This window comes from Puccinia triticina, chromosome 2A, assembly GCF_026914185.1.
Source record: "Puccinia triticina chromosome 2A, complete sequence".
NCBI classification, from domain to species: Eukaryota; Fungi; Basidiomycota; class Pucciniomycetes; order Pucciniales; family Pucciniaceae; genus Puccinia; species Puccinia triticina.
The window spans coordinates 8,216,840-8,361,018 of record NC_070559.1 but is presented as its reverse complement, the minus strand read 5'-3'; the positions used below and the strand labels follow the sequence as shown (position 1 = coordinate 8,361,018).

Genomic DNA, 144,179 nt, shown 5'->3' with positions numbered 1-144,179 from the left:
GCGGGCTGGGTCAAGGGGAGGGCCTGGAGGGCTTCGCGGAACTGCTTGTGCTCATCGTCGTCCTCCTGCTGTTCGTCGTGCTCGGAGTACTGCTGCTGGTGGTGGGCTTGCTTGGGCAGGGCGCGATGGGAGTCGACTGCTGGTGAGAGCAGGTTGGCGAGCTCGATGGCCGAGGGTCCCTGGCTGTGGCTGGGGTGGAACTGGGAGTGCGGGGGTGAGACTGGGGTGCTGTTGAGGAGGGTGTTGAGGTTGACGGGCATGGCGGGCGATGGCCGGCAGCGAGAAAGCGGGGCCTAGCACGACACCAGGTTGTAGCCGTGCTGCAATTGGCTACGCGACAGGCGCCCATACTAGGGGCGCACTGTACGCGTGTTAGGTTCTTCCGGCTCCGGCTCCGGCTCCGCACGAGCTAGGAGTTAGAGGTGCCGAAGCCCCTGCGTACTGCACGCAAGGGGTTGTTGTTTTCCGTTCTTCCTTCTTTCAGCTTCATACCAGGCGTGACCTGTACACGCACGTACTGCCTGTACCGTTGAATTTCTATTCAACGGATCCTTCTTGTTGTTTGGTTTCCTTTTCCATTGTCGGCCCTCATAAAAGGGCCTCTCTTTGTATGTCTGTTTCCCCATCCATCCTCTGTCGTTGGAAATCCAGACACATTCTCGTTTGCCTTTTTGCCGCGTGTAGCTTTGCTCCGCCGCAGGCCCATTTTTATAGCCTTGTAGCTTGCCCGCCTACAAGTGGTAGCGAGTTCTTTTTCACGTTTCCGACGTTTTTCGACTCCACATTCGGCACAGTTTCTCCTATAATACCAATCACATCACCCTATGACAATCATAGTCTTTTCTTTGCGCTTCGGCAAAATAAAACGTAAGATTAGAATTTTCTTGATTTGGTCTGGGTAACGGTTGCCTCAGTTGGAGTTCCCCAGTCTCTTGTTGACTGGTCCTCTGGGGCAGGGTCCTGTTTGGCATGCTGCGCGCGCATCCGTCTGGTGTTTTTTTCTTCACGGTCACTGACGTGTCGAAATTTTTTCTTTTGTTTTTGTTTCTGTCCGTGATTAGATGCCCGTTGGTCACAGTCCCCCAGGTGGGAAGCAACCTCTTCCTACCGTTGGCGGCGAGGTTGTCCCTAAACCACCGCAGGATGGCGTCCGGTACTCGAAAGGCGAGGTCGAGGCAATGAACCCAGCCAAGCGTCTGTGGTATGATAACCACCGAGACCTCCCTCAATGTCAAGAGGATCTCATCGGGTACGATAACGATGCTGTAAGTCACACTACCACGAATAGTAGTGACATTGTTAAGATGTTGACCCAATTTGTTGGGCAGATGAATCTTGACGGACCTGTGAAGAAGGAACCGGCGGATTCCAATTGTTTTGGTCCAGCCCCGCCCGTCAACGCGGAGCCGTTGAAGACCGTGTATGAGGAGGACCCGCTGAAAGTCCTCAAGTACTGGCCCGAGGAGCACCCGAAGTTCAAGGGGCAACCGGGCGATGATGCCGTAACCTGGCTTAGCAGGTTGGCGGTACACCTCAACAATCGCAGCGCCCACCCCGCCATCTGGCACAAGGTCGGCGGCCTCCGTTTGGGCGGCAAGGCCTCAGATGATTACTGTGACGCCGCCCTTGCCGGAACTCGCCCCAGGAATTGGGACGAATTCAAGCATTGGTTGGTTCGTTTAAGCCCGCTAGGTACCAGTCCGGCGGCACTAGCTAGGGAGCTCGGCGCGTTGAAGCAAGGCCCCAATGAGACCCTCCAAGCGTTCTACGCTAGGTATTGTGCTTGGATGTCCCGCGCGAAATCGCACGGGTATCCTTTCGATGCGATCACTTCTTTTGTCAATTGTCTGACGAAGGGGCTTGCAAAACGGGTTTTCAAAGAGATCACCCGCTGCCAGGTTCAACGTACCCCGTTGGATTTGGACCAGGTTGTTGTTACGGCCATGGAGTACAACAGTGCGTACCGCGGCGACGCCGCCTTAGCTTTGACTTCGACGGCAAGTTCTGGTTCCGGTTCCGGCAAGCGTCAAACCAAAGGTGGAGGCAACAAGGCTGGCAAGAAAAAGCTGTATTGCTACAACTGTTGGTTGAAGGATCACCTTCTTGCGGACTGCAAAGAGCCCAAGATGGAGCGCCAAGCGGCGTACGAAGCCGCCCACCCCCCTACCAATAAAGGGAAGAAAAAAGCTTAGTCAATGTGGAACCGTCTCTCCCGTTGACACCTGTTGTAGTTACTGTGACCTCTCCTCCCTCATCCTTTTCCCGCAATCTATCTCCTGTCACAGTTCCTGCCGAGCCTGAGGGTGAAATACCCCTCCCTGAGTTTGGTTGATACCCCAGGCGTGGGGACAACCACTTTGGTAGAGCTGTCTGAGGACGCCACCGACGTTGTTTACAATAGTTTGAGCTCCGTGCCTCTAGCCGCCGCAAATGCGGTGGCTGAATCGAGCACGATTTGTGTAGACTTCCTACATGAGATTGAAGGGCACTTGGCCAGAGTCCTTCTCAACACAGGCGCCGGATTGTCCTACGTGTCTTCTTCTTTTATTTCATCTCACTCACTCCCTGTTTTCTCCTCCCCCTCATTGTTATGCGTCGCCGGCGCCTTTGGAGACAGGAATAAAGATAACCGGTTAGCTAACATCCATTTCTCTTTTTCTGAGGTGGATTTTCTTTGTGTCTGTAGGATCGCGCCGTTATCTAGCTACGATTTGATTCTAGGGCGTGATTGGATCGCAACACATGTGTCGTCGACGGATTGGGAACACAATTTGTGGTGTTTGAAGGGCCCAAACGGTAAAGTAGCTCTTTTTGAACCGAGTTTGCCCGCTATCTCCCTGGTCCAGGAGACTGTTCTCGCGCCGCTGACGGACGAGGATGAGATTGTTTTGCCAAAGCACCTTAGGCGCCGAGGTATCTGGGAAGGCGCAGCTGAGAAACTGCTGGCGCTTACCAAGTCGGAGGGAGTTTCGGGACCGCGCGACGAGAGGCCGGCGGAGCTGCCCACTGCGTTTGGAGATGAAAGGTTGGGTGATGAACTACGTGCACTGACTGCCGAGTTCGCCGATCTTTTCTCCCCTATTGTTAAAGCCTCAACACGCAAGCGCGTCATTGAGCACTTAGTGGCCGATACAGGTGCGGCTGCGCCTATCTACCAGCCGGTTCGTCAGCTTTTGCCCGCTCTCTTGGGGACGCTGAAGGAGAGACTCTCAGGCCTTCAAGACACCGGATTTATCCGGCCTTCAACGTCGGCATGGTCCTCCCCGATTGATTTTGTTAAAAATCCTTCCTCTGGGAAGGTGCGCTTATGCGTTGATTACCGGCAGGTGAATGCTGTCACTAAGAAGGACAGACATCCACTGCCGGTGATTCAGGAATGTTTTGATGCGCTCCGTGGGGCTAAATTCTATTCCAAGATTGACTTGCAGCAGGGGTTCCACCAGATGCGGATTGCCCCCGCGGATGTGCCCAAAACTGCTTTTGGGACGAAGTACGGCCACTTCGAGTGGCTTGTTATGCCTTTTGGCTTATTTAACGCGCCCAGTACGTTCCAGCGCATGATGACCCACATACTACAGGAATTCATCGATGATTTTGTCCAGGTCTACCTGGATGATATCCTGGTGTACTCGGCGTCTGAAGCCGAGCATGTTACATATGTACGGCGGGTGCTCCAAGTCCTTCAGGACGAGGAGCTGAAGTGTTCCAGAGCCAAATGCTCCTTTGGTTTACGTGAGATCCAATATGTTGGCCACGTTGTTGGTTTTAATACCATCCGGCCAATGAAAGAAAAGATTGAATGTATTCAATCTTGGCCGCGCCCTGCGACAGTCTACAACGTCCGAGCTTTCTTAGGTTTATGCGGTTTTTACCGCCGTTACGTTAAAAGCTTCGCGAAGATTGCGGCTCCCCTGCATGGCTTGACAGCTGGGGGAGTCAAGAAACGCGAGAAGATTCTTTGGTTGCCTGTCCACCAGGCGGCTTTCGGGTTGCTCAAAGAGGCACTGGTGTCTACACCAATCCTCCTCACCCCAGATACTTTGAAGGCTTTCGTCATGGAGACCGACGCGTCCGACTTTGCCGTCGGCGCGGTTTTGTTGCAGTACGGCGACGACGACCGTCTACATCCAGTTGCGTTTGAGAGTTGCAAACTCAACAAAGCGCAGATCAATTATCCTGCTCAAGAGCGGGAGCTGCTGGCCATTATCCACGCTTGGCGGAAATGGCACGTTTATTTGAACGGTGCAGTCGCCACTACTATTGTGTACACTGATCACGCGTCCTTGGTTTACCTTAAATGCCAAAAACTTCCTTCCAAACGGCTTTGCCGCTGGTTGGAGGAGTTCGCAGAGATGGATATAGAGATCCGTTATAAAAAAGGCGCTGATAATATAGTTCCTGACGCGCTTTCGCGGCGGAGTGATCTATCACTCGTCGACGAGATAGGCGACGTCCTTGATGAGACCAATTGGCCTCTACTGATCCCTTACCTGCATGATAAAAGGGAGATCCCCGCTTGGGTCCCTGAGGGGCTCGTAATCAGAGCTGAGCAAAACAAAAAGTTGTTTGAGTTATATGACCCGGACAATGAAACCCTGATTTATCTGGGGCGTCCCGGGCTATTGGAGCGCTCGCCGTTTATTCCTCTGGCACATCGGTTCGACTTGCTTAGAACAGTTCACGATGATCTGGGCCATAGAGGCCGCGATTGCACTCTACAAGTGCTGCGAGGCCGAGGCTGGTGACCTCTGCGCTACGAGGACGTTAAAAGTTACGTGGCCACTTGTGCGCCTTGTCAAGTGCATGAGCGTGCGCACGCGTCGCAGGAGACGGGTCTTCAGACCCCTCTGCCTGCCGTGATGCCGTTTGAAAGGTGGTCCTCTGACTTCATTAAGATGCCGGAGAGTTATAAGGCTGGATACAATTGGATACTGACCATAGTGGATCATTGTACCTCTTGGCCAATAGCCATTCCCTTGAAAAACGCGACGGCTGACGCCATTGCGGAAGCTGTTTTTGATCATGTAATCACACCGTTTGGTTTGCCTCGCGAGTTCCTCACGGACCGCGGGTCTAATTTTTTGTCCGCTGGGTTTGCCAGTTTCTTGGCCAAGGCGGGTGTTAAGAAGTTAAATACTTCCGGTTATCATCCCCGCACCAACGGGAAATGTGAGAGGTTCAATGGTATACTTGAGAAGGCGCTGTTTTGCCTTAATACTACCGGCGACCCCAAGCGCTGGGAAGATTTCCTCCCTGCGGCGCTGTTTTCTACCAGGATTCACGCAAGTGATAGTAGTAAGTTTTCCCCATTTGAGCTGGTTTACGGCGTCAAGCCGCGGCTTCTGGGTGATAAGCGGCGCATGGTTGCCGCAGATGAGGCCTGTCCTGGAGAGCACGAGTTAGCCACCAGGATTGAGCAGCTAAATAAGCTCAGGTTGGCGGCCGCAGGCAACACTGCCATTCGCGCCGAAGCCAACAAGGCCGCTTTCGATAATAAAACTAGATTTGCTCGCGATATTGACGCCCTTGTTGTGGGCCAATCCGTTAAACTTCGCAATGAGGAGCACACAAAGGGTAGTCCACGATGGTTTGGCCCCTTCGAGATCAAGGCAATTTTGCCAAATAACGCTTACATTCTTAACGACCAAAATGGCGACGAATACTCGAGGCCCGTGAACGGCAATAGCTTGAAGCCGGTGTCCCTACGGTCTTTGGTGGTCAACGGGATGTGGGCGACGCCCCCCGCAATTGCTCAGCGGGAGCGGCAAGCTGAGCCCCGCGTGGCCAAAGCCCTGCTTAAGAAGACCACTTCGGTGGCAAAGTTATCCAAGCCTGTGAAAGAAAAAAAATTTAAAGGTGCCGGAAAGACTCCGGCCCCGTCGGCTACTGATTCTGCTGTTACCCCGGCTCAGCCGGCGCGAAAGATACGCGTCCGTTTTGACGGCCAGCTGCTCCCGGAAGGTGCTGGGGCAGCCCCTGTCTAGGGGGGGGTGGTTGTAGCCGTGCTACAATTGGCTACGCGACAGGCGCCCATACTAGGGGCGCACTGTACGCGTGTTAGGTTCTTCCCGCTCCGGCTCCGGCTCCGCATGAGCTAGGAGTTAGAGGTGCCAAAGCCCCTGCGTATAACTGCACGCAAGGGGTTGTTGTTTTCTGTTCTTCCTTCTTTCTTCATACCAGGCGTGACCTGTACACGCACGTACTGCCTGTACCGTTGAATTTCTATCACTGCCAGCATTTAAGCCTCGGATGCGCGCATCCCCGTCAATCTGGGATGCACGCAACCGATTTAACATTGGTTGCGCGTATCCGATGCAATCCGCATCCGAGTTGACATTGGGGGACAGTAACCCGAGGGTTTTGCCACCCGATTCAAACTCGGCTGGTCCGCGGCCGAGCCAAAATCGGCAGGCTGTCTGACCGACGAAGTAAATTCCTCGATCAGTGGCCAGCCGAGTTAACCTCGGCCGCCACCAACCGAGCAATGGAAGCTTGGTTGACAGCTCAAGCGAGCTTTCATCTGATATGAAAGCTCGGTTACGGACCCACCGAGTAAAATGAACATTGGTGGGTCAATCACCGAGGATTTCAAATGATCGGTGGGTAAATCACCGATGATTTCGAATCATCGGTGGGTAAATCACCGATGATTTCGAATCATCGGTGGGTAAATCACCGATGATTTCGAATCATCGGTGGGTAAATCACCAATGATTTCGAATCATCGGTGAGTCAACAGCTGATGATTTTGAATCATCGGCTGTTCCACCCTCCTCGGAGAACTTTCCCGGGGAGGAGCCCTCCGGCAGTTAGCACGTCGAGCCACAGTGGCCGGAGCAGTCTGCTTGCTGGTCCAAGAACTCGACTCGCCGGTCCAAGCAGACTGCTCAGACTAGCGAGCAGTGCTGCCCGATCACGTACAGGTACTATACCCGCTTCGCCAGCAGGTTAACCTGTCGAGCTGCTGGCCGAGCAGGTCAACCTGCAGGCCAAGCAGGTTCAGGTACCTGGCCAGCGAGCAGGTCAACCTGCTGGCCAAGCAGGTAACAGTACCTGGTCGGCGAGCAGGCTGACCTACTCGCCGAGCAGGTAAAAGCTTGTCGAGCAGGTACTTTTACCTGCTCGGCCATTAGCATAACCTGCTTGTCGAGCATGTACGGTTACAGGTACTTGCTCCGACTCGGCCAGCAGGTCAACCTGCTGGCCAGGAAACAGTACCTGCTCGGCGAGCAGGTTTGTCAGAATATCTGTCTCTCTGTCCGCTCACATTCCCCTACCATCCCCAGTCCCCAGTAAATTTTCCAGTGCCCAGTCCCCAGTAAAGTATTCTGTCTTCAGTCCCCAGTCCCCAGTCCCCAGTAAATTATTCAGTCCCCAGTACCCAGTCCCCAGTAAATTATCCAGTCCCCAGTCCCCAGTCCCCAGTAAAGTATTCTTTCCCAGTCTCCAGTAAAGTTCCCTGTTCCTGTCCTGTCCTCTGTCCAGTTCCAGTTCCTGTCCCTGTCCCCTATCCCAGTTCCTGTCCTGTCCCTGTCACTGACTTGTTATTACAGATGTTAGTTTATTTTGTCTTGTATGTTACATGCTGTTAGGCCCCCTCTGGATCTTGTGCAGGGGGCTCTCTAGTTGTGTATACATGTCCGCTCCTCAAGTATGAAATAAAATCATCGAGTCAGAGCCCAACAACAAGAGACCCACTTTTGCCCAACCTGAGTCAAGCTCCTCTTTCAAAAACCCCCACTACTCGCCTCCCATATTCTCAGTCAACAAGCGTAACCTCAACAGATTTACAGTCTCGTCAAGACTCCTCCTTGTTCGACCCCTTCGTATTCTCGTTCCGCTAAACATGGCCAGCACCGACAAGTTTCATATTCCCGAGCTCACCAAGGACAACTATGTCGACTGGGTCTCTAAGATGTCATCTGTACTTAAAGCTAAAGAACTTTATCAGCTCGTTATTGGTAAAGAACCCGCCAAGATCCGTGGCGACGATGGAAAGATCTTCGAAGTCGATCAATCAAAACGTTTGGATCTAGCCCATGCGACGATCATCACTAGGGTCCACTTCTCAGTCTCGGGTCGCGTAAAGAAGAACGGTGGAGCTAATTGTCCTAAGAAGCTATGGTCAAACATCCTTGAGTTCGGTGCCTCGAAGAAGCAAGCGAACAAGTTTAAGGCCTGGTATCGACTGGTGCACCTTCCCTTACGAGTCAATAACGTTCAGCAGTTCATCTCAGCATTCTGGGACGGCATCGCAGTCTTGGAATCTCTCGATGCGTCGATTGACGAGGAGTCTCTTGGTCACATAATCTTGATGAAGATCCCCAACGAGCTCGCTCATGTCCGTAATGCCATCATTGCTTCAGGTACCTCGTCGTCCATGGAAGTGACATACGAGACCGTCCTCGAAATGCTCGACAGCCAAATCAGTGCCGACTCCGCTCCTGTGCAATCCAAACCTCGAGTTAACGTTCCCTCCGACTCAGACGAGGCCTCAGCGCTCCTCACTCAAAAGTGTCCCCAAGGTCGTCACCTTCCTTCAGCCCCTCATCAAGCAGAAGATTGTTTTTCTCTCCATCCAGGCAAGCTTGCAGATTATCGGAAATATTTGAAAGCAAAGCTAGAAGCCGAAGCCCACCTTGCAATGCTAGCACCGCCGGCGCCAACCATGTTCTCTGTCGAAGTCGTGGAACCCAACGCCTCAACGATTGAATCTACGGACAATCTCGCTGCTTCTTTTGACAAGCTCCCCTCCCATGTTGCCTTCGATGACAACGATGATCATCAATCTGAAGTCAGCGAACTCTAACCTCTCCAATCTCTCAACTTCTAGCTCATTCCCCTGTTCCCCGACTGTTCGCGCGGGGGTGTGTCAGAATATCTGTCTCTCTGTCCGCTCACATTCCCCTACCATCCCCAGTCCCCAGTAAATTTTCCAGTGCCCAGTCCCCAGTAAAGTATTCTGTCTTCAGTCCCCAGTCCCCAGTCCCCAGTAAATTATTCAGTCCCCAGTACCCAGTCCCCAGTAAATTATCCAGTCCCCAGTCCCCAGTCCCCAGTAAAGTATTCTTTCCCAGTCTCCAGTAAAGTTCCCTGTTCCTGTCCTGTCCTCTGTCCAGTTCCAGTTCCTGTCCCTGTCCCCTATCCCAGTTCCTGTCCTGTCCCTGTCACTGACTTGTTATTACAGATGTTAGTTTATTTTGTCTTGTATGTTACATGCTGTTAGGCCCCCTCTGGATCTTGTGCAGGGGGCTCTCTAGTTGTGTATACATGTCCGCTCCTCAAGTATGAAATAAAATCATCGAGTCAGAGCCCAACAACAAGAGACCCACTTTTGCCCAACCTGAGTCAAGCTCCTCTTTCAAAAACCCCCACTACTCGCCTCCCATATTCTCAGTCAACAAGCGTAACCTCAACAAGGTTGACCTACTCGCCGAGCAGGTAAAAGCTCGCCGAGCAGGTATTTCTACCTGCTCGGCCATCAACCTGGTCGCCCGGCAGGTACAGTTACAGGTACCTGCTCCGGCTCGGCCAGCGGGTCATCCTGCTGGCCAAGTAGGTAACAGTACCTGCTTGGCGAGCAGGTTGACCTACTTGCCGAGCAGGTAAAAGCTTGCCGAGCAGGTACTTTTACCTGCTCGGCCATCGGGATGACCTGCTCGCTGAGCAGGTACAGTTACAGGTACCTGCTCCGGCTCGGCCAGCGGGTCATCCTACTGGCCAAGCAGGTAACAGCTCGCCGAGCAGGTATTTTCACCTGCTCGGCTATCAACCTGGTCGCCGGGCAGGTACAGTTACACGTACCTTCTCCGGCTCGGCCAGCGGGTCATCCTGCTGGCCAAGCAGGTAACAGTACCTGCTTGGTGAGCTTTTCCCTGCTCGCCGAGTAGGTCAACCTGCTCGCCGAGCAGGTATTTTTACCTGCTCGGCCATCAGGATGACCTGCCCGCCGAGCAGGTGCTTTTACCTGCTTGGTAAGCAGGTTGACCTGATCTTCAAGCAGAGACCTGTAGCCGCTTCGAAGCGGGAACAAGTACCTGCTCGCCCAGCAGGTACTGTTACCTGCTTGGCCAGTTGACCTGCTGGCCGCGCCGGAGCAGGTATCTGTAACTGTACCTGCTCAGCGAGCAGGTCATCCCGATGGCCGAGCAGGTAAAAGTACCTGCTTGGCGAGCTTTTACCTGCTCGGCAACCATGTAGGTCATAACCTGCCAGTGCTAGCCAATTCCTGAGGGCAAATCTCCGCAGGCAAACTGCTAAAACTGCTAAAGCAATTTTTCCTGGGAGCAAAACTCCACAGGCAAACTGCTAAAGCAGTTGTCCTGGGAGCAAAACTCCACAGGCAAACTGCTAAAGCAGTTGTCCTGGGAGCAAAACTCCACAGGCAAACTGCTAAAGCAGTTGTCCTGGGAGCAAAACTCCACAGGCAAACTGCTAAAGCAGTTTTCCTGGGAGCAAAACTCCACAGGCAAACTGCTAAAGCAGTTTTCCTGGGAGCAAAACTCCACAGGCAAACTGCTAAAGCAGTTTTCCTGGGAGCAAAACTCCACAGGCAAACTGCTAAAGCAGTTTTCCTGGGAGCAAAACTCCACAGGCAAACTGCTAAAGCAGTTTTCCTGGGAGCAAAACTCCACAGGCAAACTGCTAAAGCAGTTTTCCTGGGAGCAAAACTCCACAGGCAAACTGCTAAAGCAGTTTTCCTGGGAGCAAAACTCCACAGGCAAACTGCTAAAGCAGTTTTCCTGGGAGCAAAACTCCACAGGCAAACTGCTAAAGCAGTTTTCCTGGGAGCAAAACTCCACAGGCAAACTGCTAAAGCAGTTTTCCTGGAAGCAAAACTCCACAGGCAAACTGCTAAAGCAGTTTTCCTGGGAGCAAAACTCCACAGGCAAACTGCTAAAGCAGTTTTCCTGGGAGCAAAACTCCACAGGCAAACTGCTAAAGCAGTTTTCCTGGGAGCAAAACTCCACAGGCAAACTGCTAAAGCAGTTTTCCTGGGAGCAAAACTCCACAGGCAAACTGCTAAAGCAGTTTTCCTGGGAGCAAAACTCCACAGGCAAACTGCTAAAGCAGTTTTCCTGGGAGAAAAACTCCACAGGCAAACTGCTAAAGCAGTTTTCCTGGGAGAAAAACTCCACAGGCAAACTGCTAAAGCAGTTTTCCTGGGAGAAAAACTCCACAGGCAAACTGCTAAAGCAGTTTTCCTGGGAGCAAAACTCCACAGGCAAACTGCTAAAGCAGTTTTCCTGGGAGCAAAACTCCACAGGCAAACTGCTAAAGCAGTTTTCCTGGGAGCAAAACTCCACAGGCAAACTGCTAAAGCAGTTTTCCTGGGAGCAAAACTCCACAGGCAAACTGCTAAAGCAGTTTTCCTGGGAGCAAAACTCCACAGGCAAACTGCTAAAGCAGTTTTCCTGGGAGCAAAACTCCACAGGCAAACTGCTAAAGCAGTTTTCCTGGGAGCAAAACTCCACAGGCAAACTGCTAAAGCAGTTTTCCTGGGAGCAAAACTCCACAGGCAAACTGCTAAAGCAGTTTTCCTGGGAGCAAAACTCCACAGGCAAACTGCTAAAGCAGTTTTCCTGGGAGCAAAACTCCACTTTCCTGGGAGCAAAACTCCACAGGCAAACTGCTAAAGCAGTTTTCCTGGGAGCAAAACTCCACAGGCAAACTGCTAAAGCAGTTTTCCTGGGAGCAAAACTCCACAGGCAAACTGCTAAAGCAGTTTTCCTGGGAGCAAAACTCCACAGGCAAACTGCTAAAGCAGTCTTCCTGGGAGCAAAACTCCACAGGCAAACTGAAAAAATAGGAGCAACTGAAAATAATATTTCTAATTAAAAACTCCACTAGCTAATGACAATCTTTGAGGATTAAGAGAAATGTCTGAATAGTGAATAGAAATCACCTGAAAGCAGGAACGCACTAGCTTTGTCTTTTGCCTAACGGCTGGATAGAGAGAAGAAAGAAAGCTTTGATCTGAGAATTGAGAGAAGAGAAGGCTACAAACGCAGGATCACGCTACTTCCTCACTTTGATCAATCAACACACGGGGTTTATCAGAATCATTCTTCCCAAGAAGAAATCCAATGCCACCACTGCAATTCTGGACTTTCAAAAATTCTTTGAGCGCCAGACTGGCCAAGTCATCATCAAGAAGATGATCACCAACGGGGGCGGGAAATTTTGTAATCACTCTCTTTTGGGTATCCTTCACCAAAGCGGAATTCAACACAACACCTTGCCTCCCTACACCCCGCAGCACAATGGCGTACATAGCTGAGCAAGCCAACAAAACCATCATCAACATGGACAGATGTATGATGGTGAAGTCTGAGCTTGCCAAGGAATGGTGGGGCAAAGCCGTTCTCACTGCGATGGCAACCACTAACTGCCTCCCTTCTCTCAGAAAAAGCAAGATCAGCCCAATCCAACAACTCTTTGGCAAGGTTCCCAACATGAAGTTCTTCTGACCCTTTGGCTGCAAAATGTGGGTGATCAAGCCCAACCAACTCCGCACATCCAAATTTGACGCCATCTTGTGGGATGGCATTCTCATTGGGTACACCAATGACTATTCTTCTTATAGGGTCATCAGGACCTCAGACAAGAAAATCATTGAGATGAGAAATGCATACTTTGATGAGTCACAATTCCCTTCATTCTCCGCGCTTAATCCTAGTCTTGATCCATCCCCTCTTGATCCACTACCTGTCTTCTCCGGACAACCACCTCTCCCACTCATCAATTTTGACAGTAATGAAGAGGAGGATCCTTGACAGGACCTCGATCCTGAAGATCACTTGGACTCTGATGTTTCCTCCTCGTCGGACATGTCAGTGGGTAGCGACCTTGACCAACAGGGGCCTCCCCGGCCTGCTCAACGCCTCATCCTCCGCCTTGGTCCTCACCTGACTCGATTCAATGGTGATGTTGACCCATCCAATATTATCAACCATCCTTGGCGGTCCGCTGTCATGGTTAATAAACCATCAGCACCACGTGAAGGTCCCGGGCTGAACTGATTGAAATCTTGAAGTATCCAAGACCAAAAATCATCTATATTTTGGTTATTAGACCGGATAGCATCTTCCGAAATCCTAACCCAGCTTTTTGACAGCTGCTTGTCTTCCTCCATGGTGAAATTGGGTCCTCGGCGTTTGGTTTTATTTGTTGCCGCAGCGGGGGAGTTTGTGGCAGGGGCCATTGATGGGGCTGAAGCATTCTGGGCTGTTGCGGCAGGCATGGGATGGCAGTCTGGGGCGGCTGTTGATGTGGAGATGGGGCAATAGGTGGGTGTACCATGGTTGAGATGGCTCCATAGAGATACTCTGGCTTAATCCAGGTGTTTTGCATATTCAAGTTGCTCTTAATCCCAGAAGCAACGGTGGGTAGTTACAATAACAGTTACTATCAGTTTTTTTTCTCCTTTGGTATTTAATTTAAAATTCAGATCCACATAATGATTTCTTTCAGCTAGATCAAGAAGTCATAGCTCTACTCTAATAACTGGTGAGATAATTTGCCATTTTTGTAAATAGACTGACTGTATATACTTGATTACACTTCCAGTTTTTATTTACTGGTTTTAGTTACTAGTAAATGCAAAATTTGACACGGAATAAGGGATATCAATTCATTCTTTCAACAAAAATGGAAAAATCTTTCACCAATTTTTAGAGGAGAGCTCTGACTTCTTGATCTAGCTGACAGAATATATTATTTGGTTCCTAATTTTGAGTTGAAGACCAAAGAAGAGGATTTATGGTTATCGTAACTACCCACCGTTGCCAGGAGTAGCAAGGAGTAAAGTTACTCCTGCTTACTTCAAATCGTACTCCGAGGAGGAGTTTAGTCTGACTAAATCGGACCCGATGTGGATGCAATGCCTGGCATTTGCCAGGAATTGCCTGGCATTTGCCAGGAATTGCCAGGCATTTGCCAGGCATTGCCAGGCATTGCCAGGCATTTGCCAGGCATTTGCCAGGCATTTGCCAGGCATTTGCCAGGCATTGCCAGGCATTTGCCAGGCATTTGCCAGGCATTTGCCAGGCATTTGCCAGGCATTGCCAGGCATTTGCCAGGCATTGAGGCATTTGCCAGGCATTGCCAGGCATTGCCAGGCATTGCCAGGCATTGCCAGGCATTGCCAGGCATTTCCAGGCATTGCCAGGCATTGCCAGGCATTGTCAGGCATTGCCAGGCATTGCCAGACATTGCCAGGCATTGCCAGGCATTGCCAGGCATTGCCAGGCATTGCCAGGCATTGCCAGGCATTGCCAGGCATTGCCAGGCATTGCCAGGCATTGCCAGGCATTGCCATGCATTGCCAGGCATTGCCAGGCATTGCCAGGCATTTGCCAGGCATTTGCCAGGCATTTGCCAGGCATTTGCCAGGCATTTGCCATGCATTTGCCAGGCATTTGCCAGGCATTTGCCAGGCATTTGCCATGCATTTGCCAGGCATTTGCCAGGCATTTGCCAGGCATTGCCAGGCATTTCATTTGCCAGGCATTTGCCAGGCATTAGCCAGGCATTTGCCAGGCATTGCCAGGCATTGCCAGTCATTTGCCAGGCATTGCCAGGCATTACCAGGCATTTGCCAGGCATTAGCCAGGCATTGCCAGGCATTAGCCAGGCATTGCCAGGCATTAGCCAGGCATTGCCAGGCATTAGCCAGGCATTGCCAGGCATTTGCCAGGCATTTGCCAGGCATTTGCCAGGCATTTGCCAGGCATTGCCAGGCATTTGCCAGGCATTTGCCAGGCATTGCCAGGCATTTGCCAGGCATTTGCCAGGCATTTGCCAGGCATTGCCAGGCATTTGCCAGGCATTGCCAGGCATTTGCCAGGCATTGCCAGGCATTTGCCAGGCATTGCCAGGCATTTGCCAGGCATTGCCAGGCATTTGCCAGGCATTGCCAGGCATTTGCCAGGCATTGCCAGGCATTTGCCAGGCATTTGCCAGGCATTGCCAGGCATTGCCAGGCATTGCCAGGCATCTGGCAAATGCCTGGCAATGCCTGGCAAATGCTGGCAAATGCCTGGCAATGCCGGGTGTTGACAAACACACGCCCGCCAACACGCCCCGTTTTTTTGGCGTGTGGGAGCCGCACGCCAGGGTTTATTGGTGTGTTTGGCCGCACGCCAAACGGCAAGCAAGCCCTTGCTTTCCTTTGGCGTGTGCCTCCCACACGCCAAAATAATTTGCGTGCGGCTCGCACACGCCAAAATAATTGGCGTGTGTAAGCCGCACGCCAAAAGGCAAGCAAGGGATGTACATAGGCTATGTGTATACAGGCCAAGTCCCAGCGGACATGGCCTGTATACACCCATCCAGCTCGCCGCGAAGGGAGACGACGAGCTGGATGGAGGGCATGTCCCACCCGACAAGGACTAGGGCGAGCACCAGCCGATACAGCCCGCCAAGTGGGCTGGATTGGCTGGCCTGTCCCGTCCGACAAGGTCGGACGGGACCCAGGTACATATGTTTTTTTTTTTTTTTTTTTTTAAGTGTAGTTTGGCTTTTAGCATTGCGCACTGTGGTGTATACCTACAAGTTGAAGTATATCAAAAAGAGGACTACAAGGCTAAAAAATTGACAACTCTACATTTGACAAGTGCCTATAACGTTTTCATCTTTAGATTAAACTAGTTTTGAGAGAGGAACATGGAGAAAGAGGGGACTAGTAAGGAAATCAAGGGTTCCATCGGCGCCTCCGGCAATTCAGAATTTCTTGTTCCATTGATGGGCAATCTGTTGACCAAGGTGAATGAGCAAACTTCATATCAAGTTTATTGATTGTCTTGTTGGATGAAGACTGTTCATGTAGAAGGCAAACACAGCAGGATTGTGCGGATGGTGAAGCAGTATTGCATGTCTTAGAGTTGTGGCTACCGTGGCATTTACTACAGAGTGGATTGTTTTTACACCATTTAGCGGTATGGCCGATCCTCCAACATCGAAAGCATTGCGGGATTGATTGGGTGTAGTGAGCCCCTCGATAAAGTTTGTGCTGAAGAAAAAGTCCGTATTTTTCGATTTTGAGTGCAATTTTCTTGTCAATGATTTGTAGAACAATTGATCCATTCTTTTTCCCGTTTTCTGCCGGGTTGTTCAACCAACATGCTGATTGGATTAGAGCTGGATCGATTTGATTTTGGGTACCAAGGGCTTCCAAATGGCTTCTGTTGTTGGGGTCAAAATGTGCCGGTATGGCGTGTAAGAGTACCGGATAGCTGTTTGGAAATGTGGCAAGGCTAGGGCAAAAAAGGCCTGTCCAGTGATGTTTGTTATCAAGGATCCAACAGGCCTTGATTCTAGATGAGGTGTATATCTTGAGATCCTTGGATGGGAGAACCACAATACCAGTCGCTTCAATTGGGACAGAGTCAATGTTGGCATTGATGGATGCCAGAGTCTTATTTATGCTGGTTGTAATGTTGGTAGCTGAGGCTGTGTCAAGTGCGTTGAAGCCAGGCGGTGTGTGAATAACACAACTGGAGGGTTTGAATTTGTTAAGCTCCGCATTGGATGGTATCGGTGCCGTTGTAAGACTCAAAAGGTGTCGTGAGACCCTTTTGCTGAATGGCGAAAGGTATGGATGAGGTGCAAACTCTGCCTTTCTGGATATCAGAAAACAAGACCACCAAGCTAAGCTTGGCAGTTTTATTCAGTGATGAGGATATGTTCAGAGATGAAGAGTATAGTTGGATTGTATTGTGGAAAGTTCTGAGTGTCTAAGAAACAGATGAGGTGTCTGAAATGGGCAGAAAATACTGATGACTTGGATGGGGCTTGAACCCAGGTCTGTGAGCAGAGGGTATATAAAGTGAAAAAGAGAAGGTCAAGGTTTGAAAGCTATGCTTCCACCAGGATTGGAACCCAGTACCTTGAGAGGCTTGTGAAAGGTTTGTGAAATCAACTATGAGTGTGAATTGCAAGTAACTGTGATATGTATGTGTAATAAATAACTGTGACAGGTAAGTAGATGGATGATGGGAGCCAGATGGCATGAGGGAGGAAACAACTGGCAGGCAGAGGCCTCCTTATATAGTAAACTGAGAAGGGGTCTAACTTCTAGGGGGTTACATGAGTTTCATATGTATGCAATATCAAAACAGTGGCCAACTTGTGGTTGAGTGGAATCAAAGGAAGGAAATAAAAGAAACAAAGGAATTCAATATGAGGTATTCAATATCCTATGCAAAGTATCCTAGAGCTGAGTTGTGTGTGAAATCATATGTGAAATACTCTGTGAACTGTCCTGGACTAGCATGTGAAAGGTGTGATCCGTGTATCTTCTGATCCAGTAGAGATATGGAAGTGGTTCCAGTTGGTGACTAGGGGTTATTTTGGCCGTAGATTCCATTTCTGCAGTCAATTTTTTGCTATCTTGAGGCGTTTAGAGAGTAAAAATAAAAGTTTTAATTTATTCTCCTACAAACACAGGAATAACGACTACACCGTGATGCGTTCCGTTGGCCAAGTTCCCTTGTTAGTGTTTGGACCTTTCTGTTTGTCAGCAGCAACCAAAGCCCAAGTCGGACGAAACGGGATAGGAGCTGGGATGGGTTGTCTTTTGATACAATCTAAACGGTCCAGGATTTTCTGCAGGGTGTTTGTGTCTGTTGTTGCTGAGTTGCTGTTGACAATGATAGCTGATCTCAGTTTGGCAAGGGAGATGATTAGATTGATGATTTGGCCTTGATCGAGGGATTGAGTTGGGTTTTTGTCCGAAATTGCATCCGTCAGGAATCTTGTGATGCTATCTAGAATTGGAAGGGGTGTCTCCGGTTTTTGTCTTGTTGATAGAGGAGGGGGATCAGGGAGAGGTGGAGGAGACATGAGAAGTGCTGAGTTTGTCGAGTTGAGTGTATTTTGAAAAATTTGTAGTGGTTGTGATTCGGCAATGCCTGGCAAATTCCTGGCAATTCCTGGCAAATGCCTGGCAATGTCTGGCAAGTGCCTGGCAATGCCTGGCAAATGCCTGGCAATGCCTGGCAAATGCCTGGCAATGCCTGGCAAATGCCTGGCAATGCCTGGCAAATGCCTGGCAATGCCTGGCAAATGCCTGGCAATGCCTGGCAAATGCCTGGCAATGCCTGGCAAATGCCTGGCAATGCCTGGCAAATGCCTGGCAATGCCTGGCAAATGCCTGGCAATGCCTGGCAAATGCCTGGCAAATGCCTGGCAATGCCTGGCAATTCCTGGCAAATGCCTAACAAATGTCATAATGACATGTTGCAAGATTTATCCAAGAACGCAAAGTGGTTATTCCTACCAAAGGTAGCAGATCAAAGGAAGACTGGCAGTTGCCAGTGTGAGATAAATAAGAAATCCTTTCCCAAGGATGTGAGCAAAGTAAACAACTTCAAACAGCAATTAAGCAACTTAACTCTGTGGTTGAGAGTAAAGATCATAAGCTGGTCCATGTAGTACAAACCCTGGACGCCAAAATTGAGAGTTTGGCGGCGGAGATATCCATTTTTGTAAGACAGACCGGAGGATAAACTGCAACCAGATCAGAAGGATCAGAATGTATTAGCAAGCAAAAGGGAACCTAAAGATAGCAATGTCATGCTCAAGAGATTAAGAACCTCACTGCGGCAATCCAGTCTAAAAACAAAGACACAACCGCAGCAAAGGAAGTTAAAGGAATTTTAAGAGAATTAGATGAAGCCCATCTCCGGGACATAAGTGCAATAAGCCCTAAACTGGACAGACTCCTCAGCCAATTCAGAGAGGATGGAGCGGAAGTGCAAGCAAAATTGCAGGAGATTAACCAACACCTTGATGAGGCATTGGTTGGATCAGGGACCTTGTCAAGACAACACTCCCCTAGGAGAGGAAGGCCTCAACCGCCAAGTCCGGAGGTAATAGACTTGCCGCAAGAAAGAAGACAGCCGGAACATCATATCACACACCATACAGGCGGGATGTCTGAGATGCAGAAACAGCTGTGGGGAGCAATTAACAAGATGGACTGGCCCAAACTCTCTGGGCAAGGAGAATACGACCACTCTGAATTTGTCAAGTGGATTGATACTTGCCGTGCAGAAACATCAGTACCTGACGAATACATACAGTTTAAACTCCTATCATGCCTTACAGGAGTAGCTGGATTGTGGTACAAATCCATTAGAAAAAATCACCAAGATAAGAAGTGGGACTTCTGGAAAGAAGCCATTACAGCTCAGTACGGAACATCTAATTGGATGTGTAAAAAGCAAGAGGCCTTTGATAAAGACTGCTTCTCAGCGGGAGAAACTCAGGTTTCAGCATGGGTTACGGGGCAATATAAGAGACTTTGTGCGTTTGAACAGCAACTGTCCCAACAGTCCATTAACTTTGGACTATTGGGTTTAATGAACAGGGAAGTTGAGTACACAGCCAAGAAGGCAATGAATTTGACAAGACATGATATGAGCTCTTTAATCAATGTACTTGAGGAAATTGCAGACAAGACCTGTCTAGGCCGTAGAAAATTCACGCCTAAACCACTGCTATCCAAAAAGTTGGCCACTAAAGCAACAGATGGGAAGGATAAGGGCCAGTCGGGAGTAGGGGAAATTAAATGTTATACTTGTCAAAAAACAGGCACACCTCAAGGAGCTTTCCTAAGAAAATTAATAATGTAGGGGAAATAGATGAGCCTTTAGAAGAAGAGTCACAAGAAAGCAAAGTAGATGATGATAATAATTTGGTTATTGGTTCTAAACCTTCCTGTGCAGTCATAGCACCCAAAGGGAAGAATAATCTAGTTATTATGTCTTGCGCGGGGAGTACCTGTACTGTTTTGCTCAACAGTGCAGCAGTCAAATCAGTGGTTAGCAAAAAGTACCTAGAGTAGAGCGGTTTTGCAGACTGGAGGAAATATATTCTCCCGGCAAAACCGGGCAAATTTCATAGCTGCACCGGGGCGCTGAAACTGCTAGGAATAGTTAAGGTAAATCTATGCTTTGATTCATTTGAGTTTACCATCAGATTCGTGGTGATGGATAATATGCCTGTTAGGTATTTTATTCTAGGCAATGACTACTTATCACATTATAATACATCACTTCTCGAAAACGTAGGCAGAAAATTCTACATGAAGGGGAAGACCTTTGAGTTTGATAACTCTATCAACTCCATTTTAGCAGTCAGAAAAGAAGCACAAACATTTAGGAGAATATTAGATCTCCTCTGGGTTTTTTAGCAAACCAAACCTGGAAACAGTCCCCCGCTGCTTCAGGCACCCTAAAGTAAACACCCCTGCTCCGCAGGCCCTGGAAACTTACCGGAGGGCAATTAAACACCCTTGGCTCCTAGAGTTAAGCCCCTCCGTGAATAAAATAAATATACCTTTTATCTTTGCCAGTGTTCTAATCCAGAAACCGCGCCACTGTTCCTTCCCCATCAGCCAGTGTAGCTAGAAGAGCGCGGCTCTTAGTATCACCACGGCTGACAGAATTCCTGCTTGGAATGAATATCCGGCGCTTCTCCAATGTAAGACTCAAAAGTGGTTGTGGAACCCTTTTGCTGAATGGAGGAAGGTATGGATGAGGTGCAAACTCTGCCTTTCTATGTATCAGAAAACAAGACCACCAAGGTAAGCTTGGCAATTTTATTTAGTGATAAGGATGTGTTCGAAGATGAAAGGTATAGTTGGATGATATATGATATGTTGACTGGTCAGAAAAGACTTGATGACTTAGGTGGGGCTTGAATTCAGGTCCTTGGGCTAAGGGTATATAAGGCTGAAAAGATGAAGCCAAGGTTTGAGAGCTGTGCTTTGGCTAGGATTGGAACAGAGGGCTTTAGAACTTGTGAAAGGTTCGTGAAACTAAGTATGACTGTGAATTGCAAGTAAATACCTGTGATATGTATGTGTAATAAATAACTGTGACAGGTGGATAAAAAATATGTGGGTGCCAGATGGCATGAGGGAGGAAACAACTGGCAGGCAGAGGCCTCCTTATATAGTAAACTGAGAAGGGGTCTAACTTCTAGGGGGTTACATGAGTTTCATATGTATGCAATGTCAAAACAATGGCCAACTTGTGGTTGAGTGAAATAAAAGGAAGGAAATAAAAGAAACAAAGGAATCCAATATGAGGTATTCAATATCCTATGCAATGTATCCTAGAGCTGAGTTGTGTGTGAAACCATGTGTGAAATACTATGTGAACTGTCCCAGATTGGTGCGTGAAAGGTGTGATCCGTGTATCTTCTGATCCAGTAGAGATATGGTGGTGGGTTGAGTTGGTGACTAAGGGTTGTTTTGGCCGTAGATTCCATTTCTGCAGTCCATGTGGTGATATCTTGAGGCATTTAGAGAGTACAAATAAAAGTTTGAATTTTTCACCTGCAAACACAGGAATAACAACTACACCAATGGCCCTCAAATCAATCAGACGCAATACATTGAATGTAAGACTTAACCCCAGAGAGCCACTCAGGAAAGCCACTGCTCCCGAAATCAACCTGTTCAGCAAACTTGACATTAATTATTGAGCGCTAGTGGGATCCCGAAACTACCTCAGTATCCTGACACGTCCGGACATATTCTTTGCAGTCAGCTCCCTATCACAGTATCTTGAAAGCCCCAGAATCAAACATTATCAAGCAGCAGTTCAAGTCTTTCAATACTTGTTGGGTACTAGGCACGTCGGATTGACCTTCAACAGGTCAGAGAAGGCTCAACTTCATGCATTTGCCAATGCCGACTGGGGCAATTGTCTGGACACTAGATGTTCCACCTCTGGCTTCCTGGTGGCGACCTAATAAACTGGAAGTCATGCAGACAGCCAACTGTCTCGCTATCGACGGCGGAGGCCAAATACAAGGCAATGTTGGACTTGGGGCGGGATCTTGCCTGGTTCGCAAGCCTCATCACCAAAGTTCAGCTGCAGAAATCTGTCAGCAACATAGCGGTATTGGTCGACAATCAGGGCGCAATCAATCTAGCAAACAGAGAAATGACACAGAATAGCTTCAGAACAAAGCATATGAACATTTGTCTTCACTTTGTGCGCGAGCCAATCACACTCCGCCTCATCAAGCTTCATTATGTCAAGACCAAATCAAACACGGCCGACTTCCTCACCAAGGCGCTTGGAAGATCAATTATTCGGCGCTCCCTCAGCCAACTAGGAGTCATCCAAGTCTCAGAAGCTGCTTCTAATCTTACGGCTAGAAGCATGCCAGGCTGTAAGAATACAGCTCCAGACCCCCCAGACCACCCGCAGCATTCAACTAGAAAGCGTGCGAGGTTAAGCCAAGCTGCGCAAATAGGTATGTCCATTTGCCGCAGTCCAGACCAGAAACCTAACCCAAGTCGTTGCTGATGTATCGCATGCTGTTTACAGAAGCAAATGCAGAAGATCAAACCTTAGTGGTCAACGCGCGGGAATCGGAATCAACAGACTCAGATGGAACCTTGTGCGTACCAAGTGATGATAAAGTCTGCCTTCAACAAAGCTGACTGATTTGCAATTCTTAACAGAATCCTCACAGAGCGCCTCGGCCCCAAGACAACTAGCAAACTGCTGAGCAGGATCACTGAAGACTTTGACATTTGTGGGTCTTCAGGTCCTAGAAACCACAGACCAAAACAACAAGCTAACAGATATTTGATTCTCATTTGTCATTCAGAACCAGACCTTGCTGATTTATTCAGGCAAGATAAAACAAAGCTATTCAAATAGCATTTGTATATTTTTGCAAGTCCCAGACAGTCAAAGCAACAGAGCCAGATCAGACAGAACTAACAAACACCTTGTGTCATAGTTCTCAAAGTAGTCACATTGACTATAGCTCCAAACGCTTAATCAATTCTCAGCGCAAAAGCAAAGTAAGGGAGAGCTAGTCCTGTGAGACAGATAGAAGCACGACTGACACCGATTGTGCAGATTCTTCTCTTCTCTCAATTCTCAGATCAAAGCTTTCTTTCTTCTCTCTATCCAGCCGTTAGGCGAAAGACAAAGCTAGCGCGTTCCTGCTTTCAGATGATTTTGATTCACTATTCAAAAGTTTCTCTTCATCATCAAAGGTTGTCATTAGCTAGCGGAGTCTTTAATTAGAAATATTATTTTCAGTTGCTCCTATTTTTTCAGTTTGCCTGTGGAGTTTTGCTCCCAGGAAACTGCTTTAGCAGTTTGCCTGTGGAGTTTTGCTCCCAGGAAAACTGCTTTAGCAGTTTGCCTGTGGAGTTTTGCTCCCAGGAAAACTGCTTTAGCAGTTTGCCTGTGGAGTTTTGCTCCCAGGAAAACTGCTTTAGCAGTTTGCCTGTGGAGTTTTGCTCCCAGGAAAAATTGCTTTAGCAGTTTTAGCAGTTTGCCTGCGGAGATTTGCCCTCAGGAATTGGCTAGCACTGGCAGGTTATGACCTACATAGTTGCCGAGCAGGTAAAAGCTCACCAAGCAGGTACTTTTACCTGCTCGGCCATTGGGATGACCTGCTCGCTGAGCAGGTACAGTTACAGGTACCTGCTCCGGCGCGGCCAACAGGTCAACTGGCCAAGCAGGTAACAGTACCTGCTGGGCAAGCAGGTACTTGTTCCCGCTTCGAAGCGGCTACAGGTATCTGCTTGAAGATCAGGTCAACCTGCTTACCAAGCAGGTAAAAGCACCTGCTCGGCGGGTAGGTCATCCTGATGGCCGAGCAGGTAAAAGTAAAAATACCTGCTCGGCGAGCAGGTTGACCTACTCGGCGAGCAGGGAAAAGCTCACCAAGCAGGTACTGTTACCTGCTTGGCCAGCAGGATGATCCGCTGGCCGAGCCGGAGAAGGTACGTGTAACTGTACCTGCCCGGCGACCAGGTTGATGGCCGAGTAGGTAAAAATACCTGCTCGGCGAGCTTTTAACTGCTTGGCCAGTAGGATGACCCGCTGGCCGAGCCGGAGCAGGTACCTGTAACTGTACCTGCTGAGTGAGCAGGTCATCCCGATGGCCGAGCAGGTAAAAGTACCTGCTCCGAGAGCTTTTACCTGCTCGGCAAGTAGCTCAACCTGCTCGGCAAGTAGGTCAACCTGCTCGCCGAGCAGGTACTGTTACCTGCTTGGCCAGCAGGATGACCCGCTGGCCGAGCCGGAGCAGGTACCTGTAACTGTACCTTCCCGGCGACCAGGTTGATGGCCGAGCAGGTAGAAATACCTGCTCGGCGAGCTTTTACCTGCTCGGCGAGTAGGTCAACCTGCTCGCCGAGCAGGTACTATTTCCTGGCCAGCAGGTTGAACTGCTGGCCGAGTCGGAGCAAGTACCTGTAACCGTACATGCTCGACAAGCAGGTTATGCTAATGGCCGAGCAGGTAAAAGTACCTGCTCGACAAGCTTTTACCTGCTCGGCGAGTAGGTCAGCCTGCTCGCCGACCAGGTACTGTTACCTGCTTGGCCAGCAGGTTGACCTGCTCGCTGGCCAGGTACCTGAACCTGCTTGGCCTGCAGGTTGACCTGCTCGGCCAGCAGCTTGACAGGTTAACCTGCTGGCGAAGCGGGTATAGTACCTGTACGTGATCGGGCAGCACTGCTCGCTAGTCTGAGCAGTCTGCTTGGACCAGCGAGTCGAGTTCTTGGACCAGCAAGCAGACTGCTCCGGCCACTGTGGCTCGACGTGCTAACTGCCGGAGGGCTCCTCCCCGGGAAAGTTCTCCGAGGAGGGTGGAACAGCCGATGATTCAAAATCATCGGCTGTTGACTCACCGATGATTCAAAATCATCGGTGATTTACCCACCGATCATTTGAAATCCTCGGTGATTGACCCACCAATGTTCATTTTACTCGGTGGGTCCGTAACCGAGCTTTCATATCAGATGAAAGCTCGCTTGAGCTGTCAACCGAGCTTCCATTGCTCGGTTGGTGGCGGCCGAGGTTAACTCGGCTGGCCACTGATCGAGGAATTTACTTCGTCGGTCAGACAGCCTGCCGATTTTGGCTCGGCCGCGGACCAGCCGAGTTTGAATCGGGTGGCAAAACCCTCGGGTTACTGTCCCCCGATGTCAACTCGGATGCGGATTGCATCGGATACACGCAACCAATGTTAAATCGGTTGCGTGCATCCCAGATTAACGGGGATGCGCGCATCCGAGGCTTAAATGCTGGCAGTGTATTCAACGGATCCTTCTTGTTGTTTGGTTTCCTTTTCCATTGTCGGCCCTCATAAAAGGGCCTCTCTTTGTATGTCTGTTTCCCCATCCATCCTCTGTCGTTGGAAATCCAGACACATTCTCGTTTGCCTTTTTGCCGCGTGTAGCTTTGCTCCGCCGCAGGCCCATTTTTATAGCCTTGTAGCTTGCCCGCCTACAAGGTGCAACAAAATATTTTGAAAACCAGTTTGATTGGTTTTCAGAATATTTTTTTTAATTGAGTCTGGACGTCCTGAAGAACGAGTCGGACTAACCATTTTCAGATATTTTTAAGGCCCCGTTTGGAGCCAATATAAATATCCAAGTTCATAAAATCACAGAAACCTGGACTACAAGATCTAAGTTTTTGCCTATGCTTATTTGCAAAGTGGTCCTAAAAATTTTAATAATCCCCAAATACCCCGGAGGGCACCTCGGATTGACCCTCCAGCTTGTGCCACAGCAACAAGCAAGAGTGGGCCGGTCAAATTGAATCTCAAGGGGGCCTAATCAAATGATTAGCGCGCTCCAGGGAGGGGGTAGGACAAAACCGGTGTGGTAGACGGAAAAGTGAAAAATCAAAAGTTTTTTCTCATACATATATTTATTCACAATACGCCTCAAGATACCATCAAACAGACCTCAGAAATGGATTCTGCGGCTAATTTTACCCCTAGTCACCACTGGAAGCATCACCTGAACCCCGCTGGATTGGAACCTACACTTCTTTGGACACTGGACACCCATTACACGTTCAACATACCCAGTCACCAGCCTGTCACAAGCCTCAAGTCAAGGATCACAGAATTATGCTTATACACATCACAGGATACAAACATACATCTCCCCATCAGACTACAGTCATTACATATTATCAAGTACTCTTCTATTTCCATATTATGATGTCATCACACACTGACTCTGCAGCCTCAGAATTCATTTATGCACCCCCTGCATCCACCTGTCAACTCATGCAGTCTACTGTCACTTTACGCAGACTTCATGCGGCCCTACTGCATTCTTATGACATCATTTATGTACTCTAGACACAGTATGACATCATTTGTATCTACTCCCACCAGCTAAAATTGCTCACACTGTTGTCTAGATTAGCTGAAACCCTAACCCACAAGCCCTCTGGGGCTCCACTTTTGTCTATATAAGGAGCTCTCTCCTCCCCAGTTGTCAGCTCCTCAGTTCATTACTCACCAATCACAGTCACCCCAACATTTACAGTTACAGCCTTATATATACTTAACAACCTACATACATAACAACCCTTACATTAACAATAAACAACAATTTATTCAGTGTCATCAACAAGCTCATCTTGAACCAACCCACCCTATCACTTCATTAAAACTTGCCAAGCTTACCTTGGTGGGTCTTGTTATCTGATAGTATAGAAGGGCAGAGTTTGCACCTCCATCATCCCCTTCTCCATTCAGAAAAAGGTTCTCAGGAACACTTTTGAGTCTTACACCGGATCCCCTGCCGTTCAACTCTATCCATCGTCCGTCCTTTAAATCACCACTTTCACACTCAAATTGACTCACCGACGACTTGCGCCTCATGCACCCGTGTCCACCAAACCAAACCCCATCACAAGTATTTCAACCGCCCCCTTGGACCCGTTTTCATGAAACTTGAGGCGCATCACCAGCCCCTTATTTTTTTTCTTGGCTATCGAGCACAACCACTGTTGAGTAATGCCCAACCCGCCCACCACTATTGTTGACATAACAACAACTCGCCGTCAGTGCAGCCCGCAAGGCTCAATACCTCTTGCTCGCTTCTCAAATCAGCCTCACCCCCCCAAGGCGCCTGCGGCATTGACAACCATTTGCTCAATTAACAGTTAAGTTTTCCAAACCCTTTGTCCACACTCCCTGCAACACTCACTAGGCATCAGCAACAGCCCCTCCCTAACCTGGTCTTGACACAACTTCAGCTCATCGCCAGTAGAGCCCGCCAAGCTTCATCCCTGCTGGTCTTTTCTAGACTCCGGCCCTCCCCCAAGCCACTGGTTGCTTTGACTCTGCTCGCTGAATGTGCAGTTGAGTTGCCCGAACCCTTTGTCGCAGCATCCACGTACCCCTCACTCGGCATGAACTCCAGCCAGCAACTCCCAAAATTTCTTGGGACAAAAACTGAGCCTGGCCAAAATGTAGGCTGGAGCCCAAATGTGAAGAATTTCAACATTTGAACCCTCCGCTAGTTTTCAATTTTTGTGTACAGGGCAAAAAAAGTTGAAATTTTGAAAAATTGAGGCCCATGGTACAGGCCCTTGGTTTGGGAGCAGGGTTTTCCCTTTTTCTTGGGAGCAGGGGAAAAGTATGTATGTAGAATTTTTTTATATATTTTCCTTTGTTTACAGCTGTGTGGAGTGGGTAACCCTACTCTGCGCTACAAAGGTAAGCCAGTGAATCAGAACTAATAGATATAGGGAACTAAAAGCAAAGGAGAGGATAACTTTGAACCAGAAACAAGTAACCTTGAGAGGATTGACATTGGCCAGACTAACTAGGGTCCACAGACCAAAAGAATTCTGGTCTGACATGAACATGAAAAAATACCAATCAACTTCAGTGAAAATGATCAAGCAATAGCATAGCAATGTAAAGGAAAAAGATACTGTAATTCTCAGAAACAAAACCAACAAAAACATCTTATGGGCTGAATGATCTGGGAAAATAATTGCAGAAGAGCAATTTATTCTAGTAACATCTCAAACTTAGGTCTAGGGTCAATATATTTGGGATGTTGAATGATTTTTGCGGGAGAAGATTGAGGAGAGTTATCTGGGGTTGCAATATGTCCCTTGGGCTTCAGGATGCTTTCAAAATATTCACCAATTTCTGACAACTCTGGGTAAAGCAAATTTTCAATATGCTGAATATGTTCTTCCAAATACTCCTGTATTTTGATCTGACTCTCCGAGGCAACAGGTGCCTTTTTGAAAGGCTTTCTAGCAAGTACAGAGTCTATGTAAGCTCTTGCTAAGCTACCTGAGTCGGCTGGATTCTTCATGAATTTATTTAATTCAGGATCATATATCTCCAGAGCCTTGTCAAATTGGAATGAATTTGGTTTTGTAAATGAATCTGTTGTGAGATATTTAGACTTGGCATCATGATCAAGTTGGTTTAGCTGTGACTGAGTTACCCGAGATGCAGCCTGGTTTGTTATTTCCTGTGTCATTTTTGATGATAGCTCTTTGAGATGTTTGTTCAGATTGGTTTCAAATTGATCCATAACACCTTTTGTGAACTCTTCAGGGGTTCCCAATGCGTTTGAAAAGTCTTGTTTATTTCCTCCAGATGCTTTGATCAATTTGCCATTAATAATCCCTAGGTCTGTCAGCTCCTGGACAAGTGGTAGATGGAACTGATAGGGTATTTCAGCTTCTCTTCTCAGATTCTTCAAACTTTTTACTTTTTCAGATGCCATGAGATCTTCACTTTTCTCAAATATTCTTTCATATGATTTTACTCGGTCTGTAAATATTTTAAGAGTGGGTGCCTGCATAAGCATATCCGCTTGAGCTTGTTGAAGAAAATTAAGTGAAGCACTATTTTTCATGATGACATAACCAATTATTGCCTCATAATCTGGTTTGCTTTTCAAACCTCTGTACAATTCCAACGGGCTCACGGGTGTTCCGTAGAATTTCATAAAGGCATTTTCCTTCCATGCTAAATCATCTTCTGAAGCAATTGCCAACAGAGAGCCTTCTCCAGAATTTGGATTCAAATGCTTTGTGATCACCTTGGTAATTCCAGCTTGAGCTTGATCATGAAGAATTGGGTTTAATTTGAGACGTATTTTGCCCAGAACGTTTTCAAACCCTTCTACCATGGAATAACGGAATACCACTTCATTCAAGTCCAGATCTGGGGGAAGATTTTGAAATACAGTCTCAAGATCCAAGAATCTTTTGTCGGTAGGGTATTTCTTCTTTAACTGAACTTCCCGAGCACTAGCAAGCCTCTCCAGGTTAATTTTATTTCCAGATTTTCCCTTTGGAATCATACTCATGAATGCTGATTTAACCTCTTCTTTGTCAAGTTTTCCTTTGGCTCCATCAAAAGTGGTGTCAATTGCTTGCTCCAATTCCGTTTGAAACGGTTTTTTGATTTCTGGTTCATTCAGGTCTTTCAACGAGTTTGTTAGGTCATCCATAATCTTTGCATGATCAGGAAGGTGTTCAGCAGGAAGCTCGGACATCCAGCTTTTCCTAGGAACATTTTTTCCATCAACAATAAGCTGGTATTTTTTGAGGCATTGGAGGTACTCTTCGTAAAATGACTCCCTCTGAGCCTTGTCCAGGTAGTAGGGATAGACCGAGAATTTCTCCTCAAGAGTCTTGGCTAAAGACTTCAAATTGAAAGGTTCTCCATTGGCTAATTCAAGGTTGTGTTCATTCAAAGCAAGGTACTTTCCAATTGTATCCCTTGCATTCTCTGCAAAACACATAGAATTTGATCACAAAATAGAATTAATTTGACGTTGGCTGGATGGTAGTATTCCAATGAAAACATTGGGCTATTTGAACAACTTACCAAATCTAACAATCTCCGAGTCTCCATGCCGAGGCTTCCTGAAGACAACCTTGTGGGCATACTTCAAATCACTCCAGTATTTTGCACTTGCCAGGTGTTGGAATGAATCAGAAGTATTTGAGTTTGAGATTTCAAATGAAATTCAGTTATCAAAGATGGAAACAAAAACTCACAAGCCCTGAAATGGTGCTATCAGAATCTGATAAAATGCAGCAAATATTGACTTGATTTTTGAACCCTTTTCAAACAATGGGTTAAATTTCAGGACAATTGTAATCCGAATCTGCAAAATTTAACTCAATTCAGACTCACCAGGATTTTACCTTTTCCAGAGGAGTCTGCTGCGACAGGATCAGGGTTTCCAGCTTTTGAAGGCTCACCAGAGCCCTGGAATTCCTGCTCCTTTCGAGGTTGTGTGGCTGTAAAATGTGGATCCCCCAAGGCTTCTTCCCGGTTTGGGACACGGGGGACCTCTTCACCATGAGGTCTAAAGCCCTCTAAGATGGGCGAGTTGGCGCCTGGACTGCCAAGACGCACCAAGTCTTCTGCGTCGTCAAGGGTTTCTGCTGATTTGGTGGCGGCCGATATCGTTCGGGGAGTGTTTGGATTGGCTAATGATCGAGCTCGAAGCCGACTAATCTCGAGAGAATAATAAGATGAAATGAAGCAAATGAAGCAGAAGAGGAAGAGGTATGATTTGAAGACGTTCATGGTGCTTTGCTTGGATAAATCTCAAATCGCAATCAAAAGACAGAAAGAGCTGTGAGGGAGGTAATGATCACCAACTGCAATAAACAAGACCGCGTATCAAGAAGCTACGGCCGAATCTATTCACGCACAAATAAATAAATAAATAATTATACGGTGGAAAGGAAGGCCTTTCTACAATATGTTGAAAAGCTCAGCAACCATGCAGTTCTCGAAATAACCAGGGGGTATTTGTATGTATGTTAGATGGCAGAGCAGAATCATCCTTGGCGAAGTACATATCTATTTGCAGTTTCGTGAATGACCTGTATTGCATCAAAGCCTTGGCAGCGGTGTTTCCTGATCAGCAGTAAGCACTCTAGCTTGCCTCATCGTCCCGGGCAGCCACCGCCTGTCTCATCGTCATCGCGGTGAGCTGTAGTGGGATGTTTACCGCAAGTTTTCATCTCTGCCTTTGGCAATCTCAAGTGAGGACGAAGAAGCATTTATATACAAGTTCGGTCAAAGACTTGGCTTACTCCCTGTAACATGCTAAGAGAGGAACCAACTCTTGGCCAAAATTTATTTCTCTGTTGGTGTGCAAGAGCTGCAGTACTCCAATATGCATATGTTAAATACTTCGGTGGCGGGCTGGCAGCAAAGTTTGTACCATCGTCGCCGAATGGCCACGACTGCGAAGCGTCACTGAAAGCCTGCTTCATCGGCGGCAGGTGATGACGAGGAAGAAGCATGCCTGGCGAGCTCGGCTCTCCCCTCTGGAATCCAGCCTTTGCAAATACGTCTTGCTGGTTCTCCGCTCGAGGCTCAATCAAATGCCAGTTTCAAACAGAGACCCTGCCAAGATATACATTTCTGGCTGCGCGCAAGAGAATCTTGCTCCGGCGGCGACTCGCAGTACAGGTTGCTCCAGTAAAGTGTACTCGACAAGCTCTTGGCGAGCCGGCGCACACCGGCGAGTGAAAAGAGGCCTCGCGCGTCATAAACTCCACGTGCACAGTTACAGCCATTCCAAAAAAGCTTGGCTTTGTTGGAAGGAATTTCCACCCAAACTTTGTCTTGGATTTGCCAATAATCACTGGCAAGGTTGGACATATGTATATTCATGCCCACCTCATTCTTATATGCAGGGTGTATATACAGCAGCCAGATGCCCTCAATCATCTCCTTCCTTTCATTTTTTTTAATTATGAGTCCAGAATCAAGCAATTTGGCTGATTTTACCAACGGTGGGCCGATGCGTTACGTTATGATATTTAGGCCTAAACGTGTAACGCATTGACCATTATTTTTAAGAAAAAGGTGTTAATTTTATCAAAAAAACATCAAATTTTCGATACTTTACAATAAATTACAATACGTTTTTGGCTGTATCTATGAAAAATGGCCCATATTTGCTGTTATTTTGGGTACTTTCGCATATTTTTGCACCTGTGGGTGTTATAGTTAACTTATTCTATACACTCAATAATCTTAATTTTCTGTATTGTAACTTATTTTTCAATACTTTACAATACTTTACAGTTACAGTTAACTGTAACGGCCCACCGTTGATTTTACCCTGGATGGCACACTGATCCTGTTCGCGAGGTTAGACGGTGCTGGTCCCAGCAGCCGGCGTGTTTTTTTTCCGCTACAAAATGGCTTGATTGGTGGGATCCTGCAAGCAACTGTGCTTGCAGGTCTGGATATCATGTGTCCAACCTTGATGTTGGATGCACATACATTGGCAAATCCAGAAGGAATTTCCAGCAGAAATTCCTTCCAAAGAAGCCAAGCTTTTTTGGAATGGCTGTAATGCATGCCGTTGTGGAACTTCTACGCAAGGCGTGATCTGAGCTTGGAAGGGAATATAGCAAAAACAAGGTAAGTTTAGGCTAAAGGTGCTTTAAGGGCTGCCTTCCTAAAATAAACTCTGGGAGAAATTTACACTAAGAATTTAGTGTGGCTAAATCAGAAGAAATACTCTTAAGTTTTTCTACTACAGACCCTAAGAACCAGGACTCTGTGCGTGGGATGAGAGATGTTATAATTTGACGTAAGTGAATTTTAGAAGGGTCAAGTTGTATTTTAATGTTATCAATTTCTCAATTCATGAATTCAATTTATATTATAATTATTACTATTCATGATATTACTATTTAGATGGGTGATGGAAGCGGAAGTAATTTCTTAATATTACTATTTATGCTGGCATGGGGAAGAAAGGGAACAAGAAGGGGCAGAAGAGGCCTCCTTATATAGTAAATAAACTAGTCTGAGAGTGGATTTTACAAGTGTGAAATAGTATACTACATTGGGATGCTGTACAGTTGTAGTGTGAAATAATAACCTATATTGGGAAGCTGTACATGATATTTGTGAAATAGTATACTACTTTGGGTTATGATCACTTGGCTAGTTCCTCTTTGGGGTGAAAAAATTGTCTAAGAATAGATTTTCCAGCCTGTGATAATGGAATATTTCAGGAGTGTCCCCTTCAGTCCTACAGTAGATTTGTACTATGTAATGTACTGAGAAACCACGTGTCCAACAATGTCCAAAGCAGGGACGCAACAAGAAAATTTTTTCCCTGAAACTGTGAGTCCTGCTTCTTCTACCCTGAATAATATCCGTTCCAATGTTTGTGCGTATTCCCAAATAAATTGTCTAATTCCTGGATTTTCCTTCAAAGTTTGTCCACCATAGGTTGTTTGTGGTCCTTTGATGCCGCCGTTGTCGCTAAACACGCCCACATGTTCTGGAATCTCATCTTGCAAGATCCACATCATCTGAGCCTGATATACCACTACTGAATTGGTTGCACCTTGAGGAAGTCGAGTAAGCTGGAATCATCCTAATGGAGTGTTGAAAGTTGTGAGGGGTCTTGATTCTTCCGCTAATTCCCTTTTGTTGTATCCTCCCATGATATCACCAAGTCCATAGCAAGCTCTTCCAGCAAAAGATTCAATGAATTCCTCTGTTGCAGGGGGCAAGCCAGCATCCTTGATTGTAACTTTGTTCATTTCTTGTAGATCGTGTACAATTCTGAGTTTCCCGTCATGTTTGGCAAAACAAAACACTGGACTGGAGTAGCTTGATGTTGATGGTTTGTAAAGGCTGGTACTAACTTGTTCCCGTACTAGTTCAGTGTATTCCTCTTTAATTGCCGCCGGAATGGGAATTGGTTTCTTCTGCCATGGAGCGTGTTCTACTACTGGTATGACATAAGGTAAGCCATAAGAGTGTTTCAACAATCCATGTTCTGCCAGACAGAATGCAAGAGAGTTTTGTCGAATAAAAATGAGATGTTTAAACAGCTTGAGTTCCTCTGGCCAGAGCCATCCTTCAGGTCCAAATTTGATGACTTTCAGGCGCTCTTCTGAGATTTTTGCTGTAGGTTGAAATTCTGGTGGATTAGGTGTTAAAGGTGTTTTGTAAGGATCCCGTGATAAAGCTGGTCGTTGAAGAGGTGGGTTGATTGATTGTGGCATGGCTTGATTGATAGGTCAAACCTTCTTGGCCACTGGTTTATATTTCGTCATACACCACATGTTTTCCTCCTTCCAACTCTTACAGAGATCTTTCTGTGCTGAAGCGCCTAGCCTGGTGGCTAACAAACTGTTTATTTGTAAATCTTTGTCCAGGGTTGGTGGTTGTGGCACAATCTGAGGTACAAGCTTTTCTTTTTCTGATTTCTTCCGTAGATGTAAACACATGTTTTTGACCCAGCCCAACTTCTTTGAAATTTTAGTTTGAATCTTGACCGAGTCCGTGTTGTTTGAAAAGCGTGACTGATTTGAATGATTTGAATGTTGTGTCATGTAAGCAGTTGTTTGCGCAGTCTGTGAGGGGCTTGGTCCTAAATGTTTTAACTGATTCCATCCTTGTCCTTGTCCAACTTTAGCTATTGGTACCATAATCCTTCTTCCAATATCCCCTTGAAAGGATAGAAATTTGCCAGTTCCTGGATAGTCCAAAGTGCAATTGTAGTCAAAAAGGAAAGGTCGTCCAAGGATAAATTCCTGAGCTTGTGGTGAAACAAAGAGGTGTACCGGTCCAGAGAATGGTCCAATTCCAATGGCGCAGTTTTCCACTACTCCTTTGATATCACATTTTTCTCCGCCAATGCCTCTCATTGGGATCTCCACCTTAACTACTTCTAGGTACAGATCAATAGCTGCCTGGCTTGGAATTAAATTGACCATCAATCCAGAGTCCACCATGAACGGTACTTTGTGTCCGGAGATTTGAGTGTCAATAAATCCTAACGCGCAACTATAGTAACAGTTGTATTCCGAATCTTCTTCCTCCTTGTTAAGTAACATTGAAGCTGAAACCTTGGGTTCCGATTTGCTGCCATTCACGTATGACATTTTAGAGGTTTTGTATCCAGGAATCCAAGTTTTGAGTTTGTTGATTACTTCTTGAGCGTAGGTTGGAGAGATTGCTGTAAGTTGAGAAAAGGTAGTTGGTATCTTCAAGTTGTCCATTTCAGTTACTAGAGCCGTTTCTGCTGAATTTTCCTTCTTTGATGGTGTTGATTTCCTGTTAGGGTCCAAGATTTGTCCAGGAGTCTTCCTAGTTGCTGGTACTTCTTGAACAACTTCTTCCGGTCCAACTTCCTGATCCACGTCCATTGCCGAATCATCCGCTTGTGCCGGTGTAAGACTCAAAAGTGGTAATGAAACCCTTTTGCTGAATGGTGAAGGGTATGGTGGAGTTGCAAGCTCTGCCCTTTATCAGTCAACAAGACCCACCAAGCTCAGCTTGGCAAGTTTTATCAAGTGATAGGTCTGGTCTGTTCCAGATGAAATCTGTTTGAATGGCAACGTGTAAGTGTTTTAATTACTTTGTTATAAGGGTTGAATTGTTGTTATAAGGGTTGATTTATGGTTATAAGGGTTTTAGGATTTGAGTGTGGATGAGTGTTGGGTGACTTGTGAGTTCTGGGTGAGGAACTGGGGAGCAGGCCACTGGGGGTGGAGAGAGCTCCTTTTATAGACAAAAGTGGAGCCCCAAAGGGGCTTGTGGGTTAGGGTTTCAGCTAATCTAGACAACAGGGTAAGGGATTTTAGCTGGTGGGAGTAGATACAAATGATGTCATAACCCCTCAGGGGCGCATGGATGGTGTCAGAATATACAAAAGAACCTTCTAACGCATGCATGAGGTGACAGTAGACTGCATGAGCTGTCATACAGGGGGAATTAGTGTATACACAAAGTCTGAGGCTGCAGAAACAGTGTAAATGATGTCATACTATGTATATAAAGGAGTGTATGTAGTTAACATGTAATGAGTGTAGCCTGAAAGGGAGATGTATGTTTGTATCCTGTGATATGTATAAGTGTACTACTGTGAACTTGGGTTGAGGCAGGTGACAGCTGGGTTACTGGGGCTGGCCGCGTGATATGTGTCCATGAGGTGTAACTTCCACACTAGAGGGGGTCCAGGGGTGCTTCCAGTGGTGACTAGGGGTGAAATTGGCCGTAGAATCCATTTCTGGGGTCCATTTGATGGTATCTTGAGGCCTAGTATGAGTAACTATGTGGCATAGAAAAAACTTTTTATTTTTCCACTTTTCCGTCTACCACACCGGAGGTTTTTGTTGTCCACAGAGCGCTTCTGCTCTAGTTGTTGCAATATTGAATTCAAATTTTACTTTTTCAAAGTTAGCTGATCCAAGCCTTGGAGGTTCCCAGTCGATCTTGTGCATCAAAGAGGTACAGTCGGATTCTTGCTGGATTCTTTCACTGTTGATTGAAAATACTGCTGGATTATTGGTTCTGAATGCTGACGTTACTTTTGCTTTAGGTTTCGCGGAGTCCGCAGCCACCACCACAGAAATAGGTCTTGAGTTGTCCGCTGGGATCTTCTCACCACTGGGAAGACAAAAGTCACGTCCATCACGCTTGACTAAGCCTTCTATTTTGTCCTTCTGAGCTTCATAACAAGAGAAAGCTGAATGTCCTTCTTGGTAACAGTAGGTACAAGTGTTGAGTATTATACTCAGGTTTTGTTTTTCTTCTTTCTGCTTCTCACATGTCACTTCCTTTCTCACATTTCACTCTCATGTTACATGTTGTATGTAAGCTACCTGAGGCAGCAGGCGTGGAAGGACTCCTCTCTCATCCTTCCACGATCGTCAAACACCGCCCCACATTGTGCCAGCTGTTCTCAGATAGGTATTTCTCTCTCTCTATCTCTTCTTCATTTTTTCTCTTTTCCTTTTTCCTTTCCAGTCTGACATGCAATCTTATCCTTCCACGATTTTCAAACACCGCCCCACATTGTGCCTGCTGTTCTCAGTCTCACCGCCCGCTCTCGCTCATCAGGTTATGAGCCTGCGTTGACTACCAGCTACCGGCACGATAAAAATAGGTTATTAGGTGCTCACCTCAACGTTTGTGAAATTTCAAGGATCACATTCACCTTTGACAACTCCTTCGCCTGTTGACTCTTGCTCAGTTCCGATGTCATCTGACAAATCTGCTCCGCCCATGGCATCTTCTTCCGAACACGTCAAAATCAATGTTGGTTTCAACTCCAACGTCTCCAGCCAGAAGGTCTCCAGCGCGAGACCACCCATTCTTATGGCACCCGGTCCAAATTCGAACTATCTTGACTGGGAGCTCGTACTTTGTCACTGCCTACTTTGTTGCTGTAGGCGTGAAGTATGTTCTCTCCCCAGTAGCCGTAGAAAAGAGAACCAATGCCTGGAAGTCCGACAACAACGCTGTCATCGCAGTCCTTACTCAGGCTATCGACAGCGCAAACCTCCGTCATGTTTGGGCCTACCAAAAGGACGCGCACGGGATGTGGATCGCCCTGCAGCAAGCCCATTTGGACTCCTCCACAGGCGGCCGAATTTTCTGGATCCGCAAGCTCCTCCTCACCAAAATGGAGGGGGACGATATCCTGTCACATCTGGACAACATGTCAAACTTCTACGAGCGTCTAAACGCGCTCGTCACTCCAGAAAAACCGCTCACACCCTCTGATGTCCATTCTGCGACCCTTTTGGGCTCTATTCCCGACGACTGGGTTGATTGTGTGTCTCACCTGATGAATCAGGACGACGTCAAAACCGAGACCATTATCTTGGCCCTGGAGAACAAGCACACCCGTCGCCAAGCGAACACAGACACTGCGGTTTTGGCATCCTACGCCTCTTTGAATAAAGGAAAGCCGAAATCAAATACTTGATCAGGCGATACCAGTGCGGCAAAGACCCGCCATTTTTTCTTTTGTAACGTTGATGGTCACAACCTCAACAACTGCAAAAATTCCCGCCAACTGCTCACTGAGATCAAGGGGAACTCAAAACCTCGCTCCAAGAAGAAATCCACATCTTCATCCTCAAAAACACCTGCCAAAGCCGGCAGAACTTTGGCCGCCACGTTGGGAAATTCCTCCCACAAATATGACAAGGACAAAAACTCAGACTACTAAGGTTCAGAGCTTGAAGTCACGGCCGGTAATGCCGTGGTGTCACTCTCGGAATCCTCTGGCTCTCCGTCGGGAGGCAATGCGAACATCGACTCAGGCTGTTTGATGTCTAATGAGTCGTTTGATATTTGCTAGTAGTTGTCCTAAGGGGTTTGGTCTCTGGGTTTCTTCCAGGGCAAGTTGGGGGGTTATACTATACTAAACTAATAATAATACTAAAAAAAACTAAATAGTATGATACGTTGTTCAAATATTCAGTCGATGCGTAGAGGGTTATCACAACTAAAATCTGTCTGCAGTGAGTCTATGCCGGCTACCACCTGGTAGTTAAAATATATATCCTAAACGCTCACAACAAATACATCAGTTCTAATTGGTCCTTGTCTCCTGACCTTATAAATGATTTTTCAAGTATTTAACTAATTAATCCGGAGTTCCACTAGGAATATGTTAAGGACTAATTGTTATAATGATATCGGAAAGTGTCTTGACAGAGATATGTTTCTTCACTTTAATGTAAACAGGTAAGTTTTCCTGCCACCAACTAATTTAGATTCACTAAGAGTACTTATAAAGTTTGCAACAGTGGTTAGAGATATGTTAAGCCACGTGTTCAAAATAGAAATCCTCTATCACGTTGTGGACTCCCTTGTAAAGCTCAAAAGTGTTCCTGAGAACATTTTGCTGAGTGCGGAAAGGGATGAATGAGGTTACCTCTGCCTTTCCTGGGTCACTAGACACTAAAACAAGCCCCCCAATCTACAATTGGAAGTTTTATGTAGTGATAGTGGAGGTGTATCAAAAGATAGCCTACTTTGAGCAGGTGCCTTAAGGGTTATGGTGATGTAGCTGATGAGTAAGTGTTGTAATGAGGTTGTAATTTGTATGTAAGGGTGTAAAACCACAATATAGAGTGGGGCTAATACTGTAGAGTGAGCAAGTATTGTACTGTTATGGGGTAAGCTGAGTGCAAGTAGTTTGCTGAGAGAAATTACAACTGGGGGGAGGAGAGCCTCCTTAAATAGAAAACAGTGAGGGATTTTAGCTCCAGGGGAACAAGAGAATGAGGGGTTTTAGCTGCCCTGAAGATTACAATGAGGTATTTTGGCTGGTGGTTGACAGGTCACATGAGGTCATGATGTCATATGAGGGAATTTAGCTAGTGAGAAACAGGAGATGAGATATTTTAGCTGGCCGGGCCTGTCAACTGATGTCATGTGCAAGCTGCATGAGGGGTTTTTGCTATCTTGACACCTGCATGATGTCATCTGTCAACTGTCAGACTGCAGCCCCTATTACACCAGTCTGCATGCACCTGCATAAGACTGCATAAGCCTGCATCAAGTGTGCATAACACTGCATGACACTACATGACATGTGCATAGCACAATGAAATGAGTGCAGCTGAGGAGGTAAAGGATATGTGAAGGGTAGACAAACTGTCAGGGTGGTACATGTAACTGATTACATGTCCTGGGTAAGTGTGGTTCATGTAACGGATTACATGACCTGAGTATGGTGTTTTGTGTGTATGTAACTGAATGATGGTGTCTTGAAAGGGTTGTAACTGGTGATCCAGAGGAGTGTAAGGTGTGTTGTCCATAGTGTTCTGTGTAGTTTTGGCCGTAGAATCCAGTGGTGTTGCCGTATTGGTTGATTTGAGAGTGTACATGTGAGAAAAAAGGAAATTTTGAAATGGGCTAGATGGGCAACCATAAAGCATACCACAGCGCTTAAGGATAAGGTTCTGATCTGGTGCCATAGAGCTGGATATCACCTATTCTGCACCCTGACCCTGGTCATATCCAGAATCTGGCTGGATTAGAGATGGCAAACGGGTACCCGCGCGGCAGTACCCGGCACCCGCCGGCGGGTACTCATCAGGGTCGCGGGTACCGCCGCCGCGGGTGCCAAGTACCGGTACGGGTGTTGGTTTTTGTGTGATTTTTAGGCGGGTACCCGGGTACCGCCGCTTGATACCCGCCAATACTGCCACCTCTTTTCCACTGTGTATGTCCCCGACCCCCTTCTGGACTTGTCTCCTGCAAGTTCTGTGTGATATCCCCGGCTGCAGCGCCACCAACTTGCCGAGAGGGATTAGGGATTCCTCTCGGCGAGCAGGTATACGCCCACCAGCCCGCCAAGAGGGATTCCTCTTGGCGAGCAGGTATGCACACACCAGCTCGCCGAGAGCTCGGAGAGCAGGTATGCACACACCAGCTCGCCGAGAGGTCGGAGAGCAGGTGTACACACACCAGCTTGCCAAGAGTTCAGAGAGCTGGTGTACACACACCAGCTCGCCAAGAGGGATTCCTCTTGGCGAGCAGGTATACACCCACCAGCTCGCGAACGGGAATGCCTCTCGGCGAGCTGGTGTGTGTATACCAGTGCTTGCCAAGAGAAATCTCTCTCGGCGAGCAGGTATATATCCTCTCTCGGCGGCAGGTATACTGATACCAGCTCGCAGAAGCCCAAGAGGGATCCCTCTTGGCGAGCAGGCACATATCTACAAAAAAAACTTGGCGGGTACCGCCGGTACCCGCCAGAAAGACCCGGGTACCGCTGCCGCGGGTGCCAAGTACGGGTACGGGTATCTGTTTTGGGCCAAAAAAGCAGGCGGTACCCGGGTACCAATTGCCATCTCTAGGCTGGATTCTCCCGGATTTGAAACAGGTACAAAAGCAAGGGCTATTTTCAGAGAGAAGTGCCAATTTGATTGGGTATGGCGGGGATTCCCCGGTACAGTCCCCAATTCATGCGGGTTTGACGGGTATTCCCCAAGGAAAGATCCAATTTTAGGGTGTTTTCTGAGGTTTACCCGCAAAAATCCCACTTTTGGAGCGCTTTTCACCACCGACCGGATTCCGGATCTCTCGAATTCAATCCCAAACCCGGATCCGGCTTGCGGGGTTTCCGGATTTCACCAGATCTGCGGGGTCCGCATTGGAACCTCACTTAAGGATGACAATTGGACCGGGTGTCCATTGGCCCTGCGGGTTTGGGCCAGGCGCGGACACACTTCTCTTAAAAACTATCAGACTTTGGCCCAGCCCGTCACTTCTGCGTAGGCCGCCGCAGGCTGCTTGACGGGGGCCCGCGTGACTTACCCGATCTGACCCAAATACCCCCCGGATACCTACCCAACACCACGGATCGCAGTCAACGCAAGCTTGACGTAAAAAATTGTGTTGGCCCAACCTTCCTGCAACGGTGAAAAAAATACAATACATGTATCTGTATCTGCCTGTATTTGTATCTGTTTTGCACCCAATACTATTTATTTGTATTGTATTCAAAGACCAATACTATACAAATGTATTCAAACTTTGGTATCTTGTTGCAAATACAGCCCAATACAAGATACTGAATTTTTATGTTTTTTGATAGTTTTTCTGTATACAGTCAACAGTGGCCAAAAACAAGAAAATAAAGTTTCAATAATTTATTGATACAATACTATGGTATTGTATCTTCAGGCAGATACAATACATTTGTATTTACAATTTTGTATTTTTCAACAGATACAATACACAAGTATCTGAAGATACTGTGTTGTATAGTATCCGTTTCACCGTTGCAAGTTCCCGACGCCACCAAAAAAATTTGGTAGCCAATCTGATTTCTCTACGCAGGAGGCGGTTGGAGCCGCAGTTGGAATATCTTCCTATGCAGGCCTTGCATCAAGGTTCAACATTGGCATACCTCTGGGCAAGGTCCGCACAGTGACACTGCATTGGCATATCATTTGTGCAGCGTGAGAATAAAGGATGGTTGGGGGGTAAAAAAGTCCACTAGCCGCCTTCTTCAAGAATATATGTGTCTGGGCTGAGTGATTATTGGTGTCTTGGCTACGCACTGCTACTTTCCGCTAGCGTTCAGCGCTCCTCATCAAGCCTGATCTATAGTGTAATAATCCGCAAGTGAATAAAGCTCCGCACTCCGCAAGCACAAATCCACAAGTAATCTCAGTAAGCAAAATATAAGGTCACGTAAAACTCTTCTAATACTCTAGTACATCCGTAAGTGTAAGTACAATGATGAGTAGTAAGATAGATCATGGAGAAAGAAAAGAGAAGAGAAAACATCAACCTCCACCCCCCTTCCTTCCCTCCACGCAATTTGCCATTCCCACCCAATCCCACAGATCCAACAATTTCCTGCACTATTCCATCAGCTCCGCCCGCTTTCCTGCACGTCATTGTCCCAGACTCCACTCCTTTTCAACCCTTGACCTCCCACACCCTCTGTCTAGCCCCTGTCAGTCAGTCTCTTGCCACCACCTCTGCCCCAGTTCCACCCGCTTTGGCTGCCTTGGCTCACCTGCTGACGTGCCACTGCTACCACTCCACGAGTGTAGTCCGCCGCAGTCCAGCCCTGTCTTTCCGCTCCATTCCGGCTATCCAATCCAAAATCTGTGATCCGCAATCCATGCATTCCATCCGCGTGCAACTTTCTGTAAGCTTTCTGACATCATCCTCAGTGCTTATGTCACCGGAATGCACTCTGCGCTCAGCCGCTCTGTGCATTCCTTCCCGCTCTATCTCCAAGTAGAAATTCTCCCATGCCTGCCTATATAAATCACCACAGCGGGCCTTGCGCAATGGCACTGCATCAGCACATTCTTACGCAGGCCCAGCACAATGCAAATTGCATAGCACTGGTGTAGAAATAAAGGTTGGGTACGGTGTAGAAATGACCACTTGTGCCTCCTTCAAGAATTATTATCCGGGCTTGAGTGATTATCAATGTCTTGGCTCCGCTAGCCTTCAGCGCTCTGCAATGAGCCTGATCTATAGTGTAATAATCAACAAGTGATGAGGCACCACACTCCGCAAGCATAAATTCCACAGTAGCAATGAAGCAAGTAAGCAAAATAAGGTTCACATAAAACTCTTCCAATACTCTTGTATGTCCAGTAAGTGTAAGTACAGTAATGAGTAGTCCGTGAGATGATGAAAATGAAAATAGAAGAGAAACCGTGAGCCCTCCATGAATGTCTGTCTCCATTCCCACCCAATCCCTCAATCCAACACTTTCCTGCACTCATCTGCCATCTCCGCCTGACTTCTGCATGTCACATTCCCAGGATCCACTCCTCTCCAATGCTTAACCTCCCACTGGGAGGACCCAAGGCCAATTGGCCTTGGGTTGGGGCCTAGCCCTAGGCAGGAGCCATTTCCTCTGGGAAGTAGGGTCTTTGGGAGCACAAAGTTGGCCACCCACAAAAAAACTCAAACTTTATGTGGGGCTCTCAGGCCAAAAAACGGGGATTGTATGCAAGTCCCTCCCTGACAGGAGGTCACACTTTGTGCTAGCTTAACTAAGCCTCTCAAACAGAGGTTCTGGCCCGGCGGAACCCTCCCAGAGGGCTCTCAGGCCTCTCCACAGGAGAGGCTTATGGTTAATGTCTACAGGCTGGCAGACAAAGGAATGATTTTCAAGCTTAAAAGTACTAATCAATTGTTTAAAAAGCAACAAAATATGTACAGTGGTTCATCTAATGTTTTTGGCATCACATTTTTTAATGCAGAAGCTCAGGCCACAGACTTCAAGTCATGAGATTGGCTTCAGGAGTGGAAAAGAAGCTCCCAAGAATGTTGATTATGAAATAAAAAAAAATGAAAAAATGAAAAATGTGAAAATTCTCAAATTTCTTACCAATTTCTGAGAATGTTCATTACTGTTCAAACCAAGGAGGGAAAATTGGAGAGCACAGTATGGCATGCAACAGGAATGATAAAAAATGATTTTTTTCGAAACCATTCCCAATGATTTTTATTGGATCAAATCAATTGAGTCCAATCAGTGGTGGTTTGGGCTACATGTCCCTGAGCTCAATTTGAAATTGGTGGATAACCCAACCCATCCACCCAAAAAACTCATTGGCCATTTTTTTTTTATTTTTTTTTTATCATTCCTGTTGCATGCCACACTGCAAAAAAAACTGTGTCAACTGTGAGCAGTTGACATGTGGTAACTCTGAGGAAGCTTGTGGTGTTACACCAGCCTTACCCAAGGTTTGACTCAACCAAAGCTTCAATGCACAGTCACTGTGCACCTTGCACAGTCACTGTGCACCTTGCACAGTGACTGTGCCAACAAAGGCACTTGTGCATTCAGGTGGAGTTACAATGGTAGCTTGGCTTGAGTATCCTGCATGTCAACTGCAAGCAGTTGACCAAGTTTTTTTTGCAGTGCCATACTGTGCTCTCCAATTTTCCCTCCTTGGTTTGAACAGTAATGAACATTCTCAGAAATTGGCAAGAAATTTGAGAATTTTCACGTTTTTTATTTTTTCATTTTTTTTTATTTCATAATCAACATTCTTGGGAACTTCTTTTCCACCCCTGTAGCCAATTTCATGACTTGAAGTCTGTGGCCTGAGCTTCTGCATTGAAAAATGTGATGCCAAAAACATAGATGACCCACTGTACAAGAAAAACTGAATAGATTGTTTTAATTTTGGCAGTAATGATGCACACCCTTGCCTATAAATCTTTGGGGCCTAAACTCTAAAACTGATTGAAGGGACCCTGAAGGATATTCCATTGCTCTGAAGATCCATTTTTGGATTTTCTGATAATATGCAAGATTTAATATCCTATCTGCAACAATTGAGTAGCAACAGGTGTATGCTCTGCATATATCTGCAGGTTTGTGAATCCAAGATCCACAAGGCATGATGGTTGTAAATCCTTTCTCAGCAAAATTCTTGACTTTGTGCCCCAGGGGACTTTTACACCCCGGGCGCAAAACTTCAAAGGAGCTCCGGATTGACTCCGGAGATCCTTCAAAGTTCCCGCCTGCAAGGCGGGGACGTCTTGGTCAGGTCAAACCAGCCTTTCAAAGGGACTCCAAAGTCGAATCCCAGAGTCCTTTGAACCCGCTTTGGAGTTAACTTGAAGTGGATATCCCCTTTGAGTTCTCTCCAAACTGGACTTCGGAGTCCAGTCGGAAAAAGTCCAGAGGAATTTCAAAGGATATTTGAAGTCAAATGACTTCAAATGTCCTTTGAGTGCCAAATTTGAATAATATTTGAAAAAATATTGGATATTATTTGAATATTATTCAAGCTGGGACCCACCTGGGCCCTCTCGTTTTTTCAAATGCTCCTTGGCCTGGCCCGGCCCCTGTATTGGGAAGCCTCTGATGCAGCCTCATCTGGTGAATTTGGGTCCATTTCCTGCATTTCTCTCACCAAAAACAGTGTCAAAATGTCGAGGATTTATGGTTAATTGTGTATTGCATGTGTCTACTAGATAGAGAGTTGGATATTCTACGAGGTTTGTGTATTGTAGTATCTTGGATATTTTGTGTATTGTAGGAATTTGTGTATATCGTTGCACAGCGAGAGAAGTGAGATGAAACATAGAAAATAGAGACAGATCGGGGGCAGTGGAGCAATCAAAGATGAGAGGAAAGAAGCGGAAAAGAAGCTATTCTTCGAGGGCAACTTCCTCATTTGGTTCTTCCACCAAGGTGTCCGCGCGAGATTGAACCTCTTTGTGTGGATCAGGGACTTGTTGAGCAGCCTCTTCAACATTGTTGACGGTCTTCTCGCCAGTCCAGGTGGCTTGGTCTAGGTTGAAGATGAGCTGAGAATACGCCACTCCGTAGGCAGATGACTTACGCCTGAGTCTGGCAAGATCCTCATTGATGTCATCCCAGAACGATTTCTGCCTGTTGAGGGTTTGGTGGCGCTGGTTAATCCGATTCAGATTGGCCATGAATCGAATGTAACACATTTGAATCTTCGCCCCTGGGGTGACTCGCCTATCCGAGTGGATTTGACAATCCGCCTGCCGTTGGAAATCAGGATGAAACGCTGCATAGACATCCGTGATTAGCTTATAAAGCCTGGGGACCGGATTGGGGGGCCCCGCCCCGTTCAATCCAACTTCAATCAGTATTGCAAGGGCTGCTTTCTTGCTCTTGACTGTGTTGCAGAGGAGTCTTTCTAATGCATTGCCTTGGGAGTGAGCCAGGGAGTTGTTGTTGGGGGGAGCCTGCGAGTTGACAGCGGAGGTAGGCTGCGAGATAGGGATGTAAATGGGTTGGGTTGACCCGGAAAAACCCAAGACCCGATGGGTTCTGGGTTGGGTTTGGGCAGCCCTCAGGCCTCTCTTTAAAAAACCAACCCAACCCATCAAGACCCAATTAGATAATTGGGTTGGGTTCGGGCAGGGCTTTTCCCATTCGGGTCGGCCCATGAACCCGATTGCCACCCGAAATGAGGCTATCCACGCTTCAGTCTGACCAAAAATGTATGTATTTAAGTACATCATGCTCAATCACTCGCCGAGAGGGATACGGCAAGATGAATTTGTACCAGCTCGCCAAGAGGAATACATACCTCCCGGCAAGCTGGACTTTGATCAGCTCTCCAAGAGGAATACATACCTCTTGGCGAGACAGACTGTGTCAGCAGCTCAGCGAGAGGAATGCATACCTCCCGGAGCTAGACTTATGAGCAGCTTGCAGCCAAGAGGGATAAATACCTCTCAGCAAGATGGATTTGTACCAGCTGGCCCAGAGGACTACATACATCTTGGCGAGCTGGTCAAAGCTTAGCTTGCAGGGAAGAATACTCACGGCGACCTGGCCAAAGTCCAGCTCGCTGGGAGGTGCGTATTTCTCTGAGCTGGACTTGGGTCAATTGTCCAGGGTGTCTTGGTGTACATGTCCCTGCACGCCAAAAAAAGATGGCGTACACAGGTTTTTCAAGGATGGCGTAAAAATCTGGTGTGCATTTAGCACGACTTATGTTGTCTTGGGTTGGCCCAAGACCCAACCCGGACCCAACCCGGACCCAACCCAAACCCAACTCTTCATTAATGGGTTTGGGTTTGGGCAGTACATTTGCAGTTTTGTCCCGACCCAACCCCACCCGGTGCTCACGTTGGGTTGGGTTTGGGCACCATTTTCCAACCCAAACCCGACCCGTTTACATCCCTACTGCGAGAGGTCTTGATGGGAAGGCTGAACCTCATCGTTGGGGGCAGGGTGCGAAGTGTTGATGGCCAACGGTGGGAACAAAACGCGCGGCATCAGCAATCAAAGAGCCAAAAAAAAAAAGAGTTGCACAACGTGAAACATGAAGCAATACCTACCTTGAAGCGGCCATTCTTCTGCGCAGCGGAGGCCAGGGCATTGGTGTGATGGTAGGCATTGGGGCATTGCTTGTCCATGGCAGGCTGGGAACTTGTGGAGGCCGGCATCGTGCTGCTCAGCAAGAAGATTATGATCAACCTTGTCCCTTTATTTGAAGCCAACCGGCCTCAGATGATGGCTTTGAATGATTTTCAAAAATCATTTGAATATCCTTGGGTGGGGAACCCTAAGGATGGCACTCAAATATCCTCTGAATGCCCTTTGGAAGACATTTGGCGGAGCTGGTTTCTCCCCCAAAGGCCTTTCAAAGGGCAATTGGAGTTGAGCTCCTAAGAGATGATCTGGTGAAACCTGCTGGTTGGGCGGGTTTTTGCCGGATAAATTCATACTTTCAAAAGTCATCCGAAGTTTTTCCCAAAAATCGGGAAAATCTTTGGATGACTTTTGAAAGCTACTTGAACAAGGGCACTTCAATTGTTTTTCAAATGTAGCCACTCCCTTCGAAGGTCTCCCAAAGGAAAACTTTAAAAGTGCGTCCGGGGTGTACACCACGGGTGCACCAAAAGGTTTTGGGATGGTTGTCAAAACCAAATTGATTGGATAGTGGTTGTCAGAACCAAATTGGTCTGAATCTGGTTTGTGCACAAATTCCTTTGCCAAAAAGGTCCCAAAAACCGTGCTGTGAGAGAAGGAGCATCCAAATGGTTTCAAAAACCATTTCAAATGGTTCTGGAGATATTTTTCAACCCAAATTGGTTTCCAAAATATTTTTAAAACCACCTCAGCTGGTTCCAGAAATATTTTAGGCCCCTTTTGGAGCCAATATAAGGCCCCTTTTGGAGCCAATATAAGGCCCCGTTTGGAGCCAATATAATCCGGGCAATATATGAGTTTTTTTGCCTGAAATCCTATGTGACATCTGATCAGGTCCGCCAAAACTTGATCAGATGTCACAAAATTCCAGGTTATCTATCGGCTCCAAACAGAGCCTAAATATAGGTGATACTAGAGGCCAAGGCGGCTGCGCCGCTGCAGGGGAAAAATGCACAACATGACCCACACTGAAAACCACAACCTTCAAAAACTCGGGAAAATGATGGCCTCACTCTTAGTTGTCATCCCAGTTGTGTCATCAATTCACCCATTCCCCAAGGAATCACCTCAAGCTACACATCATAACAAGTTAATCCAGCTTTCATTTTAAACCTTTAAACCCAATTCCAGTTAGACCCTAAGGCCAACAGTAAGACTCAAAGTCAAGTGCACTTCAGGGCTTCCATTAGACTCTCCTTCATTGAATAAATGTTTACTAAAACAGTCATTTGAATTCAGTCAACAGGTAAATTTTTACAAATATGTTTTGAATAATCCATAGCTCTCAAGGTCCATAAGACGCAATTGTAATGAGAAAATTCTTAGGAATCTTGAGCTTGTAACATGGCAATTGAAAAAAAAGCTTAATCTGATTCAAATACACCAAATATCCTTGCAGAAATAATCTAATAGAACAACCTCAGGTGAATATAGAAGACATATCTCAAAGTGTAAGGTTACTTTCACACGTTGAAAACAGATCAACCCTTGTTAAGCTTTACCCCCGCTAAGCTTCCGTAAAACCAAGCGCAATGACCTAAAAGTGACGCGTCTAGGCCAAACGCCATTTCAATAGCACTGTTCACGTAAGAAATCTATGACCATGGTGAGAGATATACATCAGCATACTTTCCTAGCCAAATTGGCTGGCACAATGGGATAAACTTTATTTCAATCTTGCTGATGTTTAGCTTACGTGAAGAGTGCTAATTCCAGCTGGTATAACAAAGTCAATGATAAACCTGGGATTGTGATTCTGATTAAATCAATTAGACAAGTTTGGATCAAGGACGGCATCAAGCTGACTCACATTGACTTGATGTTTGAGAGTAATCACATAGATTGGCCCATGATTGGGCAAATCACCTGGAAGAGTAGCGAGCTATAGAAGTCATTGGTAAGGACAGTCCCGGCAATCGTTTGTTGTTGATTGTTCAGAGGGACAGTAAGGACACAGGACTGCCAGCACAAGAGTTAAAGAAAGGTAGTAGGTTATTGTTTGGCCGGGCGGACGCCAGTCGTCCAGTTGACTGGTTGGTTGAAGAAGGAAAAAAAGGGTCCGGTGTTGTATTAATAAGAGACAGGGGACCGTCATCTGTTCATCGTGCAAGCCATGGAAGAAAGAAAAAGGGGGGCCAGTTGGAGGGCCGGTCCAATCAAGATCAAAAAGAAGCAAGTATAAGTTCGTCTGTCTGGTCGTATTCTGAGCTGTAAGAAGGGAGAAAGGGGCCAGGGCCGTTGGTTGTCCGACCGTCCAATCCAAGCTGCACAAAAAACTTACGAGGGCGGGGGACTGGTTGTTTGTCCACTCAATTGTCCCACCCAAGCAATCAGGGAAAAAGACAAAGCCCTGGCGAGGTAGAATGACCCGGGGAGATCCAATATTGAACCTATTGTCCTGGCCCAGTTTGCACAAGAATGCCATACTTGTGAATGCCCATCTAGACAGAATGCTGCCCCCACCTTGTCAGTCTCTTATCCTTGACCAACATGTCTGGGAAGCACAAAGATATTGAAGTGGGCCTGCTTCTGCAGCCCTTGGCTTTTCCAGTGCTCTCCACTGCGGCAATCTCAATCCTTGCCCGGAACATCAAGGTCCAACATTACTGGTGTTAGTTCTTTGCTTTTGGGATTGGAGGACTACTTGGACAGACGACCAGGCAAATGAACAAAGCCGGCCCTCTTTCCTTGTGCTCTAGATGGAATGTACCAATTGATCTATTGCCTGGCTACCTCCTTTCTTTGTGGTCTCAAACGGACCGGTGGAACAACCCGCCCCTGCCCAGGAAGCAACTCAGCGAGGTCGCTGGCGTGCCCAAGCTCGCACTTGACCTTCCTTTCTTCTTGCCTAAACTCAATCGGACGATTGATACCCGTCGCCTTTTGGACTTCATATGACAAAGAGCCAAGCGAACAAACTATGCCCGCCTGATCTCATTTTGTCTCCCAGATCCGGACAACCATGTTTCTCAGCTGTAGTTACTTCTTCCACACAAGCAAAAAGAGCAAACCCAATGTCAGCCTTGCAAGCGCCCCTAATATACGGTAATGTTTTGCAGGGGGAAGACAGACTTTGCCCATGAACTCAAACAGATGAGCACCATTGTTGATCTGCCATGTAATCACAAAATACCTCGTAAATCCTCTTTGCTCAGTGATGAACTTGAGGCTCAGCAAGCAATTGTAGGGGTACTGGAAGCTGTGGTTGAGCTGGGCGGATCCAACGATGTGGTAGCCGATGGAGTGAGCAAGTTGGTGGATGTACTGGTTGGCCAGGCTTTCTGAGAACTTGGTGTCGTTGATCAGCGGCTCCGTCTGCCATCCGGATGGTGGCAATGATGGTAACAAGGTCTTGTTTGCAGGCATCCAGCTTCAAAAAAAGCCCTTAGACTCGGGCGTAGCGTACCTGGAGACGTCAAGACTGAAGCAATCCTAGCACCGCCACCAGATCAGACCAGCATGTCGGCAGGGGTTGGGTATATATGGAGACAGCAGGGCCGGTGTAGTCACAGGAGAAAGGTGAGCAGGATGGCGAGGAGGCTGGTTGCTGGTCTGGGATGGCGTGAGTGTGATCCTAGTCTAGGCTTTCTGCATCGGCTTGATTGCTGCAGGTTGAGGCGGTTGGCCAATGTTGGACAGGACTCTGTGGCAGCTGTGGTTTGCCCACTGTGCAGGGGTGGTTAACTATGTCAGGGCAAGGTTGGCAAGGAGGGCAGGTGGTCAATTCATGCAGGGTAGTAAATAGCAAGTTCGGTGATGTTTTGGAGGATTGTGGAGTGGCAGCAGCGTACAGTTGTGAAGAGAAATGCAAAAGAGAGAGCGTATCAGCGAGCAAAGTGTGGCTCTAACAACTACCCATCTAAAATCTAGCCTATGTGGGTGGCTGTAACACCCGTTGGTTGGTTCATACTGGAATTTTCAAGGGTGGTGCAGTAGATATGTTGTAGATAGGGAGCAGGAACTGTACATGTCAACATTTGGTCTTGACAGTGTAAGACTCAAAAGTGGTAATGAAACCCTTTTGCTGAATGGTGAAGGGTATGATGGAGTTGCAAGCTCTGCCCTTCTGTTATCAGTCAACAAGACCCACCAAGCTCAGCTTGGCAAGTTTTATCAAGTGATAGGTCTGGTCTGTTCCAGATGAAATCTGTTTGAATGGCAACGTGTAAGTGTTTTAATTACTTTGTTATAAGGGTTGAATTGTTGTTATAAGGGTTGATTTATGGTTATAAGGGTTTTAGGATTTGAGTGTGGATGAGTGTTGGGTGACTTGTGAGTTCTGGGTGAGAAACTGGGGAGCAGACCACTGGGGTGGAGAGAGCTCCTTTTATAGACAAAAGTGGAGCCCCAAAGGGGCTTGTGGGTTAGGGTTTCAGCTAATCTAGACAACAGGGTGAGGGATTTTAGCTGGTGGGAGTGGATACAAATGATGTCATGACCCCTCAGGGGTGCATGGATGGTGTCAGAATATACAAAAGAACCTTCTAACGCATGCATGAGGTGACAGTAGACTGCATGAGCTGTCATACAGAGGGAATTAGTGTATACACAAAGTCTGAGGCTGTAGAAACGGTGTGAATGATGTCATACTATGTATATAAAGGAGTGTATGTAGTTAATATGTAATGAGTGTAGCCTGACAGGGAGATGTATGTTTATATCCTGTGATGTGTATATGTGTACTACTGTGAAACTTGGGTTGAGGCAGGTGACAGCTGGGTTACTGGGGCTGGCCGTGTGATAGGTGTTTGGTGGGGTGTAACTTCCACACTAGAGGGGGTCCAGGGGTGCTTCCAGTGGTGACTAAGGGTGAAATTGGCCGTAGAATCCATTTCTGGGGTCCATTTGATGGTATCTTGAGGCCTAGTATAAGTAATTATGTGGCATAGGAAAAACTTTTGATTTTTCCACTTTTCTGTCTACCACAACGGGTGGTAACCGTGCAAGCGGGCGTAGAGGTGGAAATGGCAAGCATTGTGATTTTTCAGTTGTGGATAAATAGAACATCTCCTTGCTTTTCCTTTTTCCCTGGGGTGATTGGAAATGCTGCACTTCCATCTATCCATCGCCCCCGACCCCTCCGCTGTTGCAATTGCACAGTTTGAGGGGCAAAGAGTGGGCCCCCCACTGGCCAGCAGCCTTTGCTGCGGGCCGGGGGCCTTCACGTCCAGCCCTTTTGACCTGTGCGCTTGACACGGGCTGGGGGCTGAGCCTGTGGGCACAGCACTTTTGCTGATGTTGGAAGGCTATTTGAGGTTTCTTCTCTGCTTTGTGTTTGTATTTTTGTATGTATTGTTGAGAAATTTTTCATTTGTTGGTTGACTTTTTGTAGATTGGGGAAACCCATGACCTTTTTTTGTCATTTTTGTCTATTTACAGGGGGAACCCTTGATTTTTTTTTTTTTTGGATTCTGGGAAATCTGTGTCTTTAGTAAACTTGGATATTCATTGGTTAATTCAATGAAAACGACAAAATTCAACATAAAGCCTCCAAATATTTTTTCTGGGCAACCTACAATACTGGTCTCTTCAATTATGAAGCCAGATTCAACTGATTCAGCCATATTCAGTACTGTAGTACCATTATATCGCTTTTGACCAAAACAAAGCAATATAATGGTATTATGGTGCTGAAGATGGCTGAATCAGTTAAATCTGACTTCATAGTTGATGAGACCAGTACTGTAGGTTTCCTACAAAAAAAATTGAATTCTTTATGTTGAGTTTTGTATTTTTTATTGAATTTACAAATGATTATATCACCTATATTTATATTGGCTCCAAACGGGGCCCGTTTGGCACCAATACAATTATAGGTGATATAATTGCTGATTAATTCAATAAAAAATAGAAAATTCAACATAAAGCCTCCAAATTTTTTTTGTAGGCAACCTACAGTGCTGGTCTCTTCAACTTTGAAATCAGATTCAACTGATTCAGCCATCTTCAGCACCATAATACCATTATATCACTTTTGACCAATATGAAGTGATATAATGGTATTATGGGGCTGAAAATGGCTGGATAAGTTGATTCTGGGTTCACAGTTGAAGAGACCAGCACTGTAGGTTGCCTAAAAAAATTTGGAGGCTTTATGTTGAATTTTGCATTTTTTATTGAATTAATCAGCAATTATATCACCAGCTACTAGAGGCCAAAGCGGCTTCACCGCTGCAGGCCCCAAGAGTCTCTCCCCCCCCCCCCCCCCCCAGCCCCCATAGCCACCCCCCCATAGCCACCCCCCCAAAGCACGCCATTGCCCACCCAGACCCGCCACTCCCAAACCCCTCCATGCCGCGTAGCAAGTGCTACTCAATTGATCAAGAAACTAATCCCCAAGAACAGCAAGAGTTATTGTGACGGTGCGGTAGAAGGTGTTACTTGGTCCTATAGCGCTTTGATGAATAGGTATTTGTTGCAAATATGTTGCTCGGCTTAGGGCATCCATTGAGGATTGGTGATTATTGAAGATGGGGAGCAATTGGAAGATCGATTTGATTTGGTAAAAGTGAGCAGGAGTTAGATTCTACTGGGAACAATCAGTTCAACACGATATAACCCAGCATAGAGCACAAGTTGACATACAAATAATGTTTTAAGTAAAATGGCCGCCCAAATAACAATTGATTTTGAGCCACAGCAAAGGTCACAGTTCAAAAACGCCAGCGCCTCAAATCAATGAGAGTTTCCCTTGAACACGGTAGCGGCACATAGCGATTAGGCAATAACATGTGTTATACTATGAACAATTTGACGCAGGGAAAGTTCCTGACAGGATATGCGCCATTGGCAGGGGAATAAGCAACAATGACTGGCGGACGTACCAATTACAGAGCATAGGATCAGGAAGAAAAGAGCCTGATTGTCAGATAAAACAAAAACAAAAATAATTCAAGTGTTTGGCACAAGCTGAGTAAGATTCTTGGAAAATACTCATAAAAGAGGGGTCGTGGATCAAGGAATAGAAAAGCAGCAGAAAAGATTTTTTTCAAGCAAAGAATGCAACTTCCATGTGTCCGGTTTAAGAAAAACTCCCCAACGCGTTGAATAAAAAGATGATCAAGAATTGTGTACCAGGATGCACGGCCCCCCACGTGAGTTAAACATAAGCTCGGGGCTCCTTTTCAGGGCAAGGACCGCGAGGAAAGCGTGTCATCAAAACTTGGTGCGCGCGGCAAGTGATCGAGAAAACTCAAAGGACAGTGAGATATACAGGCAGGATCAGTGTAGACTTTTAAGAGCGTTTCATGCACTTGGCCGCGTCTTTGAGGACGTCCTTGCGTAGCCGTCCACGCGGCTTGAGCTTGACTTCTTCCTTGCTCTCCTCACCAAAATCTTATTTGGAGGCGGTTTCACCGTCGTCAGATGGCTCCACTGAGGTTTGCTTAGCCTTTCCCTTTCCTTTGCCGGGTGACAGAGAACAGCTCATTTGCGGGCAAGCAGGTTCACTTTTCTTTGAGTTAATAAATAATGAGCCCTTGGGAGGTGTGTTCTTCATGGGAGTGAATTTTGTTCTGCAAGACGTGAAATGATGAGTGGGATGGCCGAGGTCAGGAAGCCGATCCAAAAAACTTACGGGGAACGTCCAGTTTTGCTCACGCTCGCGCCAGAGCTGCCTGCTTGTGCATTCTGATTACTCATCCCAATCATATTGCCTGAAGTAACCGCGTTAGTATTGGCGAAATCAATTATGGCATTAAGGAGGAATGTTTTACCGGTTCCCCCAGGACCGTCAAGCTAAAATACTTGTTCTTGTGCTCTTTTCTTGGTGATGAAATTGCGTACTTTGTTAAAGAAAGCGCCCTGGTTCTTATTGAATTTTCTCCTGCTTGAGGTCAGCCAAAGATGAATCACAGCAATTTCTTCACCACTGTTGCGTTCAACATTTAATCTCGCTAGAGCTCTTTTGTCCGCTCTGCTTATCTTGATGCCACAGGTGTCAAGTAAATTCCCCATTTCTTTGAGGATAGCTTGCATGCGAAAAAGCGCCAAAGTTCGCCTCTCGCTCTCCTGGGGTTGCCGGCTGGAGTTCATGCCGAGTGAGGGGTACGCGGATGCTGCAACAAAGGGTTTGGGCAACTCAAATGCCTATTCAGCGAGCAGAGTCAAAGCAACCAGTGGCTTGGGGGAGGGCCGGAGTCTAGAAAAGACCAGCAGGGATGAAGCTTTGCGGGCTCTACTGGCGATGAGCTGAAGTTGTGTCAAGACCGGGTTAGAAAGGGTCTGTTGCTGATGCCTAGTGAGTGTTGCAGGGAGCGTGGACAAAGGGTTTGGAAAACTTAACTGTTAATTGAGCAAATGGTTGTCAATGCCGCAGGCACCTTGGGGGGGTGAGGCTGATTTGAGAAGCGAGCAGGAGGTATTGAGCCTTGCGGGCTGCACTGACGGCGAGTCGTCGTTATGTCAACAATAGTGGTGGGCGGGTTGGGCGTTACTCGACAGTGGTTGTGCTCAATAGCCAAGAAAAAAATAAGGGGCTGGTGATGCGCCTCGAGTTTCATGAAAACGGGTCCAAGGGGGCGGCCGAAATACTTGTGATGGGGTTTGGTTCGGTGGACACGGGTGCATGAGGCGCAAGTCGTCGGTAAGTCGATTTGAGTGTGAAAGTGGTGATTTAAAGGACGGACGATGGATAGAGTTGAACAGCAGGGGATCCGGTTTTGTCCTACCCCCTCCCTAGAGCGCGCTAATCATTTGATTAGGCCCCCCTTGAGATTCAATTTGACCAGCCCACTTTTGCTTGTTGCTGTGGCACAAGCTGGAGGGTCAATCCGAGGTGCCCTCCGGGGTATTTGGGGATTATTAAAATCTTTAGGACCACTTTGCAAATAAGCATGGGCAAAAACTTAGATCTTGAAGTCCAGGTTTCTGTGATTTTAATAAACTTGGAAATAAACAAGACTTTTCAAACGCATTGGGAACCCCTGAAGAGTTCACAAAAGGTGTTATGGATCAATTTGAAACCAATCTGAACAAACATCTCAAAGAGCTATCATCAAAAATGACACAGGAAATAACAAACCAGGCTGCATCTTGGGTAAATCAGTCACAGCTAAACCAACTTGATCATGATGCCAAGTCTAAATATCTCACAACAGATTCATTTACAAAACCAAATTCATTCCAATTTGACAAGGCTCTGGAGATATATGATCCTGAATTAAATAAATTCATGAAGAATCCAGCCGACTCAGGTAGCTTAGCAAGAGCTTACATAGACTCTGTACTTGCTAGAAAGCCTTTCAAAAAGGCACCTGTTGCCTCGGAGAGTCAGATCAAAATACAGGAGTATTTGGAAGAACATATTCAGCATATTGAAAATTTGCTTTACCCAGAGTTGTCAGAAATTGGTGAATATTTTGAAAGCATCCTGAAGCCCAAGGGACATATTGCAACCCCAGATAACTCTCCTCAATCTTCTCCCGCAAAAATCATTCAACATCCCAAATATATTGACCCTAGACCTAAGTTTGAGATGTTACTAGAATAAATTGCTCTTCTGCAATTATTTTCCCAGATCATTCAGCCCATAAGATGTTTTTTTTGGTTTTGTTTCTGAGAATTACAGTATCTTTTTCCTTCACATTGCTATGCTATTGCTTGATCATTTTCACTGAAGTTGATTGGTATTTTTTCATGTTCATGTCAGACCAGAATCCTTTTGGTCTGTGGAGAGTCAAGCTTTTGGTCTACTCCTCTCCAGACGGGAGCGGTGGCGGTGGTATTCCTGAGCTTAAACAAGAAGCGAGGGGCACAGTTATGATGTTAGTCAAATGAGGACGGGGCGTACGGCGAAAAAGCTGAGAAGAGACGCTTGAGAAGAACAGGAAACAGAAACCCCCTATAGATGTGGGTAATGTAAAATGTATGGAATTTTGGCCAAAAAACCAACGGACTTACAGTCGTTTAAGTCCCTCTCTTGCCTGAGAGCATCTCCACCCGCCGGGTTGCTATCCCGCGTTTACCAACCCGAACCCAAAAAACACCACCCACCCGGACAAGAAGCGAGGGGCACAGTTATGATGTTAGTCAAATGAGGACGGGGCGTACGGCGAAAAAGCTGAGAAGAGACGCTTGAGAAGAACAGGAAACATAAACTGGAATTGGGGGGACCGGTCGTGCGCCAAGTCGGTCGTACACCGAAAAAAATGGGGAGCGGCGTTGCGCACAAATAAAAATTGGGGATGGGGGGGGGGGGGAGGAAAGTGTGACAAAGGTGGGAAGGGAAGTGGTTGTGAGAGAGACAGCAAAAAAAATGACGGACAAATAAGCGATGGGGCCAAGCTTTGTGTCTGCTCCTCTCCAGACGGTAGCGGTGGCCGTGGTATTGCTGAGCATAAACAAGAAGCAAGGGGCACATTTAAGATGTTAGTCAAATGAGTACGAGGCGTACCGCGAAAAAAGCGGGACAAACATTTGAGAAGAACAGGGAATTGCATAACGGACTAATGGAGCGACGCGCGTTTGGAGGATAGGAAATGAAAGTAAGGACGCTTGAAAGATGCCTGAGACCGACGTAGTTGTGGCCTGTGCGCAATGGTAACAACTGCTTATGGAAACAGTGAGTTGGCGACTTTGGTAGGTTGGGTTTGACTGGTCGAATTGACACCTGGAATAGTGGTGTCACTATTGCAGGCGGAGGGTAATCATGACTGGTGATTGCGTCATTGTGGCTGTTGGAAGCCAGGAATAGGAATGTGGTGCTCGTATGATGAGATAGGTACAATTGCATATGGAAGTTTGGGATGCTTGGAATGTCGAGAATTGAGGTAATGCATTAAAAAAGGTAATGTAAGTCAATCAGGCAAAAGCTTGGGCGGTGAAAGCGTGTGTGTCAATGGCAATGGGCGTGGCTGACCGAAAGGTATAAAGAGGAGGGGGAATGTGTTTGGTTTGGAGTCAAGGATCGTGAGGTGGTATTGATGCCTCTTTGGGCCTAATTATCGTGCACCTCGCGTATACCTTTTTTTAAACTCCACAAATTCTTCGGTTCTGTAACTGGTACAAGTTGTGGGTGCGTCATTATCCCCGGTACAGGGGGAAGCGCTGCCCAAAATTTGTACCTGTCACAGGGCCGGTGAATTTAAGGAGTTTAATTTTTCACTGGCCTGCCTACGTGGCCACGTGGATTCCACGGGTACGCATCTGTAAGTATCCGTGGAATCCTCGGGGCCATCACGAGGTGCCCCCGTGATCCACTTGGTGGAGACCCCGTGAACGTGTGGACCAACAGCCGCTGGTCCGACCTCGCGCGCGGCTACCACGTGGACTCCTCGTGGATTCCACGGGATATCCTTGTGGAAGGACTCCCCGGGTGTACATACGTACCTTTTTGAGCTTTCACCTTTGTTTTCACGCGCCATTCACACAGCTGTCACAGCTGCACACCTGTCTCGCATAGTCTTACACTGTTTTAGTGGGGATTTTCCGACCACAAATTCCCATTCCCATTAATCATTAGAACGACTGTAGTTGGCCCAGAACACTCGCCTCGATTCTCAGAAGTTTTGCTCCACGAACCACTTGCTTCAAAGTAAGTCCCCGATGCTCATCACACTTAATCATATTCATACCCCAGCTCCACTCTGACCTCGATCTACCCCAAAGGAGCGGTATTTGAAGCCCAGCAAAATCTTGCCCATGGAACCAACGACTCCCAAACGGCCTTTTGCCGAAGTTGAACCGTTGAACAGTGATCAGGCATTCAAACGTTTCCGGGACAATCTTTCTCCAGAGGAAGATCTAAATTCGAAGGAAGCTTTTCGATTGTTTTGGAATGAGGCAGGAGGTACGTTGATTCTTTCACATCCATCCATTCCTCCTCGTTAACATTCACACTGATGATTTTTCTTCCTTTCTTTCCCAGCCGAGCTTGTCAAGAAGTATCTTGACCATCTTGATTCTTTTTCTGAAGAATTGCTTCAGGACACTGTCTTGACCAAGGAAAACTTCCGCTTGAGATGGGCAGATTTCCTCGCTGGAGATATGCCGTTGGAAGGGTTCTGTCGCCGGTTGCGGGTTGACAAGCAACGCCTGAAGGACCAAGCTGTCCGACTTGCATTCTTGCGAAATCACCCGGGCTATTCCACCAACGAAGCGATCACCGTCCCGCAAATGAGTGAAGCCCTGAAATGTCGCGGTAACGGAGCAGAGCTTTATTTGAAATCTCTACTGAACAAACCCACCCGCGAGGCCCTAGCATCCGGCATAAGCGTCGAGATCATCAAGAAAGGTTATGACGGTGATTTCTTGAAATCAGACACTATTCTTAAGCCACTGTTGGAAAAACTTCGAAAACAAGCAGCGATGTGGGACGAAAACAGCTATCATTCCCCGTACACCTCCCTGGTTGGCCCAACGACTTGTGGAAAAACTCGATCATTAGGCAAGCTATCCGAGCATGTATGCGTAGTTTATATCTGCCTTCGCAATAAAGATTCCGACGGGCAGCCACCCCGATCAGCGCTGGCTTCTAGCATGACACCAGATACAGTAGCAGATTTGACCAATTACTATGAAAGCTTCCTCATCGCTATCTTCGAGGTGGTGACCGAATTCTTTTCTAAACATAAAGGTACGCCGAACGAAGAGCTCCTGAAGCAATGGTTTGATTACAATTGCCCGAAGAATTTGCAACCGGAAGAGGTAACCGACTTTTCCAAGGCTGTTTCCAAGAAAATCGATCATCACTATGGATCTTTTCAAAAGAACCCAAACAACAAGGCGTCCACACTTCTCAAAAAAGCCGCAGCCGACATGTTCACTCAAACAGAGGGTATCCACCCTTCCTTTAACGTATTGCTTGCAATCGATGAGGCGCGGGCATTACTCTCGTCGCCCAAAAAAATTCCAAATGAATTCTCTTTTTTCCGCAATTTTCGTCGTGCTTTACAACATATACTGTAAGAATTCAGGTGACTAAGAGCATTTATTTCATTAGATCTTATGTACAAAGTTGATGAGAGCTAAGAAGATGGAGAGAGAAAAACATGAGCTCTGGTTTGTACCTAAGAGCAGGATCGCACTTGTGACAGGCAGTGATAGAAAGAAGAGGACAGTAATGTGAATAGAGAAGTAAAGATGTGACACGAAAAGGGTCTTGGAAATGAGATGACAAAAAGGAAAAAAAAAACGGGCGAGAATAATCAGGATACCGGGACGATGGCGTCGATATACTGAAGTGGGTCTGAGAAGGTAGTAGAAGCGCTAGAGGGTGTTTGAAGGTTTTGTTGAGTGAGCGCAGCGGTCGCGATATAGGGGATCTTTCGGATGCAAGGGATGAATAGTGCTGGATAGGAGTCTGATAGTGAAGAAAGAAAACGCGACGACGAAAAGAACAGAGGATCAGGACAACTGGTCCCTTTTATAGCTATGTGAGTAAGTGGGCTTACTCTGATAGAGCGCCTGATTGTCGTCGCTCTGCACTGGCCCACTAGGGGTCCAGGTTGGTTGCGGTATCTAGGCCATGACTGGTTTGGTCGTATTCCTCCTGCATGTGGGCTTCGCCTAGGCGGTAGATGAGGGTATAGTGAATGAATTGGTTAGCGTACAGCTCCTGTATCATCAGTCAAGACTGGTATAGGAGTCAAGCTTACCTGTGTTGTGAGGGTTGGTTTGGACTGGAGCTCGAGCTTGATGACTGTGAGGCTGAACCGGTTGAGACGGAGGAGGCGCGTTGCCTGAGGCGTCAGGCGAAGTTTCACATATACCTCCAAATAAAGGCTTCTTCACCATACTAGCCGATACTACTTCGCAAGTTGCCAACTTTAACCCAGCACCCAAGTACGATCCTAGCGCGAGAGTTGGTCTTGAAAAAGGTGTTCGGCTTTTTGACCCAATATACCAGATTTCCTCGCTCGATGTCCTAGTCCCAACCAATTCACCTACATCCTGGAACGAATTGACGTCGGCCGCTCGACTGGTCAATTATGGAACTCCAGTTTATGGAGCATACTGGCGCGATGCGCAAGCCGAGTCAATTAACCAATCGGAAGTCTTCAGCCACATCATCAGCTTAGCACAATCCAAGCTACTTTGTTCAAATCAGCTGCCCCTACCGCCAAACCTCACCGAATATCAAGCCCTCGCATTGCTAGGTACTACAATCCAGCCAAGGCTCAGCGGCACTTTGCACTTGAACTCCGAGCTAGTTTCATCGCATGCAGCTCATTGTGACTACATCTCACCCGGTCGTGACCTGATTCTCGCTAATTACCCCTCCCAGTTTATCTTGGCATCTGCAGCGAATAGAACTTTGGCAGACAAAGAAATGCTCATTTGCTGCATCAAGAAGCTAACTGCCACTCTGCGCCTCGGACTTGATGCCAGGGGAGTTGCTGGAGAGCTAGCCAGCAGGATCATTCTATCATGTGCGATGCGCAAGGCTATGCGAAATTCGAAGGAAGATCCCGTCGAAATACCTTACGGTTGCTCAGTTCAATTGGCCGACTTTTTGAATGCTTTAACCGGTCGTTCAGAAGACGAGTTAGAGCTTGGTAAAAGCCTCTCCCCCAAACACCGCACAAATCTCTTGAAAAACGGGATGGTTTTTTGGAACCATTTCATCCAAATCTCCTACACGCCGAACTCGAGGCAACTGTTAAACTTCCTTTATCGAGGGCTAGCCGTGCAATGCAAACCATTACAAAAAGGTTTTGATCAACTATTCACAATCTATCTCAAGCGTGACAATACCCTCGACGAGCAGAACATCACGTTCTGCGGTGTTCAAGTCAAGAATACCACAACCAAGCCCAACTTTGCCCAAGACGATCGCAAATGGACTGATGTATCCTCTGATGTTAAAATCCCGATGGCCAACCCATATCTCGTGCTTTTCATGAGCCTGAAGACAAAAGGCGACGTGGCTCCGTTACTGCCGCCAGATGCACGACAAGCCTCCCAAGTTTTTCATGGTTTCAAGGGCTATGCGTGTCTTCCTGAAGGCGTAGCTGAAGCTCTAGAAGAAATGATACAAGTCGAGCCGGATTTGCGGTCGCTTCATCAAGATCAACCTGGAAGGGAATACGCCCACACAGTCAACCCATTGGTTTATACTGGTCCCCAGAGCTGAATCATCACGATCACTCCCATCGGTATGCACATACTTTCCCGCAGCCCCAAATAATCTCGATCGCAACATTGATAATTATCCAATTTTCCTATTTGCTTTTGTTTCCATTCTTATACAACAGTCAAGCCCCACTTCCTACGCATGTTTTGCCTTGTAGCTCCCCATCATCATCCCTCTTGACTGTCCATGAAGCTTTGAATTATGTGTGTTAATTATTGCTGTATTTACATCCTATGAGCAAAGATATTATCAATGTGACAGATCAGGTACATGTCAATCTTGCAAAAAGGAAAACCTGATGGCAAAGGCAAATTGGACAAGACCAAAAAGCCTAGTTGTCTGTCCCTTTGAATTCACCAGAAACTACTGGAAAAAGAAGCAATTCTGTAAAATTATCACTTAGGAACCTCTGCACAACCATCAACCTGCAGAACACTCCTTGGCCCATGCTTTTGAAGGCATGCTTGAGGTTTGGCGCTGGTGTGGTGTGCTGGCTGGGATTTTTCTGACTTAACTAAGCCTCCCGGGACTGGGGGTGCGGAGCACCCCGATGCGAAGCATCTCCCATTCCCAAGAGAGAGTCCTTGATTTGGTTGTCGGACTCGGAATCGACGGACTGAAATGAGACGCTACTCGACGCCAGCGGAGTTGTATCTTCCGGCTCGAAGGAAGGCTCCGCCTGGTTCTCTAATGGCGGGGAAAAATCTGGACTGGGTTGTTCGCAGTTTTGATCCGCCATGGTGCTGAATAAGTTTAATCGGAAGGAAGGGGGTAGTCAAGTCCGGGACTCCTAGGACTCGATAGCTTGTTTACGCTGGGCTCATAACCTGAGAAACCAGAACAGCGGGCTGTGAGCTAGGGAGGTCGTGATGGGAGGCCGACGACGAAGAGGGATGAGAGGGAAATGGACTAAGCACCTATTAAGGTGCGCAGGGAATGACTTGGAAGAATGATGAGTGACATTGCATAGGGAGCAAAAGAGGAGAAAGGAACAGAGAAGAAAAGAAAAGGAAGAAAACCTGAGAAACCAGAACAGCAGGCTGTGAGCTAGGGAGGCTGACAAAGAAGAGGGATGAGAGGGAAATGGACTAAGCACCTATTAAGGTGCGCAGGGAATGACTCGGAAGAATGATGAGTGGAGAAAAAAGGAAAAGGGAAATTGGTACAACACAACTACAGACTAGATACACGCTTCTAAACCTAATGTAGTGATAAACAAGGTTGTACCGGTCCCGCTCCACCTGACTGACTTGCCGCAGTCATCCGCCTAACCTCTTCTCTGGACTGTATCGCAACACAGAGCTGAGGATCAGCTGGTACAATACTGTTCCACGGCGGGAGCGAGCGAGGACGATCCAGCCTATCCAGCCAACGGGCGGGCCGGATTGACGCCTAAATGACCCCAGGTGACGGCAAATTGCCTGATCAGGGCCCTGCAGACGAGGCGCTGCCCCATCTCTGACCGCCAGGACGTGAGGTCGGACCCGACCCCGGCAAAACCACGTCTGCTTCGCTAGACACCGGCAACATGACCAAATATTATCGGTCATGATGCCAGACCTGTTGGGAGCTGCTCAACTTGGTCAGTTTCCCGGGCAGATAGTGGTTGGTCCTGTGCACAAGTCCTTGGGGCAACTTTGAACAGCAGGGCCAGTGACGTCACCTGCTTCTTGACTTTGAGAGTACAAAGGCATGCTCTTGTCCTCCCAAGTCTCAAGTCCCCCCCTCATCCTCTCCATCCTTGCTCCCCCCTCCACCCCTCCTTGCTCCTTCATCCTCCCTTCCTCGCTCCTCCTTCCATCACTCCTCCCTCCTTCCTCCATCCTTCCTTCTTGCTCCTCCCCCCATTGCTCCATTGTTCCTCGCTCCATTGTTCCCCGCTCCATCGTTCCTCGCTTGCTCGCTCCTCCATTGCTTGCTCCTTCGTCGTCTCTTGCTCTTGTTTGGCTCTCTTTTTGTTTGCCTACGGCCCGTTATTGCGGATGATAAGCTCAAAATTTTTGTAATAGTAGTCTATATGTAATGTTTGTAGTTGTCAATCAGCTTGGTGTACATAAATATATTTTTGCTTGTTGAGTTTGCAAAGAAAATCAATCTGCTAAAGTAAAAATAATTGCCGTCCAATAAGACTGCCAATTGGGCTCGCGGCCTGCCTGGGTCTGAGCGCCAGTAGTCTGCCACCTATGACCAACCCTGGGGGTCGGTGTTTAAGGTTATGGCATGTGAGGGGCTTGTCCTAATGCCACCCATTCCGTCGTCCTCAAGACAGCCCTGGTTGTGTGGACAATCTGCTGGCTGTCATTGACACTGCTATTACACTGGTGTAAGACTCAAAAGCGGTTGTGAAACCCTTTTGCTGAATGGAGAAGGGGATGATGGAGGTGCAAAACTCTGCCCTTCTATACTATCAGATAACAAGACCCACCAAGCTAAGCTTGGCAAGTTTTAATCAAGTGATAGGTCTGGTCTAGTTCCAGATGAAGTTGTTCGATGACAGGTATGTGAGAGTTGAGAGTGAGTTCAGTGGTTATTTGCAAATATAAGGGTTGTAGTGATGTGTGGTGGTGATGGTAAGTGTGAAGGGTGGTATGTAAATAACTGGGGAATACTGAGCTGAGGAAAAAACAACTGGGGGAGAGAGCTCCTTATATAGACAAATGTGAGGGATTTTAGCTACAAGGGGGACCCTGGATGAGGGATTTTAGCTGGTGGGCTGTGTACAAGTGGTGTCAGAAGATACTAAATACAGGCAAAAAGTGGGGTGAGAAATGAAAGATGATGTCATACTAATGCAAGGAGTGCATAAACAAAGCAGGGAAATGTCAAATACAGGGGTACTTCATGCAAGGGGTGCATGAGTGATGTCAGACTAATGCAAGCAGTGCAGAAATGGGGTCAGAAGACTGCATGCAGCTGCAAGGGGTGCATAAATGAAGCAACACCGCAAGAGCTACGCTACGCTCAGAAAAGCGGCGTTTTAGCGCAGCGAAGCGGGTGGCCGCTTTTTTAATTTACAAAAAGCGATAGCAATAGCGCAAAATCACTATTGATAGCGCTAGCGCAGCGGAAATTTCGCTACGCCAGATGTGATCAGCGCGAAGCGCAGCGACTTTTTTCGCTTTTGCTACAGTTTAGCGGAGCGTCAGCGTAAAAGCGGCTTGAGGCCGCTTCTATGCGCTACCAGCGGAAAAGGAGCGCCCGCAGCGTAGTGGTTAGGCGCAGCGTAGTGGCTTATCTGCAGATAGCGCAGCGGTTCTGCGCTTCGCCACCCACAGGCTCACCAGGTGAAGCGTGATTACTTAGGACATGCTCAGCATTCACCAGCAAGCGTAAATTTTGCATCTGATCAATTCCTGTTGTGTACCTGGTCCCCATACATACCGATCCCCCAGAATTTAGAGCTCCTCATCTCTCCTTGCATTGATATGTCTTGAGAAATTACTCCAGAAAATTTACCGAAAGCACCAATCACGGGTGATACTACCCCTTCCAATGCTCCACCTGCTGCCCAACCAACAATAAGACAATCTGCGCGCAAGAAAACCCAAGTTTCGACCCCTGGCTTTGTTCTGACGCAATCAGACTCCCGGAGAGCCCTTAACCCGCAGTCATCCTCATCGCATGCAGCCAATAAGTCCAAACGTCCTGCAATCGGAGAAAATGGGAATACTCCAAGTTCAGGTCAGACTAGCACTACCCCGGTGAGTTGTGATGTGTTCTATTAGCTAAATATGTAGTTCTTGGTTCCACGGCCGAAGAAATAAGTATTTGAATTCATTTATATTGAGTTGGCCTTTGGCCATTGGTCTGGGTGTTTATTTTTGTCAGAAACTTGTTTCTTCCCAAGAAACCAACAATCCATCTGGTCCTGAGGAAATCTACGATATGACGCAAGATTCTGATGAAGAAAACAAGAAGGCCGCCGCCCGCACGTTGAAATCAAAGGCCGATAAGAAGGTAGCACCTCACAAGGACGGAACTGATAGTATCCTGTTATTTTTCGACCAGATTGAATCCACTTTATCTTATAGTTGTCTCTGGTGCCCGAAACTTGTCAAAGCCTCAACCTCCTCCTACTACAACCTCAAGATACATCGCGACGGATCAAACATTAAAGGAACGATTCGAGCAGCATGTCCAGGTAGGCCGAAAGCTATTAGTGCTGGTGCAAAATTGCCCCTCACGGCTGCTCAGCAAGCTCAAGCCAATGCTCAAGAGAACTCTGAGTTGGATAAAAAACCCGGCAATACTGTCGCCTCATATGTGACCAAAGGGCGCTTCGACAACACCACCTTCAACAAGCTCTTGGTATTTTGGCTTGTACGACACTCGCTACCTTGGGCTCGCTTTGAAGACGCAATCCTTCGGATCACGTTTGATTACGTGGAGATGCGCACCAAGATATACTCACGTACTTGGGCAGCAACTACCGCGCAAAATCTCTATCTAGCTCTTCGGTGTAGTGTATTGGATGATATCAAGGTAAAGTTCTTTCCTTTGTGTGTATGTTAAAATTCACAAAATTAGTTCCGGAGTTTGAAATGTCTGATGTGTTTGATTAGGCTTCTGAATCTAAAATCAGTTTAGTTTCCGACGTTTGGACGACTAAAGGTGGGCACAAGGCCTTTCTTGGCATATCGGTGTGTTACATCACAAAGAACTGGGAATATCGATGCCAGCACCTATTGATGAAGTACATATCCTGGCATCACAAGGGAAAGTATCTTGCTCTCCCTTTTGCTCGAGTTCTGATCAAGAGTGGTCTTCACGATGAGATAAGTATTTTTTTGTTTCAATATGAACCGGTCAATGAATCAGTGATCTTACTTTTTGCCTGGCTTGTCCTTTTGACTCTTAATTACATCCTAGCCAAAACAACCGACTCGGGATCGAACAACTTCACCATGACTAAAGAGCTATCCAAAATCATCCGCAATCACGATGGGACGTTCTGGGATCAAGAAGTCAACCATCAACGTTGTTTCTGTCATGTACTATCGCTGATCCTAGGAGCCGGCCTAGCCGCAATCAATCTATCAAATGCCGAGGGACCAGCCCCAAAAAAACCCGAATCTTTTCCAACACTTGCAACAATCACCGAGGAAGGTGAGATGATTGAAGACGGACTCGAGCAGTCTGAAGACAAGGAAGAGGTCGATCCGGATGATGTCTCCGATTCCGATTCAGATGGTAAACCCGAAGACAATGTCATTGCTCAAGGGGTGCCTAGCAAGAAGAAAGCTAAAGGGAAGTACAGTGATAGTGGGATCGGCTTTACATTAAAGAAGGTCAGCAATTTCTAGGTCTTTTTTGGCACATTATTCTGACTTTCTTGAGTGCTCTCCTCGTACAACAGATTGATTACGTATGCCGTCGCATCTGCAGCTCTCCGGCAAAGCAGGCCGAGTTTAAAGTCTGGGCTGAGAAGCTGGGGTATGAGGGCCCCGGAATCATAGGGGGATACGGAATACGATGGAATATTGCATATGACAGTCGGAATCGAGCATATAATGCACAAAAGGTGAGTAAAAGGTTTGAAATCGACTATCATTGACACTAATGGTAGTCTCGGTGATTTATTTTGTTCTTGTTCACAGGTCGTTAATCAACTTCTTGTCAACGAAACAAAAAACGGAAAGGGTAACCATTTCAGTGGCTATGAGTTCACATCGAAAGAATGGGACAACATCAAAGTCCTCAATAGGGTTCTGAAGGTACGGTACTGATATCAGGTCGTCCTTTTTGCTGATATCAGGACGTTGTTTTTGATTCGTCGGCTGATCTGACAACTCTGTCTTGCTCTTGAGTCTTAGGGGTTCCTCGATTTAACAAAGCGAATGGAGGGCGAAGGCCCATCTTGCTCAATGGTGCTATATGAATATAGCCGACTGATTGACAACCTCTCTCAAATGAAACAGGAAAACAGTGGAACTGTCTTAGAGGCGATGTTTGATCCAATGATCAAAAAGGCAACCAAGTATCAAGATCTTGCGCTCAAATGCGAACCGATCCTCATGGCGACGATGTTGCATCCAGCGTGGAGGCTCCTCCTGTTTTCAAACAAATTCTCAATGCATCACCGTGAAGCACAATCTCTCCTTCTTGAAAAATTCAAGGACCGTCAGGCTGCCCTCAAACCATCGACTCCACCTCCATCTGAAGAGAAGTCGCAGACAACTACAGATCCTGAAGAACTTGACTCTGAGTACAACTTCTTTCCAACACAAGCTGGGCTGGACGACAGCGAAGACGAGTTGAATTGTTATCATGCAACCCACTTTTCGTTAGGTATAAAAGGCAATGTCCTCCTGTGGTGGAAGGTAAGTCTTGCTGCATGATTGCTTGTTCCCTGTATCGCACAGCACTGACCACTTCATCCCTTTCCACATCTGGGATTCAGACTCAATCAGCATCGTTCCCTGTCCTGTCTTCCCTGGCCCGAGACTACTTGTCATGTGCAAGCAGCTCGGCATGTGTCGAGAGAACATTCTCTGCAGCTTCCGATATTTGTACCACAGTTCGTAGTTCCCTTGCACCTCAAACGATTGAAAGATGCATCAGTAGTCATCTTTGGCTTCGCAGTGGAGTCAGAGCTAAAGGAAAATTCGATGATTGTCATGCGATTCTTGATGCAGCCAAAAAATCTCCGAAGTTCAGCAGCGAGATTTAACGAATTCTGAATCTCACCACTTCCTGTTCCTTTATTATCCTATCCAATTGAATACATTATATCACTATTCTCGCGACTAACTTGATACACAACCGATAGCTCAGATAAAAAAATGAATACATATTTACTACACATACTAGATACACAAGTAGTTGAATGGACCGATACAAAAATGAAATACATACTAGATGATACACAATCTCAATCTTGAATAAGTCTACATGCCGACATACCAAGGATTCAAATCATGACTTTTTGCCGCCGGAAGAGCAAACAATCCCCTCGCTATAATAGTGGTTTTCATTCGCTTTTTTAGCGGAATAAACTCGCTACAATAGCGATTTTACCGCTATTAAAGCGTCAAGCGTAGCGGCACGCCGCTTTTTTACGCTAAGAATAGTGCGCTAAAATTTAGAAAAAAATATCATCAGATCAATTAGTGGAAAGCGAAGCGCTAAGACCGCTTCGAAAAGCTTAGCGAAGTGGCAGGTAATTCGCTACGCATCCGCTGCGCTGTCCGCTTTAGTCAGCGTAGCTCTTGCGGTGTTGAATGAAGCGGGGGCATGTCAAATACAGAAGAAATGGGGTTGGTCTCCTGCAAATGCAGTGGAGATAAGAGGGATAGAAAAGAGTATGTGTTTGGCTGGGGCTGAGTATGTGTATACCTGGGAAAGATGACTTGAGGGTTGTGACAGGTTGATGACTGGGGCTGGCCGTGTCCATGAGGGTCCAAGAGGGTGTAACTTCCAATCCAGCGGGGTTCCAGTGACGCTTCCAGTGGTGAATAGGGGTAAAATCGGCCGTAGAATCCATTTCTGAGGTCCATTTAGTGGTATCTTGAGGCCTAGGGTGAGTAAATATATGTATGAGGAAAAACTTTTGATTTTTCACTTTTCCGTCTACCACACCGGCCATCCGACCGGTGTGCCTGCCGGCTCTTTGGCAGAGATTGTGCGCCCCGCCATCATGTTGTCAACCACTGGTGGGTCAAACAGAGTCCTGAGTACAGGAAATCTCTGTCCTCCTGACGGCAAAACGCGCCCGCCGTGTCCAAAGATTATCACCAGCTGGGCCAAGAATTTTCAAAAGCTGAGCGCATCAGCTGAGCCAAGGATTTTCCAAAGCTGAGAATCACGTGTTTTAAGACTATTCAAAATATGAGAATCACCTGAGCCAAGGCTGTTCCACAGCTGAGCCAAGCCAAGGCTGGTCCACAGCTGAGCATTTTCTGAGACTAGGCTGGTCCACAGCTGAGCATTGTATGAGCCTAGGCTGGTCCACAGTTGAGCATCAGCTGAGCCAAGGCACTGCCAGCATATTTGGCTGTGTTTAAGTCATCCCAGTTTAACTGTGTCAGCCTTAGAGATACATCAAGTATCCAAAAGACTGCAATAACTTAGTAAATAATAATTATTATTAAATTATTATTGCAGAATCAGATTCCTCATCATAAATTAAGGGGGGTCACCCACTCAAAGTACCCCCTTATTCCTATTCCTTCATGTACTAATTGTATAAATAAGAATTGGCCCCAGAAAGCGCCCAAAAATAGTATTACATACAAAGAATTAGTAAAACAATTAAAGTACATAAAAATAAACTGTTTTACAGTAATGAGTAATATTACTCGTGTAAAAATACCCCGTGAAAGTATTATGTAGACTTCTACTGAAGCTCTTTCACATGACAATTGGTTATACATATGTCATGTGACAGAGTCAGGGAAATTAGTCTATTACAATACAAATAAATTGCCCACAGCCAAGCCCTTTTCACGGCTACACCCCTGGATACTCCCATAGGGAGAAAAGGACTTAGTGTTTACGCCCACTGAAGTCCCCTCTATAAATAGAGGCCTATTTGGCCCTCAGGAAAAGATCCCCCAGACCATTCACCACCCATAAACCGTAAGTTTGCCATGAATATTCTCCCCTGCTACTACAGTAGCCCCTTTTCCTTATAAACCATCCCCAGCATGTAAAATCACTGGATTAAACCCTTTAAATCATCAAAAATCCTTTATTAGCATATTTAAAGCTTTATCCATATAAGTAGTTGCTGTAAGACCACCGCCTCTGTCAAGCAGCCAATCAGTTTAAGCGCTTACCACCTACTTTTCCGCCAAATTAATTCCCTGTAATTAATAATTACATAATTAATTCCTCCTCTGTTAAAGAGTGTTAAAACCCTTGTAGTGGCTATATTTACCACGTAACAAGTTTGGTAATTTACATTACCAGTGTTTAAATCAGCACAGTTATAGTGCTAGGGCCCAAAAACCCTTATTTTGACGGATTTTTGCCCTAAGTTTCATAAACAGAGCTGTCAAACTGGAATGCACTCAACCAATTTAAAGTTGTTTGATCTCCACCAATTAAGTATAAGCACAAGGGGGGTACGTTGGATTTATATTTCATCAGTTGAGATCACCCAAGTTTAAATCTTGTGTTTATATTTAACTAGAGGCCAAGGCGGCTTCGCCGCTGCACACCCAAGTTTCAGCCCTGCACCCCCTTCCCAATCCTATTCAGCTAGTGTGAGGCATTCAGCTTCTGCTGAAGCCAGTATGTAGCTGCTAATCAGAACAGATCAGGTATTTGATTGAACAGCAGAAAGGACCTCCTGTAGTATAGATGCTACACCAAGCAGTAAGGGATATGGCATGAAAAAACCATCCTTTCATTTCAAGGAAGGCAAGCAAAGCTCATCTCTGAGGTTTGAAGCCAGTGCCACAAAGAAGGAAAAGTTTCACAATATTGGAGTGAAGATTGCATAGTGAGAGCAGGAAGGGGGATAAAAATTTAAAATAGATGATAGTCCAACCAGGATGGTAAAAAAAACTCTTGAATTTCTCTGTGCTTGATCACACACACTATTAGGGGCTACTGTGTACAACCCAATTCAACACTTGGATATGAATACAACCAGGAAGTGTTTTTGTTGAGAGAAACCTTGTAGTCTTTGAGTTTCTGATAATAAATGGTGGCAATTAGGAGCACCACACAGTTACTCAATGATGGTCCTTCAGGGGGTTTGTGCAGCAGAATCCATCACTGCAATTCATGGCACAAGGAAAGAGTTGTATTTTTCAAACTGAAGAGATTTCCCTACTCCAGGCAACTTGATAAAAAACTGGTAGTTTAATGCTGACCAGAAGAGGTTCCCTACAGGGTCATCTGACTCTCACCCATCCAATTACCAGAGGGCCTTAATTAAGTTGAGTAAAACCTGCTTGTGAATCAACCTTGAATCAAGGGAGACATGGTGGATGTTTTTGCCAGTGTATAACTCTTTGGTCTATGCAACATATTCTTTTGTAAATCAATCACAGCTGAATGAATCCACAGCTCTCATACCTGCATTGTGCTGCTCACGTGATATTTTGCTGTTTTGACAAAAGGAATCCTGATAAGTGCATCCAGCAAAGCCTCAGGCAAGGTAGCTTGGTTAAGTTTGAACATCAATCATCAGGAATTAGAAGGGATCCATCCATCTACATATTCACAGTTCCCTTGCCACACACTCAGTGTACAATCAACACACTGATAATCACATTGTCCCATCAAAAATTCATTGATCCAGAAGATAAAATATGGGGAGTGAGGAAAAGAACTGAACAAGACAAAATATAAACACTACCATTACATAAATAAATACTTACATTGATTGGTGTCAAGTACACAGAGAGGAAGAAGATTACAACAAGCCAAATCTGGGTGTTTGGAAAGTGAATTCAAGGGAAGGGGGGGAAGTGCTCAGGTGGAGAACAACTTGTGTTCATATTTCACCAACTTTTGGAGGGCAAATGTGACACAGAGGTTATATCGGGGGGGAAAGCAGGGCAAAATTGGCGGCGGTCTATTTTTGGGGGAGGGAGGCGGGGCGGCTGCGGGTTTGATTGGCGCTGGGTCTGCGGGCATAATTGGCTGCTCAGAGGAGGCGCCAAGCAAGACCCGCAAGCTCGCATATGAGTGGATTGGATCCATTGGTGCTGGATGTAAAGAATTCCGACGCTGAGAAGAGAGGGCTGAGCTCCTGCCACTCAACCTGTGCAGAGCTTCCTTCAAACTTTTTGGTGAGCGGTACCCACTTAGTCCTGGTTGTAACAGCACCAGTGTCCGGCAGCGTGCGGCGCGGCATCAAGATAATCATGTTCTGGATTGTCTTGATGTCCCTTGCTGGGGATAGACACCCTCAGATGAAGAGCACCAACTTCTAATTATCTGCTATTTGTCATAAAATCAAATTAGATGACAAGCGGCGGAGGTGTAACGGGGACAAAGACACCAGGCTGAATATAATCTGATACTGATGCAAGTGGATCAGCTCGTACACAAAAAATTAGGCAAATGTAGAGTGGACACCTTAGGGGCGTGAGTTTGCTGTACAAACTCTAAAGAAAATAGGAACCTTTGAGGCGCGGCGGGATGAAATCTCAGGCAGGGCCCCCAGGGCAAGAGGGGTGAAAAATTGCATGGGGTAGATCTCCCAATCCAACACTGAAACAAAGTACTGTCCCCCGTCGGGACGCTCGACAAGAGGAGGTGAGATACAGATGTACTCAAATAGACGTTGCCGCATCGAGAGACGTGGCACGTTGAAGAAGGTCTGCCTCAGCCAAAAGGGATTCTGGGAAACGGTACATATGCTTGGCTGAGACTCTGCGACAAGGAGTTACAAAGTGAATGTATGACGGATGTGGAAGCAATGGAGGTAGAACCTGCCGAGATATGTACCTTGCCACCGCCACAAAATCTATGGGGTCACCAGGCCCGTTGACTGGGATAAACCAGACCCTTCGCAACACAACTAAGCAGGGCAACTTCGCCGGGAAAGTCGCGAGGAGCAGGTTTCCTCGCCCAAACCTGTAAACGCCAAGTTGGTCAATACCTGTTAATACGCGGCCAAGCAGATCAGACATACCTAGGGGGGATCGTGGCGGTGGCGGTGGCCGTAGTCAACAAGGCATTGGGGACTCGAGGCAAGGCATTGCTGCTGGTGGATGTCTGACCTCGTACACATAAAAGGTGGGCTTTTTTGTTTGCTTTACCCCCAGGGCGTCCTCTGCCGCTGTACTTCCAGCGTGTGGTTTGTCCTCAACCCCCTCCGCTGTTGCACTTGCACAGTTTGAGGGGCTAAAGAGTGCCCCCCCCCCCCCCCCCCCCCCCCCCCCGGGTTCTGCAGCCTTTGCTGCGGGATGGGGGCCTTCAACGCCCTTCCTTTTTGACCCGTGCGCTTGACGCGGGCTGGAGGTTGACCCAGACGCAACAGCCATTGCTGTTAACAACACCTTTGGTGTTGTTTGGGGGCATTTGAGATTTCATTTTTTTCCAGTTCTGTTGTATATAGATTAAACCTGGTAGTTTTTTTTGTGTTTTATAATAAGGGGAAACCCTTGATGTTTTTTTTTGGCTGTTTTTATGTATTTACAGGGGGAACCCTTGAACTTTTTTTTTCAGTTGTGGAAAAACTGTGTCTTTAATAAACTTGGATTGATGGAGATCAACCAAGTTTAAATTTGTTGAGTGCATCCCAGTTTAACTGGGATAAACTCAGCCCACCCAATTATGCTTGCAGTGAGGTTGGTCCACAGATGAGAATCAGCTGTTACAGGAGTGGTCAGAAGCTGAGCATTGTCTGGGCCAATGATAGTCCTAATTGAAAGAAGTCAAAGGACTAAGAGTGTTAATTGATGAATAAGTAACTACTAGAGGCCAAGGTGGCTTCGCCGCTGCAAGCTGAAGGGTTGTAGTCTAGCATCACATTGAAGCTTATGGTTCCACAAATAGATTTGAGGCTTGAGTTCTTCAAACTTAAGAAACTGACTGCAGATTGTAAGAGATCCTTTAAAAAAAAGGCCTGAAAGAGGAGGGAAAACCAAAGGAATATATAACAGGAGACAGTAACTACATCAGCTTTGAGCTGTGGTTTTATGTAAATTATGCATTAGGGTGGAGAAGTGGCAGGTCAACTTTCACCCTGGTGAGGGGTTTGACAGGTTTTTCAAAAGGCTGATAATATGGAGGCCCAAGGAATGTCTCAAAACTTCCCTTTTATCAAAGCTTAGCTGGTGCAAACGGGCAACGTTGTAACAGCTAAGCTTCGAAAAGCTCAGCGCAGCGGTTTAGCGCAGCGGTTTTGTGCACCGCTGCGCTGCGCTGAAGGATAGCGCTCAAACCGCTACCGCTTCCGCTATTCAAATTCCCTAAGAAAAAAATTGTATTTTAGCAAGCTAAAAATAGCGGCCACGTAGCGGCAAACCGCTAAAATCAGCGGTAGCGCAGCGCTTTTCCGCTGATTTTAGCGGTAGCGCAGCGGTCGAAACCCGCTTTTCTACAAACACGGGGGGAAAAAAACTTAGGGAAAAAAACAGCCCGGTTTATAGAAATAAAGCCGTGCATGATCAAAACCGTCTTTATCTTTAGTCGGGTCCTTTCTCTTTTTATTTTGATTGGTGTGCTTCTCATTTTCTGCATCAGAATCTTGAGCGGTATCAATGGTGACTTGAGCCCCATTACGAACAGCGACCTGTGTAGTTCCCGCAAAAACAGTTGTCGGCGTTGTATCTTGGCCACCTGCGTGTGGTTCATTGTTGTTTTCATCTCCTGAGGCAACAGTAACTGTAGTGTTGTTGTTCTTTGGAACACGGGGCCGTCTAGTGGCAAGAGCAGGAGTTTCAGGCACCAGCGAACGACGAGAATCGCCGTGGGTCAATATGAATCCTGGCCGAGTGAGTGGGGTACGAAGACGAGTAGACTCCCGGCGTTCCGATTGAGGCGGAATTTTTCCATTTCCAGTATCAGGGGGGGTAGATGGTTGATTGCTGTCGGAGTCTGGGACTGGGTCCGCACGTATACCAGAATTTAGATGCCAAACCATGATAAGGACGGCGGAGAACGGCGGAGACGGATTCTGGTGACCACGTATTGATCAAGCTCAAGGGCAACCGGTGAGTTGTACATACATCTAGGCTGCAGTGGGCCGCAAGTGCGCAGCTTTTGGCGGCCGGCGCAGAGTTTAGCGGTGTGTGCAGCCTTTAGCGGCCAGGAAGCGCTCACGTAGCGGTATTTGCGCTGCGCTGCGCTATCTTGCAGCTTTAGCGCCTAAATTTCCGCTGCGCTAACGCTGAGGCCTCTGAAAGAAAAGCAGCTCACCGCTAAATATAGTGTTAGCGGAAGCGGTTTCTTGACAGCTTCCGCTAAATGCCGTGGGGGTGTAGCGGTGTGACCGCTGCGCTGCGCTAAATGACCGCTTTTTTTAGCGTAGCGCAGCTGTTACAACGTTGAAACGGGGCCCATAGTTGGCCTTGAAATTTTAATGTGCCAACCTGGCTCATTCTCCACCCCATTATCCATACAGATTTTCATATGTCAGGCAAAGGAAGGAATACATAAATCTAGATTTAAAAATGAGTGACGGTCAAGGCATGAGCAATACACAGTGATGGATTAGAAGAGAAAATGAAGTGATATAAGATATTTCAACAATATCTCTTTTGGGGACAAAACATGTGCCTATCAAAATCACTCAGGACTGAAGTGACTCACTTTGTTGTTGACAGCATTTTTTAAACCAGTTTCAAATTTTATTTTCAAAAAGATATGAGTCTTCTGTACAGCAGGAGCCTATTATCTCCGGAATTGTGTAATTTGTAACCATTTATCAAACTTTGTGCAAAAATTGCAGATTTTGTTTATTGAATGACTCAAGAAACTTGTGTGTGGGGCCTGGGCCTCCAAAGCGCGCTTGTCAAGGGCCATGCCATTGGCGCTGGGGATGGAGGTGTGTCTCTTGGGGCCAATGTGGGTTATGGTGAGGGACCAAGCAACTGATCCGCACGATGGCCCCCGGGTCCCCAAACGCACTCAGCAATTTCCGCAAAGATGTGTTGCCACAAAATCCTGTCAAGGCAAGAACAATACATGGTCTTTTTAGTGACCTTGATGAGCTTACGCACAAAAACTCATGAGGGGGGTGTTCCAGTAGAGGGCCCAAGAGGCCCTGATGCCCAGCTCCTGGGCCTCCTTGAGCTCCAAGATTTTGGGAAGTGGCCTGGGATCAGTCCGCTGTAGGACTCGTGTGGGACACTAAATATAATTTGGTGAAATATCCGCTGAGGGGGAAATAAATTGCTTAATAGGTTGAAAGGCTATTACAACTTACGGGTGGTTTGAAAGACCTGCCCCTCTAATAATACTATGCAAATATCTAAGAGTCTTGTAATCAATATTTATAAAGATATGGCTGATTCCAAGATAGATCTTACTTTCATATAGTAATCTCTATCAGACCTAGATCACTTGATTCAACAGGCTAGCAAATCTGTTATAACTTCTTTGCTCGCAGGCAATATACTTACTTTGTTATACTTGTACTTCACGTTACTAATATGCTGTTTAACGCGAACTTGTTGTTGTGTTATGCTCGGTTCTACTACTGCCAAAACACTAATACTGCTACTAAACTTCTACGCTACTTGTACTAACCACTAATACCGCTAATAACCACACTGCTGACTAAACTACCATATGTGACCAAACCTCTGTAGGCTGATCGCGACACTAACTAACTACCGTAACTAACTAACCACTGTGACCAAACCTCTGTAGGCTGATCCTAACTAAAATAACTAACCACTTGTGACCAAACCTCTGTAGGCTGATTGCAACACTAAATAACTACCGTAACTAACTAACCACTGTGACCAAACCTCTGTAGGCTGATCCTAACTAAACTAACTAACCACTTGTGACCGAACCTCTGTAGGCTGATCCTAATCAAACTAACTACCGTAACTAATTAACCACTGTGACCAAACCTCTGTAGGCTGATCGCGCCACTAAATAACTACAGTAACTAACTAACCACTGTGACCAAACCTCTGTAGGCTGATTGCGCCACTAACTAACTACCGTAACTAACTAACCACTGTGACCAAACCTCTGTAGGCTGATGGTGAAAAGTCTGATGAGGGGAGAAAGGGCCTCCTTATATATTGAAGGGTGAGGGATTTTGCTCCAGGGAAGCTCCTCATGAGGGATTATTGCTGCAGGGGATCTCAACTACACAGCCTCTCATGCATGTACAAACAACGAGGGGTTTATGCTGCAGGAGACACTCAACTACACAGCATCTGCATGCGTGTGCTGCACTGCCTTACAAACAATGAGGGATTTATGCTGCAGGAGACGCCTCCTGTACATCTTATCTACCTGCATATGATGTGCTTCATGTACAAACAATGAGTGATTTATGCTGCAGGAGACACTTCCTGTACAGCTTATCTGCCTGCATATGCTGTGCTACATGTACAAACAATGAGGGATTTATGCTGCGGGAGATGTTCAGAATCAAACTGAAGATAATTGCAAAGTTATTAGATGAAGGAAAACAAAAAAGAAAGAAAGAAAACAAAAGGTACCTGAAGGCAAACACAACAGAGAAGAGCACGACAAATATAGGAGATGATGACGGAGAGTAAGAAAAAGAAGAGCAGACTAAAAAGAGACAAGGTCAATCAAAGGCACATGAGTTAGAGAAACAACATCACGACATACGACCGATGAAGGGAGATTTGGCAAGATTCGGCGAGCTTTGAGAGTGAGGCTTTGGCGGACCTTGAAAGCAAGATATTGAAGAATTCAAAGACAAGAGTGGTGGATGTCTTCAGGAGGAACCAATAGTCAGAGAGATTGAGAGAATGATTTTATGAGACTATTTCTGATGATATTGACAAGTTTTATCGAGTGAGTTCCCCGAGGAAAAAGAGCGAGTCGAAGAGAGAGGTCGAGTTTAAGTATCTTGAGACGAGCCAAGTTTTGCTGATGGGAAAGAGTATTGAGGCAGATGACCGAGTGTGACGAAGAGGGACGAATTGAGTTGAATCAAGGGATGAGCAAGGGAAATAGAGTGTGAGACTAGAGGAAAACCAAGAAGTTGGACGTGTTGAGTGACATTCCTATGTCATACATGTCACAGAGTGACAGCTCAAGTTGAGGCGCGACCTTGACTCTCAACAGGAGACACTTCCTGTACAGCTTATCTACCTGCATATGCTGTACTATGCGTACAAACAATGAGGGATATATGCTGCATGAGGCGCTTGAGCTACACAGCACTTTCATGCATGTACTGCGCTGCATGATGTCATGTGTTGCTATGCAACCAAGCCATCTTCCATCCTCTTCCACACACTCTGCATCCACTGTCTAACCTGTTCCATTCCCAATGTTGGGGGTCAAGGCCTCTCCTCCCATCTTGCTCCTTCTTCCCCTCTTCCCCCGCACCGTATTACACACTCCCTCTACTATAATACCCCTGCAATGGGCTTTTGGCATTGTCACGCATATGGAACACCACACCGCCCAAGAGCTTTAGTTATGGTGTTGGCCAGCAAACCACCCTTTGGCAAGCAGGCCGGGCCGAGCGACTCTCCTGCGCTCTCGAGCCCGGTGACAGACCCCGTTCCTCAAGAGCAACCACAAGCCTTCGCGAGCAGCAACCCTGTCTGAGGGAACGGTCAGGCATGTTGGGTTCATGTTGACAGGGAGAGGTTGGGGGGGGGGGGGGGGGAGACCGACTGATATATTCCAACCGCAGACTTGGCAACGCCGGCGTTGGTTGAATCAAGGACTCTTAGCAACCATCAAACATGTTGCTTGCCGCGGTAAGGCAAGCATAGCCGACGACGCCAGGGGTGCTGCAGAGGACCACGTGGAGGTCAAGTCAGCCTGCCAAGCGCTGTGGTGGTCAACCCGGTAGTCAACTCATTTTTCAGTCCCGAATTTCACCGGCGCTCATCTCAAGATCAAGACTCTCAAGACTCAAGGCTCTCAGACTACCCTTTCTTCTCTTGTTTTGTCCTTATTCCTCTATCCCCTCTCCCTTTTTTACTTTTCTTGGTCCTAACACAGTTTGTGCTGTGGGTTTTATTCCTTGTCTTCTGTTTTGCTTTATCTATTTCTTTTCTTCCTTCTCTCTGGTGTGTGCCATGTCTTTCTCATCTCTTAGGCTGTGTGATCTGTTGTGTTGTTTTCTTTTGGTTTTGCTTCTTGTTTTTCTTTTTTGTTCTTGTCTTTTGTCTGTGTGTTGTGATGTGTGCGCGCGCACGGCGCGCAAGGAGATGATGAAATGTATGTGACATGTTGCCTCCCCGAGTCCAAGTTCGCAGAACTTGGAGGAGGGGAGCGGCATGGCATTTCTGATCCGCCATCAAGAGTCTATTGATCATCACAAGTCCGGCATTCCGAGGAATCCAACCTTCATCAAGAATCCCCAGAATCCCTCAAACAAACCGCCGTCGAGAATCAAACCCTCGACGAAACCACTCAAAACCACTTTTCCCACAGCTATCACTTCGACTCTCTACGACTCATCTGGACCAATCCGTGAGGGCAGCCACCAGGCATCTTTTCCCCTCCCAGCGCTGCCGCCGGCCTAGCACCGGACGGAGCTCCATATTTGGTCCCCCGAGCCGGGATCAAACCAGCGACCTCAAGATTTACAGTCTCGCACTGTGGTTTTGAGGCTTCTGGCGGTTATATTTCTTTTCTTTTCTTTTCTTTTTTTTTTTTTTTTTTTTTTTTCCTATCATCGAACCAATCCTTTTATCTATCCGATCATTTCCGGCACTTGTCAGGTGCCGACCTTCGATCTCACTCTCGTTTGATTCTCGTTTCAGGATCAAGATCGACATAAATTTCTCTTCGTTATTGCTTTCTTTTAGTGTTCAGTTGCGGGGCATAGGAGAGGTCAAGTAAGTCCCCTCCATAGTGCACCTCCAGGGCTTTCTACGCTAGTTGTAAGCATCACCGCCACTGCTGTGAGCCGCACCCCATCGTCCGTCAAATTCCTCTTCCAGAATCCACCGTGATGGTCAAGATCAAATCGCAGAACAAGCGGCTGTGCTTCGATGGGACCAAGGTCGAAAGGTTCATCAAAACCTACGAAATGGTAGCGGGTCTGGACGATGCTACCGAGCTCGACATGGCCAAGCAAATCCGGCTGTTTCTTGCGACCGACGAGTTGCTGGACATCCTCGAGACGCTTGAGGGGTTCAGTCCTCCCGATTGGCCAAAGCTCAAGGCCGCGATGATCGCCTACTGGGGTCAGGTGGACACCGCGAGGTTCACTACGCGGGATCTGACTTCTCTGGTTGGAGATTGGGCTTCCAAGGGTGGTGTGGCGTCAGCGACGGATTATCAGAAGTTCCGTCAGTCCTGGGAGCCGATACAGTCATATCTGCTTTCGAAAGCACACATCTATTCAGTGGAGGAGATTCGCAATTCATATTATCAAGCGTTTTCGACCACCGCTCAGGACGAGATCAGGAAGAAACTGATACGCGACGGTACAATGGTGACTACCCTAGACCATCGTTTCAAGCTGCCGACTTTCAAGATCCTCAAGGACGCCGTAGATGGGGTGATGAAAGAACAAACAGCACTCACGTTTGAGGAGTCGAGGAGTGGACAGCTCGTTGCGGGCCCTTCGTTTCAGGATGGGAATGCTGTCATGAAGAAGATGGGCGAGGATCGTCGTCCCAAGGGAACTCAGACGCCTTCAAAACCTGCCCCGAATATGGACGAGCTGTCACGAATGTTGGAGGCGTTTGAACACAAGATTGTTCAGAAAATAGCGGCTATTCCCTCTAAGGCTTCGGCGTCGACGGACCGGCCGCCACTAGTGTGTTATTATTGTCACCGCGAGAATCACGGGACCTCGAGATGTCAGGAACTAGTGAAGGACAAGGAGGCGGGCCTTGTCGAGGAACGAGGCACCAACTTTTTCCTCCCAAACGGGGCTCTCATCCCGTTCGATCGTAGTAGACCCATTCGACATGTTGTGGCGTCGTTTCGCCCCACTCCTTCTGCAACTCCGCCAAGGCCTCAGACTCCGACTCGACAGACATCTAATGCGGCCGCCGCAGAATACAAGGCAAGCTGCGGCTCGTTGGACCCTTGGTATCCGCCAGCAGTGTCCTCGCAGTCTTTTGCGGGTGCTTACGAGTCCGACCCAGCAGGAAGGAAGCGACATGAAGAGTCAAGACCATTCAAGGCTCCTTTAGTTCCGTCAACACAATCGCGGCGGCCTCTGCGGAAGGCACCCGGAGCGCCCACGGAATCGACAAGAGCTCAAGAAGAGGACGAGCAGGAGCTTTTCGACAGGATCATGAACGACCCAAGTCCCGAGAACCCTCCGCTGAAGGAGCAGCCGGTGCGGCCAGCCACTCCCTCCAAGGTCGCAGGACAACAGCCGAAGGTGCGATTCGAGCGAAAGTTTCTCGCGACCATCCCGACGCGGTTGACGGTCTCGTCAAGAAGATTTTCGAGCTGCCAGTGACTACTACAGTTGGGGAGATTTGTTCCGTCTCTCCAGCCGTTTCGGACGGCGTGAAGAAGTGGGTTTCCCGTCGTCGCGTGGAAGTGGGTGCTGAAGATTTGAAGGTTAATTCGGGCACCCTCGCCGAAGGAATCGACCCAGAAGGAGAGTTTGACCCAAATCTTTACTCGTGCCCCCTTGGGTATCTCAATTGTAGCGTTGGGGAAGGGGAGGCTATTTCTTTGCCCTTGGTTGATTCGGGTTCTCAGTTAAACCTCATCTCGGACTCGTTAGCTCTGAAGCTGAACCTCACACCCAGACTGAACTTCAGTTCGGCAGTGTACGGAATTAACAATCAAGCTTGTGAGCTGATTGGGATCGCAGAGGATGTGCCGATTTGCATTGGGCGCTCAATTGTTGGTACCTGCCATTTCTGGATTACCAGGGCCGACGGACCTTTCATTTTAGGACGCCCGTTCTTGATGGATTTTAGGGCATCCCTCTTGTTCTCACCGATCGCTGGGGAGCGAATCATTTTGCCGGACAGCAGCGGCAGGAACATCGAAGTAACTCTCTGCCCGGTCGATAAAGGAAGATGGGAGCGCGAGTTTCCCGCTCACGGAAGGAAGGGCGTTCTGGTACATAGCGGACGTCTCGAAGAGGGTCACGACGATGAACGGCATTTTTTATGAAGGGAGCCGATCCACTAGCCGGCAGTCTTAATTCAGGGTCTCGACTTTTCACCGGCGGATCGGCTTTTGATCTATCGACCCATTTCCTCATTCCTCCTTCAGTTTCAACCACATCAGTTCTTCCAATTGTCTCGACTAAAGATCATCAAAAGCAAAAACATCAAGAAAATTTCGAAAATCCTAAAAACATTGGTTCCGTTTCTGTCAGCTCTCTAGTCCTCCATTTTGATCGGCTCTTTTCTCTCAATTCTTCAAAAAGCGGGCGGTTGGTTCGCGACGAGCAGAATGGGTGCTCGACAGGGGCACAACGGGTCAAAGTAAGTCCCCATCCAAGTATGCACCCCAGGGTAGATTCTACCGTTTCATCAAAAACACTATCTCGGGACACACTCGTGAGCGATTCCTCGGTTCTGCCCCTCTCTTTTCCTCCAGGTGGCCAATCCTCTCCTCAAGAACGTCTCCGCAACGAGACTAAACTAGTACCCGAATCACGTCTCCGCGACGAGAATAAACTAGTTTCGTCCTTTGCGACCCTCTGCGATGAGGTTAAACTAGGCATGTCTGCAAAGACCCTCCGCAATGAGGCTAAACTTCCGAGCCTCCGCGACGAGGATAAACTAATGATCCTCCGCAATGAGGTGAAACTACCTCTTCCTAAAATAGGAACTCGAGAGCAGGAGGAGGAGTTTGGTATGCCGCGGAGGAAGGAGGAACTAGAAGTAAGTTCTCTCCATGTGTGCACCTCCGGGCTAGATGCCGCTGTGTCAAAAACTCTACCTCGCGCCACAGTTGTGAGCCTTGAAACTATCTCTTCTCCGTCTCCGGTCGCAGGCGGCCAATCATTCCACCGGACTTCAACTTGGGAAGCCTCAATTCCGAGGAAGGGAAAACTAGATCACCCGTTTCGGGACCGTCTCCGGAACGGGGATAAACTACAGCAGCTTCGGATGGCGGTGGAGGGAGGATGGGTGTATTTTGGTATTCCGCGGAGGGAGGAGGAACTAAAAGTAATTTCTCTCCAATGTGCACCTCCGAGGGTAGATACCCACGACCCGCCACACTCGTGAGCCGCCCCCCTTTGCTTGGTTTTGCTTATGCAGATAAGTCGCCGTTCGAGAATTCTGGCGAGCTGCGGACGTGGATGTTGCTTCAACGGGGACTCAGCGAACCATCTCAAGTTGCGCTAGTTGATGCTTGGAAAGCCGGGGAGTACCTGGTGTTCGCTGCTAAGTACAAGCCGGCGTCTCGTAAGAATAGGCCGGTAAACCAGCCAATGCCTCAGGGGCTTAATCCCCCGCTTCGACGACCTCCCCTGTCCAGAGACCCTTATCGGCTCCTTCCACAATCATTAGCGGGTCCGTTCATTCAAAAGGGAAGAGTCACTGAGGAGCGGTTAGCCGTGGTAAACTTCGGGCCGGAGGGTTGGCTATGGCACGACGAACTCAACTTGATTAAGAATGTTTTGTCCGAGCGTAACCAGTCCATTGCTTTTGACGAGTCTGAGCGCGGCCTACTGAAGGATTCATACGGCCTCCCTTACATCATCCCGGTCATCAAACATGAACCTTGGCAGAAAAAGCGGATTCCAATACCCGCTGCAAAACTAGATGAATACACTAAGATTCTTCGAGAGCGGGTTCGGAATGGTCTATACAAGCAATCAACGTCGTCATACTCGAGCCCAGTCTTTTGCGTCCTCAAGAGCAACGGGAAGTTGAGGATTGTACACGATCTCCAACCTTTGAATAAGATCACCGTGAAGGACGCCGGGGTTCCGCCGGCTACTGAAGATTTCGTAGAATCGTTCTCCGGTCGTGTCTGCTATGGGCTCGGAGACATAATGGGCGGTTACGACGAGCGTGCCCTTGATCCAATCTCACGGCCCCTGACTACCTTTGATACTCCTTTAGGCAGGTTTCAGTTGACCCGTCTCCCGCAGGGTGCCACGAATTCTGTCGCCGTTTATCAAGCGCAGATGATGTGGGTCCTGCAGGAGGAAATTCCGGATCACGCCGGAGTCTTTATCGATGACGGGGGCATCAAGGGCCCAGTTTCGGATTATAACAACGAGGTTCTGTCGTGGCATTCTGGAGTGCGTCGGTTTGTGTGGGAATACGCCGCCACCCTGGAACGGGTGCTCTTTCGTATTGAGGAGGCTGGTTTAACGGTGTCCGCCACCAAGCTGGCAGCTTGCGTCCCCGCTCTGGAGATCGTGGGTCACGTTGTCTGCAAGGAAGGGCGGCGGATGGCAAAAGGCAAGATCAACAAGATTTTGAGTTGGCCTACGCCATCGGACGCAACTGAAGTGCGAGGGTTTCTCGGCGTAGTCGTGTACGTGCGGAAATTTATCCCCTCTCTGTCGCAAATCTGCATCCCTCTCCGGCGACTGACGCGCAAGGACGCCCAATTTATCTGGACTGAGGATTGCGAAGCCGCCTTTCGGCGGTTGAAGACTTTGGTCGGCGAGGACATCGTGCTAGTGAAGGTAGCCTACGGACCTGGGGCGGGAAAGCTTAGATTGGCGGTTGATTCCAGTTTTCACGCTGTCGGAGCTGTGCTTACTCAAGAAGACGCTAACGGTTTCGACAGGCCTGCTCTTTACGAGTCCCTGTTGTTTTCCGACGTCGAATCTCGGTATTCTCAGCCTAAACTCGAGCTGTGTGGAGTCTCCCGAATACTCAAGAAGCTTCAGGACGTGTTGTGGGGACAGCACTTCGAGCTCCTAGTCGATGCGCAGTCGCTGGTGCAGATGATCAATGCGCCCAGCCTGCCCAACGCGCCGATGACGCGATGGGTTTCCTTTATCCATCTCTTTTCGTTTGACATCTCGCACCGGCCAGGCAAAACCTTCACGATGCCAGACGGACTTTCCCGCAGACCGCAAGGCGACGACGAGTCAGATCCACCAGAGTCAGACTTTGACGAAGAAGCGCCTCTCATTAGGACCCTGTGTGCATTAGCGGGCGCGGCAGCTCCCGCGTACACTGGCTTTCAGGAAGGATTCTGGCGGCAACTGGAAGAATACCTCACGACATTGACGCGACCCGGGGGCATGGATTCTTTGGCGTTTCGGGCATTGAAGAGGAAGGCATCGGAGTTCTTCGTTCAGGCGGGACGCCTCATGAAGAGAGGTAGCCCCCTCCCTCGAATTGTGGTCACAGTGCCGAGCAAACAGGACGAGATTCTAGGTCGCTTGCACGAAGACCTGGGCCATCGTGGCACCGCAGAAACTTATCGTCGCGTCGCGGATCGCTTTTGGTGGCCGTCCCTCAAGAAGGCGGTGCAATCGTGGTGCCGCAGTTGTGAGGCCTGCCAGAAGCGGAATCTACGGCGACCACAGGAGGTGCGCTATCCTACCGGCGAAGACACTCTGTTTGGACGTCATGCACATCAAGGCCAGCGGAGCGAAGTATCTTATTGTCGCCCGCGACGACTTTTCGGGTTGGGTGGAGGCGAAATTTCTCAACAACATCAGCTCTGAGGCGGTCGCGGCTTTCTTGCAAGAACACTGGACGATGCGCTACGGCTTGGCGCGCGCTTATTCTACAGACGGAGGCTCGGAATTCGGTGGTGCGCTAGCGGATATGCTGCGCACTCTTCCGGGCCAGCACAGGGTATCGACACCCTATTATCCAGAGGCTCAAGGAATGGTCGAGCGAGGACACGCCCCGCTCAAGGCTGCACTTGTCAAGCTAGCCGGTGAATCGGGCAAGAACTGCAAGAAGTTTTTACCTCTAGTACTCTTTGCGGACCGTATTTCGACCAAGCGCACTACGGGGTTCTCGCCGTACGAGCTAGTGTTTGGCCAGCGCGCGGCTCTGCCTATTGATTTGGACATTGAGTCATTCCTCGGGGTCGAATGGGAGGAGGTCCGGAGTACCACCGATTTGCTGATTGCGCGCTCTCAACAGCTTGAGCGCAGCGACGAGTCCCGCAAGATTGCGCACGAGCGCATGATGAAGTCTCGATCGGATTTGGTCCGCTACTGGCAGGAGCGGAATGCGGCACGGCTGCGCGATTCCTTAGCTCCCGGCACTCTAGTACTCGCTTACAACCGATCACTGGAGGTCCAGTGGGGTCAGCTTTTCGCTCATAAGTGGAATGGACCATACTGGATCGTCGAGCAAGTTCAAGGTGGCTCCTACGTCCTCGCCGAGCTAGATGGCACGGAACTCAAGCGCCGATTCGCGGCGGACCAGGTCAAGCAATACTTTCCTCGTGGGGGCATTGGAGACCAAAAGTAAGTTCCCCCTCCTCGGTATGCACCTCGGGTATCTACTACCGAAAGTTTTGTCGTAAGCTCTACATTCGCCACTCTTGTGAGCCGCCCTTGGGCCCCCTTCTTTGTTTGTTTTCCTCCTTCAGCGCGGCTCGACTGGATCTTCGGCGGAGACCGCACAGTCTAGGGACAGACTGTAAGTGGTGGTGGGATGTGGTGGTCAACCCGGTAGTCAACTCATTTTTCAGTCCCGAATTTCACCGGCGCTCATCTCAAGATCAAGACTCTCAAGACTCAAGGCTCTCAGACTACCCTTTCTTCTCTTGTTTTGTCCTTATTCCTCTATCCCCTCTCCCTTTTCTACTTTTCTTGGTCCTAACACAGTTTGTGCTGTGGGTTTTATTCCTTGTCTTCTGTTTTGCTTTATCTATTTCTTTTCTTCCTTCTCTCTGGTGTGTGCCATGTCTTTCTCATCTCTTAGGCTGTGTGATCTGTTGTGTTGTTTTCTTTTGGTTTTGCTTCTTGTTTTTCTTTTTTGTTCTTGTCTTTTGTCTGTGTGTTGTGATGTGTGCGCGCGCACGGCGCGCAAGGAGATGATGAAATGTATGTGACATGTTGCCTCCCCGAGTCCAAGTTCGCAGAACTTGGAGGAGGGGAGCGGCATGGCATTTCTGATCCGCCATCAAGAGTCTATTGATCATCACAAGTCCGGCATTCCGAGGAATCTAACCTTCATCAAGAATCCCCAGAATCCCTCAAACAAACCGCCGTCGAGAATCAAACCCTCGACGAAACCACTCAAAACCACTTTTCCCACAGCTATCACTTCGACTCTCTACGACTCATCTGGACCAATCCGTGAGGGCAGCCACCAGGCATCTTTTCCCCTCCCAGCGCTGCCGCCGGCCTAGCACCGGACGGAGCTCCATAGCGCATGAACTCCACTCGCGTGGTCCGCCGCCGCCCTGTTTGGCCCTCGGCAGAGCTAATCATATGTTCTTGTGACTCTGCCGTCCAGTGGAGGTTATGGATGAATTTGAAGCTGGGCAGAGTGACTCACTTGTTGACCTCGAAGAGGGCTACATATCAGAAAATCATACCTGGTGATAATGTTAGGGGTTTAGTAATGATGTGATGGCAATGGTTGCCATAGGTAAGTTTGAGTTTGAATTAGAGGTGTGCAGGCGACGGGGATGGCAAGGCGTGCAGGAGACAGTGATGGGCATTGGAAACAGGAGTTCTGGGGAAGGCACTGCGAGAGCTTAAATAGCAGGATATTGAGGCTTAAGTAAGCCGGACGGCCTCTCATGCACCGTACTGCGGACCGTTGATGACTTAGGTTTGAATCTCAATGATGAGACTCACAAACCCTAACGTAGACTATATATATCAACTTAGTTTCTCTCTGTTGTTCCTTATCATCTTTGTTATTGTTTTTCATCTCACAATTGCTCAATTCAAACCTCTCCACACCTTCCATCCTCCGGTCTCAGGTATGCAGTGTATTTCTTGTTTTCTTTGGCTATTTCTTCACTCATCATCTGGTTTCCATATTGTTTCCTTCATCATTGTTTTAGGTGTGCTCATCTTCACCAGTCTCATTGACTGTTCGCGGTTACTCACAGCTACTCGCTGCTTCAGGTTGGTTCATGTATTCACTCATCATCTTTGTTATTGTTTTTCATCTCACAATTGCTCAATTCAAACCTCTCCACACCTTCCATCCTCCAGTGTAAGACTCAAAAGTGGTTCTGAAACCCTTTTGCTGAATGGAGAAGGGGATGAAGGAGGTGCAAGCTCTGCCCTTCTATACTACCAGCTACAAGACCCACCAAGGTAAGCTTGGCAAGTTTTAATAAGTGATAGGAGTGGTTAGCTCGAGATAAGTTTTCTCGTGACACAGTATAAAAAGGTTGTTTATTCAGTATGTAAGGGTTGTTATATGTAAGTAAGAGGGTTGAGTGGGTACGTAAGTGTTTTAGGTGATGGGTGAGTATAAAACTTGATGAGTAATAAACTGAGGAACTACAAATGGGGAGGAGAGAGCTCCTTATATAGACAAATGTGAGGGATTTTGGCTCCAGGGAAGCCCCTGAGTGAGGTATTTTAGCTGGCCTGGGCTGTACAACATGAGGGAGTTAAGAGGGAGTGGCTGTGTACAATTTATGCAAGGGGTGCATACATGAGGAGGGGCTGTGCCAAATGATGTCATAGTTCATGCAAGGGGCGCATAAGCTGTGCAGGGAATGATCATGTGATGTAATAAGACCAAAAAAAGTGGAGTTAGAAGGAACTAGAATGTGGGGACCATTCAGTTGAAGGGGCACAGCCTGCAGGGGCAGTGCTGCATGATGTCATGTAGATAACAAACAAACCCAAACCAATATATGTAGTGGGGATAGAATGGTGCGGGGAATGTGACTTGAGGCGCCTGACAGGTGGTTGACTGAGTGCTACAGGTTGTCCAAGGGGTCTAACTTCCAGTGTAGTGGGGCCCCAGTGATGCTTCCAGTGGGGACTAGGGGTTACTTTAGCTGTGGAGTCCATTTATGGTGTCCAATGGATGGTATCTTGAGGCCTTCTGTATGTACATGAGAAAAACTTTTGATTTTTCACATTTTTGCGTACCACATCCTCCCCCAACTTATTGTCTGTCCCCAGACAATTCCGCTGTGAAGAGGGCCGTATCTTGAAGATTGAAACTTGAAGGTTGATATATGTAGCTATGTTTTTTCTGGAATCCTTGAAAAGTTGGCCGCCAGGCGTCTTCCTGATACCGTGGGCTGAGGAGCTTTGTGGAGTAAAAATTGGCCAAAAATGGACTTTTGTCACTTTTTGGGATTTTAACTTGAGGAAAAAATTTCTTTTCAATGAGGGGTCAAAAAATGCTGCGCGTGGCTGCGCAGTAGTCTTTGCTGTGTCGTCGTGGGGTCGCAGCGGCCGCAGCTGTTGCGCTGGGCTCACATGTAGTGCGCGCACTTCAATCCGCGCGACCTGGGTGTCGAGTACTGGTCGGGGACCCAATACCCGTCCGGTTGCTTCGAGTTCTGGGTTGGCTCCCGGCTTGCGCGGCAGCGCTGCGCTCCGTGTTTGGTTCCGATCCGACCGGAGGTGGAGTTACCTCGGCGGCGAGGTAACTCAGTCACCTCTATTCAACCACCCGCCGCCATCGATATTTCGACTCAACTGCTGACTTCGCCAACCGCATACCGCCGCCTCCGTCTGTCAGACTCGGCTGTCGTGCTCGGTCCTGCATCTGAAGCCGAGTTGTTTGTATATGGAAACGGCCTCCGGTTTCTTCTGCCGTCGGCGATTCTGAATGTCTGGAGCCGAGCGCGCCACCATTGTAAGTCGTGTTTGTTTGTTTTGATTTCTATAACTCCGTTGGCTGTGGTCCCAACTGAATCCTCCTGAATAGGCCCTTCTGGCTAATATATCCAGGCCGCGTCATCTGAACTATGGACAGTACCATCGGCACTGTGTTTGGATTGATTGCCTCGGCGATACCTCGGCGATTCGCAGTCGAAGAAGCTGGTTGATGGGCAAGGCCTCCCATTTTCTTCCAAGCCAGGCTGGTGAGTTCCTTGATATCGCGGGGTATAGACCAGAGTGCCTGCCCTCCTGGAGAATATAAAAAAAGGCTCATTTGCTTTTGTTTTTAGAGCATCTCATCACCTTCACCCCATCGTCCTCTTCAGTACTTTCTATAGCAAAGATGATTTCCCCTTCTAGACGAGCTTCGTATCCTTATAGCTTACACCCTTGGACAACTTCCGCGGCAAATCGAGTGAGTTTGACGTTTGAAGAGCTCCTTGATCGAGCTGAATTGAAAAGTTTTTATCTGTTCTTCTTCTAGGGTACTTCCCCACCCCAAAGTTCGACCATGATCGCAAGAAACCTGCTAAATAATCATCCGTTAGTGCAGTCATCACTGGTAAGTGACTGCCTTCAGGATGACCCATTGCTGGTGGGTGTATGCTGATAGTTTGTTTAGCCTGGGTCTGATGATGTGCTCGAACCTCATTCACCCTCCTCGCCCAATCGAATGGAATGGGCCAGGGAGCGTATGGATTTCTATTCTCGCCCAATAGATTCCTCAATGCGTCGTTCCGAGTCCCCGGCGGCTCGTCGTCCGTTTGTCGTGGGTGATTCCGCGATTAACACCCTGGAGACCATAAGCAGCTGACTTGTGTTTTTTGTTGATAATCCTGTATGGGCTGACTAAATGTTTACAGCTTTTGGATCCACCCAACATAAATCAGCCCCCCCAGAATGGTGGCTCCTTTATAGCAGGTGCTCCCGCGATACCAGCAGAGTTGGTTGGTTTGCCTCCACGCTTCCGTGCTCCCACGCCGTTCCCTGTGGATTCCTCTGAAGTGGCCGGGCCGGGCCTGGCTTCGCCCGAATATCATCCTCGCAGCCCTGGATGGCGTCCTTCGGGTAACTCGCCGGTTTATCGGTGTGGTAGACGGAAAAGTGAAAAATCAAAAGTTTTTTCGCATACATATATTTACTCACAATACGCCTCAAGATACCATCAAACAGACCTCAGAAATGGATTCTACGGCCAATTTTACCCCTAGTCACCACTGAAAGCATCACCTGAACCCCGCTGGATTGGAACCTACACTTCTTTGGACACTGGACACCCATCACACGTTCAACATACCCAGTCACCAGCCTGTCACCAGCCTCAATTCAAGGATCACAGCATTATGCTTATACAAATCACAGGATACAAACATACATCTCCCCATCAGACTGCAGTCATTACATATTATCAAGTACTCTTCTATTTCCATATTATGATGTCATCACACACTGACTCTGCAGCCTCAGACTTCATTTATGCACCCCCTGCATCCACCTGTCAACTCATGCAGTCTACTGTCACTTTACGCAGCCTTCATGTGGCCCTACTGCATTCTTATGACATCATTTATGTACCCCTGACACATTATGACATCATTTGTATCTACTCCCACCAGCTAAAATCCCTCACACTGTTGTCTAGATTAGTCAAAACCCTAACCCACAAGCCCTCTGGGGCTCCACTTTTGTCTATATAAGGAGCTCCCTCCTCCCCAGTTGTCAGCTCCTCAGTTCATTACTCACCAATCACAGTCACCCCAACATTTACAGTTCAGCCTTATATATATACTTAAACAACCTACATAACAACCCTTACATTAACAATAACAACAATTTATTCAGTGTCATCAACAAGCTCATCTTGAACCAACCAACCCTATCACTTCATTAAAACTTGCCAAGCTTACCTTGGTGGGTCTTGTTATCTGATAGTATAGAAGGGCAGAGTTTGCACCTCCATCATCCCCTTCTCCATTCAGCAAAAGGTTCTCAGGAACACTTTTGAGTCTTACAAGGGAGTCCCCAACGTGATAGGATAATCTTGTTTGATCGACAACGGATAATCAATTTCAACCATATAACCAGAAATACATCGTCTACGTATCTCAACTTCGAGCGGAAAAAGGAATCAAATTCATCAACAAATCTATCAAACTCAACGGCATATTCAGTTATTCTGTTGAACGACTAGTCGACTTTTAGGAACATCCAAAGGACCGATTACGAACCTCTGAAAAGAAAACTTAACCATCCGAACTGAAAAGAGTATCTCGAAGGAAGCAGCCAGTTATAAAACCTCAAGAAGGGCAAGAGTAAGACCTGAAGAATTTGGATAACTAGGATCCTGTTAGAAGAGAACTCCGGAATCGTTTGAAGAAAACAGCTGTTTATAAAACCTTAAGAAGGGCAAGTGTAAGACCTGAAGAATTTGGATAGGCAGAGACTGTTTGAAGAACAATCTCAGAACGGTAAAGTTATTTATATCAATTATTAAAAGAAAACCCCCAATTTGCCCTGGTAAAGAGACCAGAGACCAGATATTATTGTTTCTTTTTCAGAGCACAGTAACAGGTAGCAGCGGATATTCATATTACAAAACCAGGAATCAACACGAACCGGCATGAGTTTACCGTTCAGTCTACCAGATATGGAGAGCGGATTTGCTCCCTCCACCCCGTTTAGAAACAGAACATTGACAGGAACTTCGGGACTGAATTGGAATTCAGAATCTACAAATCCACCTCCACCACCTAGGAAAGACAAGGAAAAGGGACCAGAGAATCAATTCAGAGAGCAGACTGAAGAGGACTTATCAGACACTGATGAAACTCCACAACCCGAAAATATACCCCCAAGACAAACAACTCCACGACAACGCCCTTCTGGGTACGGAATCCACAATACAGAAAATCAGCAAGAATATATGTTTCAGCCTCAATTTCAACAACAACAAATACCGATGCAAAATCCGCAACCTATGTATTATTACCCCCAACCAATACCCCAATCAAAGCCAGTCATCATCAAAGAACCTGGGCTTTTCTACGAGGGTAGCCAGTTTATGAAGTTCCTGCAACGATTCGAGCGAGCGGCATATGGTCACGGAGCGTCGGATCGCGAGAAAGCAATCCAGATACCACGATTCATACAAACAGAAGAGTTAAAGTGCCAGCTTGAGGAAATGGATGGGTACAATGATTATGATTGGAAGAAGCTTCGAGCGGCAATGGTCAAAGCCTGGGGTGACCTCGATAATACGATCATGTATACTGTGGACGACCTTATCAAAGTAGCTAAGCAGCAAGCTAAAGAAGGAATTTCAAGCTATCGGGATTATAAAGCGTACCTTGCAAAATTCACCCCGATCCTCAAGTATCTAGTAAAGAACGAACATATCAACAAAGACGATGACGCCGGTTTACTATTCTTAAGTGCCTTCTCGACAGAAAGCCAACGAAGCATTAAACGCACAATCATCAATAAAAATCAGCTTCCAAAGGCCAAGGATGGAAGTAACAAGGCACCAAAATGGGAAGACTTAACAGAGGCCGCGGAAACAGAGGTACAAGTTGACGAAGGTTACACAAATTTCTCCAGTTTCTCCGAATCCACGCGCATCATGCAGAAGGATTTGGATCTTAAGAAAGGCGACGGAAAGCGACGAGAGCAGATGCTAAAGGAAAGCCCAAGCAATAAGGAGGTAGAACAGAAACTACAAGAAGTACAGCAGGAGCTTGCCACGCTTAAACAACAGATCAAGAATGGAGCACCCACTGGCTATAATCGGCAAGGACCATCAGAAAAACAAGAATTCAACCGCGGAAATGCTCGGCCGTCAACCCCGCTATATGAAGCCCAGAACTGCTTTTATTGCAAGAGAGAAGGACACCCTAACTATCAATGCCCAGAAGCAGCAAAAGACATGAAACAAGGCTTGGTGAAGCGAATTGGTAAAGAATGGTATTTACCTGACGGCCAGCAAATACCGTGGGTACCTTCGAGACCAATACAATCAGTGGTTGCAGGAGCATCAGCCGAACCTCGAATGCAAGAAGCCATCAAGAAATTGGCGGACTCACAGCAAACTGAAAATGGGAACACGGCCTTCATGAAAGCCTCAGTACAAACCATCCATTGGAGCCCTCCTACCTTAGGCGCGGAAAACTTCATGAGATCTCATCCTGTCACTAGGTCAGAAGCTCAAAAAGGCCGACGCGAAGTTAGGATCCAGGAACCAGAAAAAGATGCCATGGATATTGATCGTGAAGAAGAAGTGGACAGATCACCAAAAGAAACTCCGAAAAAGGCGCCTGAGAAAGTCTGGAGCCGGGAACAAGTACCGACAATCCTGAAAAGAGACTCACCAGAGGAAGCCCTACTACAGGACTTGGACAATGTCAAGATTCCCACAACGTTTGCACAACTCACTACGATATCGCCTTCATACACAGAACAGATCATAGCAAAATTACAGGGACGTCTGTCAGGCAAGAATACCTCCACCACCTACATCGCAACTGAAGCGGCCAAAGTAGCTGCACCAATGACCACCTTACCAGAGGAAGAAGGACCTTCAGATCCATGCTACTACAGTTGTGCCCTGGGATACGTAACCGCGCAAGTTGGGGGAGAAAAAGTCGACTTTATGGTGGATTCCGGTTCTATGGTCAACGTCATACCCCGATCAGTAGCGGAGGACTTGGAGCTAGAATCTGTGATAGTGAACATACCCATGCAAGGTGTTGGTGGAGCCAGATGCGACATTACCGGCGTAGTCGAGAACTGCCCAATACAGATCGGCCGATTTTCCGGACCCGCTCACCTCTTTATATCACCAAAGGCTCAAGATTGTATTTTAGGGCGACCTTTTCTATTTGATTACGATTGCACTTTAGAATACCACGAAACAGGGGAGACTCTCACGTTTCAAGGAAACAAGGGTCGGCGAATTTCGGTACCATTGGCTCGAACCGGACAAGGACGAGGATGGGATAATCGAAAGGATCTCAGTACCAATAGTATGAAATCAGTCCCAGCATCAGAACCTAGCGATAACGAAGAACATCGAATGTTTAAGAAGAAGCCGAATCAGCATTTTTTATAACTACCGGCATCCAGCTAGGGAGTAATTTGCTTCAGCTAGTCAAGCAGGTTATATCTCGGACGCCGGGTTCTCTCGACTGGCCTAAATCATTTCTCCTAAAAAACTTTCAACAAACATCAAAACAGACAAAAATATTTTTTTCTAAAATCCTATCACTCATAGAGAATATTCTTATCATTTTCTTTACGCTATTGAAAATCTGTAACATTAGAAAAGACTCACTACCAGTTCCAGAAACAGTGCCTTCGGAAAAACCCGGCATTTTTGGATTAACTCCTTCAGTCAACACCACTAGAATACCGAAACCGGACAGCAACTCACAACAGCTTCTTGGATCCTTACTTACTAAAGGTTTGGGATCAAGGTTTCAAGATGGATTGTGCCAGAGTTGGAGGGACGGAAGCTTGTGGTGCATGACAAAGTATAAACCTGTAGCAAAGAAAATCAGACCAATCAATCAACCAATTCCACAAGCGCTGAATCCACCTCTTCAAAGACCACCGCTATCACGAGATCCCTACCAAACACCTCTTACGCCTCATCCACCAGACTTTAAGCCTACCGCTAGGATTACGGAAGAACGCTTGAAGGTAGTAAACTTTGGACCCGACGGATGGCTGTGGGAGGAGGAATTAAAATTGTTCAAGCATTTAATCGTGATTCGAGAAAAAGCTGTGGCCTTCACGCCGGAGGAAAGAGGACTCTTGAAACATTCATATGGTTTACCATATGTCATACCGGTAATTGATCATGTACCATGGCAGAAGAAACCGATTCCAATCCCAGCAGCAATCAAAGACGAATACGTGGAGCAAGTACGGGAACGGGTACGGAATAAACTCTACGAGCAATCAACGTCAAGTTACTCTAGTCCGGTTTTTTGCGTACTCAAACATGACGGGAAGTTAAGGATAGTTCACGACTTACAAGAAATGAATAAAGTCACCATCAAAGACGCAGGGCTACCACCAGCAACAGAAGAGTTTGTGGAATCCTTTGCCGGACAAGCCTGTTATGGATTAGGTGATATTATGGGTGGATATGACGAAAGGGAATTGGCCCCGGAATCAAGACCTCTCACCACCTTTGATACTCCGTTAGGAAGATTTCAACTCACCAGACTTCCGCAGGGCGCAACCAATTCAGTAGCAGTCTATCAAGCACAAATGATGTGGATTCTCCAGGATGAGATACCCGACCACGTAGGCGTATTTATTGACGATGGCGGTATCAAAGGGCCAAGTTCCACATACAATGATGAAGTTTTAGAAGAGAATCCCGGAATTCGACGTTTTATCTGGGAATACGCTCAAACGCTGGAAAGAATCTTATTCCGAATTGAAGAGGCGGGACTCACTATCTCAGGAAAGAAATTTGCATGCTGCGTACCTGCTTTGGATATTGTGGGTCATGTGGTCTGCAAAGAAGGACGAAGGGTTTCAGATCAGAAGAAGAATAAGATAACGACATGGCCAACTCCCAATAACGTCACGGAACTCCGAGGCTTCATGGGAATCGTAACTTATGTCAGGATTTTTGTCAGGAATCTGTCTGAAATAGCTGCTCCACTCCGAAGGCTGACACGAAAGGACGTAGAATGGCTCTGGGACAAAAGCTGTGACGATGCCTTCAATCAGCTAAAAGAGATAATTGGAGAAGATATCACCCTGAAGAACCTTGATTATTCGAAAGACGCAGGGCTTATTGTTTTAGCAGTGGACTCCAGTTTTATTGCGGCCGGTGCAGTACTCTCACAACAGGAGCTTGAAACCGGATTAAATCGACCAGTATTGTACGAATCAATTGTGTTTTCGCCAGTCGAATCGAAATATTCACAGCCTAAACTGGAACTCTGTGGGGTGGCACGAATCCTGAAAAAACTACAAACGCTCTTATGGGGTCAACATTTCGAACTCCAAGTGGACGCGCAGTCCCTAATTCAAATGATCAACTCACCTTCACTTCCAAATGCCCCCATGACAAGATGGGTAGCATTCATCCAACTTTTTTCGTTCGAAATGGTGCATAAGCCAGGGAAAACGTTCACGATGCCAGACGCCTTGTCCAGACGTCCAATAAGCGACGAAGAGGAAGAATTCTACAATGATACGGAAGACTTCGACGAGGAAGAACCCCTAATCAAAGCCTGCTCATGGTATAACATAATTTCAGCCTCAACGGAACTATTGGAGTGGGAGACTTCTGGTTTCTGGACAGACCTCAAATATTATCTACAAACACTGCAGAGACCTTGTTCTATGGATCTGGAGGACTTTCAGAAACTTAAACGAAAATCGGTTAACTATTTTATCCAGAATGGACGACTCATGAGAAGACATTCACCCATGCCACAACTAGTGATCTCCAAGATATCCTACCAGAGCAAGTTATTACGAATGGTTCACGAAGATCTAGGACACCGGGGACTTGAGGAAACATACCAGCGATTAGTCTGCCGATTTTGGTGGCCAAGTTTGAAGAAAAAAGTCAAATTATGGGTACATAGCTGCGAACCTTGTCAAAAGAGGGACCCATTAGTTCCACGAGAAATACGGCACCCCACAGGAGAGAGTAGCTTATTCGGACGAGTAGCTTTGGACGTCTGTCATATCAAAGCTGGACGGTACAAGTACTTGCTAGTAGCACGGGATGATTTGTCTGGATGGGTTGAAGCAGCTCCTCTGGTGAAACTGACAGCCGCAACTATTGGAAAATTTCTCCTTGAAGAATGGGTCTATCGATATGGCGTAATCAAAGCGGTGACGGCAGACAATGGACCGGAATTCAAGAATGAATTCATCAAAGCAGTCGAAAAGATTGGAGCAGTATTTAGGCCTCCTACACCTTATTATCCTGAAGCCAATGGTATGATTGAAAGAGGACACCGACCCATTAAAGACACCCTAATCAAGATGTGTGGCGAATCTGGTGGGAAATGGAGGGAATATCTGCCTTTAGTACTCTTTGCTGACAGAATTTCGACAAAACGCACAACGGGATATTCACCTTACGAGCTGGTGTTTGGCCAGAAAGCGGTTCTCCCGGTTGACTTGGAAATGGACACTTATCTGGGGATTGATTGGACTGAAGTCAGCACCACGGAACAACTCTTGGAGGCAAGGACTATGCAACTGGAACGTCGAGAAGAAATTCTAGGGATAGCTCACGAAAAGTTGATGAAGGTCAGAAATTCATCTGTTCGATACTGGGATCGACGAATGGCAGCAAGACTTCGGAAGCCGTTAGATCCAGGAGAACTAGTTTTGGTCTACAACAAAAGCCTGGAGGATCAGTGGGGAAAGTTGTTTGCAAATCGATGGAACGGACCTTTTCGGATCAAGCAACAACTACCCAAGGGTTCCTATATCTTGGAAGAATTGGATGGGACTGAACTCAAGAGGGCTTATGCAGCTTCACATATCAAACGGTTTTACCCTTGAGGACGTGAACTAGCAGACATTCAGGAGGATGAGGATCCATCTCAGCCGGAGCCTGCAGACGACGAAATGGAGGAAGTATCTGGCAACAGTTCGGATGGTGGATCATCAGATGGCTCTGACTGAGCTGGATCACACCTACCAGGGTTGTTGTTTAAGTTGGGGGAGGAAAAAAGACCTGCTCCTGACAAAGTCACTCTTTAAATAATTTCAATTGTCAGTTCAGTGGATATCAGGACCATCTTTCCAAACCAAAGCAAAAACTCAACATAAAACAACAACAAAAAAAAAAAAAAAAAAAAAAAAAAAAAAACCTCACACAGCTTCTATACTGTTCCTTCTTCTCCATTTCTCTTATCTTTTTTCTCTCTCTTTCTCTCTCAGTGGTATGCTTACAGGGAAGGTTGGGGACAACCTGTTTAAGTTGGGGGAGGGGGGTCTGGGATGGATTAATTTCAAAAATGAAAAGAACAAAAGGCAACAATAAAATAAAAATAACTAATCATCTTTATCCTTAGGGTTCTGGGGGTTTTACAATTTTTTTTTTTGAGTTTTTTAGGATTATCTATCGATTTTTTTTGAGAAGGATACGTTTTACCCCGGGTACTCTGGACAAAAGATTAGTAACAACAAAAAACTAGGAAAGAAACAAGCCAGAGGATCAGTATTGTGGGTGTAAGCAGGTGTAAAAAGAGGAGGAAACTCACGAAGGAACTAGTCATTGTAGCCAGCTTGACGCATGGTAGATCGAAATTCTTCGGATACGACCTGGAAGATGTGTGTGAGCCTGAGTCTCTATAGTGACAACAGGACACAAGAAATGGGGGGGCAATAGTTGGATTTCTTGGGATAAAGAAATTACAACTATAAAAGAAAAAGAGAGAAAGAGAGAGAGAAACCAAGCAGGATAAGAAGGAAGAGAAGTACTAGGTTATTCTAGTGGGTATGCACGTCCACTGGCAATGCTACTCTTCAGAAGAGTGCTGCTAATCTGTGCAAGAAGTGCTACAGCTTCCTCTCAGGAGGGTATCTGGATTAGATAAGTCTTAATCCAGCCACAGTTTTTTAGACTTCTCTCTGGACAGTCAAGGTTCTTAGAGGGAAACCTGAGGGACAGCCCTGAACCTAGATTTTGAGGCAAAGGCCTGATGATAAGAAGGGACAGCCCTGTAATCAAGATGGAGGCAAAGGCCTATAGATTTGGAGGGACAGCCCTGTGATCAAGGAGGAAGCAAAGCAAGAAGAAGAGGCAGATCAAGCAAGACACAGAGTTGTACCTCTGAGATAATCAAGGTTCAGTGAAAGAGGTTACTTACTGTCAATATCCTAGGCGCCTGTGACGGTAGGTATACTGGGAGTAGAGTAGGCTCTTTGGTGGTGATCCTGGGGTTATCTGGGTGGTGGTTCTGGTGTGCTGAAGTCTGTAGATCCGCCTCAGGCAAGGGGGATCCTGACTACGAAAATTTTCACAGTTTGCTTATGTAATTTACATATGTACATGTGGTTTGGCGCGCCTGGTAGCGCTGACACGTCACAACTGCGCAAGGGCGCCATAACTCAGTAACTCAGGGAAGGAGTATAGTTACAAGGAATTGATAAGTTGTAACTAGGGTTAAAATTGCATGAGGAAACAGAATATGAAGTCAAAACAAGGTTATCTCTTAAGATGAAAAAGATATAAAGTAATTTATATGTAACAAAGGTAGAACAGGCAGCTTTTAGGTCAGCTGTGATGACTCTAAGGCTGACATTCCCTACCACCAAAAGGGTTGGATTTCTGTAAGAAATTAAACCACAGGGTTAGACCTCTTCTCACTTCTGAATTTCCTGAGAAGGATAGCAGAGTCTGGGATGTCTTTCTCAAGGAGCCATTCATCATGATCAGCACTCATACCTTTGTATCTAGCTAAGTACATCATAACATCTCTGTTTTCCACTCTCAATCTCTTGTCTCTGAGAATCTTTTGTATGACTTTACTCTGAGGGGTCTTATCCATGGGGGGAATGACAACTTTGACTTTCTGTCTCAAAGGGAACTTGTCTGGATTGGGGTCTTTGTATGGTTTCACCAAGCTGACAGGAAATGTGGGATGTTTCCTGCTAAACTCTTCAGTCAGTATCACTTCTACAGCATTCTTCCCATGTAAAGCTTTTACAAGGAATGGTCCAGTGAAGGAGTCTCTCATCTTCTTAGGGCCAGACAGGTTGTTGAAGTTTGCTGTGGATATTAGGACTTTATCACCAACTTTAAAAGATGGTTCTTTGTGACTCTTGTCCCATCTCTCTTTGTTGTAAGATGTAGCTTCTGTTATGCATTGCTCAGCATGTTTTCTAGCTTTCTCAAAGATCTTTCCATAGGCAAGAGCAGTAGGATGAATGTCTACAGAGTCTTGCTTCAAGAAATTCCTGGGAAGGTTTGGGATCCAGCCTTTTTCCAGGATGGCAGGAGGTTTTCCAGTGGTTGAATGTATGCTGGTGCAATATGCTAGCTCAAGGATTGGTAGAAGTGAAACCCAATCATGAGTGTAACCATCATTGTCTTTGAATTCTAGACCATATGCACAAAACCTCCTGATCATATCTTCAAGTGTTTGAATCATCCTTTCAGCTAATCCATCAGTTTGAGGGTGGTAAGCAGTGGAGAAAGAGAGTTTTGTTCCTAACATACTATGTAAACCAGTCCAGAATTCAGATGTGAACTTAGGGTCTCTATCAGAGATGATGATTCTGGGGATGCCAGTCCTAGGCATTACTCTGTTCCAAAACAGAATGGCAGTGTCCATGGCAGAGTCATCCTTGAAGCAGGGTACAAATATAGGGGTCTTAGAGTATCTGTCCACTATTACCAGACAAGCATTGAAACTAGCAGCTCCTCCAGGGGACAAGGAAGTTACCCAATCCATGTTAATAACATCCCATGGTTTTGAAGGTTCCTCAATTTTCATGAGCAGTCCAAATCTTTTGCCTGTGGCTTTATTTGCTTTCTGGAATCTATCACAGGAAGAGCAGTATTCACTAGTGTCTTGTCTCCAGTTATCCCACCAAGCAGTATCAGCTACTTTTTCTAAAGTCCTATCTTCAGAAAGATGACCAGAGTAGACACTGTCATGGCATTCATGCAAGATGGTGTTGATACTTTCTTTGTCAGCTAGGACTAGGACAGAGTTGTGTTTCTCTCTGAAGTAGATGAGGCCATCAAATATAGAGAATCTTCCTTCATCATATAGCTTTCTCCAAGGATCTTGTAAGGAATTTTTTAGCTGGGCATCTTTAGCATCTTTCAACAAAAGTTCAGACAATATGGTAGTGTTCTTGTCCTGCTTGTAGCCTTCTCTCACTGAGTCAAAGAACTCATTCTTGAAAGTAGAGACATGTATGCCCATGATGGGGAATCTATCATCATCCTTGTCTTCTGGGTCATAAGCAGGGTTACTAGGATCATTTGGTAAAGCCCACCTGCTCAGTCCATCAGCATTCTTGTGAATATTCCCATCTCTGTGGATTATGGTCATATTGCCTCTGTATTCCTGAATAGCAATCTGCCACCTGAGCATATGTCTGTTGGGAGTCTTCATGTTCAGCAGTGATCTCAAAGCTGTGCAGTCTGTTACAACATGAAAGACACTGCCATCTAAGTAGTAATGGAGTTTTTCCAGGGCCCAAACCAGACATAAGCATTCAAGTTGACTAGCACCATATCTTGTTTCACTGTCCTTCAGTTGTCTGGATATGAAAACAATGGGTCCTTCTTTTCTCACTCCCTCAATGACTTGGACTTGATGTAAAGCAGCACCTAGACCAGTCATGCTAGCATCTACATATAGTGTGAAAGGATGGGCCCAGTCAGGAAACAGTAGCAATGGAGCTGTGGTCAGTTTCTCTTTTAACAAGTTGTAGGCTACTATTCTATGATGAGTCATCTCATATATGACATCAATCCTTGTCAGTTCGGTCAGAGGTTTTGCTATCTCTGCAAACTTCTCGATGTGTTGTCTGTAGTAACCAGCAAAACCAAGAAATGATTGCATTTCTTTCCTACTACTAGGCACAGGCTTTTGGAGGACAGCAGCTACTTTATTCTGGTCTATTCCTATGGCAATACCAGACACAAGATGGCCTAGAGCTTTGATCTGATCAAATCCAAAGTTACACTTCTTCAAGGAGATTTTCATGTTCATGTTAATGACAACTTTCAGGATCCTGTCTATCCTACTGAGGTGTTCCTCCCAGGTGTTTGACATAATGATGATATCATCAATGTAGATAATGACCCACTTCTCATCAATTTCCTTTCTGAATTCAATGTCCATCATTCTCTGGAAATGAGAGGGGGCATTCTTGATCCCAAAGGGCATTCTCAGGTACTCATAGATTCCTTTGTGCATGATAATCCTGAGTAGATGTCTGGAATCTTCTGCAATGACATTCTGGTGAAAACCTTTGAGTACATCCATGCTAGTCAGATATTTAGCTTTGGCCAGGTTGTTCAGAGTCTCACAGATCTTAGGAATGGGGTATCTGTCTGAAGCAGTGTAGGAATTCAAAGCTCTGAAGTCTCCTACCATTCTGGACTTTCCATTGTGCCAGGCAATGATTACAGGAGTAGTGATCTCAACTACTTCATTATGACCAACTTTCCTTAGAACATTCAGGTTTACTAGCTCTTCAATGTGTTGCTCAAGAGCTTCTCTGCTTTTAGGGCTGGCAGGATAAGGAGGTCTTCTGAGGAGAGGAGGATAGGGTCTCTCAGTTGTCAGCTTGATATGAACTTCATGACCTTTAATGGCACCAAGGGGCTGGTTGGTGTTGGAGAAGGCAAAGTTGTTATTGTAGAGGACTTCAAACAGCTTCTCCTTTTGCTCAATAGTCAACTTATCACTGAACTTGGCTTCACAGAGTTCTTCTGCAATAAATTTCTGCAGTTGAGGATGGGACTTCTTTACAGCAGAAATTTCATTGGAAGGGCTCATTTTCTCCAGATGATGAGACTTAAAGCTGAATTTCTTCCTCTTGTTCTCATTCCCAATGGTAAAGAATCTCTCTTTGCTGTTTGTGATGTCAAAGCCATAAAGAGACATGTAATCATTTCCAAGGATAAGATAGTTAATTCTTGCATTTCTCATGACTACAAATTCTGCTAGAATTCTAATGGAACCTTTAGTGTGAGGAAAAATCAAAGCCATTTCTATTATGCCCATGGGCTGTAATTGGTCACTACAGCTGTGGAATTTAGCATGGTTAATTGGCATGAGCTTATTTTCCCATTCTGGTAATATAGAATCTAGCAATTTGTTGCTGATGATTGAGCAAGAGGCTCCACTATCAAGAAGACATGATTGTTCTCTGGATTCAATGAGGACAGTAGTAAGATTTGCTTTTCCAGTAAGATGAGCTTTTCCTCTATCAGGCTTACATTTCATCAGTCTAGCATCTTCTATGTGGGAAGACTGACAGGATTTGTCCCAGGTCTGAGGTTGATGAGTTTCAGCTTGAATTTCAGCAATGGAGAAATCTTGGTTTATTTCACACTCTACAGCATGTGCTCCAAAGTCAAAATCAACTAATGGATCATAATTGGCACCATTTCCATTGTCCATGGCAAGAATCATGTGATTGGTTCTATGATTCTCTTCTTCTTCATCTAGGTCTGATTCAGATTTATGTGGTTCACCTTGATCTTCTCCATTGTCACTCTTGGGATCATCATCATCATCCATTCCTACATTATTGATCCTGTTCTTCTTCTTAGGGCATTCTCTGGAGAAGTGGCCAGTTTGTTTACAGAAATGGCATATAAGTTTTTCTTTCTCAGGGGCAGAGACAGGATTCTTTTTGGTAGAGGAGTCAGTTGGCTTATCAGTTTTCTCAGGGGCAGGATTGCTTCTCCATTGGGATCTGTTTGGAGTGTTATAATTGTTTGTCACAGGCTTGTTCCTTTTCATGACTCTGTCTATAACCTCTTCAGCAATTATAACCATATCCTCAAAACTCATTTCAGTGGCATCTCTTTTGTATCTGCTTTTAATAGCATGCTCAAGGTTTGGAGGGCACTGCTTTAAGATTTTCTCACAAATAAGATACTGATTGAGTTCAGGTTGATAAGCTTTCAGTCTTTCTCTCTGATTACCAAACCATTTGTGGATTTTCCTCCCATCATAGGTGAAGTGATCATTCTCAAACTCTTGTTGCATTTTCCATTTCCAGTTCTCAGTGCCAAACTTATTTCTGATGGCATTCTTCCACCAAGCCCAAGATTTGTTTCCATATTCATCTCTAATGCCTAGGTACCAATTCCTTGCAGTGTCAGTTAACAAGATTGTTAATCTACTGATTATCATGTTATCCAGCATCAAGTAGTCTCTGACTAGGATATCAGTATTTTTAATCCAAAGCTCATGATTGTAAGGCAATTCTCCAGAGAATTTCTCCCAGTCTCCATTTTTGGGGATACTTTTCCACAGTTCTTTCCTCATTTCAAAGTCTATTGCTCCATGATCAATGTAGGGGAATTCCTCTTGGGTCTTGGCGTCAGGAGTATTGCTAGCAGGTTTAGGAAAGCTATCTCTTGGTGGTCTCTGGGGTTCAGGAGTAGGAACAGGAGGAGGTGGTCTGTGTTCATGTTGTTGCTCATGGTGGACATTCTGGAAGGGATTATTGTATAAGAGATGAGGGGGATGGTCTCTGTCATCTGGTATTAACACTGAATCCAGCTTTGAGCTCACAGTGTTTACTACAGAAGATATGTCACTGAATCTTCTCTTAGATTGTTCAAATCTGTTGTGCTCATTGGCATGAAGGTCATTGATCTGATTACCAATGGAAGTAAGATTGTTGCTCACTTTCTCTTCAAAATCTTTCAGATTTTGGCCAATTGTATCCATGTTAGAATGACATTGTGATTCATTTACCAGAATCAAATCTTGAACAGTCTCAAACTTATCATCTATGTGTTTCTTCAGTTGTTCTAACACATTGTTATTCACTGTGGACTTCTCTCTGGCACTTTCACCTATGTTGTTCAGGATTTGATCAAGCAAAAAGGGAATGAATTCATTTTTAAACAGATCAAGAATGGAATGATTCAGGACATCTTTAAAATTGCTGACACAAGATTCAAGAAGAGTACCAGGGATGGTTTCAACAGTACCAGATAATTCAGAGAGAAATTTAGAGAACAAGACTTGTAATTTTTCTTCTAGAAACAAAGGACCATTTCGAGACATTTCAGAGTTAAGATTATTTAGAAAAAATTCTCTATTTGAAGGATCAGAGAGGTTATCAATATCTAAACTGAGGCCTAGAGGTGAATCACTGCTTAAGGAACTTTTAGGCAAGGATTCATCTAATAGGGGCCTCTCCCTCTGGTTCTCCCGCGTCCATAGCCTCTCCTCACTCCTCTGGTGGCTCTCATCAAGTATTCTCCTATTTCCAGAACTCTCTGAGTGTCGTCCTGAGGGCGTCTCCAGTTCCTCCCTGATCCTCTCCAGTTGCTTTGAGGATGAGAGGGGTTGTGGCCTGCGAATTCTTGCGGCATTTGAGGATAATGGGGTGGATTGTAGCCGCCAGTTTGAAGATGCGGGCTGGGGCGGAATAATTGAACTACCTCCCGCGGTATAGAAGCTGGTGGCGGCCTCACTTGGAGCGTCTGCGGCGGTGGCGGCGGCGGCAAGGGAGTTCCTTGATAGTGTTGGCTCTCTAGGCGCGGCTGGGATTGAGGCTGCTGTTGAAACTGAGCCTGGTTGGAGGGGATAGGACCCTGGAACTCCTGCGCTATAGCTCGTAGCTGAGAGCCCGTGGGTTCTGGCGTTGGCGTCGCTAGAATGGGTTGCTGGCTGGCGTGCGGCACTAAAGCTAGCTGCGAATGAGGCCGGGATACTTGCGCCGTGGAGTTCTGCGGACCTAGGCCGTTGTTCCGGTTCATTAGAGAAACTTCCAGGTTGTGTAGCTCGTCTCTGGGTATCCATTCTTGACAGAGACGGATACCGTCTTTCCTCCCAACTAATTCTATTATCATTTCCTGCGTCATAGCTGCTTGGGAGAGGAGGCGCCTCATGGTTAACGTGTTCTGCGCCTCCCTGGCGCGGACAAATAGGTCGAACTGTTCGTTGAACATGCTGATGAGGCTGGAGAGCTCTTCCTCTTCCGGGATAAGGTCCATGGGACCGGAGGACTCCTCCCGTCGAGGGCTCTGAGTGTACGGAAGGAGGGCTAGATTGGGCGGCGCCGTGGATCTCATGCCCTCTGGGTTGATAGGCTGGGAGGGCGGTTGACTCGTCGGAGGAAGGTTCACCGTCAAGTCTATCTGTTCCCTGTCGATAGGCCGCGGAACCGGCGTGGATCTGCTCGACGCTAGGGCTATGGAAGTTTCCCTCGGCTGGTATAAGGCCGGAGGGATCCCGGTATCTGGGGGGAGCGGCTCCTCTTCCGGGAGCTTGAGGAAATCCTCCTGTAGAGGCGGCAAGGCTGCTTCTAGCCCTTCGAAGCCGTTCTTCGGCGGCTGGGCTAAGGCGGTACCGGTGGCGGAGCTCTTCGGAGAGGTCTCGGCCATTTCTAAGGTGAGGAGGCATGATGATTATATGTAAGAAAAGAGGGTAATTAAGCGGTAAAAAGGACGATTAAGGGTTGTTTAAAGTTAAATACCTGAAGATCTGGATTTAGCGGAAATCCTTTTGCTTTTCCTAGTAGTAGAAGACGATTTTTTCTTGTTTTCTTTTGCGCTTGGCTTCGCAGAGGAATTAGAGGTCCACTCGGCTATGTTAACAGGAGCTACGGTCCTTTTTCGACGAGTTTTCGGCGCTTTTGCGGTAGCAATAGGAGTCCACGCGGTGCTACTAATCAAATTTCCGTTACAAGGATTTGCTACTATTTTGTCGTCGTAGTTTTCTTCGTCTGCGCTATTCTGCGCCGTCAAGAATTTTTTTACGGTCAACTGCGGTAATTGTAGATGAGAAGCAGGAGAATCTTTTGAGCGTACTCCGTTTTTCTCTATCTCCTCTTGATTCGAAGATATGGAGGGTTCTGGGGAGGATAAGTCCGACGAAGGGGTGAATAGCGGCACGGAGGAGTCGCAATTCTGCACTTTCACGAGTACACAAGACGTAAAAAAATTTTTTCAAGGGTTCAGTTAGGAAATTTATCAATATAAAAGCAATTTTAGATAATTTTGGGAGAATTTCAGCGTTAGTAGGATATGTAGAAAAATTTTTAAGTGGTTTTTTCGAATTTTAAGAGTTTTTTGTTTGATTTAGTCAGGATGATCAGTCCTTTGGCTTTATAGCAGTCTAGAATTATGAAAAGGTGAGTAATTTTCCCGATGAGGCCCCCAATTGTGAGCCTGAGTCTCTATAGTGACAACAGGACACAAGAAATGGGGGGGCAATAGTTGGATTTCTTGGGATAAAGAAATTACAACTATAAAAGAAAAAGAGAGAAAGAGAGAGAGAAACCAAGCAGGATAAGAAGGAAGAGAAGTACTAGGTTATTCTAGTGGGTATGCACGTCCACTGGCAATGCTACTCTTCAGAAGAGTGCTGCTAATCTGTGCAAGAAGTGCTACAGCTTCCTCTCAGGAGGGTATCTGGATTAGATAAGTCTTAATCCAGCCACAGTTTTTTAGACTTCTCTCTGGACAGTCAAGGTTCTTAGAGGGAAACCTGAGGGACAGCCCTGAACCTAGATTTTGAGGCAAAGGCCTGATGATAAGAAGGGACAGCCCTGTAATCAAGATGGAGGCAAAGGCCTATAGATTTGGAGGGACAGCCCTGTGATCAAGGAGGAAGCAAAGCAAGAAGAAGAGGCAGATCAAGCAAGACACAGAGTTGTACCTCTGAGATAATCAAGGTTCAGTGAAAGAGGTTACTTACTGTCAATATCCTAGGCGCCTGTGACGGTAGGTATACTGGGAGTAGAGTAGGCTCTTTGGTGGTGATCCTGGGGTTATCTGGGTGGTGGTTCTGGTGTGCTGAAGTCTGTAGATCCGCCTCAGGCAAGGGGGATCCTGACTACGAAAATTTTCACAGTTTGCTTATGTAATTTACATATGTACATGTGGTTTGGCGCGCCTGGTAGCGCTGACACGTCACAACTGCGCAAGGGCGCCATAACTCAGTAACTCAGGGAAGGAGTATAGTTACAAGGAATTGATAAGTTGTAACTAGGGTTAAAATTGCATGAGGAAACAGAATATGAAGTCAAAACAAGGTTATCTCTTAAGATGAAAAAGATATAAAGTAATTTATATGTAACAAAGGTAGAACAGGCAGCTTTTAGGTCAGCTGTGATGACTCTAAGGCTGACAATGTGAACTCGCTGGATTCGACCGTTGACGACCTCGTTGGGAATCTGCTGGCAGTAGGGTACGAAGGCTCGAGCAAAAGTGTGATAGAGCCTAGTATAGGCCTCGGAGTCGATTGCGAAACGAGCACGATGCTCGATAGCTAAGGGAAGATGGGGCTCCAGGAGAGCTTGGACTTGGAGGTCGCTTAAGAAGGGGTAATCCTCGATCGGGGGTTGACCAATGATGGAGGGGGTGGAAGCACGAGAAATGCTACTCATGCTGACGTCGTCCGCCAGATCAGTCTCGGTGACACCATCGGCATCGGCCTCACCATTGGCATCACCGTCGGCATCGGCACCACCTTCAGGATCAACGGCATCAACCTCGATGGGTTGATGACCGTTGGGCTCGTTACCAGTAGGCGCGGGCTGGTTAAGCCAGTCGGGTAAGGTGGTCCACGTATCATCCCACTCAGGGGGTGGAGGGACCTGTTCAGGAGGTGCAGAAAGTAATGAGCGGCCGGGTAAGAAGCAGGTGATAGAGTAAGGAGAAGGACGTACACCACCCGACCACTCAATAAGGAGGTCCATCCCATCATCGGCGCGATTGGTCTCGGCAGTAGCTTCCCCGGATTGAGATGAGCCTGACGCACCCGAACCCTGGGAACGATCCCCATACTCGGCCGAGGAATGAGACCCGTACTCGGACGAATCTGCGATCGAGTTTCGACAGCTGATAGCCGGCGAAGTGAGGTTGCTGGGACGAGGAGCAGCCGGTACCAGCCACTCGTCGCCTATGACAACTCGGTTGGATACTAAGAACTGTGTGGCGAAGATCGGTGGTCAGGAACTCGCATGGAAAAAAAGGGAAGAGAAAGATTGACTCACTGGATTGTCGGCTTCGTCGGAAGCGGGTCGATAAATGGGCGAGTTGGGATGCGATCTCTCACCCGGGAGGCGAGGTTGGTATACTGGAGACGCCTGGCCGGGACTGGCTGCATCCGCACCCTGAAAGCGGGGGTGGAGGCCCACCAACCCGGGGGGAACCCGCGACGGGGAGGGCGACGGGGTCCGGAGTTCGGACGGGGAATCCGGACGATCACTGGATGCGATAATCTGAAGTAACCGAAGAATGGAGTCAGTATCGGATCGGATAGCTTACAGCGGTCCGGATATACAACTCACCAAAGCCACTTGGGCCATCGCCAATCCGGCAACGACAAAAGGCCGATGATCCGGAGAAGCCGGGCCATCAGCTGAGCAATTGACTCGGGTTCGAGGTCGATTGGGGCGGTTGAACGCTTCCAAACGCTGGCGGGACCATTGGAACCATGAAGGACGAATCACCCCGCCTCTGTACATAGGCCCGTCCATGATAAGGATAGGGTTGTGTACAGAGGAACCTGGCTAGTAGCAGAACAACCAACACGGGTCAGCAGTGCGACAGGACGGCAAGCTACTGGTATGAGGAACAAAATGGACGCACTCGAGTTGAAGCGCTAGCAGAGGCCCCGCGGGCTCGTAACGGGTAAGGGGACGGGGAAAAGTAGGTACGATAGTAGGGTCTGTTGGACATGGTAGCAGACGAAAGTAATAAGCCTAGAAAAGTAGTACTGGGGAGGAGTGAGGTGGATGATGAGGTGGGAGGAGGCGAGGGGAACCTTTTTTATACTCACCTCGGATTCTGTGAGGACTCATAGGGACTTAAGGACCCGTAGTCCTTTTGCCCCATGCGCGGGCTCTGAACAGAGGCCACAGACCATTGGTAACTAGAGGTTGGATCGTTCCACTCGACCGAATAGGAACCCCAGATAGAGTCGAGCCGGATGGCGTGCGGGGCCATCTCTCCCTCCGGAACGATACGTACTCGAACCCACGGCCAGGTCTTGAGAAGGCGGCTGTTGTAGGAAGCGGAAAGAATGCGGCAATTAGTCTTACCGTCTTAGGGCCGGCCGCTATGAGATCGCCGGCTGGAAACCAACCTTGCCGGCGAAGGCAGCCCAATCAGAAACCCCGAAGACCTGTCAGATTAGGTGGTGCGAGTGGGGCTGGTAATAAATCTGACGGCTGCATCAGCCAACGTAACGGCCACTCAGCTGTCGAGGAAGAACACGAACGCACTTACTTCGAAAATGAACCCTGCTCACTAGCAGGGTTCAGTTTAGCTGCAGGCTTGGATGGTGCGAGACCTCGACGGCGGCGGTTGACCATTGGTGGCGGTGATGTATCCAAGGGAATCGGAAGGTCGGCGAAGTTGTGTATGGGTCTTGAACCCCAAACCCATACGCCTTGAACTCCTGAATAAGCCATACCCCCGAAGGGGGTACGACCGACACACATACACACTCGAGACCCGAATGCGGGGTCGGGATAGCTATTGGACGGGTACGACCAACACTAAGTACCCGGGCCCAAAGCCCGATCAGTCAACCATCAAGAACGGGTACGAGTCCCCGATCACTACTCGACACTCGAGGCCCGCGGCCTCGACAGCGCGCACCCTGAGGCGCTGGAGCAGCAGCTGCGGCCGCCACCATAGCACAAGCAGCACCATTGCGCAACTGCGCAACTGCGGACTGCGGACTGCGCGCAGCACTTCGACTCCCAGACACCTTAAAAATTTCCCTTCAAGAAAAGTCAGAAAAACGACAAAATTTGAATTTTTGACCAAAATTCACCCCACCCAGCCTCTCTGACACAGTACCCAGAAGACGTCCAACGGCCAAATTCCCAAGGATTCTTCATGTCACCCAGTAAAAAACTCAAGCCTCAAGCTTCCAAAATTCAAGATACGGCACTTTTCCGGTGGAATTGTCTGGGGACAGACAATAAGTTGGGGGAGGATGTGGTAGACGGAAAAGTGAAAAATCAAAAGTTTTTTCGCATACATATATTTACTCACAATACGCCTCAAGATACCATCAAACAGACCTCAGAAATGGATTCTACGGCCAATTTTACCCCTAGTCACCACTGAAAGCATCACCTGAACCCCGCTGGATTGGAACCTACACTTCTTTGGACACTGGACACCCATCACACGTTCAACATACCCAGTCACCAGCCTGTCACCAGCCTCAATTCAAGGATCACAGCATTATGCTTATACAAATCACAGGATACAAACATACATCTCCCCATCAGACTGCAGTCATTACATATTATCAAGTACTCTTCTATTTCCATATTATGATGTCATCACACACTGACTCTGCAGCCTCAGACTTCATTTATGCACCCCCTGCATCCACCTGTCAACTCATGCAGTCTACTGTCACTTTACGCAGCCTTCATGTGGCCCTACTGCATTCTTATGACATCATTTATGTACCCCTGACACATTATGACATCATTTGTATCTACTCCCACCAGCTAAAATCCCTCACACTGTTGTCTAGATTAGTCAAAACCCTAACCCACAAGCCCTCTGGGGCTCCACTTTTGTCTATATAAGGAGCTCCCTCCTCCCCAGTTGTCAGCTCCTCAGTTCATTACTCACCAATCACAGTCACCCCAACATTTACAGTTCAGCCTTATATATATACTTAAACAACCTACATAACAACCCTTACATTAACAATAACAACAGTTTATTCAGTGTCATCAACAAGCTCATCTTGAACCAACCAACCCTATCACTTCATTAAAACTTGCCAAGCTTACCTTGGTGGGTCTTGTTATCTGATAGTATAGAAGGGCAGAGTTTGCACCTCCATCATCCCCTTCTCCATTCAGCAAAAGGTTCTCAGGAACACTTTTGAGTCTTACATCGGTCTGATGCCTTGAGCATGCCTCAATCGCCGGTAAGTGGGCAGTTTGTCCTAGATTCTATCTACTTCAAGGCTGATAGTTCTTGTCTTTGTTTTTGAGCAGGGTTTATCGTCCAACCGAGTTGTTTGAGTTTCCAGTGCCTATGTCGAGTTCTTCCCCGGGGTAAAATCACCATAAAAGAAAAAAAATCGATAGATAATAGTAAAGCTAAAAAAAAAAAAAATCATATAAGGATAAAAAAATGTTTTGTTTCTTTTTATTTTTTATTTTATTTTTTATTTGTAAAGTATCTATTTTTATTTTATTTATTTTATCTTTTATGTTATGTTAGTCTGAAATGAATCCTTCAACACCCCTCCCCCAACTTAAAAGGTTGTCCTCAACCTCTTGAGAGAAAAGTAAGTGTTTGTAAGAGAAAAAAAGTAAGCTTTTTTTTTTTTTCTTTTTGAGAGAGAATTTTTATGAAGAACAGAGATGCAGAAAATAGATGAGTGTGAGTCTTGAAAGATTGACCTGGGTAAGCAAAAGTGACCAGAGAAAGCTGGGGAGAGGTTTGTTTTTTATTTATTTCATTTTATTTTTAAATGAGTGAATATTTTTAAGGAAAGTGGGTCCTCCCCCAACTTTTTTATGAAAAAGAATAATTAATGTCTGTGTTGTTTGAACAGTTTAGTCTCCTGCCCAGGAGATAGACCAAAGTTGGAATTGTTGGCCAGCTCATTGTCAGAGTCTTCAGGTGGGTTATCTTCCCAGTTGTCCTCTTCCTCTGATGAATCTGGTTGATCTGGATCTTCGTCTTGTCAAATTTCTTCAAGTTCCCGTCCACAAGGATAAAACCGTTTGATATGGGAAGCTGCGTAAGCCCTTTTAAGTTCTACACCATCCAATTCCTCCAAGACATAAGATCCTTTTGGTAATTGTTTGGTAATTCTAAATGGCCCATTCCATCGGTTTGCAAAAAGTTTTCCCCATTGGTCTTCCAAACTCTTATTATAGATCAGAACCAATTCGCCAGGTTTCAGAGGTTTTCAAAGTTGTGCTGCCATCTTTCTATCCCAGTACCGGACAGAAGATTCCCTTACTTTCATCAGCTTTTCGTGAGCTATCACTAGAATTTCTTCCCGTCGTTCTAACTGCTTTGTTCGAGCTTCTAAGAGTTCTTCCGTAGTTTTGATTTCCGTCCAATCAATTCCTAGATAGGTGTCCATCTCCAGATCAACTGGTAAAACTGCTTTTTGTCCAAAAACAAGCTCAAATGGCGAGTATCCTGTGGTCTGCTTTGTTGATATCCTGTCGGAAAAGAGCACTAAAGGCAGATATTCTCTCCATTTTCCTCCAGATTCGCCGCACATCTTGATCAAGGTGTCTTTAATTGGTCGGTGTCCTCTTTCAATCATTCCGTTGGCCTCAGGATAGTAAGGTGTAGGTGGTTTAAAATGTGCACCAATCTTTTCTACAGCTTTGATAAACTCATTCTTGAATTCAGGTCCATTGTCCGCAGTAACCGTCTTGATTGCCCCGTATCGATAAACCCATTCTTCCAAGAGAAACTTTGCAATTGTTGCGGATGTTAGCTTGACCAAAGGTGCTGCTTCCACCCATCCTGATAAGTCATCTCGAGCTACAAGTAGATATTTATATCTTCCAGCCTTGATGTGACAGACGTCCAGCGCTACTCGTCCAAATAAAGTGTTTTCGCCAGTTGGATTTCAAATTTCCCTAGGCACTAGTGGGTCTCTCTTTTGACAGGGTTCACAGCTTTGTACCCATAAACGGACCTTTTTCTTCAGACTTGGCCACCAAAATCGGCAGACTAGGCGTTGGTATGTTTCTTCACGTCCTCGATGACCAAGCTCCTCGTGAAACTTCCGTAAGAGTCTACTTTGATAAGATATGTTTGAGATTACTAGTTGCGCCATTGGAGAGTGTCTACGCATTAGTCGTCCATCTTGAATAAAGTAGTTGACTGATTTCCGCCTGAGTTTCTGAAATTCTTGAGGATCCAAGCTTTCAGGTTTACGTAACGTTTGCAAATAGTCCTTGAGATCTTTCCAAAATCCAGGCGCCTCCCATTCCAAAAGATGCGTAGAAGCTGAAATCATTTTGAACCGAGAGCAGGCTTTGATTACTGGTTCCTCTTCGTCGAAATCTTCCGCGTCCTTGTAGAATTTGTCTTCTTCATCACTTATTGGTCGTCTTGACAAGGCATCCGGCATAGTGAATGTTTTACCAGGTTTGTGAACCATGTCAAATGAGAAAAGCTGAATGAATGCTACCCATCTGGTCATAGGTGCATTTGGAAGGGATGGTGAGTTGATCATTTGGATTAAAGATTGTGCATCCACTTGCAACTCAAAGTGTTTACCCCACAGTAGTGTTTGTAGTTTCTTAAGGATCCTGGCTACGCCACAGAGTTCTAGCTTTGGCTGAGAATATTTTGACTCCACCGATGAGAAGACAACTGATTCGTAAAGGACTGGTCGAATAAGTCCTGTTTCTAGTTCTTGTTGAGAAAGTACTCCTCCTGCTGTAATGAAGCTGGAATCCACAGCTAAGATAATAAGTCCGGCATCTTCAGAATAGTCAAGGCTTTTCAAGGTGATGTCTTCTCCAATGATCTCTTTGAGCCGGTTGAAAGCTTGATCACAGTCCTCGTCCCAGACCCATTCGATATCCTTTCGTGTGAGCTTCCTGAGAGGTGCAGCAATCTCTGACAGATTTTTGATAAAAATTCTGACATAGGTTACTATTCCCAGGAAGCATCGAAGTTCTGTGACATTATTCGGAGTAGGCCAGGTTGAGATTTTGTTTTTCTTCTGGGATGACACACGCCTTCCTTCTCTGCAGACCACGTGTCCAACAATGTCCAAAGCGGGTACACAACACGCAAACTTCTTTCCTGAGATGGTAAGTCCTGCTTCTTCAATCCGAAATAAAACTCTTTCAAGAGTTTGAGCGTATTCCCAAATAAACCGCTGAATTCCCGGATTTTCTTCTAGTGTCTCATCATTGTATGTTGAAACAGGTCCTTTTATACCGCCATCGTCAATAAATACGCCTACGTGTTCCGGTATCTCGTCCTGGAGGATCCACATCATTTGCGCTTGGTAAACCGCCACAGAATTTGTTGCTCCTTGGGGAAGCCTTGTAAGTTGGAATCTTCCTAGTGGTGTATCAAAGGTGGTTAAGGGTCTTGACTCTGGGGCCAATTCTCTTTTGTCGTAGCCGCCCATGATATCGCCTAGTCCGTAACAGGCGCGCCCTGCAAAGGATTCCACAAATTCTTCTGTTGCAGGAGGTAGCCCAGCATCCTTGATGGTGACCTTGTTCATTTCTTGTAAGTCATGAACAATTCTTAGTTTTCCATCATGCTTGAGGACACAGAAAACTGGGCTGGAGTAGCTGGATGTTGATTGTTTGTAAAGTTTGTTTCGTATACGTTCCCGTACTTGCTCCACGTATTTGTCCTTAATTGCCGCAGGTATTGGAATTAGTTTTTTCTGCAAAGGTTGGTGATCTACTACTGGTATAATATACGGTAGACCATAGGAATGCTTCAAGAGTCCTCTCTCCTCCGGGGTGAATGCTATCGCTTTTTCCCGAATTACAATTAAGTGCTTGAAGAGCTTCAATTCTTCTTCCCAAAGCCATCCTTCTGGTCCAAAGTTGACTACCTTCAGGCGTTCTTCTGTAATCCTGGCGGTGGGTTCGAATTCTGGAGGATCTGGTGTGAGTGGTGTCTTGTACGGATCTCGTGAGAGTGGTGGTCGTTGAAGAGGTGGATTTAGCATTTGAGGAATGGGTTGGTTGATGGGCCGGATTTTCTTTGCCACAGGCTTGTACTTGGTCATGCACCATAGGTTTCCGTCTTTCCAGCTCTGACATAATTTGGTTTGAACCGTTAATCCTAGGCCTTTCGCAAATAGACGTCCCATCTCTTGGTAGCAAATTGGTTTTGTTGGTCGAGATAATTGTACAGTATTGATAGATGAAATCGGTCCGGAGATCTTGGAAGTTTGAAATTTTTTATCGTGTTTTATCGTTTTCATATTGGTAAGTCCAGTCGTGCTTGTTTTGCAGATTTTTAATAGTAGAAGGAAAATAATCAATATGTTCTTGTTTAATAGCATCAATTTAAAGAAATATTTTTTAGTTTGTTTTGGTAGTTTTTTGAATAAGTCAAGAGAAAATGTTTTGAGCCAGTCTAGAAAACCCGGCGTTCGAGATATAACCCGCTCAACTAGCTTCAGTGAGTTATTCCCTAGGTGAACACCGGTGATCATAAAAAATGCTGAATAGATTTCTTCGTAAACATTTGATGTTCTTCATTATCCGCCCGGTTAGGAGTCAATCCAGTAAATGGCCTTATTACATTGGCACTAAGGTTCTTCCTGTTATCCCAGCCTCGTCCGTGACCAATCCTAGCTAGAGGTACAGATATTCTCCTGCCTTTAGTTCCTTGGAAAGAGAGTGTTTCACCGGTTTCATGGTACTCCAAAGTGCAGTTGTAGTCAAAAAGAAAAGGTCGTCCTAGGATACAGTCCTGTGCTTTTGGCGAAACAAAAAGATGGGCTGGACCGGAAAATCGTCCGATTCCTACTGGACAGTTTTCAGCTACACCGGTTATATCACACCTAGCTCCGCCGACTCCTTTCATATGTATGTTAACTGATACTATCTCTAGATCCAAGTCATCTGCTACAGTTTGAGGCATGACATTAACCATGGAACCAGAATCAACCATAAAGTCAACCTTAGCTCCACCAATTTTGGCTGTTACGTTGTGGAACTACTCAAAGGGGAGAATAGAGCTTGGAAGGTAAATGGATAGCAACACTAGTACTAATGTAAGCTATGCAAGGGTGCTGATGAGGCTGCCTTCCTGACTAATGCTGAGGGGATGAGAGTAACACTAAGAAAAAGAAAGAAAAAGGTGTGGCTGATTTCTACTTGATCTTAGGAGCTAGTACTATGAGCTGACTACTTAGGGTAAGAGAGATGGAGGATTGATGAGAGTGGGGAACTTATAATTTCTGTATCTAAAATTATCTATAAATTCTGTATATATTTCTCTCATGAGGTACAAGTGAGGGGGGAAGAACAGTTCTTATATGAAAGGAGGGATGAGCACAAACAATGAGGAGTTCTGGCTATGAGAATGAAGGTTGTACAAATGAGGAAGAGTGATGTGAACATAGTAACAGTATGTAATGATGAGCAATGCTGAAAAGGGGAATGCTGGTTATGGGAATAAAAGAATGTACTAATGGGGAAAAGTGATGTGAACATAGTAACTACTTGTAATGATGAGCACTACTGAAAGAGGTAAGCACAGATCTAATGATTTAATGTGTATAATAGCCATAGTACATAATGAGGAATGTATGTAAAGGGTTTAGGATGTGAAAGTAATTATGTAAAAGTAATGTACTGTAATGATTCAAGTAAGTTACTAATGAATTGAGTATTGTAACTAATGAAGACTGTAGATTATCTGTAAGTCTTATATCCTCTATAACTACTGAACCATTGAAGATAAGGGGGTATATGTAGGAATGACTATATGTGAAATTTGATGTAGAATCTGAATATGCAATAATAATGAGGTATTTGTGAAGGTTTATGGGGAAATGTTCAATGTAATGATGAATATATGTAAAAGAAAGCAATATAATACTACTTATGGTTTGGAATGGAGCACCACAACGTATCCTAAGGCGCAGCTATAGTAGCAAGGGTCTGATGGATCTTCTTCTTGTGGAGGGTTGGCCATTGCCGCAGCAACCTTGGTAGTTTCCGTAGCCATGTAAGTTGTGGTATTCTTCCCTTGGAGACGTCCTTGTAGCTTAGCAATGATTTGCTCCGTATAAGATGGCGAAATAGCTGTGAGTTGAGCAAATGTCGTTGGGATTTTAACGTGATCTAAATCCTGTAGCAAGGCGTTTTCTGGTGAATCCTTCTTGGTAACGGGTGGAGTGTGGGCTCGGCTCCAAACTTTCTCTGGCGCTCTTCTGGGAGTTTCCTTTTGAGTAAGGTCGGCTATTTTGTCTTCTTGATCCACATCCATATCGTCTTTTTCAGGTTCCTGGATCCTAACATTACGACGTCCTTTCTGGGCTTCAGATCGAGTAATTGCGTGAGTTTTTAGGTAGTTCTCGGCTCGAAGTTGAGGTGGTTGCCAGTCAATGGTCTGTGCTGAAGTTTGCACAACTGGACCATTCCCTGTTGAGGCATTTCCAGTTTGTCTTGATTCTGCCAGATTCCTTATTGCGTCTTGCATTTGAGGGTCCGCCGAAGCTGTCGCCACTACCAATCGTATAGGTCTAGAAGATACCCAAGGTATTTGTTGTCCGTTTGGCAAGAAGTAATCCTTGCCCCTGCGAATCACTAATCCTTGGCGTTCATCCTTAGCTAGATCAGGGCATTTGAAGGTTGTATGCCCATCCCGTAGACAATAGTAGCAAATCTTGCTTTTGTATAATGGAGTTGCTGGTCGAGTATTTCCGCGGGCGAATTCAGGTTTGTCGGAAGATCCAGGTTGATTGTAGGAGACAGGTAGAACACTTCTCAATTGTTGCAAGTTCTTGCATTACTTCATCCATTTTGTTATCAACCACCTTAGCAGTAGGAGCTTCCGCAATCATTCGGTCTCGTCGTTGACTATCACCTTTCTTTGCGTCTAGAGATTTCTGCATTACTTGGTTTGATTCGGAAAAGCTTGAGAAGTTAACGTAGCCTTCATCAATTCGGATTTCAGTTTCTGCCGCTGCCACAAGATCATCCCATTTGGGTGCCTTGTTGCTTCTGTCCTTGGCTTTTGGGAGTTGCCCTTTGTTGACTAGGGTTCGTTTAATGCTTCTTTGACTTTCGTTTGAAAAGGCACTCAAGAATAACAGGGCCGCGTCCTCCTCCTTGCTAATATGATCATTCTTGATAAGGTACTTGAGGATTGAGGTGAATTTTCCAAGGTAAGATTTGTAGTCTCGGTAGTTTGTAATCCCGCTCTTGGCTTGTTGTTTAGCCAATTTGATTAGGTCGTTGGTGGTGTACATAATGGTATTATCTAAGTCCCCCCACGTTTTGACCATTTCTTTTCGTAATTTTTTCCAGTCGCAGTCGTCGTATCCGTCCATCTCCTCGAGTTCGCTCTTGAGTTCCTCCGTCCGCACAAATCGTCCAATCTGAAGCGCCTTATCGTAATCTGTCGCTTGGAAAGCGTTGGCCATTCTTTCAAAACGTTTTAAGAACTTCATGAATTGGTTGCCATCATAGAAGAGACCAGGTTCCTTGATAATGACCGGTTTGACTTGTTGGACCGCTGGTGGTTGGTAGTACTGCGGATAAAAAGCTTGTGGATGCTGAATAGGTGGTTGCTGAAACGGTGGAGGTGGGACCGGTTGTTGTTGTTGTTGAAATTGAGGTTGATACATAGGTTCTCGAATATTTTCCGTGTTGTGGATTCCGTACCCGGATATAGGTTGACGTGGAGTATTGTTATGTTGCGGTAAGTTAGTGTTTTGAGGAGTTTCGTCTGAATCTGACAATTCATCTTCATATTGGTCTCTGAGTTGAAGGTTGATTCCCTTTCCTTTGTCTTTTCTGGGTGGTGCAGGTGGATTTGTTGTATCCGTATTCCAATTCAAGGCTGAAGTTCCGGCCGCAGGTCTGTTCCTAAAAGGGGTCGATGGAGGAGCGAATCCATTTTCCAAATCTGGTGCGCTGAACGGTAAACTCATGTTGTCTTGTTGATTCCTAGTTTCGTAATATCATGATCTGTTGATAACTGTTTTTACTGTGCTCTGAAAAAGAAACAATAATATCTGGTCTCTGGTCTCTTTACCAGGGCAAATTGGGGGTTATTTCTTATATTTTGATATCAAAAATTACTTAACAATCTGGGAAGTACTGTTCAACCGTCTACCAATTTATCCAAATTCCTAGGGTCGTTCTGCCCGTCTTTTGGTTTAATAAATCAGGCTGCTCCTTCTAGTAGTTCCAAAGTTCTCTTCAACAGACCCCTAACTTATCCAGATTCCTAAGGTCGTTCTGCCTGTCTCCTGGTTTAATAAGTTATGCTGCTTCTTCAAGATCCTTGTCTCAGAGTGGTCGTAACGTTTCTTTTCAGAGGTACGTAATTCGTTTCGTAAGATGGTGTCTAATATTTGACTAGTTGTCCAACAGAATAACTGAATATGCCGTCGAGTTTGTAGATTTTGTTGATGAATTTGATCCTTTCGCCGCTAGAAGTCGTTTTCCTTTGACGTTAGTTCGAGTCGTTGAAATCGGTAATACAGTGTCAATCGAAAAAGGTTATCCGATCACGTTGGGGACTCCCTTGTAAGACTCAAAAGTGGTTGTGAAACCCTTTTGCTGAATGGAGAAGGGGATGAAGGAGGTGCAAGCTCTGCCCTTCTATACTACCAGCTACAAGACCCACCAAGGTAAGCTTGGCAAGTTTTAATAAGTGATAGGAGTGGTTAGCTCAAGATAAGTTTTCTCGTGACACAGTATAAAAAGGTTGTTTATTCAGTATGTAAGGGTTGTTATATGTAAGTAAGAGGGTTGAGTGGGTACGTAAGTGTTTTGGGTGATGGGTGAGTATAAAACTTGATGAGTAATAAACTGAGGAACTACAAATGGGGAGGAGAGAGCTCCTTATATAGACAAATGTGAGGGATTTTGGCTCCAGGGAAGCCCCTGAGTGAGGTATTTTAGCTGGCCTGGGCTGTACAACATGAGGGAGTTAAGAGGGAGTGGCTGTGTACAATTTATGCAAGGGGTGCATACATGAGGAGGGGCTGTGCCAAATGATGTCATAGTTCATGCAAGGGGCGCATAAGCTGTGCAGGGAATGATCATGTGATGTAATAAGACCAAACAAAGTGGAGTTAGAAGGAACTAGAATGTGGGGACCATTCAGTTGAAGGGGCACAGCCTGCAGGGGCAGTGCTGCATGATGTCATGTAGATAACAAACAAACCCAAACCAATATATGTAGTGGGGATAGAATGGTGCGGGGAATGTGACTTGAGGCGCCTGACAGGTGGTTGACTGAGTGCTACAGGTTGTCCAAGGGGTCTAACTTCCAGTGTAGTGGGGCCCCAGTGATGCTTCCAGTGGGGACTAGGGGTTACTTTAGCTGTGGAGTCCATTTATGGTGTCCAATGGATGGTATCTTGAGGCCTTCTGTATGTACATGAGAAAAACTTTTGATTTTTCACATTTTTGCGTACCACACCGGTCTCAGGTGTGCTCATCTTCACCAGTCTCATTGACTGTTTGCGGTTAATCACAGCTACTCGCTGCTTCAGGTGTGCTCATCTTCACCAGTCTCATTGACTGTTTGCGGTTACTCACAGCTACTCACTGCTTCAGTGTTGCCCTCCCCTTTGTCGTTCATTACAGGATCCAATGGTGGTGTTTTCCCCAGGGCAATTGGAGATGCTGCAATTCCAGCTATCCATTGCCCTCAACCCATCCGCTGTTTCACATGCGCAGTCCGAGGGGCAAAGAGTGGGCCCCCCACGGGTCTGTAGCCTTAGCTGCGGGCCGGGGGCCTTAACGTCCATCACTTTTGACCCGTGCACTTGACGCGGGCTGGGTGTTGCGCCTGTTGGCACGGCTTTGCCGATGTTGGAAGGCTGGTTGAGAATTTAGACTGCTTGATATTTTTATTTAATTTGCATTGTTGGAGGAAAAGTTACAATTTTTGGATTGGTTTTTTGTGCAATGGGGAAACCCTTGATTTTATTTTATCATTTTGTTTATGTACAGGGGGAACCCTCTTGGATTATATGTACATAGTTAGGCTCTTAGAAGTAATCACCAGGGGGGAATCTGTGGCACTTCCTACAGAGTGCCATACCGTAATTCCATCAGACCCAGGGATTGAAGTCATGCTAGAGTTACCCATAACTCTTGTGTAACTTTTTACGCTATCCCAACAATAACTGTACCCTAATGTATGAACAACAGATCTGTTGATCAGATGTTGAATTAGTAATAAGTTGGAGGGGACCATGTCTTTATGTCATGAAGATGCCCATTTCTATCCAATGATGAGATTTATACTGGGCCAAATTTTGTAACATGTGAATGTGCTTGATTCATGATCAAACCAAAAAAACATGGATTCAAAACTCCTCTGGGAAATATAGTAGATACATTTGCGGATGGCACAGACCTGTAGGGAATTTTGGGAGGTCTGGATTGGTACAGCCTGATTTTTTTTCATAATTTTGTCTGGGTCCAAGGGGTTTTCTGATTTTTCCTGATTTTCTCCAGTGTAGATACTCCATATTTCTGTATTTCCAATCACCTCCAAAATCAAAATAATGTGTGGCTGCAATTGGCTTTGGCCTCTTTTCCAGCAATCAGCTTGCCTACACACATAGTTCTATTACTCTGATCCAACCTGCCCATCAGGATTGTTGCCATTACTGTATTCTTGTCCCCTTCTGGTCTCCCTTCACCCCCCAAGGAAGCTAATCCCATCTGTTCCAGAGGTCCTTGTATCAATGTGGCAGGTTAGCTGAGACACACAACCCTGTTGAGCATCAATTGCTGTGTGGATTTTGCCAAGTTTTTCACCACTGAAGGTGGCTGCCCGCAAGAAAGTTGATCTTGAAATGGGAAAAGGGTCAAATTTCCAATCAAGAATGTTCTCATGGTGCCTCCAAGCGCTGAACCAATGCTTAGCAAGATCCAAGTGTTCAAGATCTTATGAAAATGACAAGGAAGTTGGTATGGATACATGGAGTACTTGGTGCTGTTGGCAGAGCTGATGGGGCTATAGAAGCGCTTGCTGGGCTCCTCAGAGGCTGACAAGCTTGGCAAATTCCTGGCCTTCCTCCAAGCCTCCTTGCGCCAACCTTGTTCAGAATGAATGTCACAAGCAACACACTTGTCCTGTTGCCCCAATCAACCGCGCACGCGGAGTATTTGGTGCTGTTAGCAGAGCTGACAGGGATGTGCAAGCGCTCGCCAGGCTCCTCAGAGGCCAATATGCTTGGAAAAGTCCTGGCCTTCCTCCACGCTGCCTCGCCCCCTCTACAAGGTACACCTAGCTTGTAGGCAGAAGGGGTGTTGAGGAGTATGTGAATGGTGTCTGATGTCCACCGTGACGTTCGCGCGAACGTCACGGTGGACAAACATCACACAGCAGCACGGGGGGCTTCGGGGAAGACTCCCCCCAGACCCCCGAGGCACTTTTTGTGGGGTCACTAGTACCCGCAGGCGGGTACCTGCCACCCGTTGGCAGGTGCCCGCCACACCCGCGGCGCACCCGCCAGGCGGTGCCGGGTGTGGTGCTGGGTCCTTGAATTTCTGGAGAAAATTGGTTGCACCCGGATACCCGCGAGCCATACCCGCCTCAAGCCCCCAATTATGCTCGGGGCTGGGGTCGACGAGGTAATACAACCTCGTTGACTAGGAGGAATCCTCCCAGTCGGCAAGGCTATACAACCTTGTCAGCCAAGAGGAATCCTCCCAGTCAACGATATTATACAGCCTTTTCAGGTAGGAGGATTCCTCCCGGTTGACGAGGTTATACAACCTCGTCAGCCAGGGGGATTCCTCCCAGTCGACGAGGTTATACAACCTTGTCAGCCGGGAGGATTCCTCCCAGTCAAAGAGGTTTTGACTGGGAGAAATACTCCCGGCCGGCAAGTTTATACAACCTTGTTGAATGGGAGGATTCCTCCCAGTCGGCGAGGCCATACAACCTCGTCAGCCGATTCCTCCCGGTCGGCGAGGTTATACAGGGTCAACGAGGTTATACAACCTTTAAAATCCCAGATAGATGACCAGCATGTGCTGGTCATCGCGTGAGGGCTTCCCTGGCTTGATGACCTATGTACTCCGGGTTTGAGCTCGGAGAGCCAGGGGGCTGATGACAAGTGCATTCTGGTAACCAAGCGCGGCCTCTGCCAGTTTGATAGCCGGAGAAGCCCTAGACCAATGACCAGCACATGCTGGTCATTGATCTGGGCCTATCTGAAACGGTGGGCCGCTACGCTACACTACGCTACAGGGCCACTTAGCGTTAGCGTAGCGGCAAAAAGCGCCCGCCCATTTTGAGTAGCGTTAGCGCGCTGTTAGCGCCGCTACGCTGCGCTACGTTTCAGCGGCGCTAACAGCGCGCCAATTTTTTGTTAGTGTTAGCGCGCCGCTACAGCGCTTTTAGCGGAAAAAAAGACATTTTTTTCAGCTAAAAGCACTGTGGCGCACCGTAGCGCGCGCTATTTTGCGCCCTGCGTGTGTAGCGTTAGCGCAATTGCGCGCATCTGCGCTAACGCTACGCTAACAGCTAAATTAGCTGCGCACCCTTTGCGCGTAGCGTTAGCGCAGAGGGGGCGCAATTCCGCTAACGCTACGCTAAAATTTAGCGGAATTCCGCTACGCTACGGTTAGCGTAGCTGGCCCACCGTTGCTATCTGAGCTTAGTAGGCAGTTTATACTCCCTACAAGGCTTGGATACGCTTCTTTTCTTTAGCATGGTATTTTGAGGTTGCGGCAAGAGGCGGTGCAGTCTAGGGACAGACTGTAAGTCGTGGGTGGATGTGGTGGCCAATACGGTGGTCAAGCTCAGTCCTCAGTTTCCGCTCTCACCGGCATCAGACTTCAAGTTCCAGTTTCAAGGTTCTCAAGCTTCAATCCTCAAGACTTCAGCCTCTTATTCCCAGTCTCCTTCCCTGTCCTGCTCCATTCTCTTTTCCTTTTCCTCTTTCCATTCTCTTTTTGTTATCTTCTCTTCTCTTTCTAGTCAACCTTCACATTTCTTGGTCCTAACACAGAGTCTTGTTTCTGTGGGTTTATTCTTAGTTTTATGGTTTCTGTTCTTTTGGTCTTTTTCATTTCTTTCTATCTGCTCTCATCTTCTAATTGTCTGTTGTTTGATTTGTGTGTCTGGTCTATGTTTTTGTTTTTGTTTTGTTTTGTCTGTTTTGTGTTTCCTTTTTCTTTTTCTGTTGTTTGTGGTGGGTGTGCACGCATGGCTTGCGAGGAGATGATGATTGGTCTGTGAAAGGTCTCCAGGAATCCAAGTTCCGGGCGAACTTGGAGGGTGGGAGACCATAGCATCATTTTCTGATCCAAGAGGGAGGTTATCAAATCTTATTCTTCATTTCTGAATCCGAGTCCCGAGTCAAAGAGTCCCACCAAAGAATCTGTTGAATCCTATCAAAAAACTTCCCATATCAATTCCTTTTCTTTTCCAAACAAACCAAACCGCCATCAAGGATCAACCCTTGGCAAAACCTAAAACCCACTTCACCAGCTAACCACTCGATCAACAAAGACTCAGCAACAGACCACTTTCCGTGAGGGCAGTCACACAACACTCTTCCCTCTCCCAGCGCTGCCGCCGGCCTAGCACCAGACGGAGCTCCATACCGTGTGGAACAGCAGCTGCTGGTCCAACTTTGCGCAGGGGCACTATGGGGAATCCTTGAGGATTCCTTGTGATATCCTCAAGGATCCCTTGGGATATCCTCGTCGCAGGACTCCCCGGGTGGAGGTCACAGGTGTGTACTTGGCTGCGGCTCAGCCACCCGGAGGAGTGTACATCAGCCTCCTCCGGGCCCCATTGGGAGCAATCCAGACTGTTAACCACATACATGCTCCTATATGCATCTGCTCCTTGGTGTCAAACTTGGGTCAGAAACAACAAACAAAAAAATATACAAAAACAAATACAATTTCAAAGTTGAAATCATAAAATTTTCATTACACAAAATCATAAAATCATAAAACTTTCAAATGATGATTTTATATGTACCATTTTAGAAATGTTGCTCTAATTTCAGTGTTTGGGTGTACATATTTTTTTCACCTCAGAATTTTATGATTTTATGCAAGTCAACTTTGAACACCCTATATGTCATTACGTTACATCCCACAGCGGAGGACTTCCCGTCAATCTGGGAACTCAGATTTTTCCAGATTTTGCGGGGAAATCTGGGCTTGATCGTTGTGGAGCTCTGTCCGGTGCTAGGCCGGCGGCAGCGCTGGGAGGGGAAAAAGATGCCTGCTGGCTGCCCTCTCGGATCGGTCCAGAAGGAGTCGTGCGGATTTGAATTGATAGCTTGTGGTTGGGTGATTTTGAGAGTTCGCCGAGGGTTGGATTCTCGGCGGCAGTTTTGTTGAGGACTCTGGGATGGTTGAGGGATTCGTCAAAGGGAAAGGGATTCTTGGGACTCGGACTCTGGACTCTGGATTCTCTAGACTCGTGATGGCGGATCAGAATGCCATGCCGCTCCCCTCCTCCAAGTTCTGCGAACTTGGACTCGGGGAGACAACATGTCACATAAATTTCATCATCTCCTTGCGCGCCGTGCGCGCGCACACAACACAACACAAAAAGACAAGAGAACAAAAGAAAACAAGAAAGAGAACCAAGAACCAACACAGAACAACAGATCAAAGGAAAATGAGAAATAGAGCAGACAGGAGAGACAACCACAGCCTAAGAAATGAGAACATAGATCAGAGACAAAACAAAAAAAAAAAAGGAAGGAATAAAACCCACAGCACAAGCTGTGTTAGGACCATGAAAGGGAAAGAAGGGAAGGTGTAAACCCCCACCTTCAGTGTGGTTTCACAAGGCCTATCACATGATTACATAAGCTCCTTGTACTTAGTCTTGCCTCTCTTCTCTCCTAGACCAGTAGAGATCTTGGACCCTTCTCTCTACTGGCTAGGTAAGCCTTTCTCCTTTTCCTCTCTCTCTTTCCTCTAGTTGTACTTACAGAGATCTTGGACCCTTCTCTCTACTGGCTAGCCCCCTGAAATCCAGTATACGTTGGAACTAGAAAGCTCCAAAGGCTCCGGCCTCGTCCCAACTCGCCCTTTCCTCCTCGTCTCCAGTGAGGGTCCACCGGACCCTTACAGAAGGAGTAGAGGAATAGGAACAAAAGAGAAGACAAAACAGTCTGAGAACCTTGATCTTGAGGGGAGCGCCGGTGAGATTCTTGAACTGAAAATTCCTTTGGCTACCGGTTTGCCCACCACATCGTCCCAAATCCTAGATCTGCCTAGATTTCCCTGCAAAATCTGGGAAAATCTGGGTTTCCAGATTGGCGGGAAGTCCTCCAGTGTCACAGTAAGTCATGATGCAATGACTTACCGTAGACATGGGAATTTCCCATGTCATGCTCGACAAGACAGCTACACTCTATTAGCCCGGTTCAAGTTGGGCTTTGACCAGCAAGATTTTAATTAGAATCATGCGTGTTTAATGTCAGCTCTTAGCTCAGGCCCCCGGAACTCCGGCAGAAGGGGTCTTTCAAGCCGCCTCATGTCACCAGGGGGGGAATGGTCGCACTCTCCAGAGAGTGCCAGATGGTAATTTTTTTCAGGAAGGCTGCCAGATGTGAGTTGTGCCTCAGCTGAACTCAGTCATGTGCTAACTTGATGTTATGTTCAACTGATATCAATCTCCTCTTTAGTCATGCTTGTATAATCTGGTAAGTTAACATCACAGCATGATGATGTGGCAATTGAGATACTTCCATATTTTCTTCTGTAACCATCAAAAATTCCATTTTTTGCAGCAGTGCAATTCATGCTTAGCCATAGATAGTACACAAAGTATTCCTTGGCAAGTACTCTGCACCCATAGGGGAGTACTTTCAGGCTCACAACAACCACTCATCTACAGGTGCCAGGTGCGGGTGTATGTTCTGGGATCTTGGGCTTAACAACATGCAAGTCTTTGATACAAGTACTTGCCATACCCCTTTGACCCGTGAGTTGTCTTGTTTCCACCACCTTTTTACTGTTGGATTACACCTTATAATACAACAGTACAACTGCCGTGCTGCAAGTCAAATTGACCTCTGAGGCTCTGGTTGGAGGAATTCCAACAATTGCACAGCTCTGACTGGAGGAATGCCTCCAATCATAGGTTGCCTCCTCAATTGTAGGGATTCCTCCGGTCAAAAAGGTGTACTGCCTAGTTGGCTGGAGGAATCCCTCTGGCTGAGGAGGCATACCCCCTTGGCCAGAGTGATTCCTGTCAAAGAGCTATGTACATCTCTTTGACCAGAGAGATCCCTCTGGTCAAGCAGGTGGACATTGTTGAGAGTTGGGGTGTACAAACTCCACTTTTGGAGTATGGAGTGCTGAAGAGGCGGTTGGGGAGGAGCAATGTAGACTCATGGGTTTATCTCTTGACACAACAGATTAAGACTCGATTGCTCAACATCTCGATAGCCGATACGACCAGGAATCTCTCCAGGCTCTAATAGGTGCATGGTCAGTACTCGACGTGAAAAACCTCAGATCTCTGGACCACTGCCGCCGCCAACTCGAGCGAAACGGCCGAAACAAACAAAAGCGTACAAGGCTTTCCTCGCACTTCCCCCTTTACCACCGTCTCCCGTTGAAGAAAAACCAGACCCTTTGGAAGAAGATTGACCCCCTTCACCATTCATCTCAGAAGTATCTTATATCTTTTCTAAAGTTATCACCCGGCACATCGACGAATCACCATCGGCCCCAATTTCATCAGGCAAACGAATCGTCGTACAACCTTTCGGCTTACCCATCGCGATTGTAATCCCAACACCCGAATACCGCCCACTTATCAACATACCTCGAGAACGATTCACACCCCAAACTTCTTCTGACACGTCACCGACTTCCCCCGAGAACATTTCGATACCAGAATCTCCCATTTTCTACATGTCACAAGCCAGCACAACCGACGTCTCCCCTAAGAACAAATTCCTTCAACAGCCAAGCATCTATAAACAAGATGTCGAACCGTTGGCCGCCGACGGCAGCAACTTCACCAAATGGAAGCGGGGACTCACCAGGGTTATCCTACTTACACTCGGGCATTCTAGCTTCTTCAACAATCAAGAAAACTACAAGAAATTATCGGTACAAGAGAACAACAGCCTTCTGTATTTCATCCAAATTACGGTCCACGATGAGCTATTGTCTCTGGTCAATCGGTGTACTTCAGGGACAGACGCGTATGAGGCAGTTCAGGCAAACTTCCAAGGAACGGTTTGTTTTCGACAGATCGAACTGGTCGATAAACTTTTGGAACTACGGATTACCGGCCCAGCGACTGAACCGTCACAACTCCAGGGTCTTTTCAACAAAACCTTCGATATTTTTTCAGATCTTAAGAAGGTGGGAGCAGGTCTACCTTCCCTCGTCGAAAGCCTTGTTCTACAGGCCATCGCCCCTACCCCTCCCTCAATGTCCCGCTCTCAACTCTTCCAGAATATATCACTGCAACTCGGCTCCAAAAAGGACGTTACTGCCAGAGACATACAAACGATCATTACTTCCGCGTATGGCGAGAGCGTACGGTTTGATTCCGATCAACATCCCAATGTTTCAGTCTTCCGAACGTTCCCGAACTCGTCAGCTCCCAGAAGTTCGGCGTGGGGTAATTCATCACAACCAGTCTGGAACAACCCAGGAAATCAGCTTGGTTGATCTAGCCCTCGGAGCGGGCTGCCAGGCCAACCGAGAAACCAGACCAACTTTCCCAATCAGCAAAGACAACAAAATGTGGGACGGCCCGGACATCCCACGGTCGACGACATATCAGCTGCTATCAATAACATCCGAAAGGGCAACACCAGCCCAAGCAATCCGGCAGTTTTTGACGGTAAACCTTGCTCGTACTGCGGGGCGTCGGGGCATTGGAGGTCGTCGTGTCCGACACTCCGCAGGGATGCCAACCTGCCGCCCCCTGATACCCCCATCAATGGTCGCCCCGTCTCCGGTTTCGCCCGCCAGGTGGCACCCCCGAACGACCCACCCACAGGACAGGATCCGAATGTGGCGGTTTGATCGGCTGTGGGCGTGGATGCGAAGGGTGCTACCGGCGATGGCACGGTTTTGGATTCAGGGGCGACCCACCACGTGAGCGGCTCTTTCCAATCCTTCACTACAAACATGGATGAATTTGGGATGGCATATATTGATCAATATGGCATATATTGATCAAATTATATTGATCTTTTTTTTTTTTTTTGAAATTTCTCTTTATTTTGTTTCCTTCCTGCAACATCATAACCCTTCTATAATCTCTCTTTCTCTTGATTTCCTCCTTTCTTAGTTTTCAACCATAGTAAAAGCTTCATTTTGTTGCCAGATCAAATAGGTCATTTTTACATACTCATATGAATTATTCCTGAGAAAAAATAGTCTGTAAAGTCAGGCAGGGAGGGGAAGGGGGGAGGAGGAATGGGGAGGCATGAATTATTGTCACTTGAACCTTGCAAAAGTGTTGAAATCTACTTTCCAAAAAAAAAAAAAAAAAAAAAAACAATCAGTCTCAATATATCATGCTACATCAATTTTGTTCAAATTTAATGGCTTGTATATATGACTCATCATATCCAATATCCTAAATTTCTACTAGGCCTGAGATTGATTTAAAGTTTGTACCAGATTTGAGTAAGGTGTCTTATATCATTGAAGAACCCCCACGCTGCGCTAAGATATAGTGGGAGAAACAGCAGGAAACTACCAAATCAGTGATATTTGGCAACTGATCACATTGTGGTTGTTACATTTGGAGGTTTTGAGGTCATTCAAGGTACACCATGATCCGTTGAGGCCATTTGATCATTTTTGTACCAATATCATGGAAGAACTCCCACGCTGCGCTGAGATATAGTGGCAGAAACACCAAGAAACTACCAAATTAGTGATTATTTGGCAACTGATCACATTGTGGCGGCACCATTTGGGGGGTTTGTGTTCATTCAAGGTACAAATTGAGACTTTGAGGGCATGTGAACATTTTGATACCAATATCATGGAAGAACTCCCACGCTGCGCTGAGATATAGTGGCAGAAACACCAAGAAACTACCAAATTAGTGATTATTTGGCAACTGATCACATTGTGACTGCACCATTTGGGGGGTTTGTGTTCATTCAAGGTACAAAATGAATCTCTGAGGGCATGTGACCATTTTGGTACCAATATCATGGAAGAACTCCTGGCTTAATCCTCAAACTTGCAATGTCTTTTTTTCAGCAAGAAAAGAATGGTGTGTGTCGCATTGATGTTATCAGAAGTCTTCCATAAATTCCAAATCTACTTTATTTCAAAAATGGAAAATCATTGACCCCTCACCTCTCTCATGATACCATCCTTCAAGAATTTTTAAAGATATTCCATATCATCTTTGATATGCTGCATGCATACAAGGCCTTTTGAAACTAATTTGCCATGGAAATGATCAAATACCCTCAAAGACTCATTTTTTACCTTGAATGACCATGAAAACCCCAAATGTAGCAGCTACAATGTGATATGTTGCCAAATATCACTAATTTGGTAGTTTCCTGGTGTTTCTCCCACTATATCTCAGCGCAGCGTGGGAGTTCTTCCATGATATTGGTACCAAAATGATCTGATGTCCCTAAAGATTCATTGTGTACCTTGAATGACCACAAAACCCCCAAATATAGCAGCCACAATGTTATCCGTTGCCAAATATGACTAATTTGGTAGTTTCTTGGTGTTTCTGAAACTATATCTCAGCCCACCGTGGTATTTCTTCTATGATATTGGCACCAAAATTTCCAAATGCCCTCAAAGATTCAATGTGTACCTTCAATAACCACAAAAACCCCAAATGTAGCAGCTAAAAAGTGATTGGTTGCCAAATACCACTGATGTGATAGTTCCTTGGTGTTTCTGCCACTATATCTCAGCACAGCGTGGGAGTTCTTCCATTATATTGGTACTGAAATGATCAAATGGCCTCAACGGATCATGGTGTACCTTGAGTGATCTCAAAACGGCCAAATGTAGCACCACAATGTGATCAGTTGCCAAATATCACTAATTTGGTAGTTTCTTGGTGTTTCCGCCACTATATCTCAGCGCAGCGTGGGGGTTCTTCCATGATATTGGTAGCAAAATGTTCACATGCCCTCAAAGACTCATTGTGTGCCTTGAATGACCACAAAACCCCCAAATGTAGCAGCCACCATGTGATCAGTTGCGAAATATCACTAATTTGGTAGTTTCTTGGTGTTTCTGCCACTAAATCTCAGTCCAGCATGAGAGTTCTTCCATGATATTGGTAAAAAAATGATCAAATGGCCTCAAGGGATCATGGTGTACCTTGAGTGACCTCAAAACAGCCAAATGTAGCACCACAATGTGATCAGTTGCCAAATGTCACTAATTTGGTAGTTTCTTGGTGTTTCCGCCACTATATCTCAAAGCAGCATGGGAGTTCTTCCATCATATTGGTACAAAAATGATCAAATGGCCTCAGGCATTCATTGTGTACCTTGAATAACCACAAAACCGCCAAATGTAGCAGCCACCATGTGATCAGTTGCGAAATATCACTAATTTGGTAGTTTCTTGGTGTTTCTGCCACTAAATCTCAGTGCAGCGTGGGATTTCTTCCATGATATTGGTACCAGAATGATCACATGCCCTCAAAAATTCACGGTGTACCTTGAATGATCACAAAACCCCCAAATGTAGCAGCCACAATGTGATCAGTTGCCAAATATCACTACTTTGGTAGTTTCTTGGTGTTTCTGCCACTATACCTCAGCGCAGCATGGGAGTTCTTCCATGATATTGGTACAAAAATGTTAACATCTCCTCAGAGATTCATTGTGTACCTTGAATGACCACAAACCCCCCAAATGTAGCAGCCACAATGTGATCAGTTGCCAAATATCACTAATTTGGTAGTTTCTTGGTGTTTCTGCCACTATATCTCAGCGCAGCGTGGGAGTTCTTCCATGATATTGGTACCAAAATGTTCACATGCCCTCAGAGATTCATTTTGTACCTTGAATGAACACAAACCCCCCAAATGGTGCAGCCACCATGTGATCAGTTGCGAAATATCACTAATTTGGTAGTTTCTTGGTGTTTCTGCCACTAAATCTCAATGCAGCGTGGGATTTCTTCCATGATATTGGTACCAGAATGATCACATGCCCTCAAAAATTCACGGTGTACCTTGAATGATCACAAAACCCCCAAATGTAGCAGCCACAATGTGATCAGTTGCCAAATATCACTACTTCGGTAGTTTCTTGGTGTTTCTGCCACTATATCTCAGCGCAGCATGGGAGTTCTTCCATGATATTGGTACAAAAATGATCCAATGGCCTCAAGGGATCATGGTGTACCTTGAATGACCTCAAAACGTCCAAATGTAGCAGCCACAATGTGATCAGTTGCGAAATATCACTAATTTGGTAGTTTCTTGGTGTTTCTGCCACTATATCTCAGCGCAGCGTGGGAGTTCTTCCATGATATTGGTACCAAAATGTTCACATGCCCTCAGAGATTTATTGTGTACCTTGAATGACCACAAACCCCCCAAATGTAGCAGCCACAATGTGATCAGTTGCCAAGTATCACTAATTTGGTAGTTTCTTGGTGTTTCTGCCACTATATCTCAGCGCAGCGTGGGAGTTCTTCCATGATATTGGTACCAAAATGTTCGCATGCCCTCAACTATTCATGGAGTACCTTGAATGACCACAAAACCCCCAAATCAAGCAGCCACAATGTGATCAGTTGCCAAATATCACTAATTTGGTAGTTTCTTGGTGTTTCTGCCACTATATCTCAGCGCAGCATGGGAGTTCTTCCATGATATTGGTACCAAGCTTTCATATGCCCTCAAATATTCATTGTGTACCTTGAATGACCTCATAACAGCCAAATGTAGCAGCCACAATGTGATCAGTTGCCAAATATGACTAATTTGGTAGTTTCTTGGTGTTTCCGCCACTATATCTCAGTGCAGCATGGGAGTTCTTCCATGATATTGGTACAAGAATGATCAAATGGCCTCAAGGGATCATGGTGTACCTTGAATGACCACAAAACCCCCAAATGTAGCAGCCACAATGTGGTCAGTTGCCAAATATCAGTAATTTGGTAGTTTCTTGGTGTTTCTCCCACTTTATCTCAGTGCAGCGCGGGATTTCTTCCATGACATTGGTAATAAAATGTTCACATGCTCTCAAAGATTTGTGGTGTACCTTGAATGACCACAAAACCCCCAAATGTAGCAGCCTCAATGTCATCAGTTGCCAAATATGACTAATTTGGTGGTTTCTTGGTGTTTCTGCCGCTATAGCTGAGCGCAGCGTGGAATTTCTTCCATGATATTGGTACCAAAATGTTCACATTCCCTCAAAGATTCATTGTGTACCTTGAATGACCTCAAAACCTCCAAACGTAGCAGCCACAATGTCATCAGTTGCCAAATATGACTAATTTGGCGGTTTCTTGGTGTTTCTGCCACTATATCTCAGCACAGCGTGGGATTTCTTCCATGATATTGGTACCAAAATGATCAAATGCGGTCAAAGATTCATTGTATACCTTGAATGACCACAAAACCCCCAAATGTAGCAGCCACAATGTCATCAGTTGCCAAATGTCACTAATGTGGTAGTTTGTTGGTGTTTCTCCCACTATATCTCAGTGCAGCTTGGGATTTCTTCCATGATATTGGTAATGAAGCGTTCAAATGCCCTCGAAGATTCATTGTGTACCTTGAATGACCACAAAACTCCCAAATGTAGCAGCCACAATGTGATCAGTTGCGAAATATCACTAATTTGGTAGTTTCCTGGTGTCTCTCCCACTATATCCCAGCGCAGCATGGGAGTTCTTCCATGATATTTGTACCAAAATATTCGCATGCCCTCAACGAGTCATTGAGTACCTTGAATGACCACAAAACCCCCAAATGTAGCAGCCACAATGTGATCAGTTGCCAAATATCAATAATTTGGTAGTTTCTTGGTGTTTCTGCCGCTATATCTCAGTGCAGCATGGGAGTTCTTCCATGATATTGGTACAAAAATGATCAAATGGCCTCAAGAGATCATGGTGTACCTTGAATGACCTCAAAACCTCCAAATGTAGCAGCCACAATGTCATCAGTTGCCAAATATGACTAATTTGGTGGTTTCTTGGTGTATCTGCCACTATATCTCAGTGCAGCGTGTGAGTTCTTCCATGATATTGGTACAAAAATGTTCACATGCCCTCAAAGATTCATTGTGTACCTTGAATGACCACAAAACCCCCAAATGTAGCAGCTACAATGTGATTGGTTGCCAAATATCACTAATTTGGTAGTTTCTTGGTGTTTCTGCCACAATATCTCAGCGCAGCGTGGGAGTTCGTCCATAATATTGGTACAACAATGATCAAATGCCCTCAACGGATAATGGTGTACCTTGAATGAACTCAAAACCTCCGAATGTAACAACCACAATGTGATCAGTTGCCAAATATCACTGATTTGGTAGTTTCCTGGTGTTTCTCCCACTATATCTCAGTGCAGCGTGGGAGTTCTTCCATGATATAAGAAACCTTACTCAAATCTGGTACAAATGTTAAATCAATCTCAGGCCTAGTAGAAATTTAAGATATTGGATACAATGAGTCATATATACAAGCCATTAAATTTGAACAAAATTGATGTAGCATGATATATTGAGACTGATTGTTTTTTTTGTTTTTTTTTGGGAAAGTAGATTTCAACACTTCTGCAAGGCTCAAGTGACAATAATTCATGCCTCCTCATTCCTCCTCCCCCCTTCCCCTCCCTGCTTGACTTAACAGACTATTTTTTCTCAGGAATAATTCATATGAGTATGTAAAAATGACCTATTTGATCTGGCAACAAAATGAAGCTTTTACTATGGTTGAAAACTAAGAAAGGAGGAAATCAAGAGAGAGATGATAGAAGTCAGATGTTGCAGGAAGGAAACAAATTAAAGAGAAATTTCAAAAAAAAAAAATGATCAATATAATTTGATCAATATATGCCATATTGATCAATATATGCCTTCCCAAATTCATCCATGTTTGTAGTGCTTTTTCTCTCTATCTCCAATTATCCCGCCCATGAAGCTGAAGCTGGCTTCGTCCAATGGATCTATGTTGGCGACACATAGTGGATACCTCAAGATGGTCAATGGGGATGGTACCCTCACAATCCCAAAAGTATTGTACAGTCCGGAGATGACCGGCACACTCCTTAGTCTTGGCCAGTTGATTGAATCCGGCTTCAAACCATTTTTTCTCCCCAACCACGACATTCATTTAATTTCAAACTTTGCTTCTATCACCGCTAAATTCATTCATCGGTCCTGGGTTATCACTCCGGGTTCTTTCAAATTTTTTACTTCCAACATTTGCGCTGTCTTGACTCGATCTTCCAGTCAATCCATATCTCCGGCGTATGAGTGGCATTGTAGATTGGGCCACATCTCCGACACGATTGTGAAAGATTTCCTGAAACGTTTTGTACCGTCTTTTGACTTGAAAAATTGGACTCCTTTCATCTGTGAAACTTGTAAACAGACTAAAAGCAAAAGACGCCGCCATTCTCTACCCGAGGTAATTCCCCGGGAAAATCGACATGATCTCCTTGTCACCGACGTCATGGGTCCTTTTGATCCCGATGTCTCCGGTAATCGATTTCTTCTCACAATCCGCGATCATGCGACTACCTACAGTTTTGTTTTTCCCATGAAATCTCGGTCTGAGGTCCCTCAAATTCTAATATCTCTCGTCAAGAAAATGGTCAATCACTTCAAGATGGCGCCAAAGTTCATTCGTTCTGACAATGCCAAAGAATATGGTGTAAAACCTCTTTCGGACTACCTCGAATCTGTTGGATCACAGATAATCTTTACATCCCCTTACACACCAGAGCAGAATGGGGAAGCTGAACGTCTAAATCGCACATTGGGGGAAATTGCCCGAACAACATTAGCCCACTCTGAGCTACCTTCGAAACTCTGGTCGTACGCTTACCGATGCGCATGCTACCTCGTCAACAGAATTCCCAACCAGCGCTGTAAATCAACTCCGTTGGAACTATGGTCCGGTCGTCAACCTTGTGCCGACACGTTCTATCCTTTCGGTTCTCGTGCCAGCGTTCACATTCCAAAAGACCGGCGCCGTAAACTCGATCAACGCGGCTGGACGGGATATTTAGTTGGCTACCAGGATGATGAGAGGGGATGGCTATTCTGGAATCCCATTACTCAGAAAGTAATAAACTCTGAGTGTGCCTTTTTTCTGGATTTCCAAGGGAAAATTCTCTTTCCTTCTCCCATGTCTTTGGCTGATAACCCGATTGCCCGTAGAGTTCTGACTTTGGGACAAGAACGAACAGCGGAAATATGTGAGGAACAAGATAATCAACTCGATCTTTTACAAGCTACGTCCGACGCAGATATTCCATCCACCCTACGACAGGCTCTAAGCTCGCCGGCAGGGGTCGAGTGGCGTAAAGCGTGCATCAAAGAATGGGATCAATTAACGGAAATCGACACATTTGACATCATGGAAAAAGAAAATCGACACTCCATCGGCACTCGTTTTGTTTTTGACATCAAGCGTAACACGGATGGCTCAATCAACAAACTGAAGGCCCGTTTCGTTGTACAAGGTTTCAAACAACGTCTTGGAAAGGACGTTTGTTCAACGTTTGCTCCAACAGCTTCTTTATCGACATTACGAATACTGCTCACTCTGGCGGTAAGGAATAATTGGATAATCAATTCTTTTGACATTACCGGGGCTTTTGTCCACAGTCCAATCGAAGAGACTATTTACGTTGATCCACCCGTCGAGCTATTTCCTCATCTGAATGGGAAGGTACTCAAACTCAAGAAGGCTCTATACGGCACTCGTCAGGCCAGCCGTTGCTGGTGGAAACATTTCAAGAGTTTACTCCACGGCTGGGGATTTGAATGCGACGAAGTGGAGGAGTGTCTGTACAGGTACAAGAAGGGTAACTCCATCATTATAGTATGGATTCATGTGGATGATGGGATCGTGTTTGGCAACAACGAACCGGATATTGAACTTCTAAGACAGAACATGGACCGAAGTCTGCGCCTCAAGTGGGATTCAAAGCCTGAAAAACTCGTTGGCATTCGACTTGAGTACGAAGATGATGCGATATTTCTCAGTCAACACATGCTTATCGACCAGCTAGTAGAAAAGTACAGGAAGGAAGTGAAAAAACTCTTGATAACTACTCATACCCCGCTGACTGGCGACAATCTTACAACTTCGTGGGGGGAACCGGTTTCAGCAACACTATATCAATCACTAATAGGCTCAATAAATTACCTGGTGTTGGGAACTAGACCAGACATAAGCTTCGCGGTTAATTACCTTGCCAGGTTCAGTACAAATCCTAACGACTCACACTGGGAGGCTTTGTCACATCTCGTACAATATATCTACACGACACAATCGAAACGTTTGAAGCTATCGGCATCGGGAGATGAAATGACGACTTGGGTGGATGCGAACTGGGGTGGAGAGTTTCAACGATTGACATCGGGTTTTGTAATCACTTTGTTCGGTGCTCCGGTGGCCTGGGGCTCCCGGAGGCAAAAGGTGGTGGCAACATCGACATGCGCAGCTGAATTCATATCTCTAGGTCAATCAGTGGATTTTCTTCTTTTTCTATTACCAATCATCAAATCTCTTGATATCGACCCCAAATTATCGATAAAATGCGACAACAGAGCGGCAGTCTTAATCTCAGATGATAACGCATCGAAGGGAAGAATGAAAAGCCTTGAACGTAATTTTTTCTTTGTTAACGACGCTGTCCGCGAACATCACATCAAGCTTGACTGGGTTTCTACCGACATCAACATCGCGGATTTCTTAACAAAACCGGTCAAGGCAACAATTCACTCAAACTCAATGAAAAAATTGTTTCCGTAATCTTCCGACTTTGTTCCCTCACTTGTCTATGTTTTCTTTCATCTTTTTACCAACTCCAATTATCTTCTGTTATGTTTTTTTTCTTTTATATCATGTTTTTTAGAATCTTGTTGTTAGTTGTGTGGAGTTTGAGGGGGGGTGTTGAGAGTTGGGGTGTACAAACTCCACTTTTGGAGTATGGAGTGCTGAAGAGGCGGTCGGGGAGGAGCAATGTAGACTCATGGGTTTTTCTCTCGACACAACAGACATACCTCTTTGACCGGGAAAATTCCCTGAGTTCAAGGAGGTGTACATACCTCCAACCACAGGAATCAATCTTCCTGTTGGGGTTATGTACACCTCTTCAACCGGAGGAATCCCTGAGGTCAAGGAGGTTTACACACCTCTGACCGGAGGAATCAATCCCTCCTGTCACCGTCGGATTCATGTACACCTTGCTGACTGGATGAATGCCTCCATTTGAAGAGGTGAGTCCACTCAGCAAGCTGGATATGTGACCAGCTTGCCGGGAGGACCCCCCTTGCCAAGCTGGTTAAGCTCGCTGAGACGAGGGACCACTCCTAACAGGCCCTCTCAGCCCAGCAGGCCAGGAGGATGCTTCTTGGCAAGCTGACGTACCAGGTCGCCGGGATGACTCCTCCCAATGAGCTGGATACATATGAATCCAGTTTGCCAAGAGGACTCGGCCCAGTGGGCTGGATACATATGTATCCAGCTCGGTGAGGAAGGTCCTCCCAGCGAGCTGGAGACCTCCCTTGCCGAGCTGGATATATATATATATATACAGCTTGCCAAGAGGACTCCTCCCAGCGAGCTGGATACGTCTTTAACCAGCTCGCCGAGGGGGGTTCCTCCCAGCGTGCTGGATACTTATAGTTATGTACCCAGCTTGCTGGGAGGAGTCCTCTCGGCCAGCTTGATATATATATATAAATAAATATATCCAGCTCGGCGAGGAAAATTGTCTCCCATGTCCACCCTACCGTTCGGGCGAACGTGAGGGTGGACATGTCAAGCACAGGCCCTTGCGAAATCCCCCACCTATATTACAGGTGTAAATGGGCCATCGAAGGGAGTCCCTTCGATGGCCGGGTTGTAATGGCCATCAAAAGGAGTACACACTCCCTCCGATGGCCGGTGCAACCCGGTCATCGAGGGGAGTCTACACCCGATGGCCAAATTGTACTCGCCATCGAAGGGAGTACGCACTCCCTTCGACAGCTGGGTTGTACCGGCCATCAGAGGAGTGAGCGGACTCCCTTCGATGGCGGGTACATCTCAGCCATCGGAGGTAAACTCCCTGAATGACCGGGTTGCGCCAGCCATCGAAGGGTGTAAGCACTCCGTTCGATGGGTGGTGCAACTCAGCCATGAAGGGCTTCCATGGCTGAGTTGGAACAGCCATCGAACACAGTGCTTAATCCCTTCAATGGCTGGTGTAACTCAGTCATCGAGGAGAGTATGCCACCTATGGCTGAGAAGTACCCGCCATTGAAGGGAGTCCGTACTCCCTTCGATGGCCGGTACAACCCAGCTGTTGAAGGGAGTGTGTACTCCCTTCGATGGCGAGTGCAACTCGGCCATCAGGTGTAGACTCCCCTCGATGACCGGGTTGCACCGGCCGTCGGAGGGAGCGTGTACTCCTTTTGATGGCTGTTACAACCCGGCCATTGAAGGGAGTACACATTCCCTTTGATGGCTGGCACCACTCGGCCATCGAAGAAAGTGTGTAGTTTGACTCCCTTCGATGGCCAAGTTGTACCAGCCATTGAAGGAAATGTATACTCCCCTCGATGGCTGGCACAACCCAGCCGTCAAAGGGAGTGCGTCGCCCTTCGATGGCGGGTGCAACCCGGCCATTGGGGGGAGTCTACATATGTACTCCTGATGGCTGAAATCTACCCGACATTGAAGTGAATACACACTTCCTTCGACGGCTGGGTTGTATTACCATTGAGGAAAGTACACACTCCCTTCAATGGGTGGTACAACTCGGCCATCGAAGGGAGTGTGTACACCTCTCCATGTCTGGGTCATACCGGCCATTATGCACACATTCCCTTGATGGCCAGTACAACCTGGCTGTCAAAGAGGATCTCCCTCCAATAGCCAAGATGGGAAATGAGGTTATATACACATGCTCATTGCCCAACCACATATGTACTTCCACCATCTGCAGGTGAAGACAGCTGCATCTAAGCACCTGTAATCTTGTCCACCGCAATGTTCGGCCAAACTTTGCGGTGGACAAGTGCACGGGTTGGACCCCCCTTGTGCATTCATCAAGGCACACCACTTTCTGGGGGCATCCCCACCCACACCCCCTTAAGAAAAGGGGCCTGCCTGGAACCCTTTCAAGATTCAAGGGGAACCAATTCATCTCAAAATTTTTGTATCTGGTGTCCGGCCCACCTCTGCCTCCCTCATGACCTTCGAGTTGTCACATGAGGTGTAATGGTCCGAAATCCATGATATTGGGCTGTTTTTTTGTTCAACAAGACACATTTCCTTTCTCACTTCACAACAATTGCCAGGTGGCCTCTTGTATGAATATGAGGTTTCATGTGGACTTAAACCTGGCAGACACTTGGGCAATACCCATATAGCCTGAACAAGCAAGGTGCAATCATTAATTACAGCGCAAAATGTTTGTTTTAAGCTGAATGTGACTAAAAGATGGCAAACTCTGTAGGTTCTATTCCGGACTGTTTGACACATGCTGAAAATGGGATTTGGCAATTTTTTGGGTACATTTGTCATCAAGAGCAGTTAGTTTGTGCAATTTCCAAAGAGGTAATTGACACCCAAGGGAAAGCAAGTAATCAGATGATAAATATAATGATGTGAGCATCACAGAGTGATAAACTCTTGCTTCAGCTTGGCACAGAGAGACTTCAATCCCTCACAAATAAAAGGGACTGCGGAAACATGACTTGGAATTTGATTTAATTTGGTAAAATTGGTGACCATGTAACACTTTTTGGCTTGCTTGGCTACAAGCACATCTGCAGTCAGGGTATGTTTGATCAGATATTATACACGGAAAGTTAGGATGGACTAGAGGTAAGATTCACATAATGAGAATTCACTCATGAATATATTACATACTGGAAGAAACTTACATACATCATACTTCCAACAGGTCTCATGATGAGTTACGCATGAGGATAAAAATGAGTTGCAGTTGAAATTGGCACTGACATATGACTAACATCAGACAAGTTGTCTGACAGAATTATGGTCTGGCACTCTCTGGAGAATGCGACCATTCCCCCCCTGGTGTGTAGGCTTCAGCCAAACTTCAAAAAAAGATACGTGTACACAAGGAGTTATTTAAATTTCTCTATTCTGCCATCACCAATTTTGCTTTTTAAACACCTGTACAGCATTGATATGGGTTTAAAGGTGTCACTACACATATTTTTGTTGATGCATTGAGCCAGGGTAGCTGTAGGTAGGGGCTGTAATGTTTGGATACATACATAAGCTCACTGCCAGCATAATTGGCTGGGTTGAGGTTATCCCAGTTAAACTGGGATGCACTCAACCAATTTAAACTTGGGTGATCTCAACTGATGAAATATAAATCCAAGGTACCCCCATTGGCTTTATATTGAATTGGTTGAGATCAACCAAGTTTAAATTGGTTGAGTGCATCCCAGTTAAGCTGGGATGACTTCAACCCAGCCAAATATGCTGGCAGTGGAGGCGGCTTGAAAACCCCCTTCTGGGTTCCTCAGCTCTTGCTGAAAGTCGGACTCACACGGCCATTTTTAAGCTTTTTAAGCTTACTTTTTTATCAATCAGCAACACCAATTGTAGTTGGGGCATAAAACAACGTGAACCGGGCTATTACATACATACTACATAGCATGTATATATATATGTAGCTTTTGTTTTCTTCATTGCTGTAGATTGTTGTACACCACGGGTGCACTAAAATTTTTCAAGGTGGTTCTGAAGACCAAATTGGTTGAAGAGTGCTTTTTGGAACGAAATTGGTCTGAATTTGGTTCAGGAACCAATTTAGTTACCAAAATGGTTCCAAAAACCATTTTGTGAGAGAATGAACACTATCCCCACAGAAGATTGGTTTTCAGAACCAATCTTGTAACTTTTTCCCAGATGTTGTGGGATTGGTTCTGGAAACCAAAATGGTTGGTGCAAAGGTTATCAAAACCAAAAGTGTTGGTGGAGCGGTTCCCAGAACCAATGAAAGTTCCCAGAAATATTTCTTGGAACCATCCTTAAGTACGTGGGCAGGCTGCGGGCCACGCAGCCACTTAAAGTTATACCAATGTTTATGTCCGACCGGAGACTTCCAAATATCCCCCCAGTTACTTCCATCTCAAACACTTCATTACCTTTGTCCCTCCTCTCCACCTACCAAGCAACTCCCTCAACTTGACTTCCGCTAATTGAAGACCCCTTCTCTCTTGGTTTCCGTCTCGTTTAGATTGGTTAATCTTTGGGACCCGTTTTCACTTGTGGTGT

At 46.5% G+C, this 144,179-nt stretch overlaps 5 protein-coding genes across 5 annotated transcripts in view; all 5 read right to left on the bottom strand.

Moving 5' to 3' along the window:
* Positions 1–260, bottom strand: part of PtA15_2A887 (uncharacterized protein) — a gene marked incomplete at both ends in the record, with an annotated part of 1,907 nt that extends 1,647 nt beyond the window's left edge. The window contains one exon of the mRNA XM_053166953.1: positions 1–260. This exon is cut by the window's left edge and continues 264 nt beyond it. Coding sequence (XP_053018125.1) covers positions 1–260 — 260 coding nt within the window.
* A 27,556-nt stretch (positions 261–27,816) lies between these two features.
* PtA15_2A886 (uncharacterized protein) lies at positions 27,817–30,377 on the bottom strand (the record flags this gene model as incomplete). Its single annotated transcript, XM_053166952.1, has 4 exons — positions 27,817–29,567; positions 29,667–29,752; positions 29,840–29,904; positions 29,979–30,377. The coding sequence occupies 4 exons, from the start codon at positions 30,375–30,377 to the stop codon at positions 27,817–27,819; spliced, it is 2,301 nt and encodes a 766-aa protein (XP_053018124.1).
* Positions 30,378–45,236: 14,859 nt separating this feature from the next.
* On the bottom strand, positions 45,237–47,018 carry PtA15_2A885 (uncharacterized protein; the record flags this gene model as incomplete). Its single annotated transcript, XM_053166951.1, has 2 exons — positions 45,237–45,299; positions 46,911–47,018. 2 exons carry the CDS (start codon positions 47,016–47,018, stop codon positions 45,237–45,239), a joined length of 171 nt encoding a protein of 56 aa, XP_053018123.1.
* A 2,965-nt stretch (positions 47,019–49,983) lies between these two features.
* Positions 49,984–50,370, bottom strand: PtA15_2A884 (uncharacterized protein; the record flags this gene model as incomplete). The annotated part of the gene is made up of 2 exons (XM_053166950.1): positions 49,984–49,989; positions 50,077–50,370. 2 exons carry the CDS (start codon positions 50,368–50,370, stop codon positions 49,984–49,986), a joined length of 300 nt encoding a protein of 99 aa, XP_053018122.1.
* Positions 50,371–56,649: 6,279 nt separating this feature from the next.
* PtA15_2A883 (uncharacterized protein) lies at positions 56,650–111,009 on the bottom strand (the record flags this gene model as incomplete). Its single annotated transcript, XM_053166949.1, has 6 exons — positions 56,650–56,736; positions 109,197–109,988; positions 110,055–110,282; positions 110,352–110,573; positions 110,653–110,731; positions 110,843–111,009. 6 exons carry the CDS (start codon positions 111,007–111,009, stop codon positions 56,650–56,652), a joined length of 1,575 nt encoding a protein of 524 aa, XP_053018121.1.
* Positions 111,010–144,179: the final 33,170 nt, after the last annotated feature.